This window comes from Martes martes (assembly GCF_963455335.1).
Source record: "Martes martes genome assembly, chromosome: 7".
Lineage (NCBI taxonomy): Eukaryota > Metazoa > Chordata > Mammalia > Carnivora > Mustelidae > Martes > Martes martes.
The window spans coordinates 500,424-639,367 of record NC_137894.1 but is presented as its reverse complement, the minus strand read 5'-3'; the positions used below and the strand labels follow the sequence as shown (position 1 = coordinate 639,367).

The 138,944-nt window shown below is 63.1% G+C and overlaps 2 protein-coding genes across 2 annotated transcripts; one reads left to right on the top strand and one right to left on the bottom strand.

Moving 5' to 3' along the window:
* Window positions 1-37,175: 37,175 nt before the first annotated feature.
* ADAMTS7 (ADAM metallopeptidase with thrombospondin type 1 motif 7) lies at window positions 37,176-75,641 on the top strand (the record flags this gene model as incomplete). The annotated part of the gene is made up of 24 exons (XM_080808666.1): window positions 37,176-37,233; window positions 38,192-38,547; window positions 40,045-40,210; window positions 41,181-41,380; window positions 45,294-45,377; window positions 45,669-45,793; window positions 46,813-46,962; window positions 48,146-48,289; window positions 57,328-57,472; window positions 58,246-58,338; window positions 58,623-58,768; window positions 59,888-60,057; window positions 60,238-60,371; window positions 61,256-61,376; window positions 62,325-62,569; window positions 62,757-62,898; window positions 64,510-64,636; window positions 64,901-65,114; window positions 65,442-66,794; window positions 67,662-67,814; window positions 68,117-68,290; window positions 68,381-68,527; window positions 69,055-69,217; window positions 71,219-75,641. The coding sequence occupies 24 exons, from the start codon at window positions 37,176-37,178 to the stop codon at window positions 71,374-71,376; spliced, it is 4,968 nt and encodes a 1,655-aa protein (XP_080664792.1). The 3' UTR covers window positions 71,377-75,641.
* Window positions 75,642-75,644: 3 nt separating this feature from the next.
* On the bottom strand, window positions 75,645-132,748 carry TBC1D2B (TBC1 domain family member 2B; the record flags this gene model as incomplete). The annotated part of the gene is made up of 13 exons (XM_080808380.1): window positions 132,441-132,748; window positions 118,170-118,323; window positions 111,546-111,711; window positions 96,713-96,876; window positions 93,955-94,184; window positions 93,076-93,465; window positions 89,728-89,838; window positions 88,674-88,867; window positions 86,017-86,511; window positions 85,242-85,359; window positions 79,420-79,605; window positions 79,122-79,243; window positions 75,645-75,840 (listed from the first exon to the last, which is right to left on the bottom strand). Exons 2-13 carry the CDS (start codon window positions 118,303-118,305, stop codon window positions 75,645-75,647), a joined length of 2,508 nt encoding a protein of 835 aa, XP_080664506.1. The 5' UTR covers window positions 118,306-118,323; window positions 132,441-132,748.
* Window positions 132,749-138,944: the final 6,196 nt, after the last annotated feature.

Here is a 138,944-nt window from a genome sequence, read left to right as displayed (position 1 = left end):
GCTTGTGTGCCCTCTCTCACTGTCTCTCTGTCAAATAAATAAAATCTTAAAAAAAAAAAAAAAAAAAAGAGCTAATGACTTCCCCAGACTGCTGCAGGATGGGAGGGGGTTCTGGACAGAAGACGGTCCCTCCACGCCCACACTTCATGTTTACTAGTCTTAGTGTGTGCTCATGACCCTTGCTTTCGGAAGAACCTGAGCCTCGACTTTTTTTTTAAAATATTTTATTTATTTATTTGACAGAGAGATCACAGGCAGGCAGAGAGGCAGGCAGGGGCGAGTGGGGAGCAGGCTCCCCGCGGAGCAGAGGGCCCGATACGGGGCTCGATCCCGGGACCCTGAGATCATGACCTGAGCCGAAGGCAGAGGCTTAACCCGCTGAGCCCTCCAGGTGCCCCCTGAGCCTCAGTTTTTGAATGTCTGACGTTCTAGATTTGTCTGACGGTTTACTCATGGTGTTAACTCCCTTCTCTTCTCCTTGTACTTTCCAGAAGCTTAAAGTTAGGTCTAAAGCCTTGATGAGATCTAAGTTGAGTGTTTTTGACAAGAATATCTTAAGCGATGCTATGCATTTCTCAACGGGGACCCATGAAGACCCTGAAGTCTGGCCATCTCGCCAGTGAAGGGCTCTTTTTAAAATACAGTACTGTTATTACACTTAAAAATAAGTAACTTCTTAGTATCTTCAAGTATCCAGTCAGCAAATAGATTCCCCAGATTGTGTCATACATGTGTTTTTTGAGTGGTTGGTTCAAATCAGGATCTAAACACAGTTCATACATTTCTTTGCATTTCATTTGTAGGATATCTCCCTTTTTCTCGCCCTCTGCTTGTCAGAGACACTGAACCACAGAGAACTAGCACGCTTTCGTAACATGAACCCTTTACAGAACAACTGAATGTCAAGTGTGCCAATATGAGTTTCAGGGGACAGTCAGGTGTGTTTGAGTTGGCATATCTTTGAATACATTCTTTTAGCAAAAATAGTAATCAGTCGCCAGTCAGTTATTACATCACCAGCAAGCAATAAGAAAAAAATATTTTTTTCTTTGAGTCCAAGCTCATTTTTATTTTTATTATTTTTTAGAAGATTTTATTTGTTTGTCAGAGAGAGAGAGTGAGTGCACAAGCAGGCAGAGGCAGAAGCGGCCTCTCTGACGAGCAAGGAGCCCGATGCAGGACTCGATCCCCAGGCCCTGAGATCACGACCAGACCCGAAGGTAGCGGCCTAACCCACTGAGCCACCCAGGCATCCCCAAGCTTGCTTTCAAATGTTACTTCTGACGGAACTGTGACCCTGACTCCCTCCCTGGAGCTCAACGTTTGCCTCCAATCAATCCCTCACTTTTCCTAACGCTTTCAAAATGAAATGAAATGCGATGAATGGTAATTACTGAATATAGAGCATTAAAAAATGAATTTAACTCCAAATCACCCCCTACTAGAACACTGATTAAATTAGCGTCCTGGGGCTACCATCACAAGGTGCCACGAGTGGGTGCCTTAACATCAGACGTTTGCTGTCTGCCGGTTCTGGAAGCCAGAAGTTTGAGATCAGGGGTGGGCAGGCCTGCTCCCAGGCTGGGAGGAGAGCCTGCCCCGCGACTCTCCTTGGGGCTCTGGTGGTAATGCTTGGCCGTCCCGCTTGTGGGAGCGCTCCGCCCTCGGCCTGCGCCCTCAGGTGGCCTTCTCCCTTGTGTCCAAATGTGCATTTCTGGGTGTGTGCCTGTGTCCAAATTCCCTCTTTTTATAAAGACACCAGTCGTACTGGGTTAAGAGCCCTTTTGACCCCAGGATGAACTCATTTTGACCAATGACATCAACACAAACTCTATTTCCAAATGAGGCGGCCTTCTGGGAGACGGGGGGTTAGGGCCTCAACAGATGCATCTTATGGGAGCTCAGGTCGACCCCTCCATAGCCCGCGTTCGATTTAAAATGGGCGCATGGTGAACACTGCTGGGCGAAAGAGGGGCTTAGGGTGGTGAGCACTGGGTGACGTCCAGTACAGCGGGCGGAACGCCTGGAACTAACGCGACGCTGTACGCTAATCGCACTGGAATTAAACATCAGTACATCAGTCGACGGGTGGTCCCTTCATTGACCTCCCGTCCATCTACCAGTTCGCCTCTTCTCCGATGGGGCTTTCGCCTTTGAAAAATCCTGCATCCCCCGCATCCCCTAAATAGAGATGGTTTAGCCGCTGTCCGAACGGAGCGATTTAGGGTCTTCATTTCCAAGCGGAGATCCGCGCGCGTCTTCCGGGCCCGACACCGCGTCCCGCGCGGGCGCCGGCGGCCTCCGCGGCTGTGCGGGTGCCGGGGCTGCGAGGGCGGTGCGGGGTCCCTAGGACGAGCAACCCCCCCGGCTGTCCGCGCAAACGCCGAGCTTTGGCCCCGGGACACGGGGTTTGGGAAAACCGAGGCAGCAAAAGGTCTGTGCAGACTCCGGGGGGGCCGGTGGGAAACGCTCCGTTCGCGCCGCGGACTTCGGGGGACAAGGCTGGAGGGGCCCCGCCGGCCTGTCGCCTGGAGCGGTCCTGGGGCTCCCAGCAGCCCGCGCACCGCCAGCCCCTCCCGGGCACAAAGCGACTGCGTTGGAGGGCGGGAGTCCGCGCGCACCGGACGGCGCGGTGCCCCTGAGCTCCGGGCCCGTCGGCGCCGCCGGACTCCGCGGGCCTCAGCTGAGCAACCAGGGTCGCGTGGGAGTCGAGACCGCACGGTTCGGGCACGCGGGCGAACCCCGCAGCCTCACGCCCGCTCCAGCCCTCGATCCCTGACGTCGGAGCCCCGCCCCCGCCCGGCGTCGCCCCCCCCGCCCCCCCCCCCGCCCCCCCCGGCCCCCCCCGCCCCCCCCGCCCCCCCCGCCGCCCCCCCGGCCCCCCCCGCCCCCCCGTTCCCCCAGGCCCCGGCGCCCCCCCGCCCCCGGCGCCCCCCCGCCCCCGGCGCTCCCCCGCCGCCCCCCCCGCCCCCGGCGCTCCCCCCCCGCCCCCCCCGCTCCCCCGCCGCCCCCCCCGCCCCCCCCGCCGCCCCCCCGCCGCCCCCCCGCCGCCCCCCCGCCGCCCCCCCGACCCCCGCCGCCCCCCCGCAGGACGGGACCGCACCCCTGCCCGGTCGTCCGCTTCCCAGGCGGGGTCGGTCTCGGCAGGTCTCCGCGCGTGGCCCCGTCCGAAAACGAGGGGCTGCCGGTGGCCGCGAGCCCCGCGCGGGACGACACACCGACGCCCCCCGGCGACCCGAGAAGGAAAAGGACGCGCCGCCCAACGTGGGGCTCGAACCCACGACCCTGGGATTAAGAGTCCCATGCTCTACCGACTGAGCTAGCCGGGCAGGCGCAGGCCGCGCGCTTCCCGGAGCCTTTCCGCGGAGTCCGACCCTCCCCCTGCGGCGCGACGGCGCCGCTCGTCGGTTTTACTTCTGTGTCGGGGACGAAGCTGTTCTCTCGGCGCCGCAGCCCGTTTCTGCGCCTGCGCGCGCCTGCGGCCCCACAAGCTGCGCGCGGCCCTCGGCGGCCGGGGGGAGGCGGGCGCGCGGGCGGGGGCGCGGGCACCTGCTGCGCGCGTCGGAGGCCCCGGGGCGTGCGCTCGCCGCCCAGGAAGGGGGGCCGAGGAAGGGCCCGACGCCCGCTCCGGTCCATCCTACACCCCCCCCCCGGGCAGGTGTTCGCCCCGATGCGAGGGCCGGGGAGGTGCCGGGTACCTGCGTGGACGCGGACCCTGCGGAAAAGCTCAGCACGCGAGGCCCCGCACATAGAGCTCGCCGGCCTCCGCGGGCCCGTGCGCGCTTGAGTTTTCGGGAATTTTCCTGAGGTTTTGGGGGATTTTGCAACCAAACCACGGCATATTCTTCACACAGTAGGCGGTAACGGAAAAACGAAGCAGTCTCAGAAATTAATTGAAAATACCCTATAGCGTTGCCTCTGCCGCAGATCTAAAGGGGTGAGGACCTTCGTCGCCTAGACGCAGTGGGAAGGGACACGACTTCAAGGCTCCCCGTGAAACTGAGAAAGTAAAGACGTGCTTTGCTTTTCTAGCAGGAACTGTAATTACCACCGCCCGGTTCGCCTCGACGAGGGAGTCCTCTGCCTCACGGGAAGGAAAAATCCCACAAACGTGTAGGATCAGAAGAAGCACAATTTTGCAAACCCCTGGAAACAAGGATTATCAAACTGTAATTAAACCATTCGGTTCATAGTTGGTGGGGAACTGGACATCCACACGGATCAAAGTGACCGGACCCACGTGCCTCACACATACAGGAGGGCCGGGCGGGCGGGAGATGGCACAGACAGGTGGTCACCACCCCGGGAAAGTCATCTGAGTTTCGCTGGTGGCTTTACTCATTAATCCTCAGCAGGGGAGTGTGTCTTTAGCAGTGAAGCAGTGTGAAGGTCGCGGGACCAGTGCCTTTATGTATTCGACCCAAAAGTGTTCTGTGCGTATCTGCCCTGAGTAACTCCCTCTCCCAGGAAGCGGAGAGGCCTGAGGAACCGGCCAGATGACACCACTCAGAAGCAGTAACACAAAATCCGAGGGTGGACATGCTTTTGTGTTTTTTTAAGGTTTTGTTTAGTTTTAAAGATTTTTTAAAAATTTATCTGTCAGAATGAGTGAGAGAGAGCACAAGCAGAGTGAGCGGCCGGCAGAGGGGAAAGCGGGCTCCCCCAAAAGGGGATCGTTCCCAGGACGGTGGGATCATGACCTCCGCAGAAGGTGGGTGCTTAGCCAACTGAGCCACCCAGGCGTCCCTGGGGGGTGGGGAATCTGTAGGACAGCTGCCCCAGGGTCTTCAATGAGAACAGTGTTTCCAGAAAGGACTTCTGCTGGATGAAGAGGCCCAGGGGCCATACCAGGCAGATGGGATGGGCGATCCTGGATTGGACACTGTTCTGGGTAAGCCAGCTGTCAAACAGATTTGGGGATCAACGGTGGGGGGGGGGGATGAATATAGTTGGACTATCAGGTAAGCTGAAAATTCACTGTAGGAGAAAAGCGGAGGAGGCTGATTGAAAGAAGGGGACTGCAAGCAAAATGTAATCTCTCCTCTTAGGAAAAAGGAGGCCATGTAGTAAGTTATTAATGGTGACACTTGGGGCTAGGAATCCCGAGTTTTACTTTTCAAATTTTTGTTTGCCTTTATTCGCTAGCTTCCTAAAATGCATATAAATCCTTCCAAAACCGTTTTTTTAAAAAGGTTATTTTAAAAAAATAGATGAGGGATGTCTGGGTCGTTCAGTCGACTGGGCATCTGCCGTCTGCTCGTGTCTTGATCCTAGCATCCTGGTAGCGGGTCCCGTGTTGGGCTCCTTGTTCAGCGGGGAGCCTACATCTCCCTCTGCCTGCTGTTCCCCTGCTTGTGCTCTCTCTGACAAGTAAATAAATAAAATCTTTAAAAATTTTTAAAAATAAAAAATAAATTTAAAAAATAGATAAAAGTAAAACAAAGGTAGGACTGGAGAGTGAGACCATGACCTGTTTTCCATGATAATAGGTCGCCTTACAATGAGGCTGACAGAGCTGAGAACCCAGAAGTCCTGAGTTCCTCTCCTGTGTAAGAGGATTGCCGATCTGGTCCACACCTTTCCAGCAGTCCAGGCGACGGAGGAAAGCTGATCATCGTGGGGCTCATAGTGCCTCCGATTTTAAGCCATTTAAACCAAACTAATTCCTGGGATACCAGGACCAAAATGATACAGCTCAACAGAGCCTGTTACTCAGAACGGCTGCGGACCAAAGATATCTGGATCCTTGCTCTGTTAGAAGTGTGTGTGCGCATGTGTATGTGTGTGTGCGTGTGTCTTTTTTTCAAAATGGTGGTGGAATAACTCATGACGTAAAGTTCCCTTTTTCAACCATTTTGAACCCTGTGGCCCCGGGGCATTAAGTGCCTTCATGTTGTCGTGAAACCATCATCCGTCTCCCGATCTCTTTCATTGTCCCAAACTGACACTCTGGCCCCATTAGACCCTAGCTCCCCGGGCACCTCCCGCGGCCCCTGGGACCCACGATTTGACCCCTCCCGGAGCCTCACACCGGGGGAATCATCCAGTCCTTGTCTTTTTGGGATGGCGTATTTCACCAAGCCTATTATGTTCAAGGTTCATCCACGTTCGAGCAGGTGTCGGAAAGGCCTTCCCCTTCAAGGCATGAGCCTCCTCATGTTTATCTCCCCGTCTGTCAAAGGACATCTGCCTGACTTCGCCTTCTCCCTGAACGTTGGTGTGCAAGTATCTGTTTGAACCCCTGCTTTCCTCCTTGGGCACATGTCCCAAAATGGAATTTCTGTGTCCTTGGGTAATTCTAAGTTGAATTTTTTGAGGCAGTTCTGCAATTTTTAGCCTTTGTGCAGGCCATTTCCATAATGCGGGCCTCTATTTCTTCAGCTGCAAAATATGAGGGCAGGGGGAGTGAGAGAGGGCTTTGGGAGGCCCTAAGGAGCTCATGACTGAGTGCCCGCCCACGCCCCTGGATGAAAGCCCTGGTCTCTGTAGAATCCCCCCGAGTACGAGGAGGAAAGCTCTTCTTCCCAAGACACATGACCTGACTGCCATTAGGTGCTGGTCCTGGGAGGCCTGCAGAGGAGGGTGGACGGATGGAGGATGGGGGGGGCTAAGGTTGCACAGGCTGGAAGAGCAGCAGGGGCCCGTCTGTCTCACACCACCTGACCCCCACGTCTCCTGCCGCTCCCGCTCTCCATTCACTTTCTCTGTTCCGAGGCCCCAGGACGAAGCCAGGGGCCTGAGACACAAAGACACTTGAAATCTCGTAGGGATTTTTCATTCCAAGGACCTGTAGCATCTTCCAGAGTCACCATGGAGATGGCTGAGCTGAGAACCGGTCTGGTCTCCTTCCCTCTGCCCTCTGGGTAACCAGACTCCTCAATGATCTGGGGAGACCTCTGAAGCCAGCGCCATCTCTTGGATATTTCCCCTAAAACTCTCCAGGCTCGTCCACTGCCGGGATGAAGTCTGAGGTCGGACCCATCATCAGATCTGCCTGGCGTTGAGGAGTCCTGCTTCACCTCTGGGCCCTGATCCCCGACTCCCCCCCCCCCAATCCCAACCCTGCTGCTCCAGCCGCACTGAGCTGGGAAGAGAAGAACCTTGCATGGCAGGCCTCCAGGAGGCCAGTGTCCTTCTCCCGGGCCGAGTGTCTCGCTCCCCACTCTCCTTTCCCAGCTCCATCCTGGAAGACCCCGGTCAGGAGGCCCCTTCCCCAGGAAGGCGTTGCTGCTTCCCAGATGGTGAGTACGCTCTTCTTTGCACACACACGGTCAAGTACACTCCCTTCTGCCTCAGTGCTGTTTCTCGGCCAAGTGTGCAGGAAGTAAGCGCAAGGGCATTGGTCTGAGACCAGCTGGGTCCGGATGCCCACTGGGAACCCATATAGCCTTGCTGTTCGCACACCGCCTCCCGGACCCCGGAGAAGCCAGTACGCATGGCTTCTGTCTGGCGCGCAGAGCACGGGACTTCCTCACTAGCCTGTGGGTCTGGCACGACGCGGGCCTGGTTTAAGTGAGGAGAATCCTGCCATGGGCTCTCCGCCGGTGATCTCTTTCACATCCAGGACACAGGCTTGATGTAGGGAAGGAGTAGCCCCGGCCAGCGCTGGGCATCGTGGGGATGGGGTGTGGCGGCCTGGCAGTTCAGCAGAGGCCACAGCCCGCTGCCAAGTTCACCCAAGGCTGTCAGGAAGCCGACAGGTGACAAGAGCACAGGTGAGGAAGAAGAGGAACCGCGACTCTCCTATGCTCTTGGCGGGCATGGAACACGGCGTGGCCTCAAAAAGGGCAGGCAGGTCCTCCGAAGCTCGCGCCCAGAGCTACCCTCCAGCCTGGCAGGGCCACCACCTAGCACGGACCCACGAGAAATAAGAAGTGGAAACACGGCCCCAGAAGACCCCTACCCAGCGCTCGCAGCAGCGCCGTCCCTGACAGTCACGATGTGGAAACCGCCACACGTCTGCCATCGGGTGAGCCAGTGATCTCACGGTCTACCCGGATCCCGACAGCCTTCGGCCAGAAGTGCAGGACGGCTCAGGCGGCAGCGGAGATGTTCCTGAGGACATTATGCTCGGTGACCGAAGCGAACCGAAAAGACCAGGTATTGCAGGATTCCGTTCATGAGAATTGTCCAGAAGAGGCAAATCCGCGGAGATGAGACACGGCGGAGGCAGGTTAAGGGCTGCCAGGGGTTGGGGGGTGGGGTGTGGACGACAAAATGTTCTAAATTGCATGGTCATAATTCTACATCCATACACGAAAAACTCACTGAACTGTGCGGTTTAAAAAATGAATCTTATAGGGGCTCGAGGGTCAGCCCGTGGGGCATCGGACTCTTGATTTCAGCTCAGATCAGGGTCTCAGGGTGGCGAGATGGAGCCTGGGGTCCGCTCTGCGCTGGGTCTGGGGCCGCTGGGGGTTCTCGCGCTCTCTCTCTCTCTCTCTTTCCCTTTGACCCTCCCCCTCTCTGTCCCTCTAAGGGAAAAAAAATATGAATTTTATAGCATGTAAATTGTATCTCAATAAGCTATTGTTTTAAAAAGAAGGGGGGAATGCCGGCACAGCATATGAGTTTGGATGTATTCTAAATATTTCAGTTGCAAGATAAATGTTTAGTTTTTTATATCTCGTCAGTGTGGTCAGTGACCATATACAACCTCATTCTGACAAAAGGTCAAATGTCTAAAGTCTGAGTCTCTAAAGCCCGGGCGAGGTAGGGCCTGGAGCCAGGGGCCTCCCGCTTCCCAACCCCCCCCCCCAGTTCGGTCTGTGACGTCGGGAAGTGTCTCTCCGACCCCGGGCGCCGGTTCTTCCTCGGCATCCCGGGGAGAACCCCCCCCACCAGGGTCCTGACGGCGGTGCCTCCCCTCTGACCTGGGGGGGCCGGCAGCGCTCCGGGAGGGCTCCCACGTCCTCCCGCCCCGGCCTCCGGGCGCCGCGCAGGTTGAGGGCCGAGGGGGACCGGGAGCCCCGCGCGCGCACAACGCTGCCCTGGTGAGCCCGGCACAGCCTCTTTGTTCTCGCGCGCGCCGCCCCCGGCCGTGGCCCAGCCCCGGAGCCGCGCGCCCGCCGGCTCTGCAACGGGCGGGCCGCAGGGCTGGGGAGCGGTCGGCGGGACGGCCGCGGGGTGCCCGGCCGCGGGGTGCGCCCGGGGCCGGAAGCTCGGTCGTTCCGCCGGGCGCGGGCGCGGCCCCCGGCTCCCAGCGGCGGGGCGCGGCCTGCGCGCACCGGTGCCGGCCCCGCGCCGCGCGCCCCCGGGACGCCGCCCTCCGCCCCTGCGCCCGCACGACCCGGCGCCGGCCTGCGCGCTGTGTGGGGGCGCGAACCCCCGAGGCCGCGCGGGCGCCGGGAAGGACGACGTTGTGGCCGAGGCGCGGCTCCCGGGCACGGACGGACGGCGGCGCCCGGCCGGCCCCTCCCCTCCGCGGGGCGCGCCGGGGCTGGCGAGTCCCTCGCCGGGACCCAGCCCCTCCCCGAGCCCGGGCGGCGTTTTCGGGAGAGTCGGACCGGGTCTGCGCGGCGGGCGCGCGAGGCGGGGCACGGACGCGGGGAGGCCGCATCCCTGGACCCGCCGGCCTGCCCCGACGGCTCTTCCGACGGTGTTTAGAAAGGAATCAGAAATCTGGTTTTAACTAAAAGCCCCTGATTTTTAAAGGTTGGCGACTAAGTTGTTGTTCTTTTTTTAAAAAAGATTCATTTTAGCAGGGGAGCGCCTGTGCGCATGTGCAAGGGGGAGGGGCAGTGGGAGGCGGAGGCCGGCGGACTCCCCTCTGCGCACCCAGCCGGACCCCAGGACCGGGATGGGGACCTGAACGGGACACCACCCAGGACCGGGATGGGGACCTGAACGGAAATCAAGAGTCCAGCCCTCAACCCACCGAGCCCCCCAGGCTCCCGGGAGCGCCAAGTGTTTTTAATGCCAACACCAAGCCCGCTGGACAAAACCCGCCCCTGGGCCTGGGGATTTGCCAGGTTGTAGGGTAGCTCTAGTTTTCACTTTCCAAGGAACCTTCCCCCAGTGGCTGCGCCACTTTGCATTCCCAGTACCGATGCACTGGGGTTCCCTCTTCTCCCCAAGGAGCCAAAGCTATCTTGAAAAAGAAACACAAATATTTAACAGCAGAGCTGAGCTGTGGGCTGCCGGGGCCCAGGAAGCAGAAATCTCAAGTTTCCTTCCCTGGGGAGTCCCTGTGTCTGCACTGAACCCTGGCCGATTTCCCCAAACCCTGGAGGAAAGCGTCCCCGGGCCTCTGAGCCATCAGGGGTCAGAGATAAGAGCAGGGACCTCCAGCTGAGGGCCTTCTGTGGGTGGGGCGGGTGTCTCTCCCTTACTTCACAGAGCAGCTCAGTGTGGTAGAGGCGAGCAGCTCCGTCTCCCCGTGGCACTCAGGGAGCTCAAGGCTCAGCGAGGCGTGGGTCTGGTGAGCGCCGAGTCACACTTGGACGTGTCGTGTCACTGTATCGCCCTCGCGAAGTGAACACGACACTGTACAGGAACTCCACGGCACTTAACATTTTTAAAATAATAACTTTTTTTAAAAAGGTCTGCACATTTGCTCCAGGTTACACGGAGAGTCAGGGACAGAGCTGCGTGGGTCTCCCTAAACTGCAACGTAACAGAAAGACAAGCCACCCCGTGGCTAAACTGTCCCCAAACACCCACCTTGTGGATCCCGGCATTTATCAGAAGAAATGTTGATGGAGACGGAATGAAGTTCAGCCGTTTCGAGAGAGCTTTTACATTGTCTTTCATACAAGAGAGTGAGTCAGTGGGAGACCAGCCACGCCAGAGATCCGGGCTCGGGCACCCGGGCCTGGGCAACGTCAGAGCCGCGAGCAGCTCCAGCTCCCCCCACCCCTGCCCGCCGGGGCCCGGAAGGTCCAGGGGACAGGCTGGGCCTCAGCTATGTCTGCCTGTTTCATCGCTCCCCTAGAACTTGCCTGGGAGACCTTAGAGACAGGGAAGAGAGAGAAACCGTGACCTGGGGGGGGACAGGGTGACCCCCACCTGGGTTGGCACACGTGTAGCACCGTGGGTCCCAGGTGCCAGGAAACCAGCCTCAGGCAAACCGAATGGGCCGGCTTGCCTTCCTCCTGGGACTTCGTCACACCGAGGGAGAGAGGCCGTGTTGTGGGTTTCCGTCCTCGGACCTCAATCTCCCCGTCTCTAAGGCAGCAGCTTGGCTAGAACCTAGGAGGCTGCCTCTCCCCCATTCCTCGAGTTATGAACCTGAGTCTTACTGACCGAACTACTGCCCTGTCTTGGTTTCCAGCCGGCCGTCTCCCTGGGGTGTTGCGGAGCAACCGCTGGGATTACCCACGGAGGCAGCTGGACCCCCGCAGGGGCAGCGCCCCCTGCCCCACATAGGCCCAGCATGGTGGCTGGGGGTTATTCATTCTCGGCACAACGCGCCCCAGGCAGCTGAAAGCGGCTTCACAGATCCCTGTTTACTTGGCATTTTAGCCAGTGACTTGAGAGCCGAGAAGCATCTGGTGGAAAGGTCAGGGCCCAGGCCGTGCTCATGGGCTGTTCAGCCAGAGTCTCCACACCCCTCTAGGCGCGACAAGCAGATCAGGGAGGCCTGTCCCTGGCTGCTGCGGGAGGAGGCTCCTGCTCGGCACAAGGAGGGGGTCAGGCCACAAGGGACCAAACTATGGGCACCCCGTGGCAGGTGCCCCGCAGGCCCCAGGAAGTGAGGGAAGCCGAAACAAGGGGTGGCTGGAGTGCATGACTTATCAGTGCACAAAGCGGGGACGTGCGTGCCATTTGCCAGTCAGGCCCAGCCCGCTGCCCGTGGTCCCTGACGATGCGCTGACAGGTGGGGCGCAGCAAGGGAAAGGGGGTTCAGACCAGGAGGCTGAGTCCAGGGGCCGGAGAGCCAGGACGACGAGCGCCACGGCCCGGAACGAGCGAGGGCTGTGGGCGCACAGGCAGACCCCATCTCGCGGGGCCGGCCCCCCAGGCAGAGGGAACGGCAGGAGCGGGCCAGTGCGAGGTCCGGGTCCAGAGGAGGCCGGCCGGGGAGCCTACTGCGAGATCCTGCTTCTCCGCCGCACCGCCCGGAGGCTGCTCAGAGCATTTTCCAAGTCTGTCACGTGAGGATTTTTATAAAATCAACACGGAGCCGACTGCAAACTGGATGAATTTTGAAGATAAAACTTAAGGCTGTAGGAAAGTTTCACTCCCAGCTGCACGCAGAGCCCTTCAGGGCCAGGCACAGGGACCCAGAGGGACAGCAAGGTCAGCTTTGCCGTTCATGGCCCCCGGGCACCCCACGTGGGTGGGAGGGCTCCAGAAAGGGCCCTTTGAGTTGGGCCTTGCCAGTGGGCTGGGGTTTCAGCAGGGAAGGCTGGGGCTGGGCAAGGGGTCAGGAGGCCCCGAGGGAGAGGGCACGAGGGAGGAGAATCGGAAAAGGCCAGGCAGGGCCTGGTTGGGGCAGGACGTCCAGACCGAGCTCCGACTCAGAAGCTGCCGGGGAGGGTGGGGTGAGGCCCCTGAGTCGGAATGAGGTGCCTGACGGGGCATCTGCCACCTGCTCACCCGTCCCACGTGAAGGACCGGCCACGAGCCACTTCCTTCCAAGAGTTGAAACTGAGAGCACATCAGCTGCTCCGGTGGGTTTGGACGCGTAGCTCTGAACTCGATCTCCAGGCTGGCTCTGGCTCCCGCCTCCTTCTGCCGCCCTGAAACCCCGCAGTTTGGTCAGCCCTGCCGCACCTTGTTTCCCTCCCCTGGGAAACGGGATGGGGAGGGAGTTCGCATCTGGAGCAGGTCTGACTCCCCCAGACACCGAGGACCTGTTCGCGGTCAGCGTTCTCACTGTTCGGTTTTGAATGTGTCCTAATTTCCATTGTGCTTTATTTTTTGCATCATTTATAAGCTTTTTCTGCAGCATGCAGGGTTTTGTTTTGTTGTTACCGGACTGTGATCGGAGGCTGGAGGTCCGCCCGGCAGGACTGCGTTCCTCCTGCCGTAGAGGGTTCCGAGGCTGTTCACAGTCCATCTTTACGAAGTGATTTCCCGAAAAACGTGAATGTACTTTCTCTGTCGGCTGCGGGGCTTTGAACTTATCCCGCTGATGGAGCTTGTTGGTGGCATCGTTGAGGTTTTCCGTCCCCGAACTTTCATCTGCTGAGCTCCTGCTTCCTGAGGGCCGTGTCAAACACCTGCCACGGCCATCACGGGTTTGCCCCGGTAACTCTATCGGCTTTTGCATTATGTAATTTGAGGCTCTTCCATTTTGTGAATAGAAGCTGAACGTTTCCAAGCATCTTGCTGGAGAATTGTTACTTCGTATTGTCCTACCGTGAGCTGCTGTCCCCCTCACGATGCCTTCCTGCCCCTGGACGCCTTTCCTCTGCCGTTAGCAGCGCCCAGCATCCCCGCTCCCCCTGGCTCAGATCTCCCAGTCCCCACCCTCTCAGCCTGCAGGCTGTCTGCGCCCTTGTGCTTAGGTGAGTCCCTGCAAACAGAATAGAGGGAGACTGTGAGGTGGTTTTAAAGCCGGTCTGACAACCGCTGGGCATAAACAGCACGTGTGTGTGCATATGTGTGTGCGTACATGTGTGCGTGCATGTGCATGCCTACGTGTGGGTCCATACGTGCATGTGCGTGCGTGTGCAAGCATGCATGTATGTGTCCTTACGTGCGTGCACGTGTGTACATGTGCGTGCATGTGCGTGCGTGTGCGTGTGCCTGTCCTCGCCCCCGCCCCCCGGCCTGCGCAGGGCCTGACGCACAGCCAGCCTGCAGCAAACGTCTGCTGGGTGTGAGCCGGCCCGAGCGCGGACAATGAAAGCGCTAGCAGGTGGACGGCTGGGTCCGGCTTACAGGTGAGGGCGACGGAGGCTCCTGGGGGCCCCTGCCCCGCTCCAGGCTCAGAGCCTCCGTGCCCCATGGCCGCGACGGTACCCGTGTGTGCACCCAGGCGCTGGGTCCCTGAGCCCGAACCTCCCGTGTGTGGCTCCCAGTTTGCCCCCGTGGCTCAGGCCCCCATGTCTGAGCTGCCCGTCCGCTGGGCCACAGGGCCTAGCGGGAAGGCCTGGGGGCTGCGGACGTCGCCAGGAGGCTGCCCGCCGGACACCTGGGGTAGCTCCCGCGCAGTTGCCCGCGCAAACCAGCACCGGTGGGCGCCTCAGAACAGCAGTGCTCTCTTCTCTCAGGTCTGGGGTCGCACGTCAGAGAGCCGGGTGCTGGCGGGCGCACTCCCTGCCTCCAGTCCCCCGGGGCCCGCAGGGCCTGGCGGACGTCCCATCTCCGTGTCCACCCTCACTGCTCCTCTCTGCCCCACACATCTCTGTCTTCCCGGGGGCTTCTCATGAGGACACGAGCGGCTGGAATTAGGACCAACCCCAGTCCTAACCTGGCCAACCCGCAGGCACCCTGTTTCCCCGTGAGGCTGCAGCCCCAGAGTCTGGGGGCAGGTGGCCTCACTGGGGTGCGGCTCAGTCCTCAAAGTACTGCTGTCCCGAGGCCCAGGGGGTTGGCCGCTTCCTCCCTCTCCCTCTCCCCCCCTCCCCCTCCCTCTCCCCTTCCTCCTCTTCTTCTTCTTCCTCTTCCTCCTCCTCCTCCTCACTCCCAGGCCCCACCCTCCTGTTCTTAGGCTCCTTCCCCGCCAGCACCTTGGGGGGAGCCACCCCCTCCCTCACCGACCTTGCAGCTTCCTCTGCTCACCCGCCACGGCCATTTGGCCAGAGCTGTCCACACGGGCGGCCTCTCGCTTCTCCCCTCCCATTTTCTCACCACCCAGCTCTTCCCAGGACGCGAGGATGCAGTCTGGGCCAGGCTCTCTGGGATCCATGCTCAGACCCGGTCCTCAGCGTCTGGAAGTCCCTGCGCTTGCCTGAGGCCACCCACCCCCGGCAGCCTCCATGGGTCCGCAAGGGCCTCCGGGTCCTCTTGGGAGAAGGCCGCCCTGGGAGGGAGCGGGCAGCCAGCCATCCCACACACGCCCACCTCGAACCCCCCCGGCATGTGGGCCGGACGGCCGCCCCTTCGGCCCTGCAGCCTGAGCTGACCCCTCCTTGCAGGAGGCCCCGTGCCGTCTGGTGCCCAAGGGCGCTGATGGCGCGGGGCAGGTGTGGGGCACGTGATGGCTGGACGCAGCTGCGCCCCTGCGAAAGCCCTGGCCAGCTGGCCCGCCCCCCAGCAGCCTGCATCTCCCCCAGCAGCCCTCTGGGACTTGGGCAGGGAGGGGGTCCAGGGAACACCCTGCTCGGGCAAAGAGAAGGGGGAGACCCGCGACCCCATGATAGGCAGGCACAGTGTCCGTCACAGGACAGTGAGGACCCCCACGGCAGTGTCCGGTCATCCATCAGACGCATAGTGACAGCCTACTGTATACGAGATCCAAGCGAGACTCAGACACAGATGTTCACGGTTTATAGTTCCGGAGAAGAAACACCCACACAGCCTGTGCCATCCAGGGGGCTGCAGAGACCTCCTCCCCCAGGCGGGCCAGGTGCACTTCAGGGGTGCCGCGGTGCACAGAGGCAGGGAGAGAGCCCCAGACACAGGAGCGGAGAGCCCCAGGAGCTTCCGCAGGGAGCGGGCACGCAGGTATGGAGGCAAGTTCTAGAACACTCCTGCTGGGGTCCCAGCACCTGGAGGCCCTCGCTGCCCCTCCCCCACCCTTAGCAGCAAAGACAAAGTGTGGGGACCCCTGGGCGGGGTGGCTCAGGGCCGGAGTGCAGGGAAGCGTTCTGCCACGTTGGGTGGGGGCTGAGGAGGGATTCAGCAGAGGCCCCGGGGCAGAGCCCCCCCCCCCGGGGGGCGCTGAATGTGTGCTTCACTCCCTGCACAGGGCCAAGGCCTCATACCTTCGTTCACCTGGAGGGGCTTCTGGAGCCTGAGGGTCTCCTCACGCCTCTACCTGAAACGCCACTGAGGGGACCAGCACATAGCAGGAGGAACGACAGTCTGGGATGTGCCTGGGGCCACTCAGACCATCCCTCCCGCCGGCCCTGCAGCACCTGACGCCGGTCGGCCTGGCTTCTCCACGCTTCTGCATCTGGGAGGTACGTTCTCACAGACGGATCCTCTGCCGGCGTTTCCTCTGCATCCTGGCTCTGGGCAGATGAGCCAACGGCCGTGAAGGGTTTGGGCTTTGGGACGGGAATCCGAGCCGTGAAATTCTTGCCGCACCGCCATCCGGGCTGGGTGACGCCGGGCAACTCCCGAGCCTCTCCCCAGCCCACACGAGTCACGCTGGGCCCCTCTGAGCCCTTCGTGAGGCTCAACCGCACGCAAAGCGCCGTGTCTGCCTCATTGCCCAGTGTCAGTCAACACCAGCTCGCCGCTCTCCCCGCTCTGCACGCTCCGGGCTTCGATGTTTCGCTCAGAAATCTCGTCTACGCTGCACTTCCGTGCGTGGATCTGCTCGTGTCCCTCTCATCCACAGCTGCCGACCGTTCACTTCTCAGGGTGCGTGGGAGCCGTGGACCCACACCTCCCTCCTCACCGTTCCCTCCGCTCCAGGGGCAGGACCGGGCTGTCCCTCGAGGCCACACCTGGGTCCTGTTCCCACACTCAGGGCAGTCCCCAGAGAAGCCTCATGAGGGCCAGCTCCGAGCCGGGCTCGGGCCGTGACCGCCCACACCTCCTTGCGATCCACGGTCCTCCTCTGGGTGAGCTTCGATGGCAAGAGCCAGTGAGAGGCGCCCTGACCTCCATCAAGGAAACAATTCACAGGAACAAAGAGTCAAAGGAACTGTGATGCTTATAGGATCTCCACTTATAGGATGCTTATAGGAACTGTGATGCTTATAGGATCTCCACCCTGAAAACAGTTTGCATGGGAAGAGCACTGAGAAAGGAACACAGAGGTGTAAAAATGAATCCCTGAATCACGGACCCCCTCATTTTATGGGGGAAGAAACCGGAGCTCAGAGAGGCGACGTGACTTGCTCAGGGTCGCACAGTAAGGCAGACCAGGGTCTTCTGACCAAGCAGACTCCAGGCTGAATGTCTTTGCCTCCCACACCTTGACTGGTGTCCACAATGTGGTACATATGGACTGATTAGTGTGACTTTCTACAATAGTCTTTAAACAGGATAATTTTAGGGGCGCCTAGGTGGCTCAGTCAGTTGAGTGTCTGTCTGTCTTCTGCTCAGGTCGTGATCCTGGGGTCCTGGAATGGAGCCCCATGTTGGGCTCCCTGCTCAGTGGGGAGTCTGCTCCTCCCTCTCCCTCTGTCCCGCCCCCCTGCTCATGCTTTCTCTCTGACTCTTTCTCAAATGAATAAATAAAATCTTCAAGGAAAAAGAAATAGGATGATTTTTAATATCTTATTTATTTGACAGAGAGATCACAAGTAGACAGGCAGGCGGTGGGGGGGAGCGGGAAGCAGGCCCCCTGCTGAGCAGAGAGTCCAATGCAGGGCTCGATCCCAAACCCCTGAGATCATGATCTGAGCTGAAGGCAGAGGTTTAACCCACTGAGCCACCCAGGCGCCCTGACAGGATAATTTTAGAACAGGCTGCCTGGGTGGCTCAGTGGGTTAAGCCTCTGCCTTTGTCTCAGGTCATCTCAGGGTCCTGGGATCGAGCCCCACGTCGAGCTCCCTGCTCGTGGGGGAGTCTGCTTCTCACTCCCTCTGTCATTCCCCCCATTTATGCTCTCTGGCTCTGTTTCTGTGAAATAAATAAAGTCTTTTAAAAAATGACCGTGTAGGAAGCTATTACGTCTGATTCAGAGTGCTTGCGGCTCCCGGACAGTCTCACGGCCTCTCAGGAGAGCACCCTGGGTCGCACTGCTGGTTCCTAGGGCCAGCCCTTCGGAGGCTGGGGCCTGGGCGACAGGAAGACAGGTGGGGACTCCAGCAGGGGCCCTTCTCTCTGCTGCTGCTCCCACAAAACATAATCCCCTGCGCACGAGTGAGAAAGGAGCTGCACGCGGCTTTTAAAATGAACACCAATAAAAATAATCACAATTTGGTGCTACCGATGAAGGCACTGTGGTTCTCTACTTTCCAAACAAGTATCTTCTTTGTAAGCGGACACGCCCTCCAAGACACTAAGATTCTTCCCCATGGCCGTGCTTCAAAGAAGAGTTGTGCTGCGCACACCAGGAGGCGCTCGGGCCTTCCTTCCCTCAGGCGCAGCGTTGGCCCTGGGATAACACACCGGCCGACATTCAGGTCCACCCAAGGTCCCGCCTGGACTCCTGGCCTGGACACCATGTGGGGCAAATGGGCTCTTCCTTTACATTCAAGCTCAAGTCTTCCTCCAGAGAACCATCAGCCATGAAATTTAGGTGCAGATGGTTGCAAGGACGCGAGTCTGGCTCTGACTCTGACCCCTCCTCCTCTGCGGCCCTGCTGCTGGCAATGCTTTACCACGGCTCGGCATCAGCACGAGCATCAACTGCCATCGACCAGGGAAGGCATTTCAATCACGTGCCTTTTGATTTAGCTTCCGGGGTACACGTGGGAGCAAGGGGAGAAGGTGCTTCCAGCCACATGACGTGCATAATGAAGATACGCTCCCCCAGTCCAGGCTCACGGGACTGCAGAAATCACCCAGCACCTCCACACCCCTGTGGGATGCATCCTTCTGTCTCCCTCATTCTTTGTGACCAACCGGCATCTACTGGAATACCTCCAAGGACGGGGAGCTTACTACCTCATGATGCTAAGGTGCTCAAAAATGGGGAAGGTCTGTGATAACCAGGGATCAAAATCTGCTCCCTGTGACTTCTCTCCCTGGGTGGCAGGTGCACCCTCTGTGGCCACCCAGGCCAGTGATGCACCCCTCCAGCACCCCCACTCCATCATGCACATCTCAGGCCTTCGGGCTGCTCCCTGCAGCCCCTGATTAGTCAGAGAAGCCCCAGGATCTGGAGAAGACCGAGGCAGGCAGGCCTCCTGGATGAGAGCTCAGAAGTCCCCGGCTGCGGAGGGCTACCTTCCTGCCTTCTGCTTCTCCCCCGAGGATTTCACAGATACTTACAGCTTCCTTACAAGCACAAAGGTGACACCTAGGTGGGAGTCGGAGTAAGTCCTTAGAGGGTGAGGAGTGGAAGGCACAAGGTTGGCGGGCTGGGGTGGGCAGAGGCTGCCGCAGGACATCCAAGCCCTGCACCTGGTGGGATCCCCAGTGTTCAGGCAGGACAGGAAACTGAGGCTGGGCGGGAAGGGATTCATCACCCTGGCTGGCCCAGAAGGCTGGTGGAGCGCTCTCAGCTTAAGTAACCTCCCCGGCCCTCCTGGGAGCCGTGAACACCGGGGGAGCGTATCTTCAGCACGTCATGTAGCTGGAGGCACCTTCTCCCCTTGCTCCCACACGCGCCCCAGAAGCTAAATCAAAAGACACTGCTTCTTGACGTCATCAACCCCCACCCGTACCCCTGCAAGAGACCCACTCTGCCCGGTGGCTCCCGGTACTGACATGGAGGGAGCTGTCCTTACTGAGAACCCCGCTTTCCGGGCTCAGGCCCGGCTGGCCTTGCAGCTCCTGGGGCCCCTGGGCTCCCGCCCTGGCCGAATTCCAGGCTGGGGCGGCCGTTGGAGCGGGCAAGGCAGACGGAGCTGGCTCCTCGGTCGGCCTGGTCAGCGTCCCCAGAACGTGGGGGCTCCGCCAGGCCGTCAGCAGAGCTGAGCGCCGGCAGCCCACAGGCCGGGCAGGGGCAGCAGCAGCAGGTGCCCAGCGTGGCCCGCAGCGAACACCCGCGGACGGCGGAGGGAGGGCGGAGGGAGGGCGGGCCCGGCGGGGGTGAAGCGCAGCGGGCACGGGCGTCCGCCACCGCGCCCCCTCCCCATGCTGTCGGGGCGGCCGGCAACCCCCGGAGGACTTGGCCGTCGGGCGCGGAGGGCGAGTGAGCGTCCGCGACCCCCCGCGCCGCACCCTGCGGTCGCGCACCAGGCTCCCGGCGTGGACGGGCGGCGTCCGCTGCTCCCGCCCGGCGACGGCCGCGAGGCTTTGGGGCACGCCGTCGGGCAGCGCGCGGCCGGCACGGCGCCGGGACCCGCCCCGCGGTGCGCTCGGCCGGACGGTGGAGGGGGCGCCCGGCCACAGCACGCGGCGCCGGCGTCGCGCCCGCCTCGCCACCTGCGGGCCGCCCGTGCGAGCGCTACGCTGCCCTCGGTCCCCGAGCTGTCCGCGCGCGGCCGTCGTGCGGGAGCCAGCCTCGACGGCGCGGACCCCAGCCGCGGAACCCGCCCCGCCCGCCCCGCCCGCCCCGCCCGCTCCGCCCGCTCCGCCCGCTCCGGGGTCCGCTCCGCCCGCTCCGGGGTCCGCTCCGCCCGCTCCGGGGTCCGCCCCGCCCCCTCCGGGGTCCGCCCCGCCCCCTCCGGGGTCCGCCCCGCCCCGCCCCGCCCGCTCCGGGTCCGCCCCGCCCCGCCCCCTCCGGGGTCCGCCCCGCCCCGCCCCGCCCGCTCCGGGATCCGCCCTGCCCGCTCCGGGGTCCGCCCGCCCGCCCCGCCCCGCCCCGCCCCCTCCGGGGTCCGCCCCGCCCCGCCCCGCCCGCTCCGGGGTCCGCCCTGCCCGCTCCGGGGTCCGCCCGCCCGCCCCGCCCCGCCCCGCCCCCTCCGGGGTCCGCCACGCCCGCTCCGCCCCGCCCCGCCACGCCCGCTCCGGGGTCCGCCCCGCCCCGCCCGCTCCGGGTCCGCCCCGCCCCCATTCTGAGGTCGCGCCCCCTCCGGCCGCTCCGGGGCCCGGAGGGGCGGGCTCGCGCGGCCCGTCGGAGAGGGGACTGGTCGGCCGCAGGCGAGCCCCGCCCCAGGGCCTCCGGGCGTGTCTCTAGGGCCCCCTTTCTGCGATTCCTCGTGACCCAGGCCCCGCGGCAGGGGAGCCGTCACGAGGGTGCTCCGCGTCCAGCCGCGCAAGCCGGACCGTCCGCCCCCAGCCCCGCGCCCTCGGACCCCCCTCGCCTGAAGAAGGTGCTTCCCCGGCGCGGCAGCCCCGTTTGGGTGTGTTCACGTGTCCGGGCCTCGTTCGTTCCCAAGGCCGGCAGGGCTGCCGCGCGGGGCCTGGACACGGAGAGGTGACTAGGGCAGCCCGGGGAGCAGAAGCCGACGGGGTACCCGCGGGCCGCGCCCTGCGGAGCGTACTCAGAGTAGGGGCCGCAGACCAGGGAGAGCCGGGAGGTCTTCCCTGAGGAGGCGGCTTTGCGCTGCTCAGAAGACTCTCTCGGCTTGACGCACTCCGGTGGCTTCGTCTCCAAGCTGGAACCAAGTTGCATTTCCCGCTGTGGCCTACGAGGCCTCGTGGCAGAGACAGACCCTCCGCGGGGGCTTCAAAGCAAATCCGGAAACGAACCCCAGACCCTGGAGGTCTGGGCTGGAATCTAAGGCCTGGTTATTTGTGAAGGCGCCTGGGCACCGCCAGTGTGCGCCGCCCTCCTCTCTGACCTGCCCGCCTAGACCTGGCCTCTGACCTCGGCCTGAGTGGCTGTCCTGCAGGCCGGGCCTGTCGCACATCTTCCCGTGGCCTGGCCGACTCCTCCGCGCTGCCTCGACCCCAATGCCACCCCTCAGAAACGCCTTCCCTCCACTACCCTCTTCCTCACGTCCCCAGACAGTGCACGCCGTGACCGTGACCGTGGTGGGCACTGTGCTGAACACTAGGGGTGCAGCCGCCCTGGGGAGCGTGTCCTGTGCTGGGAGTTAGGGTTGGGGTCCTGCTGGGGGGAGCAGACAGACAGGAGACGAGCTGCTACAGGGAACGAGCGGCAAATAGAACAGGGAAAGAAGACAGATGGTTGGTCACTGAGCAGGAAGTTCCAGGAACGTGGGGTGGGTGGGCTGAAGGACGGGAGGGCCCCCAGGGGAGGGGAGGAGGGTGGGCTGAAGGACGGGAGGGCCCCCAGGGGAGGGGAGGAGACCGTAGTCCCCTTTGTGTCACTAACCAGCCGTGTGTCCTGGGGCTGACCCATTACCCTTGCCTATCTGCAAAGGAGGAGAAAGATAAGCCCGGCCCGGGTCATGGGAGAATGAGCCCAGCGAATGGGGGAAAGGTCTTGCCCCGGCGGCCTTGGCCCCTCCTTCGCTTCCTCCTCCTCCTCCGCTCCCTCCCGGTCCTCTTCCCCCCCCCTCCTCTTCTCCCTCCTCTTTCTCTCCCCCTGCCCCTCCTCCTCCTCCTCCCCATTGTTCCCAGGGTCCTCTCTGGAAGACAGTCCCCCCCTGGCCCTAGCTCTTCCCTTCTTTCCTGCCCTCATCAGGAACAATGGCAGGCCACCAGGAGCTGGCAGGTGGTCCCCAGAGGCCAGATCTTCCGATGTCTTCTGTCCGCCATCCGTCCCCACAACCAGACCGGCTCCCGGGCCTCTGCCTCCCTTGCCCAGGAGGAGAATCAGCAAGAAGTGGGATTTGCAGCCCAGTTACCAGGAAGGGGGAAATTGACCTGATTACCCAGCTCCAGTCTGGGCCGGACCCTGAATGAACTAGTAATCTGATAGAAAGTTTGCAAAATTAGGGGGATTTCTTCTTCTGGTGGGAGATGTCACTGTGTATCAGGTGGCTGGGGTTTTAGTCTCTGTGCTCTGGCCATTAACGTGCTGTGTGATTTGGGGCAAGTGACTTGCCTTCTCTGGTCCCTGCTTCCTCCTCTGTAAAATGGTCTGTAAGTCCCCTTGTGTTCTCAGACCCTAGGAGCTCTCTGGGTACCTGTTGTCTTCGTTCACTCACGTAAGGCTTGTGGGGTGCTTGAGCCCAGGTCTTTTCTTCTCCTCCGCAGTCAGAGGGAAAGTCACGCCACAGCACGCCCCCAACCAAAACCCTCCACGAGCTCCTGTCCCATTTAGAGTAAGGTCCTCACTCCTCACCTGGGTATAGGCGCTGCCTGATCTGGTGCCTGCACTCTGACCTGTTAGAGTCCTCTAACCCCACACTCTGTGCTGGGATCCACCTACATCTGCCGGGGCCTCCCTCCAGAGCCCAAACCTTTGCTCGCCTGGGGGGCCTTTGCACTTGCTAGAACCTCTGCTTGGCGCCTTTCCCAGTTTCCTCCAAGACTGGCTTCTTCTTATGTTGAAGACCAAATGTTGCCTCCTCCAAGAAGGCCTCCCTGACTACCTATAATCCCCAACCCCACTCCACTTCAAGTCTCCCTCTCATCACCCTAGGATAAAAAAAAAGACTTTTAAGTAACTTTTTTTAAAGTAAACTTTTAAGTAAAATGTAATATTCACAGACCACACGCATGCCTATGTGTCATAAGAGTACGGATGATGGGTTTTCACAAACCAAACACACCCATATAACCAGCACCCACATCAAGAAGCAGAGCATGACGCATGGGGGGGGGTCGGTGAAGGACCGTCATGTGAAAGCCTGTGGGACATTGCCCATTCTGGGCCCAGTGTTCAGGGACTCCGCTTGTCTCTGATGGAGACAGAGCTGGACCAGCATCCATCCTTACCCCAGGAGCTCTGGGGGCATCGGGGAGCACAGAGAGGGAGGAGCTGAGTGGGGGCACACAGTGCTGGGGGCAGAGGATATCGGCCAGAGAGGGAGCGCTGAGATCTGACTTGGGTCTGCAGGACTCATTCCTGAGCACACGTGAGCACACCTTGTGTGGTGGGCCGTGTGAGGAGACCCCCTCCGGGCCCTGGGCTGGCAGAGCTGGAGGGGCCGTGGGGGACATGAGCTGGAAAGTGCCTTCACCAGGATGGTGGGGGGAGTGTCCCAGAGAGGGCCGGAGGGTGGATGGAGCCAGGGGAGGGGGCAATGCTGAGGCCGAGGCGGCGGGAGGGACACTGTCCCTCTCCTTGGCTGGGCACCTTCCGTGTCCAGGCCCAGGGCCAGGATCGTCACAAGAATCAGCTCCTCCAACCCTTACGGCCCCCTGGGAGTTGGGGGACGGGGCCTCATTCCCACTGGAGGGAACCGGGGTGCTGCGGCTCTGCCCTGTGGTGCTCTGATGGCATCTCCAAGGACCCTCACTCAGGATCCCCCCAAGATGAAGCAGTCATGGTGGGGAGAGGATTGTAGCTTGGGGACATTTCGTTTTCTTTTGTAAAAGCAGTCTCTTGGCTATTGTTACGACGGTGGAAACAGAGCACTTCCACAGGTCATGTTTCACCAGTGATGTGGTCAGTGTTTTTCCCTTTGGATGAATTCCCCCGCAGAGAGATTACAGGTGGCTGAGTCACTGGGCGCGCTGCTCCTGGGCTCCTGCCGCTCGGTCCCTGCCAAGGCCCTCCTCGGCCTCCCGGAGCTCTGCACGCGGGGAATTCTCCAAGACCATGTGCCCTGCGGTCCTGGACGGCCTCCAGGACATGCAGGGCTGGGAAGCAGGGGACAGCGGGTGGCGGTGGGGATAGGCCTGGCTTGGGAGCCCCCTTAGAGCTGCACCCCCTCCCTGCCACAGATCGTGAGTGTGTGTGTGTGTGTGTGTGTGTGTGTGTCTTTGTGTCTCAGGGAGGTCGGAGCAGGGTTGGTGACTGCCCAGCTCCCGTGGAGCACCGTTTGCCTCTTTAAATCCTGAACGCATGTTACTTGGATATATATGCAAACTAAACACCAAAAGACAAATACTTTTGCAAATTTGACAGGTGCCAAGCGCTTCACGGGTGCCCAGTCTGACACTGCCTTCCTCGCCCCTGAGGACGAGCGTCACCAGGGCTGTGTTCTCGGAACTCAGCCCATGCGGCCGGGGAGGTGGGACGGCGTGAGCCTGGGGCTGAGCACACGCAGACCCGCTCTGGGTCCTGCACTGTCTGTTACGGTGTGACGTCATGGCAGTGACGTAAGCTCCGTTTCTCTCACCTGCGAATGGGACAGTAATGCTCACCTCGCAGGGCTGCTGGAGGGTTAACTAGAAGATTCCGGTAAAGCGTCCGCCATGTACAGGAGCCAGTGTTAGCTCAGGGATCAGAGGCTCGGATTCTACCAGGAGCAAGCGGCCGTAAGCTTGCTTGGTGGGTTGGGGGGCAGTGCAGGGCCCACACTGGGCACACGGGACCTGCTGTCCGTAGGCCCAGTGGCCAGGGCACCCCGCGGCCAGAGCCCAGGTGTCCGCTGTCCTGGAACCTCCCGTGTGACTCACTCCAGTCCCGGACAGCTCCCCACGGTCTCCCCAGAACATTTGCCCACTGTTCAGAGAGGTGACGCCACCACCCCCAGCCTTGCACTCGGACTTGGGCTTGTCTCTTTCATGGGGTTTTACGCCCGAGTCACAGGAGCGAGAGTGCGAGACCTGAGCTCTGGGTGAGATACCATGTTCCTGGGGACTGGAAGGCAGGCCGCCGCTGGCCTCTTGCTCCTGGAGTTACTGGAGAGAATTCCCGCGCATTTCCGACCACGGTCTTCGTGACCATTTTCCCCGCTCTGGAAACTCCGGATGGGACTTTTCTTTCTTTTCTTTTCTTTTTTTTTTTTTTTAAAGATTTTATTTATTTATTTGACAGACAGAGATCACAAGTAGGCAGAGAGGCAGGCAGAGAGAGAGGAAGGGAAGCAGGCTCCCCGCTGAGCAGAGAGCCCGATGCGGGGCTCGATCCCAGGACCCTGGGATCATGACCTGAGCCGAAGGCAGAGGCTTTAACCCACTGAGCCACCCAGGCGCCCCCAGATGGGACTTTTCTGAAGTCCCCGAGAGTTGGCTCGTGAGGAGGCCGAGAGGCTGTGTTCCTGGGTGGATCAGTCCGCTTTTTCTCCATTGTGCTGGATGCCAGTAAACCCTTCCAATCTGGACGTTTCCGTCCCTCCGTCGGAGAGGCACCCTCTTCGCTTGAAGGTCTCCTCTCTGGTCCCTCTGAGCTCTCCGGGTCTCCTGATTTTTGGATGTTGGATTTTCGGAGCTTTAGAGTAGGGAGAAGTTTTCCTTTTGATGTAGGCACATCTATCCGCTTTCTTTCCCCTACAGATTTTGCTGTTGATTTCATCTTTAAAGTATTCTTCCCAACCCCCAAATTATATAACCAGCTCCGTTTGTAATGTTGGCGAGAGCAACTTCGGGATACGGCTCGCGCTGATTTCCTTCCACTGACTCCGCTCCACTGCGGGCAGCACACGTGAGTTTTCGTTGGGTGAAGCAAGGAGAGAAACAATGTATTGGTTACAAAAAGAAGAAAAGCAGCCCACATTATCTATTTTATCCAGAATTTTATTACCAGAAAGATTCTGTTTTTCTTTCTTCCTCTCTTCTTTCCTTTCTTTCTTTCTTTCTTTTTTAAAGATTTCATTGTTACATACTCTTTTCACCCAGCGTGGGACTCGAACTCATGACCCCAAGATCCAGAGTGCCCTGCTCCCCCGACCGAGCTGGCCAGGAGCTCCGAGATTCTGGTTTTTAAATGTCGAAACAAGTATTTTCTTTACAAAAGTTAATAAAACCCATAGGAAAAATGTTAAAGGATAAGCGAGCAGAAAGGGCTCCCAGGCCCTCAGTAAATGCAACGGAAAAGCCAAAGAAGTTTTCAGATTATTTCCAGACACAGGGATGTGGGACCCCGTTGCCGAAGGGTGGCAGGTTGGAGAAGGAGGGCAGCGGAGGTGATGAGCCCTGGAGCCTGTGGGTCGGAGGGGCGGGAGCGGGACCGGACTGTGCTGGGCTCGGGCTGGGGCTGCGGCTCACGGGGAGAGCTGCTTGGATTCACAGGCAACAGTTTCCTCCCGGGGTCCTGGTGGGCGCTGGCCCGGGAGACCAGGCCCAGCCCCTGGGGGCTGCTGGGCTCTGGGTGGAGGCCAGAGCTGACTGCAGGGAACAGCGACGCCATCACCAGGGTCCCCCTGGACTTAGCCTGGCTCCTGGCACTGGAGAGGCGCTGGGAACGGAAGCCTCTGTGAATCCTCATGAAGGGGAAGGGGCTTGTTTCCCGCGCACCTGGCCGCCTGAGGAAACAGCTCCGGGAGGAGGTGCCGCAACACAGTGGCCCCCTTGAGGACCGCAGCCCACACTGGCCATCTGGGGAGTCAGAGCGTGCAGGGGCCAGGGACCCGCGTGCCGCAGGCAGGCCCGGACAGGCCCTGACACCTGCACGTGTGGGGCCCTCGGCAGAGGACGTGGGCTGTGTGCTCTGCACTTCTCCACCTGCACGCCCAGGAGAGTGGTGACCTCTACTTCACCTTGGGAGCAGGACGTCGCGAGACATCGCATGTAGGGCATGGGGCCCGCACAGGGGACTCAGTGCGCGTTCGGTGTTCCACTTGGGCCGCCGTCTGTTTCCTCTTCTCACTGCCCAATGGGCTGCTCTGGCGAGGCGGTGGACAGCGATGGCTCAGGACTCCCCAGGGGGACAGCTGCTGGGACCCCCACGCTGCTGTCCCTTTCCGTGGGGCAGACCACCCTCCCAAGCTCGGGTAGCTGGTGCTGTGCACCAGAGATGGGGACAAATTGGCCCGAGTCTCCGGGCTTCCGCAACAGTGCCAGTCAGGCCCGGGCTGGTGGCTCAGCGACCCTTCCAAGGCAAGCATCCCTTGCGTTTCCCAGCCGGCACTTAGTCCTGTCCCACGGCGGGTGGGGGGTTGGGGCAACCTTGCTCAGCAGTCTGGCCCCTACACCAGAATTTAGAATGACTTTTGCAACTCTGGTGATGTACTGGGGTGGAAGGGACCCGCCAAAAAAGTTCCTTTACTCTGGGGAGACCTACCTCCCTGTCAAGGTCACAAACGTGCAGGCCCAGGACAGAAAGCCCGGAGCCAGGCCTGACCCACAGATGAGCTCCCCCTCGTGCACAGGGGAGGGTCCCCGCCAGAGACTGCGGCTTAGAATGCGTCAGTGGGTAGAATACAGATTTCCTCCCCCGTGCAGTCCGCAGTCCGGTGTGTGCTGGCCCCGCGCTAACCAGGGCTGAGAAGCATCTGCAGGCTAGGCCGCTCACTGAGAAAAAGGCAGGGGCCGTTAAAGCGGAGCGTGCTGCCCCAAGCCTCCACACTCGTTTCCTGGGAGGATTCGTGGGAAACTGAGGCAGAAATGGTGCTGCCCCAAGCCTCCACACTCGTTTCCTGGGAGGATTCGTGGGAAACTGAGGCAGAAATGGCCCCTGGGAAGGAGCACTGAGGGGCCGGGGACGACCCACTTTGGGAGGAGGGGTGCTTTTCACTGTGTGTAAAGGTTGAACGTTTACCCTGTGCTTGCCTGACCCCCAGAACAGGAAGCACAACGAAGACACTAGAACGTAAGCTCTTTGGTTTGCCACACAGGCCTTCAAACGGTTTCGTCCTCTCGCCAGAGATGTGCAACGCGGACACTAGTGACGTTTGCGCGGGACAACCCCTTGCGTTGGGGGCTGCCCCAGGCACCGTGGGAGGCTCGGCGGCATCCCCGGCCTCCACCCACCGGGTGCCCGTGGCACCTCCCCCTTGGCTGTGACGACCAAAAATGTCTCCAGACATTGCAAAATTCCACGGAAGTGAAATCACCGCTGGCCTGAGAAAACCTGCGAAATGGGGAGTGGGGACCCGCGTCTCCGTTAGCTGGATACAACAGTCGAGGCCCACAGTTTTTATTAAACTTAAAAACATTGTGTGCCTCATTTTACCGTTGTTACCTATTCGTTTACAATCCTAAGCAGACCGGGCTCCGCTCCGCTCGCTACCTTTAAGCAACCTGTCAATATATACATGGAAACATAGAAGCAGAACACTGCCAGTTTCTCCTTCAACTGGGTGAGTTTCGGGTCACCTTTTAGCGGAGTTAAATCTCCCTGGGGGTGTTGGGCCGCCTAGCACAGTGATCCTTGAAAACTTAAAGCACCGAGGTTGGGGAGGGCGAGTCTGTAACTGGACCTTCTGGACAATTACATCAAACACGCTGAAATATCCTCTCTCTTGTTTGGTTCAGAACGTACTCTTTGCTCCCCGAATTTGGAGTTGGCCTTGTCTTTCTGGCTGGGTTATTCCCCGCGTCCCGAGGGCAGCACTGAGCTCACCGTGCCTTTGCATCCCGTGCTGTCCAGCCTGGTCTGTGAGGAGGGGCGCGCGGGATAAAGGTCAGGACCTGGGACTGGAGTGGGAGCAGGTGGCCCTGTTGTCAGCCTTCACAGAGGCCTCCGGTCAGTCTCGACGGCTGGCCACAGGAGGGAGGGTGGCAGGTCGCGGGGCTGGCCAGGGAGGGCTGTGTGTCCCCTCACCGGGCCGTCTTGGTCTCTTGCGTGTACTGTGCTGGAGGCTGCGTCCCGCAGGCAAGTACGACCCGACGTTGCATCTCTCGGTGGTGGGGTTCGCAGACCCACGAACAGACCACAGGCATTCTGCGTGATGGGTGCCGTGACTGGCAGGGCAGTGGGGGCTCTCGGAGCGCCGAGAAGGGGGAAGGGGAGACTGCCCGTGAGCGCTGGCGCGGTCAGCGTCCGCAAGGACGAATCTCGGGTGTACCAGGTCCACACCACCTTCTCCCTTCACTGCACGTGGCTGGCTCGCATCACTCGGCCGTCACTCCGGCTGCTCCGCTCAAGCGGCCCACCCTCAGGTGCCTCCCTGATGCCCTCCCGTCTCCCAGCTTTACCCCCCAAGCCCCGCTCCATCCCTCTCAGCGGGGGGTCTGGCTTCCATGTCTGTCTGCTATGCCCGCGGTCTGGCCGCCTCTTTCGCCTCTTTCGGAGTGAGGGCTCTTGACAACAGATACCGTGTCTGTGTCGTTCACTGACTTCCCCACATCTGCAGGGTGAGGAGGAGACGGGCCTGGCCCATGAGGGTGGAGGGAGGAGCGGGGTGCGGGGCATCTCTAGAATGCTCCGGGCGGGCCAAGATGAGGACTGAGCAGGGTCTAGGGGCTCGTGCACCAAAACGGAGGCTGGAAGAGGCGCGAGCCTGGGGAACCGATGGGAGGGGACAGGTCCAGATACCCCCCGGGGAAGGGGGACTGAGGAGAGAAGCAGAGCGGGGCCTGGAGGGGTGTCCCGTCCACGGGGAGCCGCATCAGTGTCTTTCAAAGGAGGGAGGCACAGAAGGCTTTCAGATGGAGGGTCAGCAGCTGTGGGGACCAAGGAAAGAGGGGGCCCCAGAGCACAGTCCCCGGGGAAGAAGGAGGGAACGGTAGAAGCATTGTCTCCAACCGCTTGGTGCACGGGGTGACGTGTGTGTGTGGCTGGATGCGGTGACCTGAATTGTCCCTGTCGTAGGGGTGAGGGGGATGGCAGGGGGTTGGGGGGGAGCCCGAGGTCAAGCAGTGAATGTAGCTAAGAAGGCAAGTGGATGAAGCCAGGAGGGGGTGATGGGGGGGAGAGGAAGAAGGTGACTCGGGACCAGAGGAAGAACCCATAGAATGTGATGAAGAGGGTGGTCTGGGGAGGGTGGGAGTGGCAGGGTCAGGTGTGAAGGTCTGACCCCGGCCCCCAGGTTTCCAGTGTGGGGCAGTTGGGGATGACAGCCTAGACTGTGGCCCTGGGGGCTGGTGGCAGAGGTGGATGAAAGGTCCCTGGGAAATGAGGACGTCAAGGAACTGAGTGGCCACGAACTCCCTGTGTCCTGGGAGGACAGTAAGGCTAAGGGTGCAGGAGCTGGGAGCGAGCTTCCAGGAACGAGGGAACGTGCAGGGGGAGATGACAGCGAGGAGTGCGGGCCTCCGAGGCCAGGGGCGGGAGGCTGACTCCCGCCCAGCCCAGGAACTCCAGGAGGTCCCTGTGCAGGGGACAGGGTGAGTGAAGGCCGGAGTGTCCTAGGACCAGGCTCCGGCGAGCACAGGAGGAAGGGCTGCGGCCACTGAGGACAGATGGCGGGGCCTGCGCCCCCGGGACCCCGCTGTGGCCAGCGCTAACCCAACGGCCGTGCGGGAGAATGGACACTGGTTGCGGGACTGGCCTCATGTGGGAGCCGCCGCCCAGCGGCCAGGCCACTCTCCTGAGCCGGCTTTGGAGTAGGGTCCACTAGGGAGTCCCCCGGGGGACCTCCGGACCCCTTTTCCCAGGGGGTCCGGCCTGTTCGGGGAAGGGCGACACTCCGGAAATTCCGGCTCGTGGTGGGGCTTGGAGGGTCGCGGCCCCGAGGCCCGGCTCGGCTCCGCCGCCAGAGGGCGCCTGCTGCAGGGAGGGCGGTCGCGGCCGTCGGGGGGCGCAGCGCGCGCCCGGGCGGGACCCGCCCCCAAACCGCAGCCGGCGGGGCCCGCGGGGCGGCGGGGGCGGGGCCGGCCGGGGGGGGCGGGGCCGGCCGGGGGCGGGGCCGCGGGAGGGGCGGGGCGGCCCGGCCGCGCGGCCCCCGCCCGCCCTCCGTCGCTCCGCTCCTCTCCTCTCTTTCTTTCTTCCTCGCCGTCGGGCTCTCGGTCCCTGGAGCCTCCTGCGCCGCCGAGGGGGCGGGCCCTGCAGCCTTTGTTGCCGCAGGCCGGGCCCCGACGCGGGAGCTGCGCGCGGGCCGGGCATGTCCTGAGTCGGACCCGGACCGGGCAGCGAGCGGACGGGACCGACGAGAGCGCGCGCGCGGGGTACCCCCGGCGCCGCCCGCCCCGGCCATGCCCGGCCGCCCGAGCGCCCGCAGCGCCCGCAGCGCCCGCAGCGCCCGCAGCCCCCGCAGCCCCGCGCCGCGGCTGCGCCCCCTGCTCCTGCTGCTCTGCGCCCTGGCGCCCGGCGACCCCGGACCCGCACCAGGTGGGTGGCCGCCTTTCCCCGCCGGCCGGCCCCGCGCGCCCCCCGCGCACCCCGGGGGCTCGAGAGCGGGCGGGGCCGGGGGGCAGAGCCGCGCACCCGGCGGCCCCCTGCCCGTGCCTGGGGGCAGCCCCTCCGTCCTCGGGCGCGCCACGCGGGGCCCCTCCGGGGCTGGTGCGCGGGGCTGCACGGAGCGCGGTCTGCGCGCGGAGGGCTCCGTGTCGAGCCTCGTCGGCGCCGGGTCCGAGAGCAGCCCGCCGGGGCGCCGCGGGCCGGGGCGCGGGGTCACAGCTCCGGGCTGCGGCGGGCGGTCGGCGGCGCGGGGGCCCGGCCCGCGCGCCCCCAGCACTTCCTGCCTCCCCTCCCCCGAGTGTGCAGACGCCGGAGCGCAGCGGAGGGGAGCGGAGGGGAGCGGAGGGGAGCGAAGGGGAGCGAAGGGGAGCGGAGGGGAGCTTCTCTCCGGGCCCTGGGCTCGGCTCTCCCTGCCCCGCCCGGCCGGCCTCCGACGAGCCTCTGGCCGGCGTCCAGGCCTTCCTCGGCCGCGGAGCTCCAGGCGCGTCCGAGGCAGCCGGCCTGGGATTTTAGGAGCCAAGGGTCTAGGAGACCCCCGGCCCCGCGCCCAGGGAGCCCCTGGTCTGATGGGGGTCGATCGTGGAGCTGCGAGAGCCGTGCGGGCCAAGCGGTCGGGAAGGCTTTGTAGGGGAGGAGAGGCCAGAGCCGGGAGGGACGGGAGATGGATGAACTTGGGGTGGGCTGGAGGGAGTGGGGACGTCCCTGCCGCGGGGCGTGGGCCGCATTAGGCCTGCGTGCTGGGGCTGGGGGACTCTCCACAGGGACTGAAGGGAAAAGCGGCCGGGGCCGGAGTCAAGGAGGCATTTAAACCAGATCTTAGAGGTTTTGGGGAGCCCTTGAGGGGAGTAGCTCATGGGTGCGGGGGGTTTTGGGAGGTTTCCTCCAGCAGCAGGGTATACAGGGTGGAGAGGGAGCAAATATTTAATGCGTTCTTATTTCTCACCCTCTCTACAACAGCCCTGCAAGGCAGGCGATAGAAAGTTCTTTCAGGATCCAGGGGGAGAGGCTCAGAGCGCGCGCCCTGCCAGGTTGGGCTCCTTAGCTGCCGTGGGAATCCTGCTTTCCCCTGCCCAGAGCCGGTCCGTGAGGACCGACCAGGTGATGCGGATGAGGCGGCAGTACTACGTGGTTGCTCCAGGGAACTGCCCTGAGCCCCTACCCGGGTCAGGACCCTCTCCACTTCCCCTGCAGGCCAGCCCGTGTATGAGCCTGGCCAAGCTCCTGCCGCTCCAGGGCCGTAGTTAAGTGGGGAGAACAGTGTTTTCCCCCACAGGGTTCTTGGGAGGATCCAGATGCTGGGTATCAGTTCTTAGCCCAGGGTAGAGTGACCGCCACTGAGACCCACCGAGACTCCCTGCGGAGTCCTGTGGTTCTGGCCTGCCCTTTGAGCTTACCTGACAGAGCAGGTGCCTTCTCTTGTCTGAGCGGCCCCCTGCACTCCCGGGGGAATGTCTGTTCCACTAACCCCTAGGTATACAGCATGGGGACCCCCAGATGCCCCCACTCAGGATGACTGAGCTGTGTGTCATTTTCTTTGGAGCTGACCCAGGAGTCCTAGACCAGGGGCCCCACCCTCTCAGCACTATCTTCTTTGAGACCAAAAGGACCTGTCTTGGACTCACTTTTAGGAAGTGTATCCTGGCTTTTTCTTCTGTGACAAATCAAGGGGCTTGTGGGGGTTGATGGGACTGGGGCCCGGTCATGTCCCCATCCTCATTGCTGAATGGCACACGTGAGCCCGGTGTGCATGCTGGGCACACGCAGGCCGGCTGGAGGACACAAACACATGCGCGCGCACCCTGGTTATTTTTTCCTCTTTGACATGAGCATGGGGTCAGGTCGTTTGAAGGGCTGGACTGTGACTCAGGTTTTTGATAGAGAGGGGAGGGTAGACACGTTGGCATTCTCTGGTAGAAGCTGCAAAGTGACAGTTCTGTCACCCAGGGATGATACTCCAAGTACTTAACGCCCGCCGTGGCAGGGGCTCCGTCCGTTCTGCACAGGGCTCCTGACCCAGCAGGCTTGCTGCCTGGTGCCCGCAGCCGCGCTCTCGCTCAGCCCTGCGCACCCACGGAGCCTGGAGCCACAGTTAGGCCCTGCCAGCCCTGGGGGGCTGAGAGTGTCAGCCAGTCTCTGCTGGGGGTCGGCAGTAGACAGTGGACGGGCTGTCTGCTTCGAAACTCGCCTGCCCCCCTTTATAAACCACTTAATGGCAAAACAAAGTTACAAAAAAGATGAGAGCAGAGCAAAACCAGAAAATAAAAGTTATTGTGGAGTGATAACTTCCTGTAAGTCTTTCTTTTTCTTTTTTTGATTAAAAAGCTCTTTCTTAAGCCATTAGGCAAAGAGAGAAAACAGGCTTTTAGGAAATTGCGGAGAGCCCTTTAGAAGCTCGCTTGCTAACTCTGGGTTATAGCTTCGCTCCCGATGGCTCAGTGCCGTCTCTGGTTCCCAGCACCTGCGGGGGAGCTCGTTCCACTCACAGCCCAGGGGAGCAGGTGCCGCAGTGGTCGCCTCCATCTGGCAGGTGGAGAAGCAGGAGGGGCGGTTGAGTTACTCACCGGGGGGCTCACCCTGCGGTGGTAGAGCTGAGATTCAGACCCGCTGTCTGGAGGGCGCGCGAGCCTCGTGCCTTTGACCTGCCTTTCGGTCACATTTCTGAACCGAGTAGGTGCTTCTTTATAAGTCACCTCGAATTTCTGTCTTGCACTGTTTGCCCAAGGTGGAGAGCAGGGATTCCCAGCAGGGCCGCATGTCGGGGCCAGGCGGGGTTCCCTCCCCAGGGACACTTGCTTGGAGTTCTTAGGGTCACTTCTCCGCCGTGGTTCAGAATCCCTCGTGTCATTCCCACCCCTGACCCCCTGCCTGATGCCCCAACACGCAGCTCTTGCCAGGAGCGAGCCACACGGCTGCCATTCCTCGGAGACCCAAGCGCTTCGGGCCGGCCCCCGCACCCCCTTACCTTCGGCTGGCTTTAGCGGCCTGGGTGGGGGTGGCCCGTGCCCAGCGTGCCGCTGGGAATAATACTGAAAATGGAGTTTTGGGACGCAGCCGCTGTGTCATCCCTCTACCTTTGTCCGTCCGCTCACGACCCTGGGTTCTCCGAGCCGGCGGGGTGGCGGAGGCTCAGCCCGATGACGGAGTGACGTCCCCGGGCCACACAGCTGTGGAGTGGCCGAGCCGGACGAACCAAGCCCACGTGCCTGAGAGTGCCGTATCTCGGCAGCCCGCCGTCTCATTTTACAAGACAAGTATGGGGGGCCCGAGCCGGCCGCCTCTCTTGCCTGCGTCTGTGGCATTTCCCGGGCCCGTCACGCGGCGTCCGCTCTGGGACGCTCCAGGGTCAGAGGCCCTCCGGCCACGCTGTCCGATGAGGCTTCTCTTCACTTCCGTCCATCGGGGCTGTGTCCCCTCCCCTCGCCGGGCCGCTCAGCACTGGCCCCGACACCCCTTTCTCGATGTTGAGGGGAGGGACAGTGTCTCCCACGTTTTTCCCGCTCTTTGGCTCACCTAACCGTCCCTCGAAGTTAGTAGCCAGGGGTGACGCAGCGAAGGCCACGCACCAGGGCGGCCTGACGTGGGAACAAACCGGCGGGAGGCCCGTCTCTTGTTCCCCCGTTTCTGTGAGAAGTGCTGTGCTTTAGTCCTCGAAAGACCGCGCAGCCAGGAGGCCAAAGGGCAGCCTGCATTTAAGGGGAACACACTCGGGGGTAGTGGGGTTGGTCGGGGGTACGGGTCCTCTCCAGCCGGGCTCCCTGCTCCTCGCCAGCCACTTCTGCGAGGTGGGAATTGAGGCCTGACGTGGGTGGCTAAGACTTCTCAAGGAAAGCTGAAAGTGGAGATTTTTGGACAAGATCATGTCCTTTTTAAACATAGGCAACGGATTAAATATTTTTCAATATTGGTGCAAGCCAAAATGAGGAAACAAGATCGACTCAGGGACAAGACGGAGCCTGCGGGCAGCACTGGACCCCGAACGCCCCGGCGAGGGTGTCGGAGTGCGGAGTCTCTCCAGCAAGCCGGCCCACCGGCTTCCGGAGCTCAGCCTTGGGGGCCATCACGTCACAGGCCCTGCACGGCCGAGGGACACAGAGACGCTGGGGCCCCGGAGTCCTGGGTCTATGGAATCCATCTGTGGGCTGGGTCTGGAGCCCCCACAGCCTTTAGAGCTTGGCAGGTACTGCTGACGTCCGGCCGAGGTCACTCCCCACGGAGGATTTCCGGACTTCCCCGAGGATCACAGTCCCCCGAGGCTCTTGGTCAAACAACACAGCTTCCCAGTCCCATTTCCTGGAGACATTGATTCAGCGGGTCTGGGACGGGGCCTGGGAATTTGGTGTAATTTGGTTTTCACAAATTCTTACCCGGGAAGTCTGGGAAACCCTTGCATTCGTGTCCTCCAGAGACTCGGAGAGGGAAGCTTTGCCCGGAGCCTCACAGAGTGACCCCGCCTGTCCGCCTCGGACTGACCTTGCTCTTGGACAGCACCCCGTGGGCTGCCCACCGGGCGGCTGTGGATGCTGGGGCACGGCCTCGGCGGGGGCACAGCACCGGCGTGCGCAGGGCCGCCTGCATGTGGTTCGGCAGGAGACGGGCGAGGTGGTTTCTGCAGCCTGGCCCGGATGGAGCTTTGGCTGGGCTTGGCTGCCCTCGCGGCCCCAGCAGGCGGCCACAGAGAGGTCCCTGGCGGACTTTGCCGGGCGCCCAGGCATTCCTACGGCCCGAGGGGTCATTGTCCTGGGCGGCCAGGATTCCGGAGAGCTGGGCATACACCCAGTTGGGCAGGGCAGGACCTCGGGCTGAGAGAAACATCGGATGGGCCAGTTTCCTAACTGCTCCTCAGAGCCTAGGGACACGAGCTTCAGCGCCAGGACCCCTGACCCCACAGCGGCACTGCTCTGATGTGTCTGTGTGTCTACACGAGATTCCTTTTCAAGACCAGGTCTGGTAGCTACACAAGTTTGCAGAATTGCTCTAGGGCAAGTCCTTTATGTCAGCGACCGGGAGACAGGCCCAGCGAGGCACGGACTGCTGTGAGCGCACAGCTGTGTTTCTGCAGAGACTGAAGCCATGTGGGGGGCCTGGAGTGCAGTCTCGGCTCTGTCCCTCTCGCTCTGCGGCTCTGGGCCAGTGTGGACATCCCCAAACCCCCCTGTGCTTTCTCCAGAAGCAGCCTGCAGCCTTCGCCGCGGGGGTCCTCGCCTGGAATCCCCAGCCCCAGGGACACGGGCAAGATGTAAAGGACCATGAACTCCGATGGGAAGATAGAATGTCTCTTAAGTTTTTTACCTCTAAGTTAGCGTTTTCTTCACTTATGCATGGTCGCACCCAACTACGGTAGCATTAGCAGCCCTTGTGACTTTGTTTCCGACCCAGAAAACGTGTTTTTCTGTTTCAAACACGGTTGCAGCTCATCACTACTGCACGGTTACCGTAGCTGTTGAATTTGCCCTTAGGTCTTGCTTTGTGCATTCATGAAGGAGCACTGGCGTCGGTAGCCCACTCCCAAAGTTATGCTGATGGCTGTATTTCAGTATAATCTGCTTCCTTGGCACTCACTTGCATTGTATCCTATGCATTCGAGAACGTTATTCTGAGAAGGGGTCCATGGCAAAAAAGGTTAAGAGAAGGTGTGACCGGGACCTCCATGAGGACGGCGACAGACGGCGACGGGGTTTCCGCCAACTGCAGGGGCCTGAGTGCAGGTCTGCAAAGTTTTTCCAGTCCTGGAACCTTCCCTGCAGATGAACTCTTGTGTGTAACAGAAATACAGCAGAGCCGCTCTGCTGGGGTGGGGGGGGCATGCATCTGGGTGGTGCTCCTCTGTCTCCCCATGCCAGGGGGCCTGGAGGCACATGCAGAACCCTCTGGCCCCTGAGAGCGCATTTTAAAATCCCCCAGGCTACACAGTCAACGTCGCAGGCAGGTGCAGTCAGCTGGCCAGGCCCCGGAGGGTTGGGGGTGTCAGTTCATTGATTCCCACAAGAGCTCCCAGAGTACAAGTGGTGATTACCCCCATTCCACATAGTCACTCAGCGTTTACTGAGCAACTACTTCTTTTTAACGACCCGGAGCACTGAGACACTCTTCTGGCGGGTAAAGTTCCAGCAAAGACTAAGGATTCGCGCCCTCCTGGGGTTAACCCTGGAGAAAATTGACAAACAGAAACAGTTGAAATGTGAAGCCACATGGTGTGTCCGAGGTGCTCTGGGGAAAAAAAAAACGCCCGGGAAGGGGGACAGGGAGCGGCGGTGTGCAGATGAAGTGCTCAGGGGAGGGCTCAGTGAGCCCTCGCAGCAGGACGGGCCGGGGTGAAGGTTCTGGCCCGCGGAGCCCCCCTGGCGGGGCAGCAGGTGTGCGGGCCGTGGGCTGAGTGGCAGGTGCTCGAGCAGGTGCGGGGAGGTGGGACGGAGCCGCCTCGGCTGCCGCCGGAGCTTTGCCTTTCCTTGACATGCAGCCGGGTCAGGGCGGGGGCCACGGCAGGGCGGGGGCCACAGCAGGGCGGGGGGCTCCATCCATCGGTTTGGCAGCCTGGGGAGGGGCGGGGGCCCATGGGGGCTTAGCGGGTAAGCGCCGCAGAGAATTGGGCTGGGGGAGGCACCCCGGCCTCCGCCTCCTCCGCGGCCCCTTCACGCCCGATCGCCGCCGGCTTTCTCCCCGCAGGGCACGGCGCGGACGGCCGCGCGGCGCTGGACATCGTACACCCGGTGCGCGTGGACGCGGGGGGCTCCTTCCTGTCCTACGAGCTGTGGCCGCGCGCGCTGCGCAAGCGGGACGTGTCCGCGCGCCGCGCCGCGCCCGCCTTCTACGAGCTGCAGTACCGGGGGCGCGACCTGCGCTTCAACCTGACCACGAACCCGCACCTGCTGGCGCCCGGCTTCGTGAGCGAGACGCGGCGGCGCGGCGGCCTGGGGCGCACGCACATCCGCGCCCGCGCGCCCGCCTGCCACCTGCTCGGCGAGGTGCAGGACCCCGAGCTGGAGGGCGGCCTGGCGGCCATCAGCGCCTGCGACGGGCTGGTGAGTGCGCACCCCCGCCCCCCCCCCGCCCCAGGTCGCGCCTGGACCTTGGTGGGTGCTGCCCCGCGGCGTGGCGGTCCTCCGTCCTCCAGCCTCCCCGCGAGCCGGAAGCACCCGCTGGCCTCGTTAACGCGGCCTGCTGTGGTGGGCCGGGGTGGGCCGGGGTGGGTCGGGGTGGGTCTCCCAAGCCCGCATTTCCCACCCTGCCCCGGCGCGGAAGCTGCAGGGGCAGGGAGCCCCCTTTGAGAGTCACTGTGCGTACCGGGGGGCTCTTAAGCTTCAAACAGCGCCGTCCTTCTTCCGCGGGAGCCTCCGTTCTGACTCTTCTCCCTCGGATCCCTTTAGGGTGTTCTCCCGGTCAGACGGCCGCCGGCTCCCTTTCCTCTGGGGAGACGGGCCCCGGCCGGCCGCTCCCGGGGGAGGTGCTGCTAGGGCTGGGGGCCGCCTTCCCTCCCGCTGCCACTGTGGGCAGCACAGGGACCCCTTCTGCTCCTGGCTGGGTGACCGGCCTTGCCCTCTGTGGGAGGTGCGGGTGGGGGTGTGGGGAGGCGGGGGGAGGTGTGCGCACTGTCCACCGTTCCCTCCGCTCCGGCGGCTCCGGGAAGCTGTGGGCTGGAGGACAGGGCCCGGTGACGGACAGCCCGAAGCACAGCTGCAGGTCACGGGGACCTCGGGGAGCCTGGGCCCGTCCTCCTTCATCTCGTTAATCTCGTAGAAGCTGCCCCAGCTGAGCCTGCGGGTGCTGTTTCCGCTGGCGGGCGAGGAGACCCGCTTGGAGGGCACTGCCCACAGCCGCCCGGGGTGCATTTTCTGGCCCTGGGGGCTCTCGGCCCTGCCCAGCCTGAGGGGGGCAGACTTGGGGCCAAGGAGGGAGCGGCAGAGGCGAGAAAACCCTTCTCCCTGCTGGAGGCCTGGGCTTCCTCCGGAGGGGATGGCCGCCCGGACACTTCCCAACACCCGCCTCCCCGGCCTCTCTGAGTGCCGGCAGATGGGCACCGGAGACGCCCCCGCCTGCCTCGCTGCTCTGGGAGGCCCTGGGACCGGGGGCCAGGGTGTCCTGGTGACAGTGGGCATCCCCGCGGGGGGGCGTGGGCAGAGCTGCCGTGAGTGATTCACTGCCCCAGGGAGACTGGGATGCAGGCTGCCGCGAGAGGACACAATGGCTGGCAGCCGACAAGAGGGGGAGTGGTCCGGGGGGCCCGGCTGCCGACTCAAGAGGGCCCTCCGGGACTGTGTGGAAGATGCCACCTTAGATGTACCATGGCCCCGTTTCCTGCCCCTGACGGGTTGGGGGGGGCGTCCTCCTGAGACTCGCGGCTTCCCAGCTCCGCCTTGGGCTGAAGGTTCAAGGCCCGGAGGGAGGAAAGCGTGTGCATTTGGGGTCAGTCAGGGGTGCTGGGAGCAGTGTGGCCTCAGCTGGCAGGACGGGCCTCGGGGACGGGTGGGCAGAGCGCACAGTGCCAGCCCTCTCCTGTGACCTTGGCCCTTCTTCCCCAGAAAGGTGTGTTCCAGCTCTCCAACGAGGACTACTTCATCGAGCCCCTGGACGGAGTCCCGGCCCGGCCCGGCCACGCCCAGCCCCACGTGGTCTATAAGCGCCAAGCGCCGGAGAGGGAAACCGCGCCCCGCAACCCCGTGGCTGCGGGCACCTGTGGGGTACAAGGTATGCGCCTCTCTGCCAGCTCGGGGGACGGCCACGGGCCTGGAGGCCTGGAGCGCTTTTCTGGAAGCCTCCCTCGTCCACACGTCCATGCTCAGCTCCCCTGAACCAAAAGGATGCAGACAGGCCGGCGACCATCACCCTAGCCTCTGCCTTCAGAAAGGGCCACGGGCCTGGGGCCTCTGCTGCCAGGCCTGCCCCTGCCCTGGGCTCCTCCCTCTCCGGTGCCTCCCCTCCTTGCTCACTGAAGCTCTGTCGGTTCCTCCCTAAGCAGCCGGCCCAGCAGCGCAGCTGGCCACCAGCCTCCCTCCCGTCCCCAGTCCGCCCAGCCCACCATAGCCAACCTCGGTTCCTGGGCAGCTCCTCCTCTGCCCAGCGGCCACATCACTGGCCAGTCCAGGTACAGAGCCTCCCAGCAAGCGCTGCTGGGCTGTGGTGACCGCTCGGTCGGCATGCCGGCCCCGGAGGCTGCCTCAGCTCAGGGCCTCCGTTCAGCGGAACAGGTACCCAGACTCAGTCTTCCCGGCTTCACAGATGTGCGTCCTCCTCTCTGGGGCAGCCTGGGACAGGCGAGCAGGTCTCTAGTGGGGATGGCCTCCCAGGAGGGCGTTGGGCCCGGGGGTCCCCTGTGCTGGGAGTCCCCTGTGCTGGGATCCACCCGGCCCCATGGACAGGGAGCTCCTGGGGGGCGGGGAAGAGATAGGACCCATATCTACCATCGTGCCCCGAGGGCACCTTCTGAGGGTCTGCGGCTGATTCCTCTTTACTCCTCCGGGGAGCTCGGGGTCAGGGGTGGGAAGTGACCGGCGCAGGGTCACACAGCACAGGTCTGGGACAGAGCCACGGTGGGAGCCCAGGCTGCTAGCTCCGGGCCCAGCACCGTTCCTGCGGCCCCGGGGCGAGCCGCAGAGCAGAGGTCCTTGTGATGCACACCCTGGGCCAGCCGCTGACCCCCAGCCCCCGGGGCCCGCAGCATCGGCGGAGCTGGAGGCGCGACGGGAGCGCTGGGAGCAGCGGCAGCAGGGGCGGCGGCAGCCACGGCCGAGGCGGCTCCATCAGCGCTCGGTCAGCAGAGAGAAGTGGGTGGAGACCTTGGTGGTGGCCGACGCCAAAATGGTGGAGTACCACGGGCAGCCGCAAGTCGAGAGCTACGTGCTGACCATCATGAACATGGTGAGCCCGCGCGGTGCGCGGTGGGTGGTGTTGGAGGCGCAGGACGGCCGGCAGGCTGGACCCCGGGTCTGGACAGGAGGAGCGGCGTCCGGGCTCTGGAGTCCGGGCAGGCCGGGCCGGGTGCGTGGCGTCACCAGGAGAGAGCGGGGCCCACGCTGGGCCTTTGGGAGGGGCTGCTGCGCAGAGCGGGGGAGTGGAGGCGGGCGGGGGTTACAGCCGCTGTCCACGACTTCCCGGGGAGCCCGTAGTCGTGTTGGTTCATTCACGCTTGTCTAAGCAGACCTTCCCCCTCTCTGCCGGGATCTCTGGGCGCTGGGGACACGGAAGCACCTAGTCAGGGCGGCCCCTGCCTGCGACACCAGCATTTGTGAGCGTTCGAAGGGTCTGTCCAGTGCGAGAGTCTGCCGGCTGCTGACCTCAGGCGACACCTGGCCTGCCCGAGCCTAAATTTGCTCACCTGTGACCCGGGCATGATGATGGGAGCTGGGGCCGTCCTTGCCGGTCTGGGCTGCACAGGCCGGTTGGGAAAAGTAGGCCGCGAGAGGGTGAGTGAACTGCTCAGGTCGCGCTGCGCGAGGCAGGGCGGACCTGGTGGGAGCTGAGGCGTCCTGTCTCCCCGCCGCCCGGTGCCCCGTGGCTGGAGCGGGTGATTCCTGGAGCCGCAGGGTGCCAGCCGCTCCCTCCCTACGGCCTCCCTGACAGGCAAGATTAGTGCCCCGGCCCTAGCAGGCCACCCAGGGGGCAGACACCCCGCGGCCCCCTCTCCCAGGTGAGCTCGGTGTGCACTCCGAGTGCCGGGGCCACCGTCGGCTGCGTCCTCTGCACCAGCCCCTTACCTCCTGCAGCCCCGAGACGTCCACCGTCTGGCCGCCGGCTTCTAGAGGTGAGGCGGGGGTTCCGGGACAGGAGGGGCCTCTGGCCGGGGTCTCTGCGCCCCCACGGCTCCAGCCTCACCAGCAAGCTCAGCTCTGGGCCAGTTGCGGCCTGACGTGGCCATCCTCAGGCTCCCTGCTCCTCACGCGGCGAGAGCTGCGGCCTTCCGCCTGGCCCGGGAGACCTCGGGGCCCAGCCAAGCCTCCGTGCGGCCTCGTCTGCCCAGCACGGGGACGCCCTACAGGCCAGGGTTTGGGGGGACTGAACCCCAGGGGGAGGACAAGCAAGGCCAGGTTCTAAGGCCACAGGGCCATCGTCCCGTCTCAGGGCTCAGCCCGACAGAGGCCCAGGAGCTGGGCTGGAGCCCCGGGCTGTTCATTTCCCCTCATCCTTCCTGGGGGTTTCCCATAGGCCAGGTGCTGGGCCCTCCAGGCTCGCCCACGGTGTCCCCTGGGGGATGGGTCAGCCATGTGACCTGGGGCTTGGCCCCTTCCTGCCTCCCTGTCCAGGGGCACAGGACCCGTGCCTTCACTTTAGGAGCCCCGTCCTGGAGGAGGGGCTGGGGCTCTCATTCACCTGCTTTGGACCATATCAGGCTTTCCTGAGCCGGCAAGTCCAGCATGGGTCAGGATAGAGTGGGGCTGCCTCAGAGCCTCACAGTGCTGCGTACCTGGGACACGGGGGCGGTGAGGACAGCCTCTGAGAAGGGCCGCGGCCTCGTGAGCACCTGCTCGTCCAGTGTCCCATGGTCACTGCCTTGCCTCGGGCTCACTCCCACTTTACGGGGGAGGGAACAAAGGTTCAGAGAGGTCCGGGGACGTGTTCACAGTCACATAGCTGATTACTGGCCGAGCCAGGGCTGGAGCTCAGATCTGTCTGCCTCCAAAGCCCCACTCTGTCCTCTGCCCAGGGACAGGCCGCTGTGAGGCTGTGGTGGCCAGAGCTTGCTAGAAGGATTGGGGAATAGAGTGGTCGAGATGGGGAGAGCTCAGCCCCTTTGTCCCTCTGGAGAACATACTCATTCACTGAATGCAGGATCCCACGCTTGGGAAACTCTGCTTCATTGTAACATTTCTCAAAGAATGTTCCGGGGAGGACTTACTCCGAGAGATGATAATAAGTATTTTGTGAAAAAAAGTGGCATAGTTGGAGAAGTTTGGCAATAGAGGTTAACAAAAAGCAACACAGACTTGTTTGCTGCAGAACTTCTCAGAGCCTTCAGAGCTAAAGTGCATTGAGAATCTCTAAAACCAGACAGATGGCATTTCCCAAAGCTAAGAAGTAAGAGCAGGGGCTCTGGGTCAAACCTGGTTGTGACCCCAGATTTTTCTTTAAATATTTTATTTATTTATTTGACCAAAAGAGATCACAAGCAGGCAGAGAGGTGGTGGGTGGGTGGGGGGGAAGCAGGCTTTCTGCTGAGCAGAGAGCCCGATGCAGGGCTCGATCCCAGGACTCTGGGACCACGACCCGAGCCGAAGGCAGAGGCTTTAACCCACTGAGCCACCCAGGCGCCCCAACATTCAGCAGATATTTCTTGAGTGCTCATTGTGGGTCAGGCCGTGGATGGGTGGCTGGGATGTCAGAGGGGGCCCACGCAGACATGGCCTGCGTGGAGCTCGGGTCTGGCCGGGGAGCGTGATGTTAGTGAAACCGTCATCCTGAGGAACACGCAGGTCAGCAGAGGGGCTGCTAGGAAGGACGAGTTCACGGGGCTTCGGGAGTGTCAGGTAGAAGGAAGGCTCCCCGGCAGATGTGCTGGAGGGTGAGAGCTGGAGAGAAGAGATGAGAGGACGGGTGTTCCAGGTGAGGGCACAGCATCTGCAAATGCCCTGTGGTAGGGACGCTCACGGGATTCTGAGAGTGAGCCAGATTGGTCGGAACCAGGCAGTGGGGACAAGAGAGGTGGTGAACGAGTGGGTCAGGACTGGGACTTGGTCCTCGCCCAGTGGACAGGAAGCCCCACTTACTGCTTTAAGCAAGGGCACAATGTGGTTGGGCTTGAGTTTTGGCGTCAGGGGGCTGCGAGGCTGTAGGTGGTCAGGGTGCGTGGGGACACTGCTGAGAGGCCTCCACAGCCGGCCAGGCAGGAGGTGCTGGCCCCTCGGCCTGGGCAGTGGCCTTGGGGGTGGGTGCAGGGCAGCTGGGGGGGGGCAGAAGGGGTTGCCTTGGGGGGGGTGGCACACAGGGCCCCTAGGCTTCCAGCCCGCGTGCCGAGGTGCACATGTGGCGCTGCTTGTCTAACCTGTCCCTGACCTTGGGCTCTCAAAGCGCAATTCGTCCCCATTATCAGGGCCTACGGCACCCTTCGGAAGCGTGTGTTTTGTCCATTCCTGTCTGAATGTTATATCTCCGGATGGACTTACTAGAAGCCCCCCATAACCACCTGTCCTGCCATCTCTGCCACCAGGAGCCTGGCGCCCGCCCGGTCCTGGGCCAGCCCCTTCCTCGTGCTGAGGGAGCCTCACAGAGAAGCTGGCTTTCCCTGGCCCTTCCCCTGCCCCTTGATGCACCTGCCGTCTTTGGGGTGGCCTTCTCTCCCGGGACTGAGTGGGGAGCTCCGTGTAGCCACGGGGCCTCGGACACATGTGCACGCCTGCCCCGCGGGATGGCGGGCCAGTGGGGAGACCCCGGGGGCTGTGCCCGCCCCACCCCTTGTCTCAGCTCTGCCCAGGTCTCCTGTCTCACGGGAGGGCTCAGTCCTGGGATGCTGGTCTGCTGTCCCCCAGGGCAGGAGGAGGCGGCCAAGCTGTCCCAGCCCAAGAGAGCAGGCAAGCCAGGACCCTGGGATGGGCCGAGAAGCCCATATTTGAGCTGTGAGCCAGGGAAGCCGATCCCATGCCGGTGCTCAGGGCCAGCCTGGGCCTGGGAGGGGGTTACACGTGGACTCTGCTGGTGCTGGGCTGGGGACACGCGGGGACACGGTGTGCTGCGTGTGCGGCCTGAGTGTGGGTGGGGCTGTGCACACCTCTGGGTGGGTCGGTGGTGGCTTCCTACACCTTCCATCCAGGGTGACAGCCCAACCCCATCTCTCGGGCAGGTGGCCGGCCTGTTTCATGACCCCAGCATCGGGAACCCCATCCACATCACCATCGTGCGCCTGATCCTGCTGGAGGATGAGGAGGTGAGAGGTCACGGGCCCGGGGCTGCCCCGTCCCCTGAGCCGCCCTGTGCGGAAGGGTGCCGGGAGCCAGCTCAGCCTGGGCGGGGCCCCCTTCACCCCCCAGTCCCTCGCCGGCCCTCTCTCAGGTCCCCCGGGATGTGCCTGTGGGAGGGGTGGTCAGACTGGAGCTGGGACCGAGCCCACAGGCCCGGCTGTTATGCACCCCCGCCCTCTGTCCTGCGTCCCCACGGGGGAGCATGGCCTGGCCTTCCGGGCTCGGGGAGGCACCGTGGCTGCTCTCTGTACCCCCAGGAAGACCTGAAGGTTACACACCACGCGGACAACACCCTGAGGAGCTTCTGCCGGTGGCAGAAGAGCATCAACATGAAGGGGGATGCGCACCCGCTGCACCACGACACGGCCATCCTGCTGACCAGGTGCGGGGGGGAGCTGCCGTCCTGCTGACCACGTGCGGGGGGGGGGAGCTGCCGTCCTGCTGACCACGTGCGGGGGGGGGAGCTGCCGTCCTGCTGACCACGTGCGGGGGGGAGCTGCCGTCCTGCTGACCACGTGCGGGGGGGGAGCTGCCGTCCTGCTGACCACGTGCGGGGGCGGGAGCTGCCGTCCTGCTGACCACGTGCGGGGGGGGAGCTGCCGTCCTGTTGACCACGTGCGGGGGGGGGAGCTGCCGTCCTGCTGACCACGTGCGGGGGGGGAGCTGCCGTCCTGCTGACCACGTGCCGGGGGGGGAGCTGCCGTCCTGCTGACCACGTGCGGGGGGGGGGGCTGCGCCGGAGCCTCGGAGGGCGGCTGGAGACAGATTCCGCCACTGTTTGGGGAGATCTTTCTATACTGAGATGATGTGGGGCACCCTACACCGGCGCCCCTTCCCTGGGACTCGTGTCTATGCCCGCGCCCCTTCCCCGGTGCCCACACCTCTTCTCCGGTGCTCCCAGCACGAGTCCACGACCAGGGCACGGACCCTGGTTCTGTCCGTAGACCCGTTCGCACGTCCCCAGCCGGTCATCACGTGCACACGTGCTTTACACACTTTGATCACACGTGTGGGTTCCTGTGTCCACCCCTGCGGTCTGCGGACAGGGCGGTTCTGCTGGAAGGAGCCCCCTGCCCCCGTTGGACAACCAAGGCTGCCCTGGCCACCCGCCCCCACCCCCCACCTTGGACAAATGCGAAGGGGTCCGAGGTGGTTGTCCGGGGTCTCCCTCTGCTGGGTCCCAGCAGTGCCTCAGCACCCTCCCGGGGAACCAGAATCCTGCTGGGGCCAACAGGTGTCCCGTGTGCCTGAGGGCCCTGCCCCGGGCACGGCTGCGGTGCTCGTGGGCTGTCTGGGCGGGAGGGGACAGCCGCCCTCCTCGCTCGCTCGCTCGCTCTAGGCTCAGGTGGGCCTGGTGCAGGGCCAGGTCAGCCTGAGGGCGGCTTCTCTCTGCGCCCGCAGGAAGGACCTGTGTGCAGCCATGAACCAGCCCTGTGAGACGCTGGGCCTGTCGCACGTGGCGGGCATGTGCCAGCCGCACCGCAGCTGTAACATCAACGAGGACACCGGGCTGCCGCTGGCCTTCACCGTGGCGCATGAGCTCGGGCACAGGTACTCAGCCTGCTCTGCCCACCCAGCTTCCCCTCCCTGCCCCTGGGGCACCGGGTCCCGGCTAGGGGGGCCTGCCCTGGCCTGGCCATGCACTGTCCCGGCCCCGGCCCCACAGCCAGGCTGCTCTCCTGTCCGGTGAGGAGCGGCCCACCCGGGTACCCCGGGGGCCAGCTCAGGGAGTCCCGTGTGAGGTGGGCTTGACGGGCCGGGACGCCAGCGCGGGTCTGGGGCGGCTCCGTGGTGCTCTCCGTGCTCGCGTTCCGACCCTTGGTCCCGCCACGTGTGTTCCTGGTTGCTCTGTGACCCCAGGCAAGTGCTCTGCCCTCTCTGGGCCTTTGTGCGCGCCCTGCTGGTCGAGGGGGTCGGATCCGGCGATGCTCACGGTTCCGGCCAGCTGGCCTGTCCACATGAGGCTCTAGCGTTAGGGGTGGTCCGCGCGCTTAGCCGGCCGTGGGAGGGGGTCTGGCTGTTCGAGGGGCCGCGCCTCAGGCCGCTGCTCCGGTGAGGGAGGCCCACAGCCGGGTCTGCCGCTCAGAGGTTTGGGGGTTCATGGTTTACCTGCTCGGGCTCCTTGAGGGACAGCGTGCAGGGTCTCGAGGACGCCCGTGGCGCTGGAAAGAGCACGGTGCCCCGGACCTGCCGTTCCCCGGCTGTGTTCCCTCGGCCGGGCCCCGAACCTCTCTGAGCCCCCTCAGGCCGCTCTGAGCGCTGAGCAAGATGGGGTCTCTGCCAGGGCATAGCACGGCACCCGGCACGTCCTAAGTGCCACGCCAACATAATCCTCCTCGGCTCCGTCCCAAGGATGGCGTCTCGAGAACCTTTCTGTGGTAGGGCAGCTCGGACGCCCTCCTCTGGTGCACAGCCGAGGACGAGGACGAGGTCCGGGGGTGCTGGGCGCCAGGGAGGGAGCGGGGGCCGCCCTCCCGGCCGTGCCCCCCACCGGCCGGTCCCCACAGGTGCTGTCAGGCTCAGGCAGGCGGCCCTGGAGGAGGGCACAGCCGTCCCGCCCCGTCTTAGGTCCGGGAGGCGGAGGCTCCCGGCGGGGCTGACCTTCCGGAGGCCGCACAGCGGTCCGATGGGCTCGCCCCGTGCAGGCAGGCGGGAAGGGGCAGGGGGCGTCGGGAAGGGTCGGGCAGGCCCTCCTCCGCGGCTCACCTGCCCCGCGGCCTCTGCTCTCACACAGCTTCGGCATCCAGCACGATGGAAACGGCAATGACTGCGAGCCCGTTGGGAAACGGCCTTTCATCATGTCTCCACAGCTCCTGTACGACACCGTCCCCCTCACCTGGTCCCACTGCAGCCGCGAGTACATGACCAGATTCCTGGAGTAAGCCCCGCTCGGGGTGGGAGGGGGGCGGCCCGAGCGGCGTTCCGGTGGAGGGTGGCACAGAGGGGCGGCCAGTGGGGCTGGGGGCGGGTCTCCCCCTCCCCCTGGGCTGGAAGGAGAGGCCATCTGAGCTGGGTCTGACAGTAACAGCTGACACACATGTAGAAGGGAGACCAGTGGTGTTCGCATGGGGTGGGGGGGCCGAGATACGAGGGACCCGAGGGCTGTCGGGAAGGCAGGTGCCGAGTAGGGACTCGGGGACCGTGGGTCCAGGATGGGGATGCGATCCTTGGGTTTGGGATGGGAAGGAAACCAGACAGGGCACGGGACTGGCCACGTGGCCAGTGAAGTCCAGGGAAAAGTGCCCTTAAAAGTGCCGAAACTTTTTTTTTTCCCTTTCTTTCACGTCCTCTAAATTTTGTTTATTTGCTGTTTAATGTTCTAAACAAAGAAGAACTTAAAAATTTAAATGATTAGTGCACATCTTACCGTTGACCTTCATTTTGTGCAGCGCTAGCTATAAATGCAAGCGTAAGAGCATTGAGCTCCTATGTGAGTCACCGAAGTGCCACAGTGCACGTAACCCGGCAGGATTTATCCTGCTTCCTGATGTGTGTGCATTCTGCCCACACTCCCTGCCTTCGGCTCACTAGCCAGTAAGCGAAGTCTGAAGGGAGAAGGGTCTGGGGGCTGCCCCCCTGTCCCCTTCTGCCTCCTCGCTTCCAACGTGTGCTTGACTGAGATGGGGCAGTGGGACCAGTAACGAGGGACAGCACGGCTTCTGGTGGTCCGTGTTTCTTGACACATCACTGTCTTCTTTTTGCATTTGGAGCAAGTTCTGGTTCCAGGGGACAGTGTGGCCTCTGCCCCCTGTTCCAGTGTAGACCGGGTGCTTTCTGGGCCTGTCCTAACATTGTCCTGTGGGGTCATCCTGCTACCGACTTCGGGGGGATGCTTCTTTGTTCTGCTGGAGCACATCGCCAAGGTAGCTTTCTGAGAAAAGGTGCGTGGAGGCGAGGGGTTTGCTTGTTTGAAGGAGCTCCTTCTCCCCTCACCCCTGATTGGTAGTTGGACTTTATATCAGCTTCGAGCCAGAAGTCACCCACCCTCAGCCTTTCAGAGGCTTTTTCCCCTTGTCCTCTGGCTCCTAACGTTGCTGCTGAGACGGCCCTTTCCAGTCTTATCCCCAGGCCTCTGTCATGATCTCCTAGAACATCTGGAAGCTTTTCTTTCTCTTTTTCTCTCTCTTACGATGATTGGAAATTTTGCAGTCATGCCTTGATCTGTTTTTGTTTTGGAGGGTTCTTGCTAGATGCTTTTTTTTTTTTTTTGGTTTTAATTGCGGTGTGGTCGACGCGCAGTGTAATACTAATTTCCGGTGTATGATTCAGTGATTCGACACTTGCGTCCACCACCGGGTGCTCATCACGACAAGTGCCCTCCTTAATCCCCATCACCTGTCTCCCCTGTTACCCCCCATCTCCCCTCTGGTGACCAGCAGTGTTTCCTCTAGAGATGAGTCTGTTTCTTGGTTTGCCTCCTTCTCTTTCTTTACCCTTTTTGTTCATCTGTTTTGTTTCTTAAATTCCACATGTGAGTGAAATCATGTGTTGTTTTGTCTTTCTTTTATTCTGCTTAGTATAATATCCTCTAGTCCCATTCACGTCATTGCAAATGGCAAGCTTTTGTTCTTTTTGATGGCTGTGTAATATTTCAGAGTGTGTGTGTGTGTGTGTGTGTGTGTGTGTGTGTACACCACATCTTTACCCATTCATCTGTCGAGCAGCTCTTGGGCTGCTCCCATATCTCGGGCATTGTAAGATAATGCTACAATAAACAGGGGTGCATGTATCCCTTCAAATTAGTATTTTTGTATCTTTGGTTAAATACCTTGGTGCAATTGCTGGGTCGTAGGGTAGCTCTATATTTAACTTTTTGAGGAACCTCCATCTGTTTCCCAGAGTGGCCGCCCCAGCTTGCATTCCCACCAACAATGTAGGAGGGTTCCCCATTCTCCGCATCCTCGCCAACACCTGCTGTTTCCTGGCTTGTTGATTTTAGCCATTCTGGCTGGTGTGAGGTGGGATCTCACTGTGGCTGTAAATTGCACTTCCCTGATGATGAGCGATGCTGAGCGTCTTTTCATGTGTCTGTTGGCCATCTAGATGTCTTCTTTGGAGAAATGTCTGTTCGTCTCCTGCCCATTTTTAGTTGGATTATTTGTTTTGCGTGTTGGGTTGTATCAGTTCTTTATATATCTTGGATACTAATCCTTTATTAGATATGTTGTTTGTAAATACCTTCTCCTGTTCCACAGGTTGCCTTTTAGTTTCGTTGATTGTTTCCTTCACTGCGCAGAAACTTTGTGTCTTGATGTAGTCCCAATAGTTTACTTTTGCTTTTGTTTCCTTGCCGGAGACATAGCTAGAAAAAAGTTGCTATGGCCAACGTCAGAGAAATTACTGCCTGTGCTCTCTTCTAGGATTTTTATCATTTCATGTCTCATGTTTAGGTCCTTAATCCATTTTCAGTTTATTTTCGTGTATGGTATAAGAAAGTGGTCTCGTTTCATTGTTCTGCATGTGGCTGTGCCATGTTCCCAGCACCATTTGTTGAAGAGACTGTCTTTTTTCCATTGGATATTCTTTCCTGCTTTGTCAAAGATTAACTGACCATGTGTCTGTGGGTTTGTTTCTAGGCTTTCTGTCCTGTTCCATTGATCTATGTATCTCTTTTTATGCCAGGATCATAGTGTTTTGATTCCTACAGCTTTGTAGTATATCTTGAAGTCCGGAATTGGGATGCCTCCGGCTTGGCTTTTCTTTTTCAAGCTCGCTTTGGCTATTTAAGGTCTTTTGTGGTTCCAACCAAATTGGTTGTTCTAATGCTGTGGAAAATGCTGTTGGTGTTTTGATCAGGGTTGCATTAGATCTGTAGAGTGCTTTGGGAAGTGTGGATATTGTAATAATTTTTGTTCTTCTAACCCATGAGCATGGAATGTTTTTCCATTTCTTTGTGTTGTCTTCAATATTTTGTAGTTTTCGCAGTACAGATCTTTTTCCTCTTTGGTTAAGTTTATTCCTAGGTACTTTATTATTTTTTGTGCAATTGTAAATGGGATTTTTTTCTTAGTTTCTCTTTTGCTGCTTCACTGTTAGCGTGGAGAGATGCAATCGATTTCTGTATGTTGAGTTTGTATCCTGGGATTTAGTTTTTTGGTTGAGTCTTGAGGGTTTTCTATATATAGTATCACATTCTACTTCTTCCTTACCAATTTGGATGGCATTTATTTATTTGTTTATCTATTTATTTTGTCTGACTGCTGTGACTAGGACTTCCAGTACTATGTTTTGTAAACGTGGTGAGCATGGACATTTTTGTCTTCTTCCTGATCTTAGAGGAAACGCTCTCAGTGTTTTATCGTTGAGTGTGATGTTGGCTGTGGATTTCTCATATGTGGCCTTTATCATGTTGAGGTTCATTCCCTCTCATCTGAATCTACGTTGTTGAGGGTTTTTATCATGAATGGATGTTGTACTTTGTCATATGGGTTTTCTGTGTCTTTTGAAAGGACCACATGGTTTTTATCCTTTCTCTTACTCATGTATTGCATTGATCAATGCGTGAACCTTGCAACCCCGGAATAAATCCCACTTGATTTTTTAAGTGTATTATTGGATCCAGATTGCTGGTGTTTTATTTATTTTATTTTTATTTTTTTAAAGATTTTTATTTTATTTATTGGACAGACAGAGATCACAAGTAGGCAGAGAGAGGCAGAGAGAGGGGGAAGCAGGCTCCCCGCTGAGCAGAGAGCCCGATGCGGGGCTTGATCCCAGGACCCTGAGATCATGACCTGAGCCGAATGCAGAGGCTTAATGCACTGAGCCCTCCAGGCGCCCCTGGATTGCTGGCATTTTATTGAGAATTTTGGGATCTATGTTCATCAGGGGTCTTGGCCTATTTTAGTGGGGTCTTTGTCTGGTTTTGGCCAGGTAATGCTGGCCTCAGAATGAATTTGGAAGTTTCCTTTCTTTTCTGTTTTTTAGAATCGTTTGAGAAGAACAGGTATTAACTCTTCTTTAAGCGTTGGCAGAATTCATCTGGGAAGCCATCTGGTCCTGGACTGTGGTTTGTCAGGAGTTTTTGATGACTGATTCTGTTTCATTGCTGGGATTGGTCTGTTTAAATTTTCTATCTCTTTCTGATTTCTTTTTGGGAAGTTTTAGGTGTCCAGGAATTTATCCATCTCTTCCATGTTGTTCAGTGTGTCGAATCGTAGTTTGTCTGAATTACAGCCCTTTGTATTTCTGTGCTGCCTGTCGCTCCTTCTCATCTTTCGTCTCTGGTTTTGAGTCCTCTCTCTCCTTTGTCTCCTGTCTCCTCTCTCTGTCTCTCTGTCTCCTCTCTCTGTCTCCTCTCTCTGTCTTGATGAGTCCAGCTAAAGATGTACCAATTTTGTTGATCTTTTCAAAGTTGCCTATAAAACCTTACCCTGGTTCCATTGATCTGTTCTGGTTGTTAGTTTCTATCTCACTTACTTCCGCTCCGATCACTGTCCTTCCTTCCTTCCTTCCTGCCGGTTTGGGGTCTTGTTTGGTCATCTTTTCCTGGCTCCCTCGCAGGTAAGGTGGTTGGGTCATCTCCGTGAGACTTTCTTTGCTTCTTTAGACCTGGTGGATACTTTTCCCCTAAAACTCCCGTCTTTTCTGAAAATGTTCCTGTGCTACTTGATCATTTGTATTTTCCCCTTTTGGAACTCTCAACGTTCAGCTGTTCTCACATTCTTTACATTTTTTCTACTGGTTTTTCTCTCTGTTTTCTGGAGGACATCCTATGTTCACCCTTCTGTTAATTTTTTTCCACTATACTTCGAACTTGTACTTCCTTATTTGCTAAATCCTCCTGTCCGTTACCCCGTGTCCACAGTCGCGGCTTTCTCGCTTCTCTTTGAGGTCATTCCTTACGTGGGTTAAACTCTTTTCTTCTGCAGCCTGCGGTATCTTTCTTTCCTTAATTTAGTTTTTATTTATTTATTTAATACATTTTGTTTTGTTTTATTTATTCATTTGGCTGAGAGAGGACACAGCGAGAGAGGGAGCACACGCAGGGGGAGCGGGAGAGGGGGAAGCAGGCTTCCCGCCGAGCAGGGAGCCTGATGCGGGGCCTGATTCCAGAACGCTGGGATCATGACCTGAGCTGAAGGCAGACGCTTAACGACTGAGCCACCCAGGCGCCCCCTTTCCTTAATTTTGAAAACCGTTTCATGGTAAAGGATTTAAGCCAGTTCAGCTTCCTCTCATGCCCAGGAGGCGGCCCTGGGATACCAGCTGGGAGGCGTCGGCCCGGCAGGCTTCTGGAGTCGGTGCGGAGGGAGCGGCCGGGGAGGGGCTGTGTCTTCGGGCACAGCACCGAGGGCCCTTTCTGGAGTGGTTCTGTTTCCCCAGAGATACTCTGCTCTTGTCCCGGAGCTGTGAGTCTGGCCGTAGCATTCTGGCACCAGGTGGGGAAGGGCCTTGGTGGGTTCCCGTCCTTCCCTGTGTGCACTCACACGTCCCCTTCTCTGTAGGTCCCTCTGTAGGTGTCCCAGGGCCAGATCCCCCGGGTCAGCCTCTTCAGAGAGTGACCCCGGCTCTCTGCAGGCAGGGAGGTGGCCATCCTCTGGCCCCAGGGGCGGGGACGTGGAGGTGGGGTCTGATGTCTCCTGTCCCCAGCCCCGGCCTCCATGGCTCCTTGGGCCCTAAGCCTGAGCCCGGGTCGGGTTCCGCTCCTGGCTGGTCTCTCCAGCAGGCCCCGGCCTCAGACTCTCACAACCCCCAGCTCCGCCCTCACTCACATCGGCTTTCTGGAGTCCAGGATTTCGCTGACATTTGTCCTGCGTCCTCGTCACCGCCCCCTTGCCTTGTGTCCTTGTTTATTCTTTTGCTGTCATCCTCGTTGGGGGGGGCGTGGAGCTCCGCCTGACATGTTTTTCGAGAAGTCCCTCACTGTGGGTTTACGTGGGGACGTGAGCGTGTCCCCTGTGGGTGTGAGCAGGGACTCTGGCCTGTGCGGCGGAGGGATGGCTGCGGGCCGGCTGGGGTCATGGTCAGGGCCTGGACTCTGGCCTGGGCTCTTGCCCGTGTTGGCAGACACGTCCCATAGGGCTCCTGACAGGTTGCCTCGCGGCGGCCGCTAGCGTCCGGCCTGTCGCCAGCCTCGTGGTTCAAGTTCGGTGCCAGTGCCTCTCACCACGACTTCTAAGCAGCCCGGTAAGACAGGTCTGAACCAGCGTGGTAGCCCCGGCAAGGAGAGCAGGCCTGGAAAAAGTCCCAAGGGCGTGTCTCCTGTTCCCCCCCACCACGCGAGGGGAGTCTCCCCCACAACACCCCCAGGGCCTGTTCCCAGCTGTCCCCACCAGGGAGCCGCCCAGCACCCTGCCTGCAGGGCACACACGCACACACGGGGTCTCTGTGCTCTTTGCTGGAATGTATGAGGGCCTTGGCTCAGGGCCTGGGGCGAGGGCGGGAAGATCAGGCCAGAGCCTGAGCCTGCTGGGGCCTTTGGGCCGTTGGTGGGGGGGCACCGGGAGGAGGGGCACCACGAGGGGCCTTGTGAGGGCAAAGGCCGGAGAGAGGCAGGCCTGTGTGGAGGCCGTTTCCCCGCCCCTGCACCCTGGAGGGCCAGGAAAGGGCCAGGAAAAGGGGGTCCCAGGCGGGAGGCACGGTGCCAGCCTGTCCTCCGTCTCCCTGCTGGGGTTGGACGGGCTTCACCCAGTAGGGTCTGGACGAGTGACAGCGCATGGACTCTGGGGCCAGGCAGCGTTCCCTGGGCCTGGGGGAGGCTCAGAGGCCCTCGCAGGCCGCCTGGCTTTCCCTAGCGGACCGGAGCTCCCCGGCCCCCCTGCAGACATCTCTGGGCGTGTGTTCGCGTGAGGGGCCTGGCGGGGAGCCGGCCGGAGGAAGGAAGGGCTGGCGGCCGCTGCCCGTGTGACTTTCCCGGGTAGATGCTGCTATTTATACCTCTGTAGCTCGGGCTCCCTCGGGCAGCCTTGGCCTCTGGAGATGGGGTCCCCCAGGGAGCGGGACGGGTGGCCCAAGGCTGCCTGGCGGAGTGTGGAAGGGGGGTGGTGCCGACTCCCCATCAGCACTTGGGCCTGAATATGGCCCTGATATTGGTGGCGGGTCCCGTGTGGGTCCCCAGTGCTCCCGACCCCTCACACACATATCGGATGGGTGATGTCCCACAGGACATGTCATGTCATGTCCCACAGGACGTGACACACGGCAAGTTCCAGCCAGGAGACAAAGGCCAGACTGGGGCTGCTGCCGAGGCCGGTCGGACCCCGAGCCGGAGGAGCCCCCAGCCTGGGTCTGAGTCAGAGGGGTGGGCCAGCCCTCCTAGCCGAGTGTCTTGAATGGCAGGAAAGAAGGAGCCCCAGGGCCAGGCTGACCCTGCCCCCCACACCCCCAGCTGACGCTTTGCCCCAAGGGCCAGGCCAGCGGTCAGAATGGGCATTTCTCTCAGCCGGGGCTCCGCTGCCAGGGTTTCGAACTTACACTGGGGTGAAGCATTTGAGGTCAGGCGTATGGGTGGAGGGGAGGAGGCCTGCCCTGGGGCCGCCTGGCCAGTGGGTGTGTGTGGCCACTGGCAGCTTGGGCCAGCATCAGAGCCTGACCTCTAGGGCCTGGGGGTGACCCAGGGCAGGGGACGCTGTACTTCGGGCCCTGCGTGTGTGTGGAGAGGGAACAGGTGTTTGAGGAGCGACCAAGAAGCTGGCCGGTGATCACTGGGGGGCAGAGGCCTGGGTCCCCTCGCTACTCATTGCCAACACTCAGTCTGCTTTCCACTGGCATGGGTGGTCCAGGTGGTTTGGGGAGGGGTCGCCAGGGTCCTCCGCAGGGTCTAATCTCAGAGGCTGTGTTCTCCGCCGCTCCAGGTGGAGCTCGGGCCTCAGGAAACCCCACAGACACCCACCTTACCCTAGCCCCCACAGCTCCCCTCTGAAACTTGGAACTCCTAGATCCCAGAGGCTCCCTGCCCCGGCTTCCCCGTATCTTTCACCGGCCCCGCCGTCCCGTGGTGTCTCCTCTGTGCCTGTCAGACCCCAGTACCTGTCACCTCTGCCCTTCTGACCCTAACGAGGATCCTCTGCTTATCTGGTCCCCCGCCTGCTACCAGCCACCCTAAGCACCCCAGACTGGAAAACTGGAGGGTTTCTGCCGACCCTCCCCTGCCCGGCTGGGGTGTCCTTGCTGCCTGGGCCAGCTAGCTACCCGTCGCCCCCAACCTCAGCTCTCACCAGCTGCTGCTGCCCCGAGGGAGGTCCGGAGACACTTCTCTGACTCCTGCAGGACAGCAGTGAGCCCTGGGCTGGGTGCTCGACCTTAGGGGCGTGGCCAGGGCAGCGGGATGAACACTGGCCCCCAGAGGCGACAGCTTTGCCCAAGGGGCCCAGGGTGAGACACGCTGGCAGAGGTGGGTCCGAGCCGGCCTGGGATGCCCTCTGCAAGGCCCTTCTGCCTCCGTGTGCCCTGCCTGCTGGTGTGGGTCCCCTGCCGGGGAGGGCTGAAGAGGGCGGGCAGGGCTTTCCCTGGCCCCCTGGGCGGTCATCCCCCACAGAGACCTGAGACCTCAGCCCGGGGCGGGGCGGACAGGGGCAGCTGCTCTCTCAGGGGCCAGCTGATGCTCTCCAGATCCCAGAGCGAGGGGGCCCCGGCCCCAGGCTGCAGGGTGGCGGCTGCGGGAGCTCCGGGCAGGGCCAGGGGCCGCCTGGGCTGGAGAGTTTCCGCAGGAGGGCGTGCAGAGCAGGCAAGGGAGCGGCTCGTGCGAATGTGTGACCCCGGGGAGTGGGGCACTTTGTTCAGGGGCCAGAGGGCCTGGAGGTCAAGGGGAGGGAGCGGGAGCACCCTGAATGCTGGCTTGGGGATCAGAGGGCGGGCTGCAGTGAGCAAGGAGGGTTGGTGCTCTGTGCCCTCCCCTCGCCTCCCCTCAGAGGCCTCCCCCGTGGGTCTCTCAGGCTGCCCCCCTTGCCCTGTCCTCCTGTGCTCTCTCTGCAGCCGAGGGTGGGGCCTGTGCTTGGACGACTCCCCCAGCAAGGATGTCATCGACTTCCCTTCTGTGCCACCCGGGGTCCTCTACGATGTGGGCCACCAGTGCCGCCTCCAGTACGGGGCCTACTCCGCCTTCTGCGACGACATGGACGTGAGTGTGGGGTGCGCACAGGGTGGGGGCTGCCTCCCAGCCTGCGGTGTGCGCTGGTTTGGGCTCGTCCCCTTATGGGGTGCCTGGGAGACACCACGGGCTGTGGGATCCGCCGCGGCTTGGGTGGCCCAGACCCAGGTCCGACTGCTGGGTGGGCCCTTTGCGGACTGTGGCTTCGGGCCAGCCCCTCCTCCCAGGGCTGCGTTATAAAGGGCAAAACAGAAGCTCCGGCTGCGTGGCCCCGGGGAAGATCGCCTGAAGTGAAGGCCACCACCGTGTGAAAGAGTCCCCAGGCTTGTCGGGGGGTGTCTTTCTGGCGAGTGGGCGGGGCTGGAAGAGGTGTGGGTGGAGCTGGTATGAGTGGGCGGGGCTGGTTATGAGTGGGCGGGGCCGGGAGAGGCATGGGTGGAGTTGGTACGAGGGTGGGTGGGGCTGGGGATGGTGTGGGTGGAGCTGTTGTGAGTGGGCGGGGCTGGGAGGTGAAGCTCTGGGGGCGAGTGGGTGGGGTTAGTTGCGAGTGGGCGGGGCTGGAAGGGCTGTGGGTGGAGTTATGAGTGGGTGGGGCTGGGAGGTGTATGGGTGGAGCTGGTAGGAGTGGGCGGGGCTGGAGATGCTCTGAGCAGCAAACCCCAGGGCCGGGCACCCCAGCACCGCATGGTTGGGGGAAGATGGGAGGGGCCCACTGGGAGTCCCATCTGCAGCCCCACCGCCTTGCCATCCCCCAGAGGCCCCAGGCAGGGGTGAGAGTCTGGCCTGTGTTGTCCTCCTTGCAGAATGTGTGCCACACTCTGTGGTGCTCTGTGGGAACCACCTGTCACTCCAAGCTGGACGCGGCCGTGGATGGTACCAGGTGTGGGGAGAACAAGGTAGGGGTGCCGCAGCCCCGCTGTGGGGGGAGAGGCCCGGCTCCCGTCGTGCCCGTGTTCTAGGGGCTGCCTGTTTCAGACGGACTGGAGCTCCTAGCAGAGCCCCAGCCTCTCCGGCCCTCGGCCCGTCTGCGGAAAGTCAGCACAGGGGCTCCGTTCCGTTTTACTCCTGCTTTGCCCCTGGGTGGGCCTGGGTGTTGGGGGACTGGGAGGGGGCCCCTGACTCCATCCCGGCGGGGATGACTGGCGGCCCTCGGTGGCGTTTCCACCCCCGTCTGTCTCAGTGGTGCCTGAACGGGGAGTGCGTGCCCGTCAGCTTCCGGCCCGAGGCCGTGGACGGCGGCTGGTCCGGCTGGAGCGCCTGGTCGGTCTGCTCGCGGAGCTGCGGCGTGGGTGTGCAGAGCGCTGAGCGGCAGTGCACGCAACCCGTGTGAGTGCGGGGCTGGGGACACCAGGGGCGGGTAGGATGGGGCACCCTGAGCAGAGTCAGCCCCAGCCTCCTGCACTCCCAAGTGTCCCCATGGAGACCACGTCCAGAGTATCCAGGGCCGCCTTGGGTCACTCAGGGGGCATCCTGGAGGCAGGCAGAGTCCCGGTGCTGGCCGCAGTGCAGAGAGGGGGATGGCAAGGCCCAGCAGCTCAGGAACTGGCTGGAGGGAGGTTAGACCCTGGACCTTAGAGGGGTGAGGGTTCAAATCCCCTGTCTACCCCTCCTCTGGGTCTCACTTTCCAGGGAAACCGTACTCTGGGGTGACTGCAGCAGGCAGCCCCCAGCAGAGCTAAAGCATGAAAACCCCAACTAGTCAGTGGGAAGGGCTTCGTAACGACTCACATGGGAAGTGCCTGTGGGTCTGAGACCAGAGGGGACAGATGTGTGCCCTGGGACAAGTGACTTCATCTCTCTGGGCCTCAGTTTCCCCACCTATAAAGGGTGATCTGAAGAATCAGAGAGGCTGAGCCAGCGGTAGTGTGGACCGAGGAGCTCCTTGGCTCCTTCGGACGAGCCCTCTCGGCGAGGCTGCCCCTCTCGGTGCGGGACTCAGAGCTGGCCCGGTCTAGGGCCCAGTGCTCGGCATCCTGGCCTGGGCTGGGTTGGGGGCAGCCACCCTGGCCCAGATAAGGGTGGGGTTTAGGTGCTGTGCTTGCGGGTGCCACCAGGAATGAGTCTGCAGACACGGGGGATCCTTGGGACCTTGGGTCTCCTGGGTCGGAGACGGGGTGCTGGCCCCTTCCCCAGCTCGTCTCGGGCTCCTGACAGCACCCTGCATGGGCAGCACGTCCCCGTTTGACAGGCAAGCAGCCTGGAGCCCAGACAGGGCCGAAGACGTGCCCGGGGGCGCACCGCAGGGTGGGGGCAGAGCCAGCTCCCAGCAGCCCCGGGCCCCCCGCAATCCCGCAGGTCCTCACACACAGGGAGAGGGTCTGGGCCAGAGCCGGGGGCGGCGGGCGCTGGAGTCCCCAGAGGCAGCCCGAGGGCTCGCTCCCGGACCCAGGTACGCCGTCAGCGCTCAGCGCGTGCTCCCTCGGCCCCACCCGGCTCTCCCCACAGGCCCAAGTACAAGGGCAAGTACTGTGTGGGCGAGCGGAAGCGCTTCCGCCTGTGCGGCCTGCACGCCTGCCCGCCCGGCCGCCCCTCCTTCCGCCACGTGCAGTGCAGCCGCTTCGACGCCACGCTCTACAAGGGCCAGCTGCACACGTGGGTGCCCGTGGTCAATGACGGTGAGTCCTGCCGCCCGCGGGCCGCGGCAGCCCCGGGGCCGGGTCCCGGGGGCCCGAGGCCACCCAGCCCAGCGCGGGGCCCCACTCCCCCGCGATCAGCCTGGCTGAGAGCCGGCCACCCGGGGCCTCCCTGACTCCCGCCTTGGTTGTCCCTCGTGTCTCCTCCGCTTGGGGCCCCAGTGAACCCCTGTGAGCTGCACTGCCGCCCGTCCAGCGAGTACTTTGCTGAGAAGCTGCGGGACGCCGTGGCCGACGGCACCCCCTGCTACCCGGGCCGGCCCGGCCACGACCTCTGCATCAACGGCATCTGCAAGGTGTGCCTGAGCCGGAGGAGCGTTTCCCCCGCCAGCCCCCCGTGGGTTCCCTCCCAACGTCCCCTGCACCGGCTTCCCCGCCGGCCCCGCCCCTCCCCAGACTGTGCTGTGGGCTTCCCAGCTCTGCCGTCCCATCAGCAGAGACCCCCACCCCTTCCGGCGCCGGGGCCCCAGACTCTGCACCGCGGACCTTCTCACGCCCTCCCTGCCCACCGTCCACGTCCTGCCCTGTGCAGCCCCCGCCGGAAAGCTGGTTCCCAGCCACGGCCCCGTGCCCTTCTGCGTCCATGACCCCAGGCAGCGGGTCTCTCTGTCCTAGAAAGGCAACCCATCCCTGCCTCCGTATCACAGGGTTCAGTGAGGCCGCTGCAGGGACCGTCGGGGCTCGGGCTGGCCGAGTGCGTCAGTGTTTGCTGGCGACACGTCCTCTTCTTTCCAGTGCCAGCGGTGGCCTTTCCTCCTTGCCTGTGTCCCTCTCCCCCTGCAGTCCCCCGCCTTGTAGCCCCTGGGGTTGGGGAGCAACAGGGAGGTGCTCGCCCAGGGCCTTTGACATTGATCCCTGCTTCTGGGAGACTCGCGTCCACCCTGGGTGGGCATCCCTGGGGTGCCCGTGCCCTGCCTGCTCTGTATTCACAAAACTTGCCCTCTCGTGCCTCATGCCCCTCAGCGTGGCTTTACGGCCCCGACCTCCCCGTTTCTCCCCGTTTCTCACTGGGGAAGCGCACTCAGGGAGGCGGAGGGTCCCACCTGAGATCAGAGGGCACGACTGGTGGGCAGGCCTTGAGCGAGGAGGCCTCTCCTCCCCGCTCTGGCAGACCCTGGCAGCTGGGGCCGGGGCTGGGGGCTGGCAGCCGGCACGAGGGCCTCCCTCCCGTGTATTCCAGAACGTGGGCTGTGACTTCGAGATCGACTCCGGGGCCGTCGAGGACCGCTGTGGCGTGTGTCACGGCAATGGCTCCACCTGCCACACCGTGAGCGGGACCTTCGAGGAGTCTGAGGGTCTGGGTACGGGCCGGCGCCCCTGGTGGGGGGAGCTCCTAGGTTGGTGTCCCCTCCTTGGCCCCCGGGGTTCCCACCCAGGCTGGAGATGGGAAGCAGGGAAGCCGCCCAGGCTGGTCCTGGCACTTGTTGGGGCGCCTTGGCCCAGATGTGGAACTGTCTTCAGAGGGCATCCTCCTGCCTGGGGACCCGGGTTGGCTGATCAGGGCTGATGACGGGTGGCCCCAGACCTGAGGAGGCTTCAGAGACCCCAGAGCCACTCCCACACCCCCGGGTCTGTTTCACAGACATTGCTTGAGTGCCTACTGTGTGCTCGGGGAGGAGGGCACAGAGGCGAGGAGCTCACGGTCTGATGAGTGGCTGAAACGTTTAGCGTGGAGCGTTTAGTTTAGGCCAAGAGCACTGTGGAAGGAGGTCCTGACCGGGGGCGTCCGCAGGGACTTCCTGGAGGAGGTGGCAGTTTAGCTGAATCATGAAAGGCTCAGGGGAGGTGGGAGAGCTGTCCAGGACTGTGAGGTCGGGTAGCCATAGGCTCTGAGTGCCGGGCCGGGACACCCAGCCGCAGCCCACAGAGCCCAAGGCACGTTACTTCGTTCCTTGGGTCTCAGTCTCCCCATCTGTCAGACGGGGGTGACGGCGGTCCCCGTGCCCTAGGGTGAAGCACGTGGAGTCCGTGAAAGGACAGTGAGGCTGGCAGCGAGGACAGCGTCCAGGGGAGGGGCCAGGCTGGTGGCACGGACCGCAGCCCGGTGTCCGGGAGGGGTGAAAACGCGTGGGTCCCGGTGGCAGGACTTCAGGGGCCTTCGGGGACTCGCTAGGTGACCTAGGACCGAGGGATGCCTCTGCCTCTGCGGAGCTCAGAATCTTGAGCTCTTGGTGGAATCAGCTGCCTGGGGGCCGGGAGGAGAGGGGACGACCACGCCCCTTACCCTTGGCACCGTGCCCGGCCCACAGGCTACGTGGATGTGGGGCTGATCCCGGCCGGTGCCCGTGAGATCCGCATCGAGGAGGTGGCTGAGGCCGCCAACTTCCTGGCCCTGCGCAGTGAGGACCCCGAGAAGTACTTCCTGAACGGGGGCTGGACCATCCAGTGGAACGGCGACTACCAGGTGGCGGGCACCACCTTCACGTACGCGCGCACTGGCAACTGGGAGAACCTCACGTCCCCCGGCCCCACCGACGAGCCCGTCTGGATCCAGGTGCCCGCCCCCTGGGACTCGGATGGGGGAGCAGGGGTGGGGCCTGAGGGATCCAGCACCCCCCCGCCCCCGCCTGTCCTACGGCCGCCCTGGGGCCCAGAGTGGCTGGGCTCGGCTCCTTGGGGATGGCTGTGTGGGTGGGTAGAGGGGACACCCGGTGCTCACGGCCCTCGCCCGCCGCCCCCAGCTGCTGTTCCAGGAGAGCAACCCCGGGGTGCGCTACGAGTACACCATCCACAGGGAGGCGGACGGCCCTGGCCAGGTCGAGCCACCCGAGTTCTCCTGGAGCTACGGGCCCTGGACCAAGTGCACGGTCACCTGCGGCACAGGTGAGGACGGGTCGGCCCGGGGTCTCTGGGCAGCGGGGCCGGCTTCCGCCTCCGGCTCAGTGCTGGTTGGCGAGCGCCCACGGACTGGAGCGCTGGCCCCTGGATCCCCGCAGCCCCGCGTCTGGAGTGGGGCTGCCGAGAGCCGTGTCTTACGGGTCTGCCGGGATGGGGGCAAGGCCAGCACCACGCTGCATGCGGCCCCCAGAGGCGCCACGGCCATCCCGCCCTTTGCTCGCACGGCTCACCCCGACTGGCCTCCCGCTTGTCCCCGCCCTGTGCCGGAGACCTGACCCAAGGCCCCCGCGAGTGTGGCCCTGTGCCTTCCCAGCTTCTGCTGCAGACAGGCCGCTGCCCCCAGGTACCCCCACTGCCCCTCAGTGTCCGGGGAGCTCGGCCTTGGGAATCCGGGACAGACATCTGAGCGTTCCCAAAAGTGCTCGTTTGATGATAAGATGAACGCTGGCCCCCCGAACCTTGGCACAAATCTTCAAAAGCCGTTAGAAGGCTCTTGTGCCGTATAAGCATCGCTAAACGAAAAACCGTGAAAGCAAATCCACTGGATAAACTAGACGCCGGGGCCTTGTTCGGTGGAGGGGTGGCGGCCGTCGGGGCTGCGTGCTGAGCTGTGGGTGCGGTCCCCGGCCCCAGCTGGCTGGAGCGGCTCAGGCCCCGGGGCGCGGTCCAAGCTGGCGGGACGGCCTGGGGTGCTCTTGAGGACCCAGGAGGTTCCTGCTGTCAGTGAGTCCCCCTCACACTTGTCGAGATGGCTCTCCCCTGGCCTTTTGTGGTCCAGGCAGGAAGGAGGGGCCTGGGGCTGGCCCCCACCGGGGACTTGTGCCCTCTTCTCCCTGGGACTGTGCCCTAGACCTCCCTCGGTGCACGGGGACTCAGCAGGGGCCACGGTTACCTTGCACAGCAGAATTCTGTTAGGGAGGGAGGGCGGGAGTAGGACGTGGGAGGCTCGGGCTGAGGAGATCCACTCTCCTGGGCTGTGAGGGAAGCAGGGACGAAGGCAGAGCCTGCTAGAGGGGTCCTGCTGCTGGAGACGGGGCGGGGGGGGTGCGTGGTGAAGGTGCGTGGCACAGCCGGGCAAAGACCCAGAGGCAGGTGGCGGCAGGACAGGAGCGTTGACAAAGGTGGAAGGGACTGCGGGGCTGGAAGGAGTGTCTGTCTGCTCGGGGGAGGAGAGGTGTGATGAGTTTCCTCGCTGCTCCCCCTTTTCTGAGCACGGACCCTGCTGGGAGGGAGCCACTCAGGCTGGGGTTGGGTTGGCAGGACCCCATGGTGTCCTCACTCGCTGGCAGCTTTGAGGCAGGTATTACAGTTACAGACAAAGACGCTGAGGTTTGTCTTTGTGTTTGAGAGGCCCAGTGAGCTGCCCAAGGCCTCCCAGCTAGGAAGCCAGGGGGCTGGCCCCCGTCCCCCGAGCCTGCACACTCTGCTCCCCCTCCAGGGCCAGAGGTGAAGGCCGGGAGGACAGTGAGGAGGAGGAGGGAGGACTTGCTCTGGGAGCGACTAGCAGAGTGGGTGTGGGCTTGTGGTGGGGTGCAGGGCGGCTCAGGTGGGGGCACCCTCGGTGCCAGGCTGAGGCTGAGCCCCCGCGGCCCCCAGGTGTGCAGAGGCAAAGCGCGCACTGCACCGAGCGACAGGCGGGGCCCGTGGACGAGAGACACTGTGACCCCCTGAGCCGGCCCGACGACAGGCAGCGGAAGTGCAGCGAGGAGCCCTGCCCAGCCCGGTGAGCCGGCCCCCCACCTGCCCCCCCTCCCCGGGGACCCCAGAGGAGCAGAGGGAGCAGGGCAAGGCCTCTCTTCCCAAGCCCCGGGGGCTGACTGTCCCCGCCCCGCCCGGCCTGCCCGGGACAGCCCAGGTGGTGTGTGTTTGGGGGCTCAGATGGGCTCGGGACTTGCCCGGCTCCCCCAGGGGTGAGACGGGGAGGAACACGGGGGGCTGCGCCCTGAGCCGTGGGGACCCCGACGCTGACAGCCCGGGTGCCCGGCAGCTGGTGGGCAGGAGAGTGGCAGCAGTGCTCCAGCTCCTGCGGCCCCGGGGGCCTCTCCCGCCGCGCCGTGCTCTGCATTCGGAGTGTGGGGCTGGATGAGCAGAGCGCCCTGGAGCCGCCCGCCTGCGCCCACCTCCCCCGGCCCCCTGCCGAGACCCCTTGCAACCGCCACGTGCCCTGTCCGGCCACCTGGGCCGTGGGGGACTGGTCTCAGGTGAGCGTCAGCACGGGCGGGCCCGGCCCCAGCTCCGCCGTCAGGCTTGGTCTGCGGGCAGGTGGAGGCCATCTTCACGGAGCCCTGACCGCGAGGCCCCATGGCGGGAGGGAGGGAGGTGGGGGCATCCCCCAGCTGGCCCGTGTCCCCACAGCCCTGGGGACGAGGCTGCCCGGCAAGCCGCTGCCACCACCGGGCATGGTCTCGAGTTGGACAGGGCTGGAGAGGGCGGGCCGAGACCTCTCGTCCGACCTCAGGCAGGGGCAGGTCCCCCACTGGGCCCCAGCTTCCCCCGGTCTGTGCCCCTCAGCCTGGTTTCCTCTGCAGTGCTCGGCGACATGTGGGGAGGCCACTCAGCACCGAAGTGTCCTCTGTACCAACAACACCGGCGTCCCCTGTGATGAGGCCCAGCGGCCAGCCGCTGGGGCCCCCTGCTCCCTGCCGCCCTGTCCTCGGGGCCCGGACCCCGAAGGCTCAGGCAGCGGCTCCTCCAGCCGTGAGCTCTTCAATGAGATCGATTTCATCCCCCCCCGCCTGGCCCTACGCCCTCTGCCCCCCTCATCCTTTGAGCCGGCTGCCATGGGCAATGCCATCGAGGAGGACCCGGAGCTGGGCCCGCCGGGGCCCGTGTTCGTTGATGATTTCTACTACGACTACAACTTCATTAACTTCCACGAGGACCTGTCCTATGGGCCCTTCAATGAGCCAGACGCAGACCTGGCAGGGGCAGGGGACTGGACGCCCCCACCCTTGAGCAGTCCTGCTGGGTCCCCCACAGGCACCCCCCTGCCGGCGTCAGAGCCTCCTGGGACCGAAAAGGAGGGGGCACTGGGAGATGGGACCCCTGCCCCTTGGCCCAGCCTGGCTGGCCACTCTCTGGCCCCACCCTCGGAGCAGGCCCCTGGGAACCCCCTGGTCAATTTCTTACCTGAGGAGAACACCCCCACCGGGGCCCCAGACGTGGGGTTCCCCAGCTGGCCCTGGCCCCCCGCTTCAGTCGGAGGCATGGAGACACCTGCTGCCCCTGGGGGCCAAAGCAGGCTCCCGGGAGGGGGAGCCAGCCGGAGCCAGCCGCACCCCCCACGCTGGCAGGGTGCCAACGAGCTCTCTGAGGACGAGGAGGACGACTTAGACCCCCAAACAACCAGCCTGCCCCAAGGACCCCGCCCCACGTCTCCCCCCTTGCCCTCCTTCAGCACCAGCCGTGCTTCCCCCAGTCCTGACACAGGAGATCCGTGGACGGTGGGGACTGTGGCCTGGGAACCAGCTCTGGGCGGTGGCCAAGGACCTGTGGACACCAAGCTGTGGCCCCCCGTCGGGGGAACTCCTTCCCCTCCTCTTCCCCCAGCTACCTGGGGCGGGGACAGCCCCCTGGAACCGGGCACTCCCACCCCTTCAGCCCCGTGGGACCTGCAGACTGTGGCTGTGCCAGGAACCTTCCTTCCGATGCCCACCCCTGGCCTCGAGCACACGTTTTGGGGGCTGGCCCCAGGACCTGTGGGCCAGCCGGAAGGCCCTGGCTCTGAGGCACCCCCGAGCCCCGTGCTGCTGCCTGCACCGGCTCAGGACAGTTTGGCCAACAGCAGCGGAGTCCCCGAGGCCAAGGCCCCGGACCCCGGCCTGGCCGAGGACCGGCCACCGGCCGGGAATGCCAGCTGGGAGGTGGGAAGCTGGAGCGAGGTAAGGCGCCGGGGTCGAGTAGGCCCTGCTGACCGCGTACTCGTCGGGAAACGGGCCCTGCCTCCCGGGAGTGTGGGGATGCCGGGATCCGGGGACCAGCAGCCCGTGACCCCAGATCATCCTGTTGCCCTCCGTGTGCCCCTGGGGGCAGTCTGTCCTGTCAGCCTCAGGTTCCCATATGAGCAGTAAGGGGGGTGAGGGGCCCATCTGCCAGTCTCGGGGTCTCCCGAGGTCCGTGCCTGAGCAGCACAGGGGGCCGCAGTGCAGGGAAGGCGGAGTCGCACACGGAGCGCCGCAGCCAGGAGCCCCGTCCCTCGGACTCCAGCTTGCGTGCTCCCGGCACTGCCCGGGACAGCTGTGCTGGTGTGGAATCCCTTCTGGGGCCCCCAGGCCCAGTGGGCTCCCCTGGGGGCAGTGGGGCTCAGCCCGGCTCCTCCAGGGGCCGCTCAGGGCCTCGCCACCTGGAGCCCCCTCAGGGGCCCCACCCTGCTCGGTCAGGGGCCGCGAGGTCTGAACTTGACGGACGGAGGCTGAAGGGCGCCTGCACATCATCCATGTGGAAGTTGTGTCCAGACCCCACATTTTGGGGTGGGGAGGGACAGGCAGGGACTCCACGAGGGATCCAGACTCCCTTCCTAGGGGACTTTGGGGAACAGTGAACCTGGTCGTGACCGCGAGGCCCCCTCCCGTGTCCCATGTGAGTGGGGACAGTTGCTCGCGAGGCGTCTCCTTGGAGGCGGGTGGAAGAGCCCATTCTGCAGGTGGGGAAGGCGAGGCGCTGGCTCCCCCGCCCCGCGATGGGCGGCCCCGGCTGGGGGGGCACGGGGTGGTGCCCGCCCTCAGCCTGTGCCCGGCCCCGGTCCCTAGTGCTCCACCACCTGTGGTCTGGGTGCCGTCTGGAGGTCCGTGCGCTGTAGCTCTGGCCGCGAGGACGACTGCCCTCCCGCTGGCCGGCCCCAGCCCGCCCGCCGCTGCCACCTGAGGCCCTGTGCCGCCTGGCACACGGGGAACTGGAGTAAGGTGTGTGGGCCTCGGGGTGCATGCCAGGTCCGCCCGGCCCCCCGTGCAGGCTGGGGCAGGGGGGCTCTGCCCCTCCGTCCTTGGGCTCGTCCGGCTGCCTCGTCCCCTTTCCCCAGGTTGCTTGGACCTGCTGCGAGCCCGTGGGCTGCCGGCCGCCCTCCCCCTCGGGGTTTCACTGTCCCTGCCCCTCCCTTGTTTGTCCCCATCCACCTGTCCCCTGGGCGGCTGCCCTGGCTCCTGGCCAGCTCTCTCTGGGTTGGGGGGGGCACGGGGTCTGCTCACCCCACACCCCTGGCCTGCAGTGCTCCCGCAGCTGTGGTGGGGGGTCCTCCGTGCGGGATGTGCAGTGCGTGGACACGCGGGACCTGCGGCCGCTGCGGCCCTTCCACTGCCAGCCAGGGCCGGCCATGCCGCCTGCGCGCCGTGCCTGCGGGCTCCAGCCCTGCCTCAGCTGGTACACCTCTTCCTGGAGGGAGGTGAGGCTGGGAGAGCCCAGGGCGGGGCGGGAGGTGTCCTCAGACTCTGGCCGCACCCCAGCCCTCTCCCTGCCTGTCCCACCCTTCCAGTGCTCGGAGGCCTGTGGTGGTGGCGAGCAGCAGCGTCTGGTGACCTGCCCGGAGCCGGGCCTCTGTGAGGAGACGCTGAGACCCAACAGCACGCGGGCCTGCAACACGCACCCCTGCACGCAGTGGGTGGTGGGGCCCTGGGGCCAGGTGAGCCAGCCCGCGGGTGAGGTTAGGGTCCCGCAACCCAGGCCTCCCTCTCAGGAAGGCATCACCCCGTGCTGTGCACCAGGCTCTCTGGTCACCACACACGGTGGTGGCAGCCAGGCGAGGGCCCCACCGTGCCGACGAAAGGAAACGGGCAGGTGCTAGGGGGCCGGGGTGAGGCCCACAGGGCTCAGTGGTTGGAAGCAGAGGCCCGGGGCAGGCCTTCTGATGGGGGTGCAGGGGTGAGGCCTGCGGGACTCAGTGGTCGGAAGCCTGACTGGGGATGGAGGGCCCTGGTGGAGGCACTTGCCACCGCCTCCTCTTGGCTGCCCATGGCTGTGGCCAGCCCTGCCGTCCCGTGTCAGGGTTTGCCCCCCACCCTCCGGGGGCTCCTGGGCCCCTCCCTGGCCCTGCAGGGCTCTGAGGGGGCGGGGTGGGAGGCGGCGGGTGCAGGGACTCGCCCAGGGGTGCCCTGCCGCCCAGGTCCCAGCCTGGCCAAGGGGGACCCTCACCTCCCCCGCTCTGCGCAGTGCTCGGCGCCCTGTGGCGGCGGCGTGCAGCGGCGTCTGGTCCGGTGTGTCAATACGCAGACGGGGCTGCCCGAGGAAGACAGCGAGCAGTGCAGCCACGAGGCCTGGCCTGAGAGCTCCCGGCCGTGCGGCGCCCAGGACTGCGAGCTCACCGAGGCACCCCGTGAGTCGGTGGCGCCGTGCGCGGGGCCGGGTGGGGAGGACCAGGAGACGGGATCCTCGGTGGCCCACGGAGGACTGTGAGGCTGCGGGCCAGAGCTAAGGGGGCCCAGCCTCATGGGCGCCCCGCGGGCACCCCTCTCTAGGGCAGGAAGGGGGGAGGCAGCAGATATAGCCCCCAAGTCACTGTGTGACCTCCAGCAAGCTCCCTTTCCTCCTGATGTCCATGACGCACTGAGTGAGGCCAAGCGTGGGTGAGCCGCCGGCCCCCACTCTGGCTGGAGGAGGGGTGCCCAGAGCACGCACCGTGGCCGCAGAAGGTGGCCTCCCTGCCAGGGTCTGGCTGGCCGCTGGTGGCCGGCCCCTTCCTAGCCAGCTGTGTCCTCCTGGAAGAAGGGCCCGAGCCAGAGGTGGCCAGGGACCCGGCGCACTTGCCTTCCGGCAGCCCAGCCTCCCGGCGCTGCTGAGCGCAGGAAGCTGGCCCTGGACTCACACCTGGGCCCCCTCCCAGCTGTGTGGCCTTGGGCTCCACTTCCTGGGCAGCCCCCAGGCCTGGGCAGGGTGGGGAGAGCAGGAATCAGGCACTGGGGGGAGGGCCCAGGAGGTGCTCGGGGAAGGTGGGGTCACTGTCGGTGCGGGCAGCCGCCGTGAGGTCAGGAAGAGAGCTCAGGGCCCCCTCTGTCAGTGGGGGGACCCTGGCAGCTTCTGTGCCTCTCAGCCGCTGTCCCCCGCCCTGAGGACAGAGTCTGCGGCAGTCATGGTGGCCGTCAGTGCCTCAGGGACTTGCCCCCACCTGCCGTCTCGATGCCACGGGCTCCTGGCGGCCCTGGTCCAGGCCCAGAGAAGCGGCCTTGCCACGGGGCGCCGCCCAGGCCTCCTCCCAGCCCAGGGCCCCAGACCCCCGCAGGGGTGCCGCTTGCCCTGCCCCGACGCCGGCCCCCTGTGGGACTTCCCAGCAGCGGCTACAGCACCTGCCTCCACATGGGGGCCGTCCGCCGCTCCTTGCCACCCCTCACACTGGGCTCGGGGCCACGGGAGCTTGGGTGGCCGGGCTGTCTGCTGGGAACGAGGCCAGGGGGTCGCGTGGACTGCAGGCAGGGGGCTGGGGGGCTGGTTACGTGGCTGAACCGCCAGGTGTCCCCCATGAGGCATTCAGGGTGGAGGCCGGTGCGGGGAGGGCACTGGGACGCCAGGATCCTGGAGCCCCAGGATGTTTTGATGGTTTGGGGGATGTGTGGCAAGACATTTAGAAAGCCTGGAAACTCCAGGGTGTGTGGTCACCACGGTGAGCAGCTGACCTAGCGTGACCCACATCCGTTTGTGGGGAGGAGGGTCACCGGCAGAGGAGGGAACTGTCCCCCCGCCCCCCGAGGTTAAGCCGCTTGCGTGAGGTCACACGGTGAGAACAGGACGCAGGTCTGCGGCCGACAGCTGCTGCCTCCTGCCCTCCGCCGGGCCCACGGCTGTGCACGGCCGTTCCTTTCCTCCTCCCCCGGGACGTCTGCGGGCGTGAGCTGGGCAGCTGGGGGCCGCCCGCGGCAGCGGGAGCAAGGCCAGGAGGCTGGAAGCGAAGTGCTTCCCAAAATAGCTCCGATAAGCACAGGGCGGGAGGGCCAGCCAGCGGCAGCCTTCCCCGTCCCTGCTCCGGAGGCCCAGGTTGTAGGGGGAGAGCCCGGGCCCACCCGCTCTCCCTGGGCCTCTGACCCGGAAGCTGAGGCGGAGGCCGACCTGGGGGGCTGCAGGGGGTCAGCAGGGATGGAGAGGGGCGGCAGGCTGGCTGGCTTCTCAGGAGCACTTGAGTTGGTCAGGGTGGGGGTCCCAGGGCCTTTCCCCTGGAAAGCGGGGTGTAGCCGGGCCAGTTCCCCAGAGACCTAGATGGGGACAGGTGGGACAAGGCCAGCGACAGCTGGAGCCCCGAGACCCTGGGGGTGGCAGGCGGCCCGCCGTGGGGTCCAGGCTCCATCCTGAGGGGCCTCCCCACCCTGCCTCCCCCCTCACCCCGCAGGCTGCGAGCGGGACCGTCTGTCCTTCGGCTTCTGTGAGACCCTGCGCCTGCTGGGCCGATGCCAGCTGCCTGCCGTCCGCACCCAGTGCTGCCGCTCCTGCCCCACTCCGGGCCACGGAGCCCCTGCCCGCGGCCATCAGCGCGTCGCCCGCCGCTGATCATCCCCGTCCGGGCCGCACGGATCCGCCGACCCCTCACCCAGACGCACGGACCTCACGCCCCGCCGGGGGCTGCACCCCGAAGGTGCTAACCCGGCCTGCTGGTGGCGGGCTGGGGACCCCTCCCCCAAGAAAAAGTATTTTTTTAACGGTTTGCATAACCTTTATTATTATTATACATAAACGAGCACCCCCAGTTCTAACGTGCTGTGTGGCTTTCTCTCACACCGGGAGAGTTTCAGGGCCCGTCTCCTGCTCTCGTCCTCCTCACGTGACGCCGAGCTGTATGGTGGCTTCCGTGGGCCGCGGGGAGCAGTGGTCCTGGCCACGCTCGTTCTGTGCCCCAGCTCAGGCCCCGGCCATTCCCCTGCGTCCCCACCCCAGGGCCTGAAACCACTGTCTCACGGCGACCGGCTCACGGCCCACCTCGGGCAGTAGGGACTGCCCCCTGGGGATGGCCTTGAGGGCTCTGGGACCCCCACGTTAACTCACCTGCACCAAAGGGAGGTAGCGGCAGCTCCGTGGAGTCTGGTGACCTCCCAGGGGTGATGGGGCCGCTGGCAGGAGCCGATGGTGGCCCCCATTTGTCCCTTCCCGCCGTGGGTCCCGTGTTCAGAGATGGCTGGGCGGGTCGTAGCTGGTTCTGTCCCCCCGCCAGACCTCCACCCACGGAGCCGGGCCCCTGAATGCGGCAGCAGGGGGCGGAGGTGCTGCAGGGGGGTCCTGGGCTTCAGCCTGGCCCCGCCAGACCCAGCCCCTCCTCTGGGAAGTGGCCGTGTCATTTGGAGCCTTCTCCCCAGTGCTCCTGGGGCCTGGAATGCCCCTTCTCCAAATGGGGGACAGAGAGGTTCAGGGAGGTCCAGGCCCCCAGATGCCTACAGGGGACACGTCCTGTGACGCGCATGGCGGTTTCTGAGCTGTGTGTGGTGGGGTGAGGACCACGCGGCCCCTTGTGGCTGGCTGGGGACAGGAGGGGACCGTGGAAAATCACTCCCCAGGGACCGAGAGCGAGAGACCCAGCAGCCGCTAAAGCCAGCCGCAAGTGCCAGCCGGTCCCTCCGAGGGAGGGACGGAGGGCAGAGCTACTCTCCGGCTTCCTACTCTCCGCTCACACCCCAGAGCCCTTCCGGGAACACGCCCCACGGGGCCCAGGAAGCCCCCGGCTCAGTGTGGCTCCAGCCAGGCCCTCCTGGAGCCCCCCTCCCGCTAGCCGCTGCCCCTGCAGGCCCCAGGGTGGCTGCATGCAGGGACAGGTGGGCTGAAGTCACTCCGGAAAGCAAGTCTCCCGGGCCCGTGAGAGTCCCAGCATCGCTGCGCAGTCGGGGAGGAAGGGGCACCAGACTTCCTTCCTGTGTTTGCGACAGCGCCGCAGCCCGAGGAAGCCCTGGGGACCCACGCTCCGTAGCGGCTTCCCGGGGCCGGCGCAGTGCATGGCGGCAACCCTTCCGAGGACGGGGCCTCTGCCTCTGGGCTCCTGCCCCACGCCGAGCGTGGGGTCCCTGTCCAGTGCTGTTACCTCAGGTGCCCCTGGCCTCGCTGAGTCTGTCCCGGGAGGAGACAGCTCAGCCCATCCTTATCCGCTCGCTCTGGAAACCCCCCAGCGCCCCTCCCCCACACCGTGGAAACACATTTGGTCTTAATCAAGCTCGCGTGTGTTCCCGACGGTGGGGGTGGGGGGGGTGGCGCCCCCGCAGCAGCTGGGCCGGAGCAGTCAGCCCAGACAGGAGGCAAACAGCCTGTGACTCAGGCGGGCAGGACGCAGCCGTGGCGGGGCACTGGGGGGCTGCTCCGGCTCCCGACTGAAGCCCGGGACCCAGAGCGCTCCCCTCGGTGCCCCCAGGTCCCCTGCGGCCTGACCGCGGCTCCCAGGGCTGCACGGCCGACCGAGACCCCCGTCCCGCGCACCCGGGGCAGACCGAGAGCGTGGACCTAGAAACAACCAGCTGGCAGGTCGGATCTGCCCTCCCCCCAGCGAAGTCCTGTCCCCTCCGAGCCCCATCACGAGGGACTGTAACTGCATCTCAAACCAGAACGTTATACAAATTAGTAGTTTATTTGGCCTTTTAGTATGACTGTTCCAAAATTTAACTCAGAGAAACCGCAGTGACACCGAGGAAGGTCACCTGCCACCGCCCCCCACGCAGCCCCCGAAGCAGCCGCCAGCCTCCCCCGCCCCCCGTCGGGGCTGCCCCAGGCGGGCCCAGCTGCCCAGGGCACGTGCAGGAAGACGGCCCCGCACAAAGCCGGGGAGGGGGGGTCTGTGCATGAGTATGAACACTGTGCTGGCGATTTGCCTAGAATACTTCCTCCATCGACACGACGGGCAGGAAAGCTGACTCGGTCCAGCCCTGGGCGCCCTGGGGGCCGTGGGAGGGCGGGGCGCGCTGGGACGCGCTACTTAGAAGCCGCCACATGGCAGCGAGGGGTCGTGTCGGCCGCGGGGGGGCGCAACTTCGACTGCTCTGTTCCTCTCTCTGTCTCACACACACACGCGCGCACACACATGCACACGGAGCTGTTCCCAAAGGAGAACACGTTATATAAAATAGGTGTACGTAATCTAGAAAAACCTTGATAAAAATAGTCTATAAAAATATAAACTGTAGTGAAAAATATACAAAAGTATAAACAGACGTTCAGCTTGTGAAACACCCAAGCAGTCCCTGTGCACGCCAGCAGCTGCCCTGCACTGTGGGCAGTGAGACGCGGGCACACGGCCTGCTGCTCTCCACCCCGCCCCCCGTCCGGGCCAGGCTGAGCCCCCCCGCCCGCCGGACACCCAGGGATCGGGCGGCCCCGGCAAAGTGTCCCCTGTCTGCTCCCCCCACGACCGCGCCGCTCTCACGGCCACCGCCCGGCCACGGACAGCTCCCTGGCGACATGAGCATGGCCCTGCCAGCTGCGCCCCAAACCACAGCTCCAGCCGCACACAGGCACCTGCGCCCACCTCCGGTGTTTCGAAGAGGGGCCCTTCTGGGGCAGAACAGACACAAGCAGCCCAGTCCGAAAGGCAGCATCTTCCCCCAGGATGCGACTGTTTGGGGAAGTCAGCTTGGAAATCAGAGCCCGACCCTGCGGGGCCTCCCCGCGGCTGTGCCCCCCGCCAGTCAGCTGCCCGGGGCTGTGGCGGGCACAGTCTGCGGATGGCGGTGAGACACGTCCCGAGCCGACCTCCAGCAGCCACCCCCGTCCCCCGCCCCGGAGCGCTGGCGCGGCGGGATCGGGGACGGTCTGCTGACCGATGAAGCAAGAGCCGCCTTCCTGGGTAAGGCCTCTTTGCAGAGCCTCAAAAAGACGGTGCCCCCGGTCTGCAGAATGGTGTGGGCAGCCCGACCCGCTGGAGGCAGTGGGGACCCCGCAGCCAGGACCCCGCAGGCCCTGCGGAGGGGCGAGGTTGCCTGCAAGGACACACATGCTTCTAGGCTGCACCGGGGGGGGGGGGCGCTCACCCAAGCTGCGTCCCAAGCGATGGCACTGGTCCAGCAGGCAGAGACCCCAGCATCGGTGGACAGGGTCACCCCCTGCCACACTGCTGCCCTGAAGGGCATCCCCAGAAGCTTCCAGCGTCCCCTCTGGCGGGGCCTGCCCCGGCAGTGGGCCTGCTGTGCAGAATGGACTGTCGTCCCCACACGGTGACTCCACGAGTCACTCCGCAGACGGAAGGCCTTCCCCAGAACCTCCCGGAGCCGAGCTGGGCAGAGCGTGGGGCGGGACAGCCCAGCCACCCGCCGACAGCTGAGGGGGCCAGGGGAGCATGGGGTGTCCGGAGGGCCACGGGGCACCGCGGGCGGCTCCCCCAGCACAGAAGGCCGCGGGTTTCCACGGGCAGCTTCTGAACGCGGACGCGCTCGGTCCGCTCGCCTCACGGCCCCCGAAACAGCCGCGCTCCGGCCGGGGGGTGGGGTGGGGGGCGACGAGCGGCACAGTGGGCCCGTGCACGGGGGCGACACCCACGGCCCACGGCAGGTTCCCGGGGTGCAAGCCGTGCACAAAGCCCGGACGGATGCGGTCACCAGGCTCTGGAAAGTGGCCAGCAGTTCCCCCGGGGCGCACCGGGCAGCACCCGCCCCGCACGAGAAGGCTGGATGCAGAACAGACCCACCCGCGCAGAGTAAGAAAGGGCAGCGCGGCCACGGACGTCCGCCCCGCAGACTTCCAGAGGCCACGGGCACCGCGTTCCGGCTTCCCGACTAGCAGAGACCCCCGCCGGGACCCTCTGGCACACTTTGGTTGTGAAAGCAAGAGCAGCGTCCTGGGGTGGGGGGCGCTCAGGTGTCCTCCTCCTCGTCACTGACCAGCTCTCCCTTGTCGGGGCTGGCATCCCGCTCACGCAGGAAGTCCTCGCGGATGGCCTCCAGCTCCGTGAGCTCTAGCCGCACCTTCTCCAAGTGGTAGGAGCGCCGGTTCCGGATCTGGCGCAGGGGGAACGGGTTCAGGTCCCCGAAGGAGATACTGATCAGCTTCCTGGCGGGACACAGGACGGGGACAGAGGTCAGCAGGGTGGGACACGCGTCAGGGACAGAGGTTATCAGGGCAGGATATGGGACAGGGACAGAGGTCATCAGGGCAGAGCACAGCACGGGGACAGAGGTCAGCAGGGCAGAGCACGGGACAGAGACAGAGGCCAGCAGGGCAGGACAGAGGATGGGCCCTGGGGCAGGTGTGTCACCTAGAGGCCAGCCCTTGGTGCACAGAGGTTATGGGGCTGGCCCTGAGCCCCCGCCTGGGTGGAGGCCCAGGCTGGCTGTGTCACAGGGCGGGTAAGGGTCCTTCCCTTTCTGGCTTCTGACTCCCTGTCTGCTGGGAGCACTGTAATGCCACCTCCCGGGGTGTGGGGTTATCAGTGCGGCCACCAGCGGCATGGGACTGTGTCTAGCACGTACTGGGTGGCTGAGGGCCGGCGTGCCTGAGGGGGGCCAGCAGGAGGCTGGTTTGGGCTTTTCTGGGACTGCCTGGGAATACTCGGACTGAGCCAGCGCCCATCAGGCTCAGACACGGTCTGCACACTGGTGGGCTGTCAATGGGCTTCACACCACCCACAGGTCCAGGCACCAATCGCGCTAATGTGCCCCTGGCCACTGGCCTGAGGTTTAACAAAAGCAGAACAGAGCCCCCGGCTAGGGGCTCCAACACTGACTGGGTCAGCTGCGGCCGCCCGCAGGCGAAGGCAAAAGTCAGTCCCTCCGGCACCGAGGGGCCCGTGCTCCAGCCCCAGCCTCGGGTGCTGAGGCGTGACAGCACCCAGCGAGCTCTCAGACGCCCACACCTCAGAGAGCCTGACTCCAAACATCTCCTGCAGGAGGTCACAGGTCAGGGAGCCCAGCTTCAAAGGCCAAGTTCCCGCAGTGTTCGAGAACACGGGCGTGCGGGACAAGGGAACTGGCTCCAAGGGCAGCTGGGGCTGTAGGAAGCATCTCTGGCGACAGAAGTGCCAGCCAAGACCGGGGACCCAGGGCGCAAGCAATCAGACCCTCTTCCCAGTCAGCCTGAGGTTCCATGCCTCCGAGACCCGGCGTCCAGCCCTCTCCCGAGACAGGGCATCCAGCCCCCGCTTCGCCACAGAAGGCAAACCCAGAAAGTACCGAAGTCTTTGGTCGGCCTGTGCTGCTGCGGCTGTCAGCCCCGCGGACAGAGTAGGACACTGCCCTGCAGGCCCGGCCAGGAGACCGCAGGTGTCCCGTGGTCAGTCGAGGCTGAATCCCCCAGAAGCCCCGATCTGAGGCTGGTCTAACCCCATTAGCCCGACAGCCCCAAACACACGCAGCCCGGCAGCCTGCCCCTCGTTCCTCAGGGAACTGCTCAGGTTTGCGGAACTCCAGCCGTCACTGCATCTGCGAACCTGAGTCCCGTGGACCCTGACTTCCCGAAGCCAGCAGCTTCTGCTGACAAGGAGGCACTGCCGCCGAGGCCAGGGGGGCTGGTGGCCCCACAGCCTGCACCCGAGCCACTCTCAACCCCGACCTCCCTGAACCTCCCGGAGGTGCACCCTGGACTTGGTGTCACTGGCCGTCACCCTCCGGCTGCACACAGCAAAGCTGAGGTCACTGCTGCACACAAGTCGGCACGCCCGAAGATACCCTCAGAACCTGCTTCCCAAGCGGGGGGCCCTACAAACAGCAATGGCTTCTGCGAATCAGGTGTGGCCTCCGCCAGCCCCTTTCTGCTCCCAGCGTCCCTTCCCCACACTGGCACCCAGTGGCTCTGGGGCCTGGAGGCTGTCCCGCTGTGTCTCGTGGGCCGGCCAAGGAGGGGGTGCCTGCCGGTTTCCCGCGGGTTCCGGGGGGTCTGAAGCCCGTTATGACACATCAGTGGACAGAGGAGGCCACGTGGGGAATCGCGACCAGCATTTCGTAACAGGGAATAAAAACCCTCAGTGTCTGACACAGACCTTTAGCAAGAACCAGAAACATTTCAACAAGCTGTTTCGTTTCTACACACTCTGGAACGGGCATCCCAGGTCCTCAGACAAAGCACCCATCTTGGGAGCTACAGTCTCAAGAGACTGAAAGGGGGGCACCCGGGGGGCTCTGTCAGTGGGGCTCCTGCCTGCGGCTCAGGTCATGATCCTAGAGTCCTGGGATCGAGTCCCACATTGGGCTCCCTACTCGGTGGGAAGCCAGCTGCTCCCTCTACCTGCCGCTCCCCCTGCTTGTACTCTCTCTCTCATGCTCTTTTCTCAAATAAATAAAATCTTAAAGAGTTTGAAATCACAGGCCGCAGATACTTCTCAGCATCAGGACCTGTGGCTCTCACAGGGCTGCACGAGCCTGACGCGGGAGTGCACACATGGGTGGGGACGGTGGCTCACGCCGGGCACTGTCCAGCAGAGGACTGTGACCCGCCCCCGGTGGCCCAGAGCCACACTGTCCTCCCCGGCCTGACCAGCGGCAGGTCTGTGGGAGCCCCCGTGAGAGCCCCCGGAGAGTGTGGCCAGAGCAGCCACCAGCCGTGGTTGGGGCACGCAGGACAATCGCCCCAAACAGGTGATACCGTGCGGCAAGGGGGCGGGGGAGGGAGGGGGAGACGCTCCCCCGACACGGTGACCAGCCACAGGTCCGGGGTCTTTCCAGGTCCACGTCCTCTCCCACCCTCCGGTCCGCCCTTCGTCCGTCTCTGGGGGTACTTCCAGCCTCACCCCAGGCCACCCGGACACCCCGGCCTCCCCCCCACTGCCAGTTCTCATCTTTCCAACACCCCGGGGAAGGAGCCCGGTCCCGCTCTGCTCCCACCTGGCCACCCCGACCTGCCCAGACCGAGCCACTCCCACGGCCCCAGACACGCTGCCTCTCATGTCCCTACCGCTGCTCCCGCTCCCCGGCCCCAGGACACCCCGTCCTAGGTGCCCCTGCCCGGCCCTGCTCACCCCGCCTTGCCCACCCCCGCCCCCGGCCCCGTCCCGGGCCTGGGCTTCCCCCCACCAGCCCCAGCCCCTCAGGCAGCACGTCTCCCCTCAGGTTCTTTATCGGGGGCTGTCCCCGCCCCCGTCACCCTCAGCGCCCAGCGGCCTGTCCCGCTCTGAAGACTCGGCAAGTGCTTGCCGTGCCCACGCGCTGCCGTGCCTGCGGGACACGTGTCGGCTGCATCCAGGACGAGGCGTCCTCCCTCCTCGATCCCCCGGTCGGTGGGGGCACCAGTGTCCGCAGCTGCCCCCGTTCCCCGCCCGCGCACCCTAGGCCGGCAAGGCCGCTCTCCGCGGGGCAGGGCCGCCACCGCCTGCGGCTCCCGGGGCCCCCGCCAGCGCTCACCGGGCGTCCAGGATGGTGCGCGTGAAGTAGCGCAGATATTTGAACATGGACATCGGGTCCTGCAGCTTCAGGATCTCCTCCTCCTTGTACTTGAAAAGCGCCAGCGCAAACCGGAAAATGACCTGCGGGGAGCACGGGGACGTCCGTCGGCAGAACGGCCCCGCCCGGGCGGCCGCCTCCCGCACCCCGGCCCGCCCGCGGCCCAGCGAAGCGTCCTTCCGGCTCGGGGACCCTCCCGCATCCCTGGCGAGCCGGCCACTCTGCCGGCACTGCCCGGTCGCCCGGCGAGCACACCCACCTTCGGGCCCTCGTAAAGGAAAGAGTCCCAGATCTTGAAGAGGACGTCGCTGACCACGCTGTCCACAAACACCACCAGGAACCAGTTGAACGTGATGAGGGTGTAGTCGACGCCGGACTGCTCCATGTGCGCGTGCAGCCGCGGCAGCTTCTCGCTCATGAGGTCCCGGAACACGCGCTGGTCCACCTGGGGGGAGGGGGCTGGCGCTCAGCGCACTCCGCCTGTCCCGCACGCCCAGCCTCGCGCCCGCCCGCCGTCCGACTGTCCCCAGGGCACCATGGTCCGGAAGCTGCCCGTGAGCCCGAGCCGCCCGGACAGGCTGCTACAGGGCACTGGGGTTCAGCTTCGCGGCCTGCCCACGAGCCGGAGGCCGAGCCCTGGGCCCGAGAGAGGCTGTGACAGCAGCCCATCTGTCCCACAGATGCCCCCCAGGTGTGGGGGCAGCATGGGGCGTGGGGGCGTGGCTTCCAGGGTCCACGGGGTGGCCTGGGGCACATCTCACCGGCTCTCACAGGGCTGTGAAGGGTACCACAGGCCACGTGCAAACCACCGTGGGACTCGGAGCTCTCGTCCTCCCCCCGTGTCGGGCACAGCGCTCTGCTGGGCACAAGCATCCACCCCCCTGGCCCCCGAGGAGCGAGATGCAGCGTGGGGTGCCAAAGGCTGGGCCTGCTGGGTCAGCTTTGGCCGGGCTCCTGTGAGGGGTGCTGGCAGCGCTCCCAGAGCCACGCAGGCGCCATCCAGGGTCGCTGGAGAAGCATGGGTGGCCCAGGCTGGAAGCCAGGGATCCACTCAGGGGGCAGGTGTCCCCCACAGGCTCTCCTGGCCTCCGGCGGGGACCCACACAGACACGCTGAAGTCACGGCCACCCCCAGCTGGGGCCCAATGGGGGCTCGAACTCACGACCCTGACATCATGAACAGCTGAGATCAAGAGACACACTTGGGGCAACTGGGTGGCTCAGTGGGTTAAGCAGCTGACTTCGGCTCAGGTCATGATCCCAGAGTTCTGGGATCGAGCCCTGCATCGGGCTCTCTGCTCAGGAGGGAGTCTGCTTCTCCCTCTTCCACTCCCCCTGCTTGTGCTCTCTCTCTCACTGTGTTTGTCAAATAATAAATAAAATCTTAAAAAAAAAAAAAAGAGTTTCAGTTTCTACCAACAGAGCCACCCAGATGCCCCTAAAATGACATTTTAAAAGGTCCTTCTTGGGGCGCCTGGGGGCCTCAGTGGTTAAGCGTCTGACTTCCACTGTGCTCATGATCCCGGGGTCCTGGGATCGAGCCCCACATCAGGCTCCCTGCTCCCTGAGAAGCCTGCTCCTCTCTCTCCCACTCCCCCTGCTTGTGTTCTCTCTCTTACTGTGTCTGTCAAATAAATCTTTTTTAAAAATAGCATATAGGGGGCGCCTGGGGGGCTCAGTGGGTTGAAACCTCTGCCTTCGGCTCAGGTCATGATCTCAGGGTCCCGGGATCGAGCCCCGCATCGGGCTCTCTGCTCAGCAGGGAGCCTGCTTCCGCCCCACTTCTCTGCCTGCCTCTCTGCCTACTTGTGATCTCTGTCTGTCAAATAAATAAATAAAATCTTTAAAAAAAAATAGCATATAGATTTTTTTTTAAAAAGTTTTTTTTAGGAGAATCTGAAACTTTAAACAAGCCCATGGTTCCTCCTTTTTGGAAGTTTTGCTTTTTCTTTAACATAGAAGCTTTAACAATCAAGAAGACTTTTTTTTTTAAAGGGCGTGGTTAGAGTCAAGTAAGCATTACTGGTTGATATTGTAAAATTTAAAAGGCAACATAACTTAAAATGCTAAAAACAGTTACAAAATGATTACGTTACTGTTACAAAAATGATTCCAAAGCATTGTAAGTCCCCCTCAGTGCATAAAAGACAACAAAATACAGGAATCCCGCTGGAAACAAACATTTTGGCCAATCTGCCTTCTGACTAGAGCAAGAGACTTAAGTCTCAGAGATGAGAACCGGAGGGTGAGCTGTAACGGATACTTCTTAAAGCCCGCACAGACGAGAGCGCGTAAGCCGCTGTTGGAACGTCCCGCGGCGTGCGAACCGGCTGCCAGCCCCCTGCACTACGCCCCCCTGGGAAAGCAGCCCGGAGTCTCACGGGGCAAGCTGGACGGCTGTCCCGCTGGGCAACACATCCCTGGGGACCGTCCCCGGGGCGCCCGCTCCTGTCACCCGGCAGGGTCAGCATCATCCACAAGATGCAGCGCCTGGACATTCCAACAACGGCCCTGGAACCACACACAGGCAAGAGGGACAGACAGGTGGCCGCGGGGCGAGGGACAAACAGGTGGCCGCGGGGCGAGGGACAGACAGGTGGCCGCGGGGCGAGGGACAGACAGGTGGCCGCGGGGCGAGGGACAGACAGGTGGCCGCGGGGCGAGGGACAGCCCTGAGACTCCTTCTGCAGAAGAAGGGCAAGCAGGCGGACCCCAGAGTGGGAGAGAGGCCACGCCCCAGCCCTCCCAGGCAGGTGGCAGGTGGTACTTGGCTCAGGAGGCCGCGTGCGGAGCCGCCCGCTGGGTCGACTCCACCACCCTGCGCTCAGGAGGATGTGGGAGGAGAGAGTCCTCAGTGCCCACCAAGGTCCTGGCGCCCAGCGTGCACTCAGCTGACAGGATGGACAGAGGCTGCGAGCTCTGACCCATGGCGGCGGTCTGATGGGGACTTGTGAATCTCGGCGCCGGGGGCTGGCCACACTCGCTGCCCCACGGCACGGCCTGACCCGGAGCCTACCGTCACAGAGTACACGGGTTACGTGGATTTGCCCGGTAAAGGGCGACGGCCATCAAACACGGCTGTGACAAAGCACAGAACGACACGGGAGAGCCCTCACGCTATCGTGTGAGCTGGCTGGGACATGTCCTGCCCCCAGCGTGAGTACCTAAAGTACATTTGGAGGAGAAAAAGCAAAAACGAAATACATGAGGCCAACCGCGGCCTGTAGCGGGTCGGATAACACAGGGTTCTCGTTTTCTTCTGAACATCTCGATCCCCAGCCACCGCTTCTTTGAGAGCGCCCACGACTTCACTGTCAGGGAGAAAACAGTCTCTTTGGACTTGACAATTGCGTTTACGTGACAACACAATGCACGTTTTATCTTAAATCCACATAATTAAAACAGGTTTTCATTTCCTGCCTATAAGGATAATCTACAAGTTTTTATGCTCCAAGCGTTAGCATAAGCTCATAAGGCACCATCTGAGTTCAGCCTGGAGCGGTCTGCGCGGGCAGGGGCGGGGGCGCTGCTCATGTCCCAGCCAGGGAGCTGAGGCGCCCGGGCGTGGACAGAGGTGGCCAGGCTCCATGGGTCACGGGCGGGAGGGCCTGGCTCAGAGGATTTAACACAGATGAAGGCCTCACCCTTCTTATTTTGAAATAGTCACCTGACATCTCAAGTCTGCAGCTATTAGCACCCAGGAGTCCGTGACACACAGAATTTAATTTACCGACCTCTTCACTCCCATCAGACAGTGACGACTGTCTCTTCCCACAGCTCATTTCCTAGTTTACAAAACATTCTGGCAAAAAGAGCCTCTAGGTGACTTAGCAGTGTGACATGCTCACGGGGAGACCAGCTGAGCCTCTCCCGGGATCGGTCGGCCCCTGTGGCACCGGGGCCACTCAAGAGAGCTGCTTTGTGTCTCTGGCCCCCAGTTTTTGCCCGAGTACAGTGGGGACAACGATGCCTCCACCAGGATGGTTTTGGCGCCGAGTGCCAGCTCCCTGTCCCCAGTCAGGGCGTGCACGCACGCTCAGCCACCGGCCGTGCGGGGGAGCCGGAGATTCTGGCATGAGCATCAGGACCGCGGCCGGCTGCAGGACAAGCAGGCCCACCGGGAGGCTCCCGTCAGACGGCCGCGGCCCCCGAGGCACGCACCAGAGCTGCGGGAAGAGCGGTGGCCTCGGGTCAGCGGGCAGCGCAGATGCGCTCAGAGCCCAGGCTGAACGCGAGCTCTGTGGGGAGGCAAGCAGGGGACAGTGACCTGGGGGGGGTGGTTGGCTGCACACAGAAAACAGCGTTTCCGGGAGCAAGGGTTCCACTGTAGGGTACCATGTGGTTCCAGCGGGGGACCCTGTGACACGGGGTGGAGAATGGGGAGGCAATGCAGAGATGCGGGAACGGGGGTCCCTGGCGGGGATTAGGGGTCAGAGGGGAGCAGGCACGCGAGCTGCCAGGCGGGTGGCAGCGACCAGAAGCCCAACTACAGGGCCGCAAAGGGACAGGAATGAGGCTGCATGCAGGGTGGTGGGCGGGGGCCGGGGGCAGGTGGTCATGGAGGCCACGACGAGAGGCGTGAACATACAGAACTCAGGGCCCAGCCAGGCAGATGGACGCCACCCTCACTGTCTACGACAGAGGGATCTTACGCGGGGACACAGCCACGGGTGAGAGAAAAGCCAAGAAGCCGCGCGGCTGCTGTAGAAGCGGCCCAGAGGCAAGGGCAGGAAGCCGCCTGCAGGCTGGAGCACGGAGACGCCCCCGGCCGAGGGGGCCTGCCAGACAGGAACGGGCACCGCGGGGTCGTCCGGGCCCCGGGAAGCCAGTGTCCACGACGGCAGGCCGAGAACCGCCTGCCCTCCCCTCCAGCCCCCGCTGGTCCCCTGCCTGGGCCTCCTCTGGCCGCCGCAGGGCGGGGAAGGTCAGGCCCATGAGCAGGGCCGTCAGCTGCGCAGCGGCCCCAGACTGGCCCGGGGAGCTCTGGCCTGGGCCCCAGGGGCGCTCCCGAGCCAGGGCTGCCCAAGTGGGGACGGCCCTGGGCTCTCGCCGCCCACATCGCCCTGCCTGCCCTGGCTTCAGGGCAGCTGTGCCCTCACATCTCCTGCCGGGAAGGCGACAGCAGCCCACAGCCGCCCCTCTGGGTCCAGCACTGCCTCCGGCCAGGTGGCAGCCAGGGAGCGACCCCGGCAGGCCCCGGCGTAGCCTGTTCCCACAAGACACGTGCCCGGAACAGGCGGCCCCAGCGTGTGGACTGCCCACCGGCCTGGCCGAACTTCCTCTCTCTGAGGTCCGTCCCACCCGCGCCTCCTTCCTTTCCCCGGCCTCCCCACTCCCACCCCCGGTTCTTCACAGGCGCCGCCCCTCAGAAATCTCGGGCTTGTCCACCCCTGCCTTGGCCTCAGCTTCTCGGGAGAACCTGAAGTGACACATCAGGTTTCCACGTACTCGTGGACCGCAGCTTAGCTGCCCAGATGGACAGCAGCGTCCAGGGACGGTGGAGCCGGGGGGACAGCAGAGCTGGGGGACAGCAGAGCCCGGGGAATAGCAGAGCCGTGGGGACAGTGGAGCCCAGGAGGCAGCTGAGCCCAAGAGGACAGCAGAGGGGCGCCTGGGTGGCTCCGTGGGTTAAAGCCTCTGCCTTCGGCTCCAGTGGTGATCTCAGGGTCCTGGGATCGAGCCCCGCGTGGACTCTCTGCTCAGTGGGGAACCTGCTTCCTCCTCTCTCTCTGCCTGCCTCTCTGCCTACTTGTGATCTCTCTGTCAAATAAATGAATAAAAATTAAAAAAAAAATTAAAAAAAAAAAATAGCAGAGCCGAGGTGACAGTGGAGCCTGGGGCATAGCAGAGCCGTGGGCGCAGTGGAACAGCTACTGTGAACAGCGGGGCTGTGGGGCTGGTCTACTTCTCACGGCGTGTGCCGCCAGCCGGGCCCACAGTCTGCGGCGTGCCCCGCCTTGTGCGTCTGGCGCGGGGTTTGGGGCTGAAGCCGCGAGCAGGAACCCCGCACCGGGGCTCAGGTCGGCCCCATCTCAGCTCGTGCTCCACGCTGCTGACCGAGGTGCAGGACGAGTACACGTACCTGGGACCCCAGCAGCGTCTTCGTGTAATAGTCTCGCGGCATGAACACCTCCACTATGGTGACGAGACACCAGAAAGCGTCTTCCTGCTCCAGATACAGAAGAGCCACTGCCACCAACCTGCAAGCAAACGATGGCATGGTGAGCGCCAGCCCCTGCAGCCCAGGCCGCGCGGCCCGTCGGACCCCGCTGCCCCTGGGTTCTTGTGGCCACAGCTCCTCCAGCCCCAGGAAACAACATCAAGTCAGCGTTCCTAGGCTGGTGAGCCGTCTTCCTTCTCTCTCTCTTTCCTCCTTCTTGTAGTAGTCTCCACACCCACCATGCGGCTCAAACGCATGACCCCAAGGTCAAGAGTCACAGGCTCCACGGACAGCCAGCCAGGTACCCCACGTTTGGTGTTCCTGATACTTTCCGAAAGTACGTTTATTTCTCTCGATTACTCCAGAACCGGGGATGCCGCATCATTAAGCCCAGCTGGTGGCAAAACTGCTTTACGAGGCGGACCTTCCTTGGCCAGCCAGGAGGGGAGGGGACGGGCCGAGCGCCCCCCTGCGCAGACCCAGGAGGGGAGGGGAAGGCCGGACCGAGCGCCTCCCTGCGCAGACCCAGGAGGGGAGGGGAAGGCCGGGCCGAGCGCCCACCTGCTCAGACCCTGCAGGGGAGGGGAGGGGCGGGCCGAGCGCCCCCCTGCACAGACCCAGGAGGGGAGGGGAAGGCCGGGCTGAGCGCCCACCTGCTCAGACCCTGCAGGGGAGGGGAAGGCCGGGCCGAGCGCACCTGTTCAGACCCTGGCAGTAGCCGATGTCGGGGTTCCGCCAGGAGAAGGCGAGCAGCACGTTGCGCAGCTTCTGGATGCCCTCCGACGCGGGGCAGGAGTAGTGCTTGTTGCTGGGCAGGGTCCGCAGCAGGTCCAGCTCGATCTGCTTGGAGGCCGGGTTCTGCTTCTCCAGCGCCTTCTGCAGCAGCGTCTGGAAGTACCCGGGCTCGGTGCCGTCCTTGAACTTCCTGGCGTGCAGGTCCACACACCACTTCCACACCTTGGAACGGTGCTCGTGTGGGATGCCGGCCCGGATCAGGTTCTTCAGCTCTGGGGAGCACGCCATCTCCCTGTTCATCGTGCTCGCAAAGTAGTTCTCCCACTTGACGCCGGCGGACACCTCCTGGTTCTCCGTGAGGTGCAAAGTCTTCAGGTCCAGCGCTCGGACCTTGGCCACCAGCTTCTCCTCCTCGTCGTCCTCTGGGACGGTCCTAAACCCGTAGATGTCGTACTCGCTGTTGAGAGATACAGAAGGGAAACCTGAGCGACGGGATGCTGACGAAAACACCAAGCAAAGAGAAAGAGCATCGGCCCCCGCGCACGTGGCCCTTGGGTCTGGGACGAGCCGCCAGGGCTCGGCAAGCAGAGCAGCAGCGTCTTGACGGCAAGGGCAGGGCGCGCGGCTGGCTCTGCGGGAAGACGTGAAATTGGATCTCTTCGTACTGGAACAAAAATCCACTCCAGATGGTTTAAAGCCCTTCGTGTGAAAAGCACAGAAGAAAAAGACGTGCCCAGTAGCCTGGCCACGTGGACATGTGTTTCCACGTCATGCACTTCCATGTCTGACTCCCGTGCCTGGAAAACATCATTTCAGAAGGGGAAAGACGAGGCAGAAGGCACCTGCATAAATATTAGGGACGAAGACCGCGGAGGCGTGAGAAGCAGAACCACGGCCCCTCATGCCTGCGGCCGGCCACGCCACACGGCTGAGGTGCATGGCGTCCCTGGACAGGGCCGAGGGCAGGGCGGTCCCCCTGGGCTACCCTGGGTCAGCGTACGTGCAGGAGCCCTTCACAGCGGGCGAGCAGGCAGGACCGGGGCGTGCAGGCCACTGCTGCCGCCAGAGGAGGGGAGAAAGGGGCCGGAGCCCACCGGTGCCCGTGGCCTCCAGAAGCAGGACAGGCTGCGCCCAATAGCCACCGTGGGAACAGAGCCCTCGGTCTGCGAGCCCAGGGAGGGCGCGAGCACGTGAGGACACCCACTGAGCCCCGTAGCCCCCAGGAAGGAGAAGCAGCTGTGATGCCGCGAACGTCCAGGGAGGCCCAGACGGACGGCCCGCACTAGCTGAGCCGGCACACGGGCGGGGCGCAAGCCGCTACGTCGGGGACGACCCGCGAGGAGCCGCAGAAGACGAACGCAGGGCTTCTCGCGCCTGCCACTGCCGGCGTGGCCTGTGCGAACCTGGCAGAGCTGAAGAGACGTGTTCCCTGCGGGTCGGGATCCCGCCGCACGTCCGCGCTAGAGGAGCCCGCACATGGGCGCCGGAAACACAAACCCCGACGCTGGCCGCCTCTCATCTGTCACGAGGGAACGTGGAAGGACCCCACGTGTCCGCCACGAGGGAAGCAGGAGTGACACCGGGGTTTGGGTTCCACCTGCATCTCCCAGAGCAAAAGGGCACGAGGCCCGTGAAACACGGCTCGGAGACCGCGTGCGTCTGTCCCCCTGGAGCACCGGGTACGGTGGGATTCGTGTATCAGGACGTGGTCAGCGAGGAGCTAGAGATACACGCGGAAGCTCGTCAGGGGAGAATGTCTGGATGTGCCAGACGGTACCCCAGGAAAAGCCCTGGGGTGGGGGGGCCCAACCACATGGACGGGAACTCCAGAGGGGGCGCGGGGGGTGGGGGGCTGGGGTCCCGGGACTCGATTCTGTGGGTCTGGAAACTTCTGTAATGATGAGCCAGACATACATTAACGCGACCAACAGTAGGAGCCCACAAGTGCACGAGGGGGACACAGGCACCCCGAGCCCCGTGGACCGGGTGAGGGCGAGCGTGGGAGCCGGCTGCCCAGGCTGGCGTCCTGTTCCCGCCATGGCCACTCGGGGGCAGCGGCAGCAAAGATGCGAGGATGAAGACACCACGTCACCCAGTGAGAATGCGGGTGGTGGGGGTACCTTCCCCCTCCCTCCGCCCCTCCCCCCAGGGCAGCTCAGGACACGTGGGCGCAGGGAGTGCTGTGCAGCAGGGGTGAGGCCCCAGGGCTGTGAGCCAGATCAGACGCAGCAGGCCTTGCTGGAGCGAGGCTTCCCTGGGGCGGGACCTTTGGTGGGCGCCGAGCCACCGTGCAGGGCTGGCCAAGCCCTCTCCCCATGCGGGGGCCCCTCGGCTCTCCAGCCGTGTACGGGAGCAGCTGCGTCTCAGGACGGGGCGCCCACTCCTGCAGGGACGGGCGCGCAGCGGGACTGGAGCCACGCGGGAGCCGCAGACACCGATGTGCTCAGGAGAGGGGGCCCGAGCCCGGCCCCACTGGGCACCAGCTACTGCAAGAACGCCGAGATCACCCGCTCTGGGGGTGGACGGTGCCGGTCGCGAAGGAGCAGCAGGACACACACACGCATCCACCCCCAGGGCAGTGCTCGCGCCCCACCCCCCCGCAGCCGCTGGCGCCCCCACCTGACGAGACGAGGCTTCACGAGCGCCTGCCCGGGCTGCTCCGGGCCGTCGGCCTGCAGGGCGTCCTCCAGCAGCTGCGCGATGACGCCGCGCGCGGGGCCCGGCTCCTCGGAGCACACGGGCGTCTTCACCTCCTGCAGCAGGATCAGGTACTTGCTCTCCATCTGACACAGCTTGGCTTCCAGGCTGGAATACTGCAGAGAACGGGGGTCACCGCCGCCCCGACCACGACCAGAACGCAGGAGGGGCCACCCGGGGCCACAAGCAGCCTGCGGGCGGCGAGCCCCAGCCACGGGGCGGTGAGCCGGGACCGCGTGGAGGACAATAGAGTCCTGTCGCCTTGGGCCACCTGTCAGTCCGCACGGGCCACCCCGGGCCCCCTCCTCCCAGGGCGCTGGCCCAGAGGATGCCCTGCCAGCGAGACCCCAGATGCCGACACTGGCGTCCATCCTGCACGGCAAAGGGAGCGGCAGGAACCAACCACATGGCGGTCCCTATGGTCACGCCGAGTGTCACGTGGCACGTGGGCCGTGAGAAGGGGCCCATGCGGCACTGACATTTCCCGGGACACTGTGCTCCCAACCAGCTTGTCTGCCGTGTCATCAGACACACCCCAGGACCATGCGGACGTAGGTCTGGGGAGACGCGACCCACGGGGTGCAAAGCAGGGGCTGCGAGGGCCACCGAAAGCCACCTAGTGCTGACTGCTGTGTAGGCGCTGCCCTTCCAGCCACAGCGCCGACAGACACGCACACCGACGGGCTCCCACCGTCCCCGTTTACAGACGGGAAACCAGGCCACACAACTCAATGGACAAAGCCACAATCCAAATCCCTCCGTTCGGGGAGCCTGGGAGTGGGAGCGAACGGTTTTCTGTCAACCCCGTGACGCAGGCAGACGAGCACACATCAGGGCGCCTCTCGGGACGCAGCGCTCTACAGCCTGTATTTTGGGTTCTGCGCCCCAGCACGGGAGCAGGACTGGTTCAGGGTGTGCCCGCTTCTAGAGGCTTCTACGTCCCCAGCCACCAGGAAACAGCCACGCCCCGACCCACCTTGGCCATCAGATCCCGCTCCCTCCTCTCCGCATTTCTCCGCAGTGCCGAGAGCTCCAGGATTTCCTTGTTGAGGAACTTGTTCTGGGTTTTGTACCCCTGTAGGTTATCCTGTGGGCAGAAAACCGCTGTCAGTCCAGCCCGCTCTCTCCTATACAGTTAGCGTACCACCGTGTCCCCCGAGGGCCCCACCAAGTCAGCGCGAGATGACCGCCGGGCACGTCCTGATGGCCTCTGCGGCCACCCTTGGGGCAACGAAGGAAGGAGTAGGACCACGTCCACAGGCTGTGAACGCCACCTCCTCACACGCACTGAGGTGTCACAAGGCCAATCCTCGTGACCATTTCCTCTGTAACTCGAGGAACAACACGTTTTCTGTGGGCTCTCGGTGTGACTCAGGGGACAGAGAAAAGGCCACGCGGGCACCAGGCACGCTCGAATACGGAATCACGCCCGCCCCCCCGCAGCGGATGACGCTCATGGGCCGCACGTTCCTCCCGCGTGTACACGCAAACATTTCCAGCTCTGGAAACGCCGACGGCGAAGCGCGAGGAACCGGACACACTTTCGCTTAGAAGCTCCTTGAGTCGCATCCCATCTCCGGGCTGGACGCCACCGTGGAAGTGGAGCCGTAATCACCCTACAACGTACAGACGGTCCCCTTGATCCCTAACACTTGTAGGGTCCACGTGAGACTCCTGGAAGCTCCATGAGTGAAAGGCCTTGGGCCACTGGCTCCGAGTCTCCGCTGAGAGCCGGGCCACAGGGCTCCAGGCCGCACCTGACAGGCTCACACCTCCTGTGGCAGCAGGACCGCATGTCCCGACAGGCCCCCGAGATGCTGAAGGCCAGCCCCACACGAGGGGCCCATCCTCCCCTCTCCTGCGACTGGTAGCCCTCCAGCCACAGCCGACACACAGACAGCAAAGCAGGCCGGCGAAGGAGGACGAGGAATGCGGGCAGGTGAGGACAGCGGGCAGGTGAGGACAGCGGGAAGGCTGAGTGCACAGGCCTTCCGGCTACATCCTGTGTGACTTCATCGTGAGGCCTCTCCCTGCACCAACCCAATGACCATACAAGTGAAGCCCCTACCTATGACTGCCAGGCCCCTAGCCCCTGCCAGACCCCGCAGGACCCCACTGGACCCCATAGGACGCTGCAGGACCCCACAGGATCCCTGCCCTTTTTTACAGGAAGAGGGTGCCCAGGCGAGCAGCACGTAGGACCCCAAGAGACCCCGTCAGGGGAGGCCTGGTTCACAGGTGAACACTCTGGGGCAGGAGGGGACCCGGCACCCAGGCGAGGTTTATACGCAGCAAAGCTGAGCGGCTCTGAGCTCCTCCCGTGCTCTCTACAACCGTGGTGTGTCTGTTCTGTACTTTCTGGCTATTGTGGGTGCCCTGGGACGGGCCGCACACTCCAGCACAGCCCCTAGTGTGCGGCTGAACCAACGCCCGTAAGAGTCCAGACGAGGAAAAGTGGCCAGCCAAACAGCAGGTCACAGGAAGACTGGCCGCACGGGCGGGGGGGTGGTGACACAGAGAGCAGCCCCGACTGTGCCTGACGAAGCCATGGGGCCCCCACGCCAAGTGAGAAGAAACACAGAAAAGCCTGGAAGGAAGTACAGAAACAGTCAAGTACTTAGGCTGGTAAAATCCTACGACCCATGTGCATTCCTTCCTCAAAATACCCCAGAAACAGAAAGTGACCGCATCCCAGAGCCAACGAGAAGCGTCAGGCAGAGTCGGAGAAAGTGGGTCGTGACCATGACGGACAAGTGCTCCCCCAGAAACACAGGCCGTGCCTCCCCGCGGAGGCGTTCCGAGTTCAGGGTCGAGGCAGGAAGTCAGTATGGAAACCGTGCCACCGTGAGAAGCGGGGGCAGCAGGCACACACGTGGCAGAACCCCACTTGTGTCCACAGCCCCCCGCCCCAGACCTGTTTCAATTCCCGCAGAGCCGCCGCGGGGGCCGGAGGAGGGAGCAAGTGGCGGCAGAAAGCTCGGGGCAGCCGCCGGCCCACTCAGAGCCCAGGGCCTCACACCTGCCCCTGAACAGCCAGCCGCCCCCCTCGCCCCGCCCCGTGGGCTCTGTCCCAAGTCACCTCATCACGGTGGGGTCTTAAAAACCGTGGAGAAACATTGGAGGAAAAAAGTCATAAAATCACCAAATGCATCAAAACCACCCCACCCGTCACGCCACAGAACCTACAGCGTGATTAAGGGGGATGCCTGCTCCCGATCAGGTCTGTCTGCCGCGTCCACAGGGCGCTGCGTGGACCAGAGACAAGCCGCTCGCTCCCGCACGTCCCCGCCCCGCGTGCCCAGGCGGCCCGATGCGGTGCCGTCCGGGGTGGGCGTGTTCGCTCTCGGAACTCGAGCAGAGCCGCGTTGTTCCAGCCACACCGACCACGGCGCTGTGTGTGGTCCAGTCACGGGCTGGAGCACTGCAGCTGACATGTGTGACCTCACACATGTCACTGAGCAGTGGTCACTCTGGGAGGCCACATGCTTGTCCCCACGACACTCCCATCAGCCCAGGGTTCACTTCTCTTCTAGAATTCTCGGAGAGACCCCTGCGCATCCACCACTCAGCTCTGTGCCCACGAGCCGGCGAGCTACTGCTGGGCACGTGGTAGGTGCTCACTGATAACCTCGACGTGCACGTCTTTGCCTTCAAGGAGAACCTGCCCTTTTTTACAGAAAGAGGGTGCCCAGGCGAGCAGCACGTTAGGGCTGGGTGGGGACTGGGGCTACAGACCTACTTGGGCTGAGCCGGGCCACACTCAGTGCCTCTCTGCAGTCTGATGGCCAGGAGCACAGCCCTTCCCCACCTCAGCTCCGACCCGGACGGTCACAGTTCAGGAAGCAGCCTCCCCACCCAGGCCAGCCCCCAGCCCTCAGCGCCAGGACCCTCCCAGCCTAGGTACAGGGACCCCAACTTGAGCAGGCCTGCCTGGGAGCCAACCCCGCACCAGCTGTTGGAAACAACGGCCCCTCGGCTCCCGCACCCCCAAGGGCTGAGGCAGGCCGTGTGCGGTGCTGGCCTGGGCGCTCGTGCGCGGTGGCTGACAGGGCCCCCAGGGCTATGTAGGGTAATGAAACTCTAGGGGTACAGAGCAGAAAGCGGGAGTCTCGGCCGGGACAGCAAAGGAGGGAAAGAGCCAGGAGCACCCCGGGGAACGGCACGGTCGGACTCGGGACTCTCCGGGGACACTTCTCAGAGAGCGTCTGGCCACCTGCCGGCAGGCCCTCTCCATCCGCCCCTGAGAGGCACCGCGGCTCCGCGGAGGCCCGCAGCCCTGGATGCCATCTGACCCGCCCCGCAGCCGAGCCCGCGTCCCACTCACCTTCAGCCTGTCCAGCTCCAGCTGCTCCCTGCTGGTGGGGGCCGGGGAGCCGGGCACCCCCGCGGGGGGGGCTGGGCCGTCTGCTCCCTCGCTGAGCCGCCGCGAGAGCTTCATGATGACCTCGTCCTTGGCCTGGATGGTCTCCAGCAGCATGCCCAGCTGCTCGCTAAGCTCGCCCACCTTGCCCTTGAGCGTGCGGGCCTCTTGCTGCAGACTCTCTCTCTCCAGGGAGAGCCGCTCCAGCTGGCTGCTGAGGCCCAGGATCTGGTCGTCCTTGCGGTGCAGAAGGTCAAGTGCGTCCTTCGGGACCCCCTCAGAGAGCTGGCTGCTGGCGAAGTACTTGTCGTACTGGGAGGACCGGACCGTCTGCTGCAGCAGCCTCACGAGCTCCTGGAGCCAGAGGGGAGGGAGCAGACGCAGTGACCACGCGACCGGGCACCGAGGAGCCCGCGCACGGCGCCCCTCCTCTGGGGGGCCCGGAAACACTGGCCCCTGGGCAGAGGACAATAGTAGGAAACGGGAGACGCGGACGCACGCCTCTCCCCACGGCCCCCAGCACACACGCATCCGGGGGCTTGACCAGTAGCTCCAAGCTGCCCAACGACGAGGTGTCCTCGGTCTCAGAGGGACACGGACACCACGTGGGAACGCTTCTCCCTCCTGTTACCGGACCAGCCGGCGCTGCGCTGGGGTGGGAGAGGGCCCGGCAGCAGGAGACACACCCCCGCCCACGCCCCCGGAAAGCCACGGGTCTCTGACGCCGACATCAAACTTCCAGGGGAGAAGGCCCATCTGGGGACGGAGACCCTCGGGGCCCGGGCTGCACCCCCGCGGCACGGCCGGCGGCGGGGGGCACACGCGGGGAGGGAAGACGGCTACCTTCTGGCTGGACAGGTCCTTCCGCAGCCGCTCCAGCTCCTCCTGCTGGCTCTGAACCTGCAGCTGCACCCCGGCCGGCGGCCTGACCCCGGCCGCGCCCTGCGCCCCGTCTGCCGATGGCTCGCCGCTGACGTGCCGGTTCCTGTACGATCCGATCATGTCTTTCAAAGGGCGCTTTCCTTTGTAGGGAATACGTCCAAAATCAAAGGGAAATCCTGAGCCAGCGACTCCTACAGAGAAACAAAACTTGTTTTCTACGTGCAGGACTAGCCGTCCTTCTGCAAACCCAGGAAAACGCACCGACCTCCCGCCAGCCATCCTCCGGGAACTTCCACGTCCGCGTGCAGTGAGCACAGGTGGGGACGCCCCTGGGCCCCGACTCGCTCGGACAACAACCGAGCCCAGACCCTGAGATGGTCGCCCACCCCGGGTCCTTCCTCAGAAGACTCGCCATGGGGTCCTTTCCCAAGAACGTGTCCTGGCTGTGACTGCACGCCTGCCTGAGCACGCGTGCAAACGGGCGCAGGGCCCTGGGCCCGACGAGGGATTTAGGACACGGCCGCGAAACACCTCGCTCAAGACTCGTCTGTGACACCCGCTCTTCTCCAGACGCTCGGGTCTCATCACCAGTCTCCCGAAGGGGACAGAGACACAGGCTGGGGAGGAGCACGGTGGCTCCGAGTTCCCGCAGCGTCCCGGAAACACGGAGTCCAGCCCCCGCCGCCCCCGCCGTCAGACCGCAGGCTCCCCGGCGGGACTCACAGACACGGGGCCTCTGGGCTCCCTTTGCTCACCTGTTCTCAGGAAGAAAGCAAAACAAAACCCCCCAAAAAACACATGTTCTTCATTGTGAACGTGTGTTTTAAAGGGTGACTACGTTCTCTTCCTTAGAAAGGGGCCTTCAAAATACTGACGGATCCAAATAAATACCAGCATGAATGAAATCACATTCACGTTCCAACCACGGGAGGAAACACGCACCGGGAACGCGTGTTGGGATTCTGTGAAGCTGGAAAACAGACGACTCCCGGCTCTTAAGTCTAGACAGCGGCTGCCCTGGGAGGAGTAGGTGACTGGCAGGGCTGGTGGAGAGGGGACAGAGGCTGGGGGATGAGGGCTGCAGACGGGGGACAGGGCGAGGGGCAGGGGGATGGGGGACAGCGTTGAGGGGCCAGGGCCGGTGGACAGGGCTGGGGGACAGGGCTGGCCCCATCCTGTTTCAGGACAAGCTGCTGCCCAGGCGGGTGCGGTCACTGTGAAAACCCGCTGACATCACATTTCCGACAAGAGGGACTTTGTGCACTTGAACGCAGAGAAACAGATACAAGGGAGAGCAGTTCGTGCCCCACGCCGTGCAACACAGACTCGCCGCGGGGCTGACGCTCATGGCTGGTACAGGAAGGGTCCACGAGCCCGCGCGATCAGAGTCACAGACCCCGTGTGGCTGCGTGTCTGGCCCGGGGAGTTTCCAGCCCACGTGAGCCGCTCAGCCTCACAGGCCTTCCTTCCTGACCGTGCTCGCAGGTCATTCCCAGAACCCCAGCCCCCCTGCTCGGGGGGCGCTGACGTGGGCCCTCGGCAGGGAGCACAGGGCGCCCGGCCCGCCACCTTCACACCGCGTCCCACAGGACTGGGCCCCACGCCACGACCCTGCAAACACAGGCAAGCTCCCCGGCACAGCGGGCCAGGACCACCCTCCGGGGGACAGGAGACGTACTTCCTTGAAATACGTGTGCTCCCGGTAAAGATTTCGTAAGATCCTGCCTCCTCCTCCAGCCCCCGCTACAATTGAGCACGAGGCAGAATTTCCAAATTACTGTTGTTCTACATGAAGACATCAACATTCCCTCATGGATCCCTGGAAGGGCACAGAAGTGGCCGCAGAGACAGGGTCAGGCTGATGACACCCGAACCCTGATCCTCCCCAAAACCAGCAGGGGCCACATGCGACGTGGTTCCCACCGCGGTGCCGGAGGACACGTGGCCCCAGATGCCAGAGGACCCATGGCCCCAGAGACCCACCACAGCGTGTCCTCGTCCGAGGAGGTCAGCCCCGTGACCTCATACAGGGCACGCGAGGAGCAAGGAAGGACCTGCCCTCTGGAGTGTGGGACGTCCTCGGCACAAAGACCGTCTCGGCCACACGGATGCCAAGGCAAACGGAGGGTGGGGACAGGGAGCTGCTCAGACGCAATGAGGCCATCGCACATCAGCGAGGAAACCCGCCTGCAGACCTTGTCAGTGCCTCACGTGACTGGGGACCAGAGTGGGCTTGATGACTGGATTTACGGCTGCTGTTTCTCGGTACAATAATGAAGCATCATAAGGTTTTAAATTTAGACACAGCGGATTAACGTCTAGAACTTACGTTAAAACCGCCCCGCCCAGGGTGAACGTGGGTCGGGTGGGTCTCGGAGAGACTAGCCCTAAGTTCAAAACTGTGGGGGCCACACGGGGCTACAGTGGAATCCATGACCCTGTATGTTCTACCTTCGTGTAGGCACGTGTAGACACGTGTTCCGTAAAAAAGGGTTTAAATAAAAAACCCGGCATATCTGTGAGGAGCACTGCGCCTTCTGGACACCCCACCTCCCGGGAAACCTTACGAGCCATGGGCTGGGGGGTCCTTCCTTGTGACGCCTCACCTCGCAGGCCCACCGGGCTCGTCCCCCCCCAGACGCGGCTCCTGCTTCCAGAAAAGCTGGGACCACGGAGGCTCCCGCGCGGATAGGATGAGTGACAAGAGCCACGTCCGTACCTTTGTTTGCTTCCGGGGCCGGCTTCTTCCTCTCTTCCTGTGCCGTGGACTCCTCTAGGTCCTTGGGGTTCGGGTCTAAGAGCTCCCACTCTTCGTTGGTATAAAACACACTCTTCCGACTGTCGCCATGTCCTCTGCCAGGACGGAGAGACGACATGGAATTTCTGTTGTGAGAAACGAGGTGGGGTATGTGAGACGCTGCAGCGAAAACGTAACTTCACGCCTGCAGGAACGGCAAACACCAGCAGCTACGACATTCGTGTCGGGGGGGAGTGGAGAGAGGGACGGCTGGCGGGTGCTGCGGGCGGGAGTCACACGGGGGTGCGGTCGGCAAGACCCAGTTCAGGGGAAGGGATCCACCCCAAGACCCCGTGTGTCCCAGATTCCCGGGCGTGGGCATGAGACACGGAGGACTCAAGTGAATGTGGACTGCCAGACACCCGTCCACGGGAGAACAGGTGAGGTGGGCCGAGCGCCATGGCATCACGGAAGGGAATCTGTCCATTCCTATGTCACGAGCACCCGCCGTGCGCCAGCCACGACTCTAGCTCGGGAGCCACTGAGCCCGGGACGCGGTCCTGCCCTGGTAAACACATCAGCCACAGCCCCTCGTTGGGAGAGAAGCGTCTTTAGATGCTGAACAGAAGGAAACGGGACAGGGACGTGCAGTGACGGTGTTTCAGATCTTCGCGGGAACAGTGGTCACAGACGCTGTGCCTGTATGTGTGGCAAGACCACGAATGCCGGGACGCAGGGCCCCGCTGCCTCCGTGAAGGGCAGGTGCGCGGCTGCAGCCGGAGCACGGGACACGCAGGGAACGGGGGGCCACACAGTGGGTCCCGGCCGGCCGGGGGCACTGCGGTGGATCCCCGGTGAGGGGTTTACCCACAGAATGAGAACATGTGTGCGCACGCAGGGTCCGCACGTGGACAGCCCCAGCTGCCTGATTCCTCACACAAACGTGTCCCTGCAGGCGGGTGGCCCCAGTGGGACATGTCCACACACACCACACACTATGCAGCAGAGAAAGGGAACCACGAAACACTCGTCAGCGCAGAGCAGTCCACAGAGAGGACAACCACAAAGGACCACGCACAGTCCGGCCACGTTCATGAGACAACAGCGACAGAGGTCAGAGCGGCGGCTGCAGAGACGGAAGTGTCTGGCGTCGGTTACAGCAGCATCTACATGACCACGCACGGTCTCGGACATTCACCGGCGTAGACATGGAACATGCGGGAGTTTCCCGCAGGTCAGTCACCCCTCGGGGCCGCGGCTGAAATGCAGAGCAGAGAGGAACGTGCACTGTGTGGGGCTCCCCGAGGGGGACGCAGGGCGGGGGCCGGAGAGGGGCTATGGGCCTGCGGGGGACAGACCGACCGCACCCACACGGACTATGGTCACTTCTCAACACGCTATTTGTGATCAAGACTGGTTTTGGCTGATTCCACGGCATTGAGCTGCTCTAGATGTAAGACCCCAGGGGACCAGTAACGGCGACGTTCCCACTGCCGCCTCCCGACGGGCATGCACGGCCTTCCGCTCCAGCGCGAGTGCCTGGCCGACACCCACCGCGTGTGGTCTCAGCATTTCCCCCGGGCCTTGAGGGAGCCGCCGCCACGTGCTGCTTGTCCCCGAGGCTCTCCCTCTCGCAGCCGAGGCGCGTCCGCGCCGATGCTTGCGACCGTGAACAAGGACACCCACAAGATCCCACGGTGCTGCGAGACGCCGCGAAGAAGCACAGCTCAGGACAGAAAGCCCACACCCACGCACACCCACGCACGCCCACGCACGCCCACCACCCTACTCCTCTCCTGACAGGCCAGACGCCGCTGTGCACGGCCCACAGCTCCCGCAGCGGCTTCGGCAGCCGTCAGTCGTCCGCGTCACCGCGGACCAGAGCGGTCGGTTACCAGCGCTCGGCGCAGGTCCTTCCCTGGTGGGCACAGGAAGGAGCCACAGGGCAGGGTACGGACGTGGACGCTGCCGGGAAAGAACAGCTCTTCACCCAACTTAGGCCACCCCCGTCCCTGCGCAGCCCCTGCCCTGCGGGGAGGCCCCGCACCAAGCCCCGGGGGAGGAGGAAACAGGATCAGACTCAAAGCTCGAAGTCCCTGACCCGAAGCACCAAAGAGCCCGTCCCCGGCTTGGACCTTCCGTGCCCGGGCCCGGGGGGCCGTAGAGCACGCTGTCCTCAAACCACATCCCTCCTGCCCTGGCGGCAGACAACCCCCCGCCTGCGCCACCCCACGGGGCTCACGGCCGCGAGGACGGGGCCTCCCGTCGGAGACTTGGGGCCCTTGTCGGAGAGAGCCCGCTCTTCACGAGACCTCAGAGCCGGCCCGTGTCCCCCCACACCACGCCGGGTGCGGCTCTGGCGTGATAATCGGCAGAAACGCACAGCGAGGCCCGCCGGCGGCGGCGGCAGCGCCGGGATCCCCAGCAGCGGCTGTTCCCAAACGGACGCGTTTCAGATCAATTTCTCCCCCCCGTCCGGCAAACACAGGCCACATCGGGGACGCCGACCCAGGGACCCCCCCAGGAACAGGTCCCTTCCGCGGACAGGTTCTCACAGAGACACAGACACGCCCAAGCCCGTCAGAAACACCGTCTGAAGTCATGAAAGTCAGAAACAGCCGGAAGGGGACTGCGGAGGAGACGGAGGCCCAGAGACACGGCCCCCGGCGTCCTCCCGAGAGCGCGGCGCAGGCGCCGTACCACGGCCACACCTGCGCGGCCGCCCCGGGGACTGATTTCGGACTTGGGGCTCCCGGTGTGGGAGAAAGGGCCGCTGTTGCTTCCAGGCTCTCGTCTGGGGCGATCTGCTCCAGCAGCCGCACGCCCTTCCTCGTCCCCGCGCGAACCCCGGCCAGCTTGCACGTCTGGAACCACACGTGTACGGTTCAAACAGCTGCACTGCCACCAGAGTGACATGGGAACGTGGTCATGGGGGCCCCTGCCAGTGCCCGCCCACCACACGTGCACAATCGAGCACGCCGTCCTTCACTTTGGGGCACGTCACGTCTACAACAGTGTGTCCTGCCCCAAAACCCCACCCTAGCAGGAGTCATCATACCGGCGAACCCCCAGGCAGGGGCAGCGGGTTGGGTCCCCCCGCCCGACGCACAGACCTGGCATCCAGCCCCCGCCTGGGCCCCTCCCCTGCACCACCTCCGCTCGGCGCCTGAGCTCCCGACACACAGATCTGGGGACTTAGGAAACCTGCTCTCATGGCCGCAGCCTCGCACACAAACCCCCTCGTGCAGGTCCCTCCCCGTGCTCCAAGACCTAAGTCAAAACCCATGTCCTGCAGAGTGACCCCCCAATACCTCCATGCACGCAGGTCAGGGGGCAGTGACCGTGGGCTCCAGCCTCAACGGCTCCCCACGGCCTCGTGCGTGAGGCCCCACCCGCCGCCACCCTCCCTGACGGCAGTGAGCGGCCAGCTCGGACCCGTGGACGCCCTCCGCCCCACCCTGCGCGGAGATCACGGGAGATCATGGGGGACGAAGGGGACTAGGACGACGGCAGGCTGCCTGGCCGGGGCGGGCGTTCAGAGCCTGCTTCTCAGGTGTGAGCGCTGGCCCCAGCAGGCCACGCAGCCGGATCAGGGAGTCACGAGGTCAGCTCCGAGGGCTGTGCCGGGCATGTTGTCACACACCTGAAAACACCACTTGATTCACACCGACACTCCGTGACCTTCTGTCCAGGTTCCGTGTGCTTCCCAGCAGCACACGTTACACACAAGAGGCTACTCTTTGCTGTGGATTTCTGGGCAAAGAGGGGACGGGACGCTGCATGGGAAGCAAATGCCGAACCAGGTGGCCGAGTGGGACGGTGGCCCCACAAGCACTGGCCGGCCCGGCAGGACCGCACGGCACAGGTGCAGATAGATGGGCGCCGAGGGCCGCTCGCCCGGGGCACGGCAGGAGCCGGGCCCTCCCCTCATCAGTCCTTCCCAGCAAGCGCCCGGTGCTGCATGACGCGCTGGGGGGACACAGGCTCACACGGGAGGTGGGCTACGGGCCAGAACGCAGAGAGATGTGGCGACCACCAGCGGCAGGACAGCTGTGGGGGAACGCGCAGGCTGACACATGGGGCGGGGGGCAGAGCATGGCCGGGACTCCCCGGGAGGGAGACTTGCCCGGCAGAGGGAGGGGCAAGACAGGGCCCGGCGGGGACGACGTTTGAACAACTAAGGGAGCCAAGGAGGCCGGCGACACGGGTGAGCCCACGGGACCTCGATGGCCAGGTCCAGAGCACGGCCTTCAGCCAACGGCAAGGAGGAGCCTCTGAAAGGCCTGTGGCAGCGGGAAGGACGGATTCGGGTCACCGGGGGTCCCTGAAGCAGGAGGGTCTGCGACAGGCACACGGTGCACACGGGGTCCCCCTGCCATCCCCCAACTCCAGACACAACAGGAGGCATGGCCTGTCACGCCCTTGGAGGCCCGGACAAGGCCGTGGTGTCCTCAGGTCGTGTCCCATGTGCACTGGGTGACGGAGCACACTCTCCGGTCAGGCCTAACGGTCTGCAGCTCCTCTCAGGGCCGCAGTGGTCTCCGTGGTGTGGCCTCACGGGGTGGCGGGACCTCCGGGGGCGGCATGGCCTCACGGGGTTCCCGCCTTTGTAGCGCGGGCCAGCCGAAGTCGGGAGACGGGTGTGCTGAGCAGGCCCTCACGCTCCCCGGGGCTGCCGGCCCCCACCCTGCAAACACCGCACCCCACACCACGCTCATCGCACACGGGGAGTTTGTAGGTATTTTTCCAAGTCCTGTGCTGAGGCTGTGGCATGTCTTTCCCGCACAGACCGAGCTGTGCCCGCAAGGAAGACCCCAGATACACACGTCACAGCTCCGGCGTGGCCTCCCCACATTCACCAAACGTCTGGGGGCGTGGTCCCAGCCAGCAAGACTGCGACGGCCCCCAGGATGGCCAGCCGCGCACACAACTCATTATTCCCACGGCCTGCGGGGCAAGAGACCGAAGAGCCCGCAGGGGGGCGGGGGGACACCTGTCAGAGGCAGGCCGGCGGGACGGGCAGGCGCTCCCGGCCAGCTTGGTCTCCGCTGCCGCCAGCTCCCCGATGGGAAGATCCGCCGCGCCCACGGTCTCCGCAGACGACACGTCCGCGGCAGCTACATCCGCGGGACCGGCTCACGAGGAGCCAGCACCGAGCTGGGCAGCTCCTGGTCACAACCTCAGCCCTCACACCTAGCGTGTGGGAGTCGCTTACACACGTGTGTACACACAGCCTGGTTCACTAACGGAAAACATAAAGCTCAGAGAGGTTCGGTCACTGGCTCAGCACCACACGGCTCCTGACCAGCAGGGCTGGCCGCACAGAGCAGCGGCCGGGGCGGGACCAGCCCTGCACGGAGGGACAGCCGGGCCCTGTGGTCACGCAGCAGGCGGAGCTTGGCACCCATCAGCGGGCCCAGACTCCAGGCCCGCAGAGCCACAGGGCACGGCTCATGGGGGCCGCCACACTCCTCCCACGCACACCCGTCCCGCCCACACCCTTCACGAGCTCCGGGGCACACGCTTCCCCTGCTTTGCCCACGCACACCCACCTGCAGCCCTGAGCCTGCCCCCGCACGCGGACCGGGCTGAGCTTCCCGGGAGCACGGGTCTCTCTCACCTGAGGGGGCCGGGACGCCAGTAGGTTAGCGGAAGGGTTGGTAAAAGCAGGAAACCACACACTGCTCACAAGCGTGGGCGCCTCTACAGGTACCTGTGCGGGCCACAGCCCCGTCTCCGAGTCCGGCTGCTGACCCCGCTCCCTGGCGCCCCTCCCGGGCCAGCCGTACTCGCAGGACATCACTTCATTTGTCCAAACCTGTTTGGCTTCTTTTAAAAGTGGACCCTGGACTTAGGGTTGGGAAATGATCCCCGTACGGAGTCTGTAGGTCGCTCACAACTTCTCCCTGCGCGAGTCGCCCACATCCCGGAGGCAATTTTTTTTAGTCACCCCCTTTTATCAAATTTCCCCCAAGTGTTCAACTAATTTTTCACAGGAAAGGTAACTCCGTGTCATCCATACGGGCTTACTGTTTTGCTGACAGAATGACATAAAAACCCGGCAAATCAATAGTTTCCCGATTATGTTCTTACGATGGACGGCGCAGGGGGTGCTGGGCTCCAGCCAAGGGACCCCGGGTGTCTTGTCGCTCTGCCGCACGCCTGCTAGGACCCTGAGCAAGTCACCTTCCCACTCTAAGCCTGCGCTACGTATCCTGTCACAGGGAGCGACAGCGTCCAGCGGCTCCCTGCAACCTCCAGAGCCCCCGCTCCGCACCTGCCTATGAGCGGGATGAGCAGGACGTGCCAGTGGCCAGGGGCCCTGGGGAGCAAGGGTCCCGTGGCTGCACGGGGTCAGAACGCGGGGACGCAGAGGCCTACGGGACAGACTGGCGTCAGACCAAAGAGACGCCTACAGGCGGAGGAGGACCAGTGATGCTTCCGACGTGGGGGACGGCACGGGCAGAGAAGAACAGGACGTGGAGAGTGGACGGGCTGGACGGCCGGACGAGCAGGGGCGAGTCTGCAGTGGGCGGGGTGCCCCCCACATCCCACTCGGCTTCCCTGCACACGGTGGCCGTGTTCTCACCACTGACAAGAATGAGTTTCTTTGTTTACTGAACCCGACCATAAGGTAAAGGGAGAACGGGGCTGCCGTGGGAAAGAATGTGTCCCCGCACGCACGCAGTTCCCGTGGCCGCCCCCACCCCAAAACCCCATGGGACCGGCTGGCCCACTGTACCCAGCCGCGGCCCACGGCAAAGCAGGGAGCCCTGGCCGCGCCCCCGCAGCACCCGCCACGCCGAGCCGAGTGCCCGAGGCTCCCCGGCCGTCACCATGGTTGTCTCGAGCAGAAACACGGGGCACTCAGAAAACTCCCCGGCTCAGCCGTGAGAAGCTAGCAGGGTGCTCCGGTTCCCGGCCCGTGTGAGGGGCTTGGGAGTGGCCGCTGCAGCCCAGCGGCAAGCAGCGAGCTGAACTGAGAAGCCAACACCTCCCCTCGGATGAACAACAGACAGGGACACGGGGCAAACTGCTGTCCCCAAGACGGGAGAGCCAGGCAGGACAGTGTGGAGGCCCGGCTTCCTGCAGGGGGACTCGGAAGCACGCAAGCGCGGGCTGGGATCCCAAGCTGTAATGGGGGGGGGGTCACCAGAGGCTCAGGCAGAGCCCCCCCAAGGGCAGCAGCCCCGGGGCACCAGATCCCGGAGGTCCCCAAGGTGCTGTGAGGTTAACCTCCAGGAGCTCAACCAGGTTCCCCCCGAGAACGTGCGGAAAAGTCCCCTCGGGATTCCGGCAAGGAGATGGGAAGGAAGTAGCTGTAAATTCTCCAGTGCACCCTGCTCTCAACAAGGCCTGCCCTCGGGGGACCCTGTTAGCCAGAGCCTCACTGACCTGGGCCCAGCGGCCCCCAGCTCTGGCCCCTCTTCCATCCTGGCTGCCTATGAGGGAGGGAAAAGACAGAGAAACCCTTGTGGGGCCACGGACAGCAGCCGGGGCGCACCCATCACAGAACAAAGCACCCCTCCCTCCCCACCTCCCCACCCCTGCTCCGGAGGCCGGTCTGCGGCCTTTCCTTCTCCCAGTGCGTCCTGTCCAGCCCTCGAGGAAAGAGTTGAGGCAAACCAACATGACGTGGAGAGAGCACGAGCGGCGGCAGAACCAGACCAGGCGGGGATGTGGGAACGTCAGGCCAGGAGCGTCAAACAATCCCGACTCACGTGCTCCGGGCCCTAAGGGATCAAGTGTCAGCTCGCAAGGTCAGATGTGCGACATAAACAGAGACAGAGACCCCAAGAAAGAACCAAAAAAAATGACGGAGATTAAAAAAAACCACCGCAAGACAAATGAGAAGCACCTGCTGGGCCCGTTGGTGATGGGACAGGCTGAGGGAGGACTCGGGAGAGCACAGACCTGACACTCCTCCAGAGGAAGCACAATAAATACTTGAATCTGGGGGTTATTTCCCCAAATTACTGTCAGGCATCAACCACAGCTCCACGAAGCTCGGGGAGCACAAAACAAAACAGAGTTTGTCAAAACCCCTCACCCTGGCACGCCCTGCCCAAATGAGAGAAGATCACAGATTTAGAAGAAATCCGGCGAGAAGTCCAAGAAAACATGTGACCTGCGGAGCTAAGACCGTCGTCCTCATCTCAGCCAGCAGGCGAGTAAGATGTGAGCAGAGGGAGAGAAAAACCGCCGTGCTCCATGTGCTAGAACTCCGCGCTCCGCGAAACCGGCCTCGGAGCGCCCAGGAGAAATGGGCTCGGAGAAACAGGGAGGGAGCTTGTGGCCAGCGGACCTGCGGACAGCCGCTGCCCTCCGCAGAGAGAAAGACGCCATACAGACGAGAGACTCGGACCGAGCAAGAAAGAGGAAAGGAGGCGCCAGGAAGACGAGACAGGGAGAGTCAAACCCAGACCTTCTCTCTTCCGTTCCAACTGCTCTAACCGGCAACAGCTTGTTCCAAATAACGCCATCGATGCGCCGGCTCCCGTGTGTGCACTGTGTGCGTGCGCCCCCGCGCCCACGACATACACCACCGCAGCGACCCCGGGACGGGGGCGGCGGCTGGGACCGCCGTGCTATTATGAGGCACCCACCTGTGGAGCAGCACAGGGTGATTTTAAAGTGAATCGGATTAACAGGAAATGTGTGTTGCAAACTCCAGAGCAACCGCTTAAAAAAAAAAAAAACAAAAACGAAACAGCTAAAAAGGAAGTATGAGGGACATGCTAAGGAAGGAGAGAAAACGAAACCATATAATGCCCGATGAAAACCTCAAGAGGCAGGGACGCCCCGCGGCTCTGACGCTCAGCACGTGACTATCAATCACAGGGTCCTAACTTCCAGCCCCGTGCTGGGCGTGGAGGTTACTTAAAAATAAAATAAAATAAAACCACAAGAGGCAGGACGAGTGGGAGACATAAACCAGTAACAAAGAAAACGGCAACAAACAGAAAACAGTGACACGTTGAGCCAACCGCTCCAAGCCGCATGCCAGAGGCCCACGGACACCAGTTGAGTCGGAGGTGGTCGGGACCAGAGGGTGTGCTGTCTCCAGGAACCACTTCACATACACGCATGGACAGATGAGACGCAAAGGGAGAGAAACACGGCGTCCTAACAACGCTGATCAAATGAAAGCAGGAGCAGCTGTGCGCGTCCTAGGGCCGACTTCAAAGTGAGGGAAGTCGGGAGGGATGAAGAAGGTGTTTCACAATGAGCAAAGGTCAACCCTCCAAGAACACCGCACCCCCCGGTGCACACACCCTACCTCAGAGTGCTGGTAAAACCGCAGGACCAAGAGAACCGACTACAGTAGTTTGAGCCTTCAACACCCTCAGTCAGAAAGGAAAGGACCCAGCAGGCAGAAAATCAGTAAGGCCCTCGCTGACGTCAACAAGCATCCACCAGCTGGATATCACTGACATGCAGCCGACTTTGCGCAACGACAGGATGCACACTCCTCTTGAGCTCGTGGGGAACATTCACCACGACAGACCATGTTCTGAGCCACAAAACATGGCCCAACAAATTTCACAGAACACAAACCCTATGCCTATCTTCAAACCACAGTGGGACTGAACTAGAAATCAGTAACAGAAACATTAACGAAAATCCCGAAATATGTGAATAAATAACACACTTCTAAAAAAAACCACACAGGTCAAAGAAGAAATCTTAAGATACATTTTAAAATGTTTTAAACTAAATGAAAACGAAAATGCAATTTATCAAAGGTGGTGGGACACAGCCAAAGCAGTGCTCAGAGGGATGTGTATAGCCCTGAGTGCACACAGTGGAAAGGAAGAAAGATCTAAAAAGCAATATTTTTTTTAAAGATTTTGTTTATTTTTGACAGAGAGAGACAGCGAAAGAGGGAACACAAGCAGGGGGAGCTGGAGAGGGAGAAGCAGGCTCCCCACTGAGCAGAGAGCCTGATGTGGGGCTCGATCCCGGGACCCTGGGATCACAACCTGAGCTGAAGGCAGACATTTAATGACTGAGCCGCCCCGGTGCCCCTAAAATCAATAATCTATGCTTCCACCTCCAGAAACTTTTTTTAAGAGCACAAATCAAATCCAAAAATAAGGAAGAAAAGAAATAATAATTAGAGCAGAAACCAATGAAATTGTCAACACGAAATAAAAAAAAAAAATCAATGAAACGAAAGCTGGTCCTTTGAAAATATGCATCAGTTCAATGAGCCTCTTGTCAGGCTGGGAAAAGAGAGAGAAAACACAAAGTACCAAGATCAGATATAACACGGGGGACTTGGTTACAGATCCCACAGAAACAGAAAAACAGAAATTCTGTAACACAAATGTGATAACTTAGACGAAATGGGCCAGTTTCTTGAAAGATACAATCTGCCAAAATTCACACAAGGAAAAAACGATCTGAGTGGTCCTGCATCTGTTACAAATACAGACTCAATAATAACCTTCCAACAGGAGACACCAGGCCCAGATGGGTCCGCGGGTGAGTTCTACCCACCATTTAAGGAAGAAATTACACCCATGCTGTCCACCCCCTGCCAAAGGATGGAAGCAGAGAGGATACTTCCTAACTCACTCTGCGAGGCCAGGATTCCCCAGACACCAAAATCACAAAAAGACATTAAAAGAAAACCACAGGCTAATGCCTGTCATGAACACAGATGCAAAAATCCTCCACGAAACACAAGCAAATCAAATCCAACAACATATAGAAAGAATGACGCCCACACCCGGGCAGACTCATCCCGGCCATGCAAGACTTGCTCCACATTTGAAAACTCATTAATGTAACTAAGGACTAAAAATAAATCACATAATAGGTTCACACCAATAGATGCAGAAAAAGCATGTGACAAAACGCAGCTCCCGCTCATGATAAAAACTCCCGTTAAACTAGGAATAGAGCGAACTTTGTCCACTTGATAAGGACTATCCACAAAAACCCTACAGCCAACATCCTAGTTAATGGTGAGAAACTCAAAGCTGTCCCACGAAGACGAGATCCAGTGCAGGGACGTCCCCTCTTACCGCTCCTGCCCAACACTGTGCCGGAAACCTGTGCTCACGTAACAAGGCAAGAAAAAGAAATTAAAGGTATACAAATAGGGAAGAAAGACACAACTGTCTTTGTTTAAGATGACATGGTCATCTATATAAAAACTCTGAAAGAACAAACAAAAACTCCTGAATTAATAAGCAATTACAGCAATGTGGCAGGATACGACATTCATACACAAAGCCTTCGTTCTCCTACAGACCAACAGCAAACAGGTGGAATTTGAAATTAAAAACAGTATGAATTACCTGAGCACACCTGAGCGGAACACATGGGAGTATCTGTGTGTGTGTGCGCGTGTGTGCGCGCGCGTGAGAGATTCACGTGAGGAACGCCACGAAACTGACGACTGAAGTCAAAGAACAACAAAGTAATGGACAGACATTCCACGTTCATGGGTAGGAAGACTTAACATCATCACGATATCAGTTCTTCCAAAACGGATCCCAGATTCCACACCATCCCAGTCGAGATCCCTGCTGGGTGTCCTGTGGATGTCGACGAACTGATTCTAGAGTGTACACGGGGAGGCAGGAGACCCTGGACAGCCAACACCATGTCGACAGAGAAGAGCTAAGCTGGAGGGCGACGCCGCGGACCTCAAGACTGAGTGTGAACCTACCGTCATCGAGACAGGGTGACAGCAGAGAAAAAACTAATACACGCACGGGACGGAAGAGAGAGCTCAGAGACACGGCCCGGTCAGTACGGTCCACTGATCCCAGACAAAGGGGCAGAGGCAGCCTCTCCCACAGATGTCGCTAGAACAGGCAGACGCGCACACGCCAAGTCCGAGTCGAGACCCAGACCTTACACTCTCCACAACGACCCCCTCAAACGCGTCACAGACCGAAATGTAAAACGCAAATCTGTGAAACTCCAGAAGATCGCGCAGGAGAAGACCTAGACGCTCTTGAGCATCGCGACGCCTTTTTAGATCCGACACCAAAGACACAGTTAATGGAAGAAATAACGACCCACGGGACTTCACGGCAACTGAAACGTTCTGCTCTGGAAAGACAGTATCGAGAGAACTGGATGACAAGCCGCAGACTGGCAGCAAATATTTGCAAAGGGCACACCTGACAAAAAAACTGTCATCCAAAATACACGAAGAGCTCTTACAACTCAGTGAGAACCCAACCCAGGCACCATGCGGGCCGAAGACGTGTGCCACGGGACGGAGGAGTCACGGACCTCCCCCCTGAAGCTCAAGTAACTGTAAATTATTTGAATATATAGGCAAGTTAACTTAATTTATAAGTAAATTCATTGAATTTAAAGAAAAAATAAAAAGAAAAAAAAGTGGTCCAAAGACCTTAACGGGCACCCACCAGAGAAGACACAGGATGCCAGTAAGAGAAAGATGCTCTGTGTCACAGGCCCTCGGGGAAACGCGGATGAAGACATCAGTGACCCCCGCCACACGCCTCGCAGAACAGCCAGAACCCGGAACCCCAGGAACCACGTGCGAGCAAGGACACGGGGCGCCGAGACTCTCCCCTACGGACAGCGCGAACGCAACCCCGCTGGGCACTGTGCGAGACAGCTGGGCGGTTTCTGACAGCAGCACACACACGCTCCTTGGCATCTACCCGAGGAGTCGAGGACTTCGGCCACATGAAAACCCGCATGCGGACGTCCCCAGCGGCCCTGTCTGCAACTGCCAAACTTGGGAGCACCAAGGACGCCCTTCGGAGGGTGACCGGACTAACGGGCCCCCACATCTCGACGATGGATACCATTCAGCACGAAACACAGAGGAGCTCTCACGCCGGAAAGACAGGGAGGAACCTCGAGTGCGTATCACCAAGTGGAAGAAACCGATGTGAAAAGGCCAGCGTTCTAGGATTCCAGCAAAACGGACCTTCTGGAAAAAGCAAACCTATGGAGACAATGAATTGATGAGTGACGGGCAGCGGTGGGGCTGGCGGGGGAGGGAGACGAGCAAGCAGAGCGTGGAGGGATTCTGGGGCCGTGAAAATCCTCCGCGTGATACTGTGATAGACAGACACACGTCGGCACACCCATGTCCGGATCCACGGGGCACAGGGCAGCAAGCGTGATCCTGACGTGCATGACAGACTCTGGGTCAGTACGACACGTCAGCGCAGGCTCGTCCTCGGTAAAACATATGCACTCCGGTGACCACGGGCATGGGGACACACGTGTGGGGAGAGGGATGTGTGAAAACTATCACCCCCTCAACTCAGCGTAACCCTGAAACTGCTCTAAAAAAGGGAGTACTGGGAAAAAGACAATTTGGGGGCACACGGGTGGCTCGGCCAGTTAAGCATCCGACTCGACTTTGGCTCAGGTCGTGATCTCAGGGTCGTGGGATTGAGCCCCGTGTGAGACTCTGCACTGGGCGTGGAGTCTGCTTGAGAGTGTCCCTCTCCCTCTGCCGCTCCCTGCTGACACCCCTCTCTCCCCCCGTCAAAGAATAAAAATAAAAAATTAAAGAACAAGGTAGTTCCGTGCATGTCAGCATGTGAATACCTTCAAGATATTAAACAGTAGACAAAGGACCTAAGGGGGGGTCTCTCCAAGGATCTACAAGCGGCCATCTGCACGCAAGAAGTCACTCAGTATCGTGAGTCACTGGGGAACGCAAATCCCAACCGCAAGAGTCCCGCTCCCCAGTGCGGATGGCGAGGGCCAGGAAGATGGGGGACCGCCAGCCCCGGGGAGGGCGTGGGGGGGCCCTTAACCTCCAGCCACGCTGGTGGGGATGCCTCATGCGCAGCCTCCAGAATGGCAGGCAGGTCCCCAGAAGGTCACGCAGACTTACCGCCCAGCCCGGCAGGGCCACCCCAAGCATGGACCCAGGAGAAACAGAAACACGTCCCCATAGACCCCGTCCCAGCATCGGCAGCCGCGCCATTCCCGACAGCCACGACGTGGAAGCCACAGCACGCCCATCCACGGCAGGACGGACACACACAGTGTGCTCTGTGCACAGAACAGAGTGTCGCTCCGCCGTACCGGTCCCAGGGCGCATGCAGCCGCCAGCGCAGGGTCAGGGCCCACGGGCTGGGGGACAGAGCCGGGCACCTGTCCGCGAGGGGATGCACAGGACGGGCAGACCCGCCGAGACAGAGGCCATCGGTGGTCACCAGGGGCGGCTGGGAAGCGGAAAGGGGCTGCTAGCGGGTACGAGGGTTTCTGTTGGGGTCAGTGGGGATGAAAGTGTCCTAAAATTGGTGGCGTGATGGCCATTCTGCCACGAGTACTAAAAACCACCGAACCACACGTTTTAAATGGGCAAACAGCATGTACGTGAATTCTATCTCAACAAAGTCTTACACACTCACACTCACGCACACACACCAGCCCTTGCCCCCCCGTCCCCGCTCACACACCCGCCAAGGGCGGATGTCTGCAGCACTGGCTGGAGCAGCTCCAGGGCCGGGGAAGGGGGCTGGCCCCGGGGGGAAGACGCGCCAACTCAGCGGCCTGGGGGCCTTGTGACCTCAGACAAACTCTTCCGGGCTGGTTTCTGTTTCTGCAGCCTGTGGACCGTGCGACCCGGCTCACAGAGCCGAGCGAGCGAAAACCAACCCCGCGTGAGCACGTCTGGCGCAGGGCGAGCCGTGCAGCACACCCTCTGCACACGCTGAGAAAATGCCCCCGTGCCCGAGCGGACCGGGCCAGCGGCAGGTGCACGGCGCTTTCACAATCTACGTGCAGAATCATGACATGTTATCAGACACAACCCACGTTCAGTTTCATACGCCGCTTTCCAAAGACTCACTTGAGCTCAGTGCCCCACTGTTTGAAAGAGAAATTAATGGAATTTGGGTGCCCGGGGGCCGGCTGGTGAGCTGCTGCTTCTCCTACCAGCTCTCCGGGGGTGGTTTCCACAGCGAGGACGTTTCTGGCTTTCTCTGCAGAAGCATCCGGATGTGTGCAAACGACATCTGAAAGACAGGCAAACAGAGGTCAGTCCTCCGCCGTTCCACACGGAACTCTGCGTCCCACGTGAGACACGGACCCGTGCGCGATCGGCCACGGGACAGAAACCGTGGTGGCGTCAGTCACCTAAGGCCCTTCCATGTCTGTGATGGGGCCGGGAGGGACCAGGGTCCCCTGCACGGTCTCACAAATGAGCACAGCGGCAGGAAACTGTGACCAAGGTCCACTCGCCTGCGCCGATGAGGGCTGACTCCCGGGATCCGCCGTTACGCAGAAACGCAAAGTGCCCATCAGACCGACCACGGACGCCGCCTCTAAGAAAACGGGCAGAGGGGAGTGTCCTGCACACACTTGCTAATACTGGCGGTGGCGACCCGAGGAAGCAAGCTGGCACGTCCCAGAGCAGTGGTTCAGAAAGGTCACAGGAACACAGGCTCTCAGGGGCGATCAAACCTCAGAAGAGCTTTAAAACGTAAGCTTCTGAAACACCGAAGGTTGAAACAGCTGGTGTGTAGGATTTGCTTCAAAATACCAGAAAGTGGGTCAGGGTGTCCAGGGAAACCAGAAGGGCCCGTGAAGCAGGAATTCTGGGAACCACCCGGGACATGTGGGGTCATGTTATAGGTTCTCTTTGCATAAAACTCCCCATAGTAGAACTTCTTCTAACGTTTTGAAAAACGTCCCCAACTGCAAATACTTTGCGGGCTCCGCGGTGGTATCCTCCGCTCCCCGAGGGCAGGGATGTTTGTAGACAGAGGACGGCCTGCGCGCCCGTCCCCACCACAAGGAGCCGCCCCTCTGGCAGCAGTGACCCTCGCTTGCTGGGAGGCAAAACCAGGAGCGGCCTGAGCATGGACACCGAGGAAGACGCGGCTTCTCGCGGGAGGAGCCAGATCTGAGCGGCTCAGGAGGGTGTCCGCGGAGGGCCCTGGGCGCTGGCGGGGAGACCGACCCCAACCACGGGCATCCGCCGCACAGGCGCAACACTAAGCGACCGGGTAGCATGGGAAGGGCTCGGAGAACGCGCGGGGAAAGCACAGGGTGGGAGGGCGGGGGGGGCCGTGTATCCGTCGGGAGAACTCGGCTGCAGCCCCAGAGTGGGCTCCTGAGAGGGACAAGCAGGAGGGGCGCTGGGGGACAGAAGAACGGGGGGGCGGGCAGCGGGCTGTAAGACTCAGTGATGGAGGCCGGAAGTCACACCTCATCACAGTTTCCCGATTCTCGGTTCGAGTCACCACTGTCGGTGAGCACGGCGTGCTCGGCGCGCGGCCAACCAGAACACGTCTGGGAAGGACACACAAGATAACAGAAGGTCACGCAGGAGCAGGGAGCCCCTGGCACCCGGAGCCTGGGGTTCTGGAAGGCGCCGCAGGGACCTCGAGGGAGCGGAGGAGGGACCCCGCCCCCCTCCAACCACAGCAGCTCCTCTTCCCTCCTTCAGACGGGAGCCCCCGAGGTCTCACCTGGGAAGAGTTCCAGTACACACAAAACGAGGTCAAACACTGTGAACCGGGTCCAGCCCCCTGGCCCTCGGGAGACAAACCCCGCACAGCAGGTGCCATGACCGTACCGTCCAGGGTAGGCGGCCCCCAGCGGGGACGGCACCAGGCGGTGGCCCACGAAGGGCACACCCGTTCCTTCGGGAAATGGCAGCAGCCGAGCCCAGGAGGCCAAGGGCTGGTCTTCGCAGAGCTCGCAGCGAAGACCCACAGGCTGGGCCAGGACGCGATGCCCGGGCTCCCGTCTGCAGCCGGGCCAGCTCTCCTTCTGCGTGGCTGGGGGCGCAGCGAGCGGCGGCCCTGCTGTGGGCGCGGGCTCCCAACCTTCCTGGAAAGCACCTCCTGCCCGGAGAACCCCAGACCCTGGGACCCCCCCGACCCCACACACACCAGAAACGCTTCCGAAGGAGCATGAGCCTCAGGGGCCAGCTGCAGACCAGGGCCGGGAGGCCCGGGACGATGCCGCGGAACACACCGTCTCTGAAAGTAACTATTCCACGTGAAAAAGAAGCAATTTCCCAGTTTTGGTACGACTGTCATTTTGCCTCGTCTTCGGTTTTTACATGAGTGTGTGAGATTTCCTTACTGAAGAACAGCGGCAGGCTTGCCCTCCCCCCGCAGCGTTCGCGCATCAGCATTCGGGAGCCGCCAGGAGGGGGACGTAAACTAGGTCACGGCAGGGTTTCCCTGGAGTCCGCCGGCAGCCACCGGATCCCCCAGCTCCCGTCGCCGGAGGCTGCGCTGAAGGCTTCCGGCCTCAGATGTTCTCTGCTCTTTTCCAACATCTTCAAACCCGGCAACTCGGACGCATCCTGACAGCAGGGCTCCCCGTCCTCGCGGCTGCTCCGACACAGCCCGGACGCCAGGTCGTCCACACAAGGGGGAAGGCCACTCCCACAGGCGGCACAGAGCACGGCAGAAGAGGGTCTCCCTGGGAGCTGGAGGACAGCGCGGGCTGGACAGGAAAATGCTTCTTTCCCCGTTATCAGAGTGAGGTTTTTTGGTTTTTTTTTTTTTTAATTTTATTTATTTGACAGAGAGAAATCAGAGCTAGGCAGAGAGGCAGACAGAGAGAGGGGGAAGCAGGCTCCTGCTGAGCAGAGAGCCCGATGCGGGACTCGATCCCAGGACCCCGAGATCATGACCTGAGCCGAAGGCAGAGGCTTAAACCACTGAGCCACCCAGGCACCCCTATCAGAGTGAGTTTTAACCCAGATCGCGAAGCAGTGGTCAGAGCTGTGGTCAGAGGCAGAAGAGATATCTAAGTGAGGGCAGTGTGCGTCCTCAAGCGCCAAAAAGGAGGGGCTCCCTGGGCCCCCAACAGGCCAGTCCACGCATCGGCCTGGCTGGTTCCACCCCGGGCATAGCCTTGTGACCAGCAGAGGACAGGGGCTCCCACGCCCTGAGGACCTGGACCACAGACGAATAAAAGACGGAGTGATGAGGGACCAGGGTGGGAGGCCCTGTACGCCTCAGAAACCCCACGCGTCTCCCTTCTGACCTGCCTCTCCTGTCACGTCCCTTTGAGAGACCCCAGAGTCGAGGCGGGGACCACGCCTGGCAGACGACTTCCCTCTCCCGCCTGCGCCACTCCCCACCTTCTGCTCAGACCCCAGCCTCGGCACCAGCCCCGACCCAGCTGGTCCGCACCCCCGCCCCCTCTGTCCATAACCAGGCTCCAAGGAGGCCCCTTCCAGGTACGACTGGAAGCCATTGCCCTACACGTGCCCTCCCTTTCCCGGCCTGACGTGAGGCCAGACGGCATCTGCTCACAGACGGGCCGCGTGCCCGCGTCCTGGGAGCTCTCCCCACTGGGATCGGCTGCCTCTCGGGCACCACACGAGAGTCACCGCGACTTACGCTTCCAAGCAGGTCACAGAGAGGAACAGCCTCTCTGATCGGCTCACGGGGTGACAGGTCTGCATCCCGCCTCACATGGGCCTTCCCTCTGTCCCCGCAGTCCCTGCACAGACCCCGGCCCCGCCGGCCCCGAGAAGGAAGTGTGTGGTCTCCCCTCGAACCGTCCGTGCTGCCGTTTTCTTTAGGAAGCACGCCGCGCTCAGCCGGGTGTCTGGGCGCTGGTGTGCCTCCGTGGGCCCGGACTTGCCGGAGCCTCGAGTGACAAGGTGTTGTCACCCCTGCGGTTTGCCGTCAGTCTACGTGGGAAGTGAGCGCAACAGAAGGAGCTCTGTGCGGCTCCTGGAACGGGGCCCTCGGCCTCTTGCGCCAGCTTCCGCGGGTCTGGCCGCCTCGTGCCCAGCAGCTGGGAAGGGCTTGGAACCCCGCCTTTCGTCCTTGCCAAGGACTCCTTTGTGTGGAAACTAGGTCTTCACCACCCCAGCGCCCAGATGCGCGGAGTCCGTGTGCGCGGCGCGGCGATCCCGCGGGGGCCGGGCTGCGGGCAGGAGGAGGAGACGGACGCAGCCGAGCCACCCCTCCCGTGCAGCCTTGCGAACGTCAGCTGCAGGCACGAGACACAAAACACTGAACTCTGGAGAAGGAATGTTCCGGAGGCCAGCGGGTGATGTGCCGCTCAGGGCTCCCCACAGCCCTTCCTTCCTCACAGACGCTGGTGGGGACGTGGCCATGGGCTCAGCTCAGAGCCCCGCCTCTCCCGCTCCCTCCGGGCTGGGGACAGCCACGCCGCACTGGCCAGTGAGGAGGCGGAGGCCAGGGACCCCGGCAGAGCGCCTCCTGTCCGCCCCCCGCGGCACCGCAGCAGGCACGGAGAGCTGCCCCTTCAGGCCCGCGAACGGAAACGGCTCGGCCAGCCGCGGACGGAGCCTCCCGAGACAGACACGGCCCTGGGAGTCAGGCTCCCCACGGACGACCCCAAGGGAACCCTCGCCCACTCAGAATGACACTTCCACAGGTAACGAGTCTGCCCTCCGCCCGTCACGGCACCAGTGTGAGGGGTGGACAGCTCGTTCCCATTCCAGCCAGTGCCCTGGGCCTCCCCTCCCTCCCTTCTGACCCACCTCCAAACCCTCCAACCCTTCCAGCACCCCCCGGCCCCGCCCCCTGCCAGGGCTGTGGCCACCACGGCTTCGAGCGGGACCCCAGACCCGTTCCGCCCGCTGGTCCCTTCCCCCGCACTCGGCACGTCCGACCTGTCGCTCACCCTGCTCTCGCTCGTCTGCGATGCCCCTCCGGGTCTGGGCCCTGACCACCCACCCAGCTTCGCTGGCCTCTCACGGAGCCAGACACCCGAATCGGCTGCTCCTTCCGTATCCCGAGGCCGCCCTGGACTCACCGCCCCTCACGGCGGTCCAACCGGCCCAGGCCCCTCACCTGGCCACACAGTCCTCGAGGACACAGACTGTGACTTCTCGGTCCTTAGAGCCCAGATGCACAGCACACGGGCCAGACCATCCCCGCCATTGAGCAAACAGGCTCAGGCAGACATGCCGGGCGCAGTGTGGTGGGGCTCAGCACCCCTCCCGACGGCCTGGTAGCGTGAAGCTCACGGGCCCTGGGCCTCCCAAGACGCACAGTCGCCTGCCCCCGGAGCTGTCATTCCCAAGAGCCTCCCCCACAGCGACGTCAGGGGCCGCGGACACTGGCGGGACCACACGGGGTGAAAATGAGAATGTCCCAAACCAGGGTGCGGTGAGCACAGAGAGCGGGAAGATTATTTTTAATGCAAATCAGAGTTCTAAACACCTTCAGTCTAGCGCCCTGGGTCTGCCAGATGCACCCCGTCCTCGGAGTAAAGGAGCAGGGGCAGCGCACTGGCTTGGTCGCTACATCCTGGACCTCTGGCCCTCGAGGTCGTGAGTCCAGGCCCCACGCTGGGCGTGGAGATTATAAATAACTACAACTGAAGAACAAAGGAAGGGGACCGACTGGTGCCCCCAACCTCGAGGGACCGGCGGCATCACGAATGTGCTAGGTCAGTCTCGAGGTCGAGACCGAGTCACAGGCTGCTTCTGGTCCGAAGCCCTAGGACAGCGGCTTTCAAACCCACAGCGGAACCGTGACGGAGCACCGAGGGCCCCTCGGCTCTGTGTCATCAGCGTGGACACCCCCGAGAATGAGCTGAAGGCCTCACGGGACCGCGTGCGGACAGGTGTGACACGCGTCCAGCTCTGAGTCACTGCGTGTGGGGACAGGCGTGACGTGTGTCCAGCACCACATCACTGTGCATGGGGACGGGCGCGAAGCGCGTTCAGTACCATGTCACTGACCACAGGGTCAGGCCGCAGGACCTGGCGAGCACTCGGGGGAGAGGGCAGCAGGGGCGCACGGGCGAGGGGGCCTGCAGGGGAGGGGCTCTGCGGGCAGCTGTCTCCCAGGCTTGCGGGGAACTCAGTGGAGACGGTGCTCCGTGGAGCAGAGGGCCACGCGGGCATCAGGAAGGGCAGACCTCACCCCTCCCTCGGACTCTGGCGTGTGGGCCCCCACGCCTGGCTTCAGGCCTCCGCGGCCTGCCCTCTCCCTGGAGGAAGCCAGGAGCCCGGAGGTCAGCAGGCACGCGCGTTCCACAGTCACGAGGACGTCAGGGCCTTTCACTGTTGATACTGGAGTAAGAAGCCCCCTCCTCTCCACACTGAGACCATCCGCGAGTTACCAAGAGTCGTGGACAAGCCACATATCTAGACTGAAAGGGAATCGGTTAAAGTCTCCCTCGGGGAGAGGACGGGAGCACAGGCTTTGAGGATGAAGCGCATACAAGTGACTGTGAACACGTGGGGGGGGGCGCCTCACCTTAGGGGGCACACGCGGGCAGGACAGGGGTCACCCTCGCCTCTCGACTGCACGGGGAGCCAGGCACGGCCTCAGCTGACCCCCAAGGTCGTCCTCAGGCTGGAGTAGGACTCCGTACGGGGAAGCACCCGGAAGCTACAGAACGCCACCGTGGGAAAGGGATGGTCGCTACTTTGGGTGGGAACTTGCATCGGGCTGCCCGCCGCGGCCAACGGCTGTGTGCGAGGAACGGACGCGGATCCCCTCCTGTGGCTTACCTGGGTTGTCTCTGGCTACGAGACCCTTAGAGAAATCCCCGGGGGTCGGGGAGGCCCTGCTGTCCCCCTTCACCATGTCCAGACCGCTGCAGTACTCCCACCGCTTCTGCTGGAGCTCCTGCAGCCAGTAGGTCATGAGCTGACGGTTAGGAGCCTGCAAAGACGGAAGGGGAGAGCGTTACGGCGGGACGGGCGGACGCGCTCTGCCCGCGGACCACAGTGGTGGGAAGCACAGGTCAGAGAATCTGCCATCGGGACACCCAGCACGGACAGTGGGAGCTCACCCCGGGGCGAGATCCTCCCACGTGCGGGACCTGGAAGTCTCGGCCCACGGAACACCGTCCGCAGGCGGTTTCGGGGTGGCTGGATGGCCTCGCGGCCCTTGCACGTGGCACAGGCATAAAGCCCGTCGAAAGCTCACACCTCGTGTAGGCCAGGGAGCCGTCCTGGGCGTGTCACGTCGAATAACCCTATTTCCACCCGTGAGCCTCTGGGAGGGCGTCCACGGGCACCGCAGGCTGGACTCGGGCGAGTCCGATGGCCACTTTTCCCACTGATGAGACCAAGTGGCGGGAGGGGTGCCAGGTCGCGGGCCCTGTCGCGACCCCCGCCACGGTCCCTGCATGGCGGGCACCAGGGCAGATGTGCTTGTAGAAGAATCCTCGGTTGAAAGGGGAAAACCAGGCTGGGGAACAGTTAGACACCTCGTGACGCTCTCTCACTAAACTCCCCAGGGCAGAAACAAACATGAACGTCACATGCTTTCAAGGTCTGACCCATTGTTCGTGTTTCAGAAGTCTGGTCAATACGGCAGGGAAAACCGCCTCGAGGCGATGATTAACTAAGGTTCCTTCCCTTTTTAAAATCTGGAAAGCTCTGAGTGCATCTCGACCTCAATCCCGAGCATCCCGCGGAGGGCTCCGGGGCTGGCACGGTCTGCGAGGAGGCGGGAGGGCCGGGGAGGCCCTGCCGTCAGGCGCCCAGAGCCCTGGACAGACCGGCAGAGGCGGCAAGGCTGGGCGGCACACGCGGAAGTCCGGCCGCTGCCACCGTGTGTCCACTCGGCGTCTCTGCACAGAGGGAGGGCGGAGCGGAGGGCCGACCCCTCCCCGACCTGATTAGATCACGATCACTAACAAGGATCTGGGTCACCCCGGGTTCAGTCTGGGTTCACCACGGGAAGTTCATCTCCAGACCTGCCCAGCGCAGCGGCCCCCGGACACACGCGGCCACAGAGCGTGGGAAATGCGACGGGTGCCATAGGACGGAACCCTCTGGAGGCCTTGGATTGTCTCATCCGTACTTGAACACCGAAAGCACGCCTGTCACACTCCCACTGTGTGCTCCTCACTCGGGCTGCGCTGGACCGTGATGGGAAACGCAGTCCACTCTGGGAGCCGAGGCTGGTGGGAAGGCCGGGGGGTGAGACGCAGCCTTGGGAACTGAAACGGAGGCCAAGGGCAGCGGGTTTCTGGGGCGACCCCACTTCACCCCTCCACGGGGCTGTAGGACTCAAGATGTCATCTCCAATCTTCAACCACGGAGATGCCAACACTGTTTAGGGACCAACAATGGGTCTGGCTCGTCCAGCTGATGGCTCACATTTCTGTACCTCCTCTGCCCTTCTCCAATGGGGTAAGTAGGACCCTCAAGCGATCTGGCGTCACAAACATCCCCACGAGCCCATCACCAGCAGTGCCCCCCAGTGAGCCCCAGACCGGCTGGGGACACAAGCCAGTCCATTGTAAAGCCTATCGCCACCACACTGTATCTGCCCAGCACCCACCTGCCACAGGGACGGGGAGCAGGACTGGGAGAGGGGATCTGCCCCCGGCCCCCCATTTACAGGGCTCTAATCCCAAATTCTGGACAGCCAGATGGGCATCCCAATCATGCTGGAAGGGGCAGAGCCAAGGCTCAGCTGAGACACAGTAGGTGCCCGTGACAAGCGTCCAGCAGGAGGCCAGGTGCCAGCGTCTGCCATCTGCAGACTCACCAGGGCCATATCCTAAGTCTCTCAGAGCACCAGTCTGCCGAACTCCTCTACATCCTGCAAAGCCCAATGCAAATGTTACCTCCAGTGGACGTTTCCCTGAGCTGAGCCTGCAAGTTCTCTCCATCCTCTCAACAGAATCTCACCACAACACGTAACCCAGGTAAGCTTCCCGTGGACGTAGGCGCACTCCTCGTGTGTCCCTCATCAGCCTGAGTTCCCTGAAGCCGGAGGTCAGACCTGCTGCTCTCAACATGGTCCCCGATGCTGACATACTCGGATATTCTACTTTCTCCTCATGCCCAGCTGCTCCTCATGCTCCAAGGCTGCTAATCCCAGCCAGACGGGGCACCGGTCCCGGCACGAACCACATAGGACACCTTGGACAGCTGTACGTGCCAGCGTCTCAGGGGCCAGGGGCTGGACTCGGACTGGGCAGGTATGGCCCTGATCTGAGGCACCTGCTGCACGGAGGGGCCGCATCACATCGGGTCAGAGGATGAAAACCAGGCCACCCACATCCAGCCTGACGTGGAGTTCAGCCCTCAGTGGCCGAGAACCACATGATGCTCTAGCTGCTCCCACAGACTCGGTCCCCAGGCCTCCAAACCCACAAGCCCGCATGTGGGGAGAAGGGCCCCAGCCCCCTGTCCCTTCTCCTGGACACTCCCCCCAAGCCTGGCTCTCACCCCAGGGCGCAGAGAAGTCCTGTCATAAAGTCATCTGGTCACCACTCCCGGCAGGCAGGCGTGTTCCCGGGGGAGGGGCTGGTGCAGCGACCCAGCAGTCATGGGAGCGGGGTGCCCCCCACCCACACCGCCAGCTCACGACCCCTGGGCTGAGCTCTGCACCCCGGGGTCTCCAGCCCTGTGGGAAAGAACTCAGCCACACAAAGCTTGTCCCCTTTGACCCGCGTCATTCCTGGGCCTCTATCGAAAGGAATCCAAAAGAGGGCAAAGGGAAAGATGCCGTGTATACAAAAACGTTGGTTCATGCGCTCGGCAAATATTTACTAAGTGCCTGACTTGGGCCAAGTGCCGGTCCAGGCCGGGACGCAGAACTGGGTGGGACCGGCGGATTCCTGCCTCGGCCACACCCAGGGAGCAACGGTTTCCTTCACAACAGCAATCAACAGCTAGAAGCGCACTCCCCATCACAGCCGGAACACGAAAGGCCTGGCCTCGGAGACAGAAACCCTCAAACGGGGCGGAAACTTCCCAAAATCCTGTTCCGCGTTCTAGAGGAGCTCATCAAGACGCAGCAAGGAGACCACAAACTCATCTGAAGTTTACACTCAGTGATCCTGGACAAAACAAGGGGAGCGTGGGGCTCTGCCCTTCCAGGCACGGAAACCCATGAGGAAAGCGCCACCGGGCCCAGCGGGCGAGCCCCGGAGTCCAATGCAGAGCTGAGCTGGTATGCAACACAGGGTTCCAAACAAAATCAGAAGAAAGACTCACAATTCGACTATCACAATTAGGACAGCTGGTTAGAAATTTGCAAAGAAAGAAAACGAAGTCAAATTTGGTTCCAGATTTGAATGTACAGTAAGTCATTAAATCACCCAAAGAAAATGCCTACATGATCAAGTTTCTGTCTCTTTTTGCATCCCGCGACAGTAGCCAAGCAGATTTCTGCCGAATTTCGAAGGTGAGCCCGGGGGTCTGACTCTGGCCCACCGTGATCCACGCAGAAGCTCCCAGCAGAGCGGAAGGCGCCTTTGCTCAAGCACCGCTGGCGGCCACCACAGGGACCGCGCACACCTGGGAGGGACCACTGCTCCCCGCGGCTGAGCCCCAGACAGAGGGCCCAGGGACAGGCCTTTGAGGGTTGCTTCCTGCACGTGGCCCGGCCCAGGAGTCGGCTCCAGGCAGGAGGCGCGGGTCCCACGGGGCGATGATTTTCACCAGAAACAAAGGGGAGTTACTACTGCAACAGTCCTAGTCTCTTGGAACGTAAAGACCTTTCCACTCCCAGAAAGGAAGGCACAGAGAAAACTGTCCCGAACAACACATCCAGAAGTAGAAGAGAAACGAGAAATGGAGACAGACAGCAAACAGCCTGCAGGGGCCGGAGGTGGGCGCGGCCGCCCTTGAGGGGGTCGGCGCGGGGATTCCTGTCCGCCTGGGAGCTCCCACTCACTCTCATTAACAAACACCACAACAGAGGGCCGGGGGCTCAGTCGGTTGGGCGTCTGCCTTCCGCTCCGGTCATCATCATGGAGTCCTGGGCCCGAGCCACGGGCTCCCTGCTCAGCAGGGAGTCTGCCTCTCCCTCTGCCACTCCCCCTGCTTGTGCTCTCTGTCTCTCAAATAAATGAATAAAAACCTTAAAAAAAAAAAAAACCCTCAGCACATCGTAGACTTGTATTTCAAACAACAGTAACGACCCAGGTTTGCTGTGCAACTCTGGGAAACGCAGGAAAAAGAGCACCGGACCGCCAGCCCTTCACCAGACGGGACAGCATCCACCCTTCACTGTGACTCCTTCCCGACGCTCTCCTGTCCCCCAGCCCGGTTTCCTTCAAACCGAGCACGACAGACTGTGATGTGTGTCCCACACTGGTGACAGCATCAGACACCATCAAGGACACCACCGCCCTGGGCCGGACGTCGGGTCGGACTGAACGCGGGGCACACGCGGTCAGGGGATACGCACAGCCGTCAGGCAGCATTGTCCACGTACCCCAGTGTCAGCACCAGGGTTGGGCACCTGATGTCTGGGCTCACAGCCCGTGTGCCGAGAGCGGCAGGGCCCAGATGCCCCCTGGGGCGGATGTGAGTGACGGCAGGAACATCCTTGCCCCTCGCGGCTCCGAGGGCCAAGCAGCTCACGCGCGGCCAGCCGGGACCGGCGGCAGCACGCCGGCCGCACCTGCTCTCCCGTCTCCACCGTCCCCCGCAACCTCCCAGTGGGTGGGTGTCTCCGTGAACATTCAGCCGGGGTCTGGGGTCCTTGCGGTCTCATGAGGAAGAGGAGGGAGCGCACGCCCAAGACTGCACCCATCTTCCCAGCACCCCGGCGGGACCCACAGCCACACAGCTGTCCTCAAGGGCTGAGCATGCTGGGCTCTGGGCAAGGACGCCGGCTCTGCCCGGGCACAGACCGGGGTCGGCATGGCTGCATGGGGTCAAAGCGAGCGCGGCCGCGGGTCCCCACGGTCCCACGACCCCGCACCGAAGACACTTGTCACACACAAACCACAGGGGCGAGAGGAGCACCTTGGACCACGTGCAGGAGAAGCCGCGCTCCAGCCCAGAGGCCCCAAGAGGTGACGACTGTCCATCCCTCCACGCCCACTCCCTGCGCTCTCCTGGCTCTCCCGACGGAGCCACCTTGCCCCGCAGCAGCGAGCTGTCCTCAGCGTCCCCCCACTGCAGACCTGGCGAAGTCACATGGGCCCCGTGCTTCCAGACTCCCTGACGATGTCCGTGTGCCGCGACCCACCCCGCACCCGTCTCCGCGGACAGCGGCCTGCCCCGTCGCCCGCAGAAGCTGACTCAGCTCCCACAGCCCAGACTCCGGCTGCACCAGCAACCGCCTGAGAGCTCCTACTCCCTCCCCCACACCCAGCCCAAACGCCCCCCCAGAACCAATCCTGCAGAATGAGGACACAGCACCCCTGTCGTCCACGTGGGGTGCAGACTCTGGGCTCCCGGCAGAGCCACGGAGAGGAGGGTACGCACGGGGTGGGCTCCCATGCCCACCTCACTCAGCATGTCGCGTAAGAAGACATCGCAGCTGCTTGTGGGGAGGGAACTCTGTTTCCTACCCCTGAAGACGGATGCCTGCGCCCCAGGACGCATGTAAGCAACGAGGATGCCATCAGCAGCCCGATGACAGAAAACTCAGATGAAATACAGACTACAGCCACGTCTGGTTAATAACTTTAGGTCCTAAACTTTCCTTTGAATGTTTCCAAGTCACGGGCCTGGAAAGATCTCAGACGAAACGGATGTGAAGCCTTGCATGTGGGCCGGTGGCAGACGCCAGGAAGGGGCCCCAGGTGGCACCTCTGGGCCCTGGACAGTGGAGAGCGGCGGCTGCTGCGCACGCGTCCACACGGCCCTCCTCCGGCGGCTGCTGCGCACACGTACCTCTTACCTCGTCACACGACCTTCACATTGGCATTTTCACATTCTCTATCAAAGCAGTCACACGACTGGGACCGCAACCCATCTCAAAGGCTGAGCAAGAAGCCAGACCCCAGGAGCGGTGCCCTCCCTGCCGCCCACTTGGGAGGCGGATGTCGGCTCCCTATTACCACTCAGGCCCCTTCTTTGGATAAACAAATCCGACACAGCTCTCCCTCCCGGCGCCTTCCCGGTGTCCGGGAGCCTCACAGAGATGAGCGAGCAGAAGCCAAGCCAGGGACAGGGCCCCAGACACGGAGCGAGGTGGAGCACGCTTGCAGGAAAGGGGCCCCAAAGACAAGGGCTGGGGGGGGGGGCTGGGCCAGGTGACAGACTCGAGCCGCTCTGCTCTCCCAGCAGCAGGACGAGGGCATGTGGCCCCCCACAGACCACGGGGCTGCATCCCCGTGGCCCCGTCAGCTCTGCTGTCTCAGTCGGGGACAGCCAGGGCTCTGCGAGCTCAGAGAATGAGAAGCTGAGGCAGCCTCGGCCAGCAGCCCGCGGGACCGCCCGCAGCACCCCTGCCTGGGACGGTTTCCACGCACCATGAAGATTTAGGAACTGGGGTGCCAGGCTCCACCCGCCAGAGACCTAGGGGGCAGGAGAGCGTGGCAGCGGAGATCCACAGCCCTTCAGGCACGTCTGGGAGGCACGCTGGTCTCTAACGGTAATTCGGGCTGAGCCGTGTCTCAGGAAAGGGTTGGGTGGCTCCTCGATGTCATTCTGTCTCTCTCCCTTCACTGGGTGAAGCCTGGGGGCTCTGGCAGTCCTCACCAGCTGCGCGGGGTAACACTCTCCGAACACCCCTGGAGGAGCGCCCGCACGCAGGGCAGCCCAGGTCCCTAGCAGCCGGCACGGGGGACCCAGACCTCAGGGCCTCGGGGGATTGGGGGCCCCAAACCGCTGCTGGTAGAAACTCGGAATGCAAAGTAGAAGCGCAGACAGAAACCACAGAGCGTTCACCCGAGCGTACGGGCTCACGCCTCACTGGCCTCGCCCACGCAGCCTCGCCAGCTCCAGTCCGCACGGGGAACGGTGACCACACGGGGCCGCTCGGTTCTTGGCGGGGGAGGGGCGCGGCCACCCGCGGTCCAGGACGGCAGCGGTCCCCAGAGACAGGCGCGCAGGCTGTGGCGGGAGGGTCGGGGCATCCTAAGCTGTGGGTTCCCGGGGCTCACCCTGGCCCACCAGCTGCACCGGGGTCTCTGGGGCGAGCCCGCCGTTTGCATTCTCCGCAGGCCTCTCTCCTGTTTGAGAACCACGGTTCTGAGCAACGTGCTTCCTTCGGACGCAGCCGGGCAGCCGCGAGAGCGCTCTGCCAGCACGCTGCCCGTGGGCCAGGACGCGGGGGGCGCGGTGCGAACCCTGCAGCCAGGCAGGTGGGCACGGCACACAGGCAGTCACAGGACAGCCCAGCCGCCGGGACCTGTGCCCGCTGACACGAGCCGCCCGAGGGAGGGCTCCCGACGTGACCCGCACTTCCCGCTAAGTCGATGCCTCCTGGAAGCGCGCCGCCTGCACTGCTCGCGTCCGGCCCCCACGGGACTCGCCGTCTTGAAGCCACGCCGCAGGAGGAGACAGGCGGACGGTCAGTCTGGGGGCCAGTCCATCCCTGCCCCACGTGAGCCTGCCGATCACGGCCAAGGGCGGAAACACGACGTGTACTGCACGGAGCTGCTGGGTGCGTGCGTCCAGAGACGGCCCCGGTGTCAGAGCTGCCACCACCCCGCCAAGGGCCTGCTCCCCAGTGCTGGCACCTCGGGTCATGGCCCCTTCAGCTCCGACTCGGGGACAGTGACCCCGTAGCTAGAGCACGCATGGACTTCCTCCAAGTCACCGAGCCGCTTAACGACACCACCCCGGTCACAGCCCGGAGCAGTCCGGGCACACCCCCCGAGGCCAGAGGCCACGGCTGACCCCCGCCAGGCACCGCGCTGACTGGCCACAGTGCCCCAGGACAGTCAGGCCAGCCTGTCGGCCACCGGTCTTCCCTGGACATCACAGAGCTGGAAGGGAAACGAAATAATCCCTCTAATCCAAGATCGACACCTCCCAGGACAGGGCCCGCCCACCATGTCCACCCCGTCCACTGCCGGGCCTGCCATCCGACACTCAGACAAGTTCTCTGCCGAGGGGCACGCGGCACGAGGACCCGGGGAATGGTCCCAAGGACGCAGCTCTGGACCCCTCCGCACCAGGCTCCAGCTCCCCATGTGGTCAGCCTGAGAAAGGCCAGCGAATGGCGACACAGACCCCCGCCGGACCAGGGACACATCCGCGTGCGCGTGAGAGGCTCTAAGTGTTCGAGCAGCTACAGTTCTACCCAAACCTCCCGGCTCCCAGCCCCCTTCTCCAGGGAGCACTCCCGACAGCCACTGCCCAGGCCTTCCCAGCTCTGCGGTGCCCACAGAAATGGTCACAGAGACCACAGCCGTCTGGCCCTGGGACATATCCAAGCTGGTCCCTGACATACGGGACTCCCTCCTCTTCATCCCTCTGGGAAGACGCCACACGGCCCCCAGGGTCAGGATGCGGGGAGCCTCGGACCGTCACGCCCCACGCGGACGAGGACGAGGACGACAATTACACTCTCCCTGCAAGGCCGTCAGGAGCCGGCGTGTTTGTCAAGTCCCCGCACTGTCATCTCCGCAGTGCACGGGACGACGGCTGTCATGTCTGCAGGAAGAGCGAAAGGCTCACCACTTACCCGGCGGGGCAGGAGCGGACAGACAGACCCCGTGAACCTCCCAGGTTCGTGGGAACCCGCTCAGCCGGCCAGAGAGGCCTGAGCGCCGACGGCCTGCCTGACCTCCCCCTACACGCCTGGGACACAGTGCAGAGCCGCAGATAATCCCTGTCCTGAGGCGGCATGCGGTGCCCAGATACCTGGACAGGACTGGACCCACCTCGGGGCAGTGTGTGCCCCTGGGGTCTCCTGTGTAGCCTGAGAAGCCACGGCTCATGGGGCAACTGCAGGGTCCACAGGCTCCCCGGGAGCGTCTCCTCCTGTGCTGCCGGAGTGTCCCAGTCACGGGGTTCTGCAGGTAGGTAGGTGTGCGGCGGGAGGCCCATCAGGAGCCCCGCGGCCTCCAAACAAACAACCCCCCACGGCGCTCACTCTGGGCCGGCGGCCAAGCCCCACGGAAGCCCGGGCCGACAGCAGGCAGGCAAACGGCCCCTCCGTCGTCGTTCAGACCCGACTACACAGCTCTCCAAGAAGTGACTACCCCCACCCAGAGAGTCATCTCTACACTAACGGGGTCTTTCCTGTCCTCGGGGGGAGGCCAACGTCTGAATGCCGTTCTGACCACACAGGAAGGCTGTGGGTAAAGCGCCCGGGCAAGGACACCTGTCCAGCCCTCGGGAGCCTCAGGGCGGTGGCAGCTGGTGTCTAGGCCTCAAGCCTGAACGTGCGGGGCCCCTCCCCGTTTCTCAAGAAACAGCTGCCCCCACACGGGAAGGAAGCCGGCACCGTGCACGAGAGCGACGCGGGTGGGGGCGGCGGGCATTTGCTGAGGGTGGTCACGAGGGGCGCTCTGGGGCGGGCAGTCCACCCTGCAGGGCAGGCCCAGGGCACGCGAGCCCCCCGCGTGGCCCCCCAGACCCCGCGCCCCCTGCAGTGCCTAAGGAGCGAGGGGCCACGGCGGCCCCACCTTCACGTCCACGTCGTTTGGGGCCTTTCTGCCAGTCTGTCATCCGCACGGCAGCCCTTCCCACCAGGACCCAACGGTCCTCCCACGTGGTGACCTGAGAGCGCCGGGCGGGACCTGCCTCGGTTTGGAAACAACCTCTCAACCCCCGCTTAGAACTCTTTCCTGATTCCTGCAGCTCTGGCCCCAAACGCCTCCCCCTCCAAAGGCTGTGCCCCCTTCTCCCCGGCTGCACCCCCAAATCCCTGAGGCCTGCCACCAGCACTCCCACCTACGCACCTCTGCTCCTGCCACGCCCCCTCCCCCTCCCCCCTGCGGTCAACACCAGCCCAGTCTTCACATCTGAGTGAGTCTGTCCCACCCTCCCCTGTGAAGGGTCCGGCCCGTCACACACGCTCACACCTCGTTCCTCCCACGCTGCGGGGCGCCCGTGCTGTGACCCACGTCTGTCTCCCCACGCGACAGAGAGCCCCGCCCGGCAGGAACGGGCTCACGTCCGTCGACCTGTAGGCCCAGGGCCTCAGCTCAGGCTGAGTGAGTGAGAAGGGCCGCAGGCCCCCCGAAAACATGTGGGTCTGTGACCCACCGCCCGGGGTCACACCCGGCCCGCTGCCTGTAAACATACCCACACGCCAGGAACGGTTTTTACGCCGTTAAATGGTTGGAAAAAAACGGAAAGAACAGTGCTTGGCGCCGTGTGAAAATCACGTGACATTCCAGTTCCGGAAACACTGCTGCGCTCACCCCGCGGCGGCTCCTGAACTGCGACAGCAGAGTAGTCGGAGGCGGTGCGATGGCGAGACCCGAAATATCTCCCGCACGGCCCTGACGTCCAACACTCACCGCGGCTACACCGGGGTCCTCGGCATCCAGCCAGGGGCACGACCCAGCACAGCCGGAAGATCAGGACCCTCTGTGCCCCGGGCAGGCCGCGTCCTCCCTGCAGAGCTGATGCCTGCTGGGTTCAGTGGGCGCTTGCGCGCGCCCCGAGGGGAAAGGGTCCCCAGACACACTGGAGGGTCTGGCTTACCGTCCCAGAGGCCCAAAGCCAGTGCTTACTGGGCGGCCCCCGTCTGCGCCCTCCAGACTGTGCAAAAGCCGCTTGGAAGCTGGGAATCGAACTCTAGGAAGTGGGGTGCAGGCCCGGCGTAAGGCGCGCCGGGCCAGGCAGCAGGACCGGGCAAGCCGCTGGGAGCGCGCGTGAAGGACACTGCGCCGGCCTTTCGGGACGGCCCTGGCTGGGACGCCCAACAGACCCGCGAGGAGCGGAGTCAGGACAACGGGCCGGAGGACTTCTCGGAGGACCCAAGTGGGAGCCTTCGGGCGGGAGCGCTGGGCAGGACCCCGGCGCTGGCAAGCAGAGCTCCCCGCCCTCTTCTGTGGGGGACACGCGACGATTACCCAAGCTAAGAAATGTTTGTCATTAAGCTGGGAGCAGTTTCAACACCAGAGAACGTGCACCCTTCCCACAAAAGTGCACTGAGACTGAGGGTGCGTGACTGGGTAGTTACGCGGCTCAGAAACCACCCCAAGTCCATCTGAGCACCGAAAGGCCCCAGGCAAGGGGTGGAGAACGGGGAGTTCATCGCCGGCTGCCCCGGGGCTGCAGAGGCCCAGCAGGGGAGGCGGGTTCCCGCTCACGCTCCCCCCCCACCCCAGCAGTCACGCGCCAGCCTCACCCAGAACCATGGTCCCCTGCTCCTCACACCCCTGGAGCGCCCAGTGGGCCGCCTCCCCACCCCCGTTCCGGCGGCGCAGGCCTCAGCCTGACCACCCTGGCGGCTTCCGAGTGTTCTGATGCTTGTTTACTGCGTGGAAAGGACAGAAATCAAATGCAGTGAAGGGAAAAACACCAAACCTTCTCTCATCCCAAACCACGGATGTTCCGGCGCCGGCACCCACCCCGTACCTCGGGCACTCGCTATTCCCGGAGTCCCGACCTTCAGAGGGGGTCTTGTTCTGGCTTCCCGACCTCAGGCACATCCCAGCCCCTCTCTGGCCTCCGTCCCCTTGTCTGCAAAACACGGCGCTGGACCAGATCCCCGAGCTCAGCAACAGAGAAGCTTAGCAAGAAATTCCAATATCAGCTTTCATTAAGACTCAAGTAGTAAAACGTTTCGAAAAAGCCCAGCGAAACCACAGCTGTGCCAGAGGCAGCCGAGAGACGCTTCAAAACAAGAAACACATGATAACGCAAGGAGGAAATTGCTGACTTTTCTTTGCTTTATAAGTCATCTGCCCAGGGATGTGGTATCTGTAAAATGATACGCGACCAGCCGAAGCCTGAGCTGGGCTTAGTCCCTGGCAACCCTAAGACCCCGCCGCAAATCAGGGGCTCCCCTGGCCGAGGGGCCCTCGAGCCAAGCACTAACGCTTACAGGACCTGACAGGTGGCAAGGAAGGTGAATGGCTGACCCCCACCTCCACCAGCAAGTTCTACTCCCGCGGCTCCAAAGGGACGCCCTACACCAAAATGCATCCTCTCAGAGTGTGCCCCTGCTCCGGACCCCGCCGTCTCCTCAGCTCCCTTCTTCCGAAAAGCTCTGCCGGCGCTCCCACTCCCAGTGTTTCTGCAGACCCTCAGCCTCGGGCACCCCGTGCTACCCCGTGACACTCAACTTCCCGTGTTCGTCACTCAGGACTCCACGTGAACACGGATTTCCTTTTTTAAAATATTCTGAACCTACAAGTAGATGGACGGAATGCTAGAAAGCGCCCTGGAGCGCCCACCACCCAGTCCTAGAAACAAACACTTGCAAACACACCAGACGCCTACAAGCCCCCCTCCTGCTGCCCGTCTTCCTACGCGGCTCGTGCATCCTAAATCCAGGGCGCATCACCCCACGCGACTCCCCACTCACCACACGGCACAGACCATGGCGGGACCTTTTCGACCCTTCCGTCCATGGTGCCGCAGGCAATCCCCCGTCCCGTCTCCTTGTCCCGTTTTATGCGCGTCTGCTGTGCGACGGCGCTAGCTGTCATCCCTTCAGGCTCTCTGCTGTATAAACACTCCGTTACTCGGCTGTGCCACGTACTCGGCCACAGATGCTCCTCGTCATTTCGCACGAGGGCCCGTGCCAGACAGTCCCGTACTTCCAGACTGCTCACAACCCCCTAACAAGGAAGGCGAGCGTCCCCCTAGACCAGAGGGGGCTGGGGCACACAGGGGTGGGAGCTGGCAGACCCAGGCGAGCTCGGGCCCACTGGGCTCTCCCACCACCGTCCCCGCCTGGTCCTCCAGGCCGCGTGTGGGGTCGTGCCTCCGTGACTCACATTTCTGTCCATGAGACGACGGACAGAGGGCTCCAAAGCCGGCTGAGAGAACCTGAAACAGGACGCTCCATTTTCTCTTTCAACACACAATTCCACAGGAAATCCATCCGACACTCAGGGCCCGCGCGCAGTGAGGACAAGCGTTTCTCCGGCAGGGGTCCCCGAGCGCTCCCTGGAGCCATTCCCAAGTTTACACCAACCGTTTCCAAGTCAGCCGGTCCTGCTGCACGCTGCAGAAGCAGGCCGTCTGCACCCACCCAGAGAGGGCACGGAGGGGCCGGAAAGGGCCCGGGAATCACAGCGGGCCTAAGTGGCCGCGGCTGAGCCGACCAGGCTGTAAGAATGGCCGCGCTCGGGGAGGTCCCCGGGACCGTCGGGGGCTCAGAGGGCTGAGGGAAGCAGGCACACCCACCGCGCTCCGGCCTGGGAGAGCGAGGCCGCAGCCAGCCCAGCCCTGCTGCTGGGGACAGAGCCCAGCCTGAGGACGAGGGTGGGGGCGCCCCGCAGCCAGGCAGGGAGCGAGGCCAGGAGAGAGGTGTGAGCCCCAGCGCCAGGGCCCCTGGGGCAGGAAGGGCCCCCAAGGCCAGGGGAGGCCGCGGGGCACCAGGACCCCGACTGGTGACTCTAGTCCCGGCCCCTCCGCCGGATGTCCCACGCGGGGTTTCTGTGCGACAGGACAGAGGACGCCTGGCCCGGGCCGGGCAGACCCGGCGGGAGCAGCCCCCTCCCACGTCCCCCCCAAAGCAAGGAGCAGAACAGGCTCGGCCGCTTCCAGGCTGCGCGACCGCCGCCGACGCCCCTGCCCCGCGGGGCGCGCACCGCAGGCGGCCACCGGTGGGGGCCCTGGGGCGCACCCCCGCCAGGGGCCCAGGGTCACCCCGCCCCTACCCCGGCCCGAAGCGGCAGCGGCAGCGCCAAGGGGCGGCGCGGGGCGTCCGCGTCGCGCGTGGGTGAGCCCAGGTGAGGGGCGGGGGGCGGGGGCCGGGGCGAGGGGGGCCGGGGCGAGGGGGGCCGGGGCGAGGGGGGGCGGGGGCGCGGGGCGCCGGGGAGGGGTCGCCGGGGCGAGGCGGGGAGGGGGGCGCCGGGGCGCGGGCGCGGGGCGGGGGCGCGGGGCGCCGGGGCGAGGCGGGGAGGGGGGCGCCGGGGCGAGGCGGGGAGGGGGGCGCCGGGGCGAGGCGGGGGCGCCGGGGCGCGGGCGCGGGGCGGGCTCCGCTCCCACCTTGAGCACCGTGACGGCGCCCGCGCTGTGCACCTGGAAGTGCGCGGGCGGCTCGGCGCCGGGCTCGGCCGCCTCGTCGGGGCCCGGGTAGCTGAAGCAGGCGTCCGCGATGTCCAGGCGGCCGAGCGGCAGCGCGTCCTGCGGGCTCTTGAAGTAGTAGAGGGAGCAGCGGCGCGCGTCGAACACGAACCAGCGGCTGCGGTAGCCGCGCAGCGGGCCCTTGCCCGACAGCTTCTGCAGGTACCCGCACAGCCGCGCCGGCTCCCGCGCCCCCGCCGCGCCCTCCCGCGCCTCCTCGTCGGCCCGCGCCCCGGGCCCCGGCATCGCGGCCGCCGCCGCCCCGGCCCTGCGCGCCCCCGCGCCGCCCGCGCGCCCGCGCGCCCGGCCCCGCCCCGCCGCGCCCCGCCCCGCCGCTGCGCACGGCCCGCGCCCGCGCAGGGCAGCCTGGGACTTGTAGTCCCGCCGCCCCGAGGCCCGCAGCTCCTGGGCCGCGCGGCCTTCCGGGAGGGACGCGGAGGACGCGCCGCGGACGGCCCGCGCGAACCCGGCCGTCGTCCGCAGGGGGAAGCGCGAGGAAGGACGGGCCGAGCCCGCCGCGACCGCGTGGCCCGGGCCGCGGTGCAGGGAGGAACGCGGGGCCGGACGCCGCACGGTGTCCCCGGGGCGAGGGTCCGGAAGGCAGACGCAGCGACACGGCGGACGCGGGCGCTTCGGCGCGGGGAGAGGCGCGCCCCGGCCGAAGGCGGGCGGTCCGGGCCTGCAGGGTCCGAGCCCGGGTCCGCGGAGCAGGTGCAGCCGCCGCCCCGCCGCCCGCCGCCCGCCGCGTCCGGCCCCTGGGCCCGATGCGACGCCGAGTGCGGGCCGCGGCTCCGCGGAAGGACGGAGAGAAGGTTCTGGCTTCGCTTCAAGGCCAGATCAAAGCAAACACGCCTTCTTCCTTCTGCGTGTCCTCGCCAGACGCGAGAAAGGACACCAGGGACGCCGGAAGGCCTCGCTCTCTGAGCCGGACAGGGCACCGACCGAGTCGCCCGCTCAGACACACGGGCCCAGCGACTCCCCCCGGCCCAGCCGGCCACACCTGAGCGCGGGGTCCGCGGCCCCTCGGACACCTCTTGCCCGGGGCCATCGGCAGTTCCGCAGGTGGCCGTGGCGCGGCTACCCCACCTTCATGTCTCGGGTGCTCTCTGAGCACCGAACACACGGTGCGGAGGGTGGGCTCTGGAGCCAGGCAGATGGGATTCGTCTGGGAGCTCTGCCACTCTCCAGAGCTGTGACCTTGGGTAGGTCATTTGACCTCTCTGAGCCTCAGCCTCTTCATCTGTAGAATGGGATCATACAGCTCGTACTGTTGTTCCTGTGAGGTTGACGGGTGCGGTGCTCGGCACTCCCTCCAGTCCTGTACAGTTAACACAGATGTCCTCAGCCGGGAGCTTGGTGGGGGGGCCTGAATCCAGCATCAGCTCAGCCCCCACACCGGGAGGACCAAGAGCGCCCTGCAGGAGTGGGGGGGGGCCGCCCTCCAGAGAGAGGGAACCGGGCTGGATCTGGGCCTCGTCATGTGGGTGAGAGGGGCAGTGACTAACCAGCTTGCAGGGTGAGGTGGCCAGGGTGGGATGTGACCGGGAAATCCCGCGGAAAGGGAACCGGCTGGGAGCACTGGATCTGTATAGCCGCAGCTCTGTGCACAGGAGGCCAGGGAGGAGCTGGGGACAGCCACTGTCCTCAGCTCTGTGAGCCGGTTGTGCAAAAGTGGGGGTGGCCGTGGCCTGTGGTCCCAGAGGACAGAACTGAGCCCGGATACACCTTGCAGAGACCGAGGTCTGCTAAGTGTCAGGAAGACACAGGGCTGAGCCCCCAGCCTGGGCAGATGGGACTGGACAAGGGACCGCTGCTGTCCCTTGGCGGCTGATGTCTCTGCTTCTCGGCGGACAAGCTGGGCCCCCAGCCTGACCATCCTGCACCAGAGCCCGCTGTCCCTCCCGGCCACCCCTGGTGAGGAAGGAGGCTGCCTCTGCTCCCGGCTTCCTTGGGCCGGGCCACATCCCACATCATATCCAACACATTAAAATGCCCCACATTCTATGGTAAACGTTGCTCTAAAAATATTTGAAGGCATTTGTATAATTATGATGCTGGTATTTTCTGACTGTGAGGAATTCATTTTAATTTATGTCTGGTTGACAATTTCTTGGCAATCATCATGTCTGTGTGGGCACCCTGGCCGAGTGAGAGAAATCCAGCCCACGCTTTGTTTTCAAAGGGAGTGACGTTTCTTTTCGAAGTTTATTTATTTCTGAGTGACCTGTACGCCCCACGTGGGGCTCCAGTTCACAACCCCAGGGTCAGGAGTCGCACACTCTGCTGACGGAGCCAGCCGCATCCCCTAACAGGACTGATGTTTGTAGGACTACTGTGACATTGACATAACGGTACCTCTTCTAGACATCTGATTCAATGTGTATTAATGTAGATTTTGCTTTTCCTCTTGGAGCCCCAGTTTATCTGTTTTAGGCTACAGACATCTCGTCGGCCCCTTGAGAGCTGGCCGAGGTCACCGGGCCTGCAGAGTCTACAGAACAGACCACCCTGGCCAGGCCCGGAATGTGGCCCCTGCCGTCCTGGGACCCCAGCAAGCCGGACAAAGTGGCCACAACCTCTCAGCCAAGTCCCTGTCCCTGCAGCCCCGCCAAGTAGAAGTGGCCGAGAGTTCAGGACCCACCCGACCCCCTCCCGACCCCCCAGACCTCTCCCAGGCCACCAGCCCTGTCCACTCCGTCAACCAAGATGCCCTTTTCCTGAAACAGACCCTGCATTGTGTCACACCGGAGTCGCCATACCCAAAGGGGCTGCAGGACAGCCCTTATCCCAGCTCCTGCTGCCCTTCCCCCACCCTCCATTTGGGCAAGTTTAGTCAGTTTATGTAAAATGCTGAACAAATGCAGCTTCAGTTCCGTCCTTTCCAGGCAGGTCCCCTGCTCAAGGCCATCACACACGGGAACTCTGCTGGCTCCTGGGTCCTCCCTCGTGGCCCTTTCTCCGTGGCTCTTCCTCCGTGGTTCAGGTCCCCAAGTCTCCTAGCTGAACGTCCGCATCCTGTGGCCAGGGTCCAGCCTGTGTAGTCCCCAGTCCCCATGTCTAGGACAGGCCTGCTTGGGGCCGCAGGGTCTGCCCCCTCTAGCCTCTTGGAGCCCAGTGACCAGAAGGAAGTGGCCAACCCAGGAGGAAGTGGCTGCTGTTTACCCAAAAGGGGAAATTTTGGGCAGTGAGCGTGCTCCCACATGGCCAGCCTCTGGGCAAGCCCCAGGGACACAGAGCCAGTGATTCATCCCGGGCCAGTTTCCCTCGAGAGGAATGGGGTGAGAAGCCCAGCCACGCGCAGCCCCTGTGCCTCTCAGACCCTAGGGGACAAGATTGCCAGGTCACTGTCCTGACGCAGCAGGAGCCCCGCAGTTCTGCGGGGAGTCCAGAGAGGAGAGACCTCACTGCCTGCTGTGCTGTGTGTGCTCAGACTTGTCTGTGCCCTCTCTGGGCTGCTGTTTGCCACCTGTACTGCCAGGGGCTGGGTGGCCAGCTGAGGCCCAGTGGGCCTGTATCCTGCAGCTCCTGGGACCAGGGGACACTCCTCTTCCCAGCTTCTTGAGTGTTTCAGGCGTCACAGCCAACCGATCCCTCCCTTCCGGGCTCTCTTCCATCCTGCCCTGTGGTCAGTGTAAGCATTACCCCTGGGGGGTCACAGGTCTGCATGTTCCCTGGGCCCTAACCCCAGCACCCCCCCGCCGGCCCCCGGAGAGATGGCGGGATCCCGAGGTCAGGCACGGGGATCTCGGGGATCTCAGGAGGACCTTGCTGACCCCAGAGCACGTGCGAGGAGGAAGCTGGCCTGGGAGGGAGGGGATTGGAGTTCAGGGCCCGGTGCTGGAGAGGGAACCGAGGGAGCCAGGCCGGCGGCAGGCCGGAGGCAGGCCGGAGGCGGCAGGGCCCAGGGAGCAGCCCCACGGGGAGGCCTCACCACGGGCTCCGGGGAGACGGCCGTCCACGTGCGCGTCCACACAGCCCCGCACCGTCCCTCCTGCCCTGGCAGGGTCGTGGGAGGGAAGGAAGCCGGGCTGTGTGACGGCGGCAGGAAGCGTGCTGGGCAGGCGCGGCGGCTGCGGAGAGGAGCCCAAGACCCTTCCCCCACCCCGGCCCTATAGACCCTCTCTCGGCCTGGATTTGCGGACTCCGGCTTCCAGAAAGCCTAGTTTCCCTACCAAATGGGCAGGCAAATCTCCACACCTTGTGATCGCCTTTCCTAGAGGGAGGTCCCCTGAGGTGCTGGTCACCTTCCCAGCCCCGGGGGCCAGGGCTCCAGGGCTCTGACCGGCAGAGGCCTGGCTGCCCCGGGGAGCTGACGGAGGGCAGAGGGTGGGCAGGGGAGGCCTGCACCGGACGCAGCAGCCCACCTGCCTTCAGGGCTCCCGTCCCCGGGCCCCCTGCCCGCGGGCTTCCCCCTTCGCAGCCCCCCTGCGAGGCCCATGTGGGAGGTGGGGGGAGAGGGGCTGTGCTAATGGCAGAGCTCAGGCGGCCTCCTGGTTGGGCGAAGGGGTCTCCAAAAGGGGTACGAGGTGCTGACTTAGGCCGAGCAATGAGGGGAGCGGGGCTGGGGGGGTCCCCGAGGGAGGGGTAGGGACACGAGGACACCCAGCAAGGGCCCACCTGGGGTCTGTTTTGGAGTGCGTTTGGAAGATAAGGTACGGACTGGCGTGGCGGGGAAAGGCGGCCCCCACGGGGGGAGGGCAGAGGCGAAGCTGCGGTGCCGCTGGCGGGGGCAGGGAGAGGGGCGGGCGGGGGAAGCCTGGCACCGCGTCCTGCCCGGTCCGGACCAGGCCGGGCCTTTCCGGTCCCGGGTCTGTTTCACACCTCTGCGGTCACCGAGCCTGGGACAGGGAGGGGAGGAAACGGGGTGTATTTGAAGTGCCTGGCGCATCATTGTGGACCTGCCACGGTCGGGCTCGGGGCCCCAGCTGTCGGGGGTGGGGGGCACCCCGGGGCCGCGGGGCAGGCTGTCGGGGGATGGGGGCGGTGAACCCCAGGGCCATGGGGCAGGCTGCGGGGGGCGCCAGGGCCGCGGCTGCCACCTGGCCTCTGAGAAGCTGTAGGACAGGGTTCTTGACATTCGGTCTTTGACCCCGATCTTCCCAGTGCCGAGACGGACCTCCACGTGGCTGCCGCTCCTCCAGGCCTCCCAGCCCGCGGGGTTTCAGCTTTGCCTGGACTCAGACCTCACTGCCGAGACACAGCATTTGCGGAGAAACAAGTTCACTTGTTCTTGACACTAAGACCGAGAGGTGGCGCACGGGGAGGCCACTGGCGTGGGGAGACGGTCTCCCTTTCCTCCACCGCACGCCCGAAGGCCGGAGCAGGGGCGCTCGGTCCAAGACAGTCTGTGGCGACTCCGTTTCACTTCCTAGCAAATATATACATACGATTCTGAAATGACAGTCCCATTTTACATTATTTTAAAAATGTGTGTGTGTGTGTGTGTGTGTGTGTGTGTGTGTGTATTTTTGCTTTGAACTTTTGGGAAAGTACTATTTTCATGACTCTGTTTTGGAATGATTTGGCTTTGGGAATTCATTTAATTGGCAGCTGGTGATCACTTCTTGGCAGTTTTCCTGTGCACTTGGGGGTCCTGGGGGGGACCATCGGACTTCCAAACCGTTTCGGGTGTGATGACTCCTTTATGAACCCTTAATAAAGCTGATGCAATTCTGCACGGTACAGACATTTGCGTACACACTTATTCATTGCAATTTTAAGGTTTTCTCTTTCTGAATTTTGGGGCCAACACTGGTGCGGGCTCGGGGGTGTTTCCTCGCTTGGGTCCCAGACATTTTTACTGGCCCTTGTTGTGTTCCTAGGACCTGGCCATCCTCCTATGGCTGCAAAGTGCATTGGGTGGGAGGGGGGGCCCCGAGGGCATCGCCCGGGCCCCCTCCACACCTGCGGCTGTGCAGAAACAAAGCTGCTCGGCGGCATCGAGGGGCCAAACAGTCCTAGTGAGACTGGGGACCCCTCCCGACCACCATCAGCCCCTCCCCTTGGTGTTCCTTGCAAGCGGGAGGCCCAAAACGACTGAGCTTGAAAATATTATCCACGCATCTGCCCGCTCCTCCAACATCTACTGAGCACAGATGGATACGACCCTGAAAGAAGGCAATTTGGCAACATCTGTCAAAACCACAGAGCAAGCCCCCTTTGGGTGGAGGGGCCCCCCCGGGAGACTGTGTTCTGTGGGTGTTCTCGCGCTTGTGCACGTGAGTGTGCATGAAGCCTTCCACTGCTGCGGTGCTGGAAATGGAGGAACGTTAGAAGCGATCAAGTGAGAAGCGTACGGTGCGCCCGCGGCGGGAATGTCCCATGGCCGCGGCCCACACGGCACCCAGGCATCCCCCTACGGGCAGGGCTCCAGGACGGGGCCCGGATTGTTTCATAAATCGAAACACCGTGCATGCACGGAACACC